The sequence below is a fragment of the Giraffa tippelskirchi genome, chromosome 8 (assembly GCF_054371585.1).
Source record: "Giraffa tippelskirchi isolate mGirTip1 chromosome 8, T2T-mGirTip1v1.2.pri, whole genome shotgun sequence".
Lineage (NCBI taxonomy): Eukaryota > Metazoa > Chordata > Mammalia > Artiodactyla > Giraffidae > Giraffa > Giraffa tippelskirchi.
The window spans coordinates 47550545-47694723 of record NC_137282.1 but is presented as its reverse complement, the minus strand read 5'-3'; the positions used below and the strand labels follow the sequence as shown (position 1 = coordinate 47694723).

The 144179-nt window shown below is 36.8% G+C and overlaps 3 long non-coding RNA genes across 3 annotated transcripts; all 3 read right to left on the bottom strand.

The window, feature by feature from the left end:
* Window positions 1–35338: 35338 nt before the first annotated feature.
* On the bottom strand, window positions 35339–49640 carry LOC145516435 (uncharacterized). Its single transcript, XR_014061390.1, has 3 exons — window positions 49018–49640; window positions 39389–39785; window positions 35339–35520 (listed from the first exon to the last, which is right to left on the bottom strand). It is a non-coding gene; the product is annotated as an uncharacterized LOC145516435 (long non-coding RNA).
* Window positions 49641–52405: 2765 nt separating this feature from the next.
* Window positions 52406–103623, bottom strand: LOC145516433 (uncharacterized). Its single transcript, XR_014061388.1, has 2 exons — window positions 103370–103623; window positions 52406–52689 (listed from the first exon to the last, which is right to left on the bottom strand). It is a non-coding gene; the product is annotated as an uncharacterized LOC145516433 (long non-coding RNA).
* On the bottom strand, window positions 84092–99394 carry LOC145516434 (uncharacterized). The gene is made up of 3 exons (XR_014061389.1): window positions 99088–99394; window positions 85192–85366; window positions 84092–84828 (listed from the first exon to the last, which is right to left on the bottom strand). It is a non-coding gene; the product is annotated as an uncharacterized LOC145516434 (long non-coding RNA).
* Window positions 103624–144179: the final 40556 nt, after the last annotated feature.

Sequence of the window (144179 nt, the reverse complement as noted above, 5' to 3'; positions counted from 1 at the left end):
GGTCACTAAGAGTTGGACATGACTTACTGACTCAACAACAACAACAAACAAAACCTAGAGGATTTGAGGAACCACTTCACCTTCTGGAAAATTAAGGCTGAAATTCTAGCCTCTAATACATATCTGAGCTATAGTAGATGCAAGAAATGTTGGTTATTGTTTTAATTATGATTATTGTGATTATTAATTTTAATATTTTCTTCTTCCCTGTGACTTATATTTAGGAAAGTCATTTAATTTGTTATCTCTTGTAGTGTCTGAAAATTTCCAGGCATTCAGCAAAATTTTTCTGCGTGTACAAGTTATTGAGATAATATCCTATTTATAGATGATATGAAGTTTAATGAGGGTAGTTTGGCTAAAAGATGATAGTCAGGAAATATTACCTATTAGAGTAGATCTAATTGATGTTTTCAAATTGCAGTGCTGAAGAAGACTCTTGAAAGTCCCTTAAACTGCAAGGAGATCAAGCCAGTCAATCCTAAAAGAAATCAACCTGAATATTCATTGGAAGGACTCATGCTGAAGCTCTAATACTTCGGCCAGTTGATGTGAAGAGCTGACTCATTGAAAAAGACCTTGATGCTAGGAAAGACTGATTACAAAAGGAGAAGGGGGTGGTAGAGGATGAGATGGTTACATAGCATCACTGACTCAATGGACATGAATTTGAGCAAACTCCAGGAGATAGTGGAGGACAGAGAAGCCTGGCCTGCTACAGTCCATGGGCTCGCGAAGAGTAGGACATGACTTAGCGACTGAACAATAACAACAAAGAATAGATCGAACAGGATAAAGTGTTATAAGAATAAATTTATAAGTATCTTTTAATGTTCAGGAGCAAACATAAGATAGAAAGCATATGAATTGTCTGAACAAATGATACACATCCCTACTAGGAATGTGTCAGGTCTTCTGCAGTTGTATGAAGAGAGATACGGGCATTAAGTGGAGAAAATGGGTTAAGTCTTAATAATACAAAGCCTGAAACTTTATGCTTGGGTTAAACACTAGTTGGAGAAATGTTAGCCTGCCAATGACTACATCAAAGTCAAACATGGATTATTAGTCACAGATGTGAAACAAGAAAATAGAAGCAGCTGCTCTTGGGTTTGCCCAGCTCTGTCAAGGCTTTGGCAGTATGATATTTTCCTCTTGTTGGAATTGTATGAAAGGATCCGCGTAAGGCAAACAATCCTAATATATAACTTCTTGATGGATGATTTCAACAAATGGATTTTCTGTCCTTGATTATCAAAACAGGCTATACATAGGGGCAGCATTGAGGAAGTTCATGAGAGTAAGGCTCAAGTCCAAATGCTTTTCTGTAAATTTCATCACATCTCATAATGAACTATTTTCCTGACAGATATCAGTATTGGTCACAGACCTGATCTCAGATTTTGACTATAATTCTTTATAGTATTGTGTGCCTCTGTGCAACTTAAACTCTTAAGAACAGGGATCTTAAGTATAAAATAAGTGCATGAAAACCTAGTATTATTACAAAGATTAACTGAGATAATGGATTATTGTGAACATTAAAGCTTCATAAAATTAAATTAAAACATTAAATAATGGAGGAAAACAGGTTTATACCTGACACAAGGAAGGTTCAAAATGGTCCCTACTAGTGAGTGTCTCTTCTCAACTTCCAGGGAAGAGACTCATGCATAAGTGTAAATAATCAGACAAGTCTCATATTAGGAGTTTTACTTATGAAAAAGAACTTTTAAAAAAATAGAACTGAATGGAGCTAAATAATTTTAACTTCAGTAAAAGATATTTCCTTCATCCTGAGAGTGAAAGTGGAGAGTGAAAAAGCTGTCTTGAAAGGCTTTGGTTTTTCCAGTAGTCATGTACGGACATGAGAGTTGGATCATAAAGAAGGCTGAGAGCTGAAGAATCGATGCTTTTGAACTGTGGTGTTGGAGAAGACTCATGAGAATCCCTTGGACTGCAAGGAGATCAAATCAGTCAATCCTAAAGGAAATTAACCCTGAATATTCATTGGAAGGACTGATGCTGACGTGAAGCTGCAATACTTTAACCATCTGATGTGAAGAGCTGACTCACTTTCCCTGATGTTGGGAAAGATTGGAGGCAAAAGGAGAAGGGGGCAGCAGAGGATGACATGGTTATACAGCATCACTAAGTCAATGGACGTGAATTTGAGCAAACTCCGGGAGATAGTGAAGGAGGATCCTGGTGTGCTGTAGTCCACAGGGTCGCAAAGAGTTGGACACAACTTATGACTGAACAATAACAAAAAGATATTTGGGGAAAAATAATTTTAATACCAACAAGATGCTTCAAAAATAAGCAGAAAGTGAGATTGTATTTAGATGGTGTATAAGAGACAGTTGAAAATATCATTCAAATATTGGAAGAAAAAGTAAGCATAGAGATGGGATTAAGATATTTTCCCTTCAAGGAAGGCAATATTACTTCATATGGAGCAACTGATTTACAGTATTCATTAGGATATTCTTTCTTTGATATATTCTTCCAGTTGATTCTGATTACTAAGTTAACTTTGGGAAATTATTTTAAAGTTTATCTTTTAAATATATTTGGAGAATTCTGTAAAATATTTAGTTGTCCTATATAATACCTCTATATGCTTGTTTCTGTGTATTCAAATATTATTTTATTCTCCTCAGTACAATTATGCAGTGTCTGTCCAAGTCCTTTTTAATATGATTTACTGTACCCTGCTGTTTATACCAAAACTATTGTTTGTGTGCAACATATCTGAATTTTCTCATTATTGATTCTGATAGTTTTTAGATGAATTCTTCTTACTGTTCTTTCTGCGTGAGTCTGTCACACACACACGTGTCTCTGTCAGACATTATTTTAGATACTGTGAAATATGGAAACAAAGATGAGATAACTTTACTACTAGTAGAATTTGTTGTTCAGTTGCTCAGTCGTGTCTGACTCTGTGACCCCAGGGCAGCATAAAACTGGCCAGGATGTCAAGCAGCAGGTACACTCATTCCATGCTGGTAGGAATGTAAAACAACTCTGAAAGACATCTGACTTTATTGCAAAACTAAATATACCCTAATTACATTATTCAGCAATTTCAGTCCTTGGTATTAAATATTTATCCAAGTAAGCTGACAACTTATGTTCACAGAAAAACTGCATACAAGTGCATATAGCAGGTTTATTAACAATTACCACAACTTGGAATCAACTAAGATGTTCTTCTACAGATGAAGGGTAAACAAACCATGGTATAGGCTCCTCTGTTTATGGACTTCTCCAAGTAAGTGGGTTGCCATTCTCTTTTCCAGGGAATCTTCCCAACCCAGGGATCAAACCCAGGTCTCTTGCATTGCAGGCAGATTTTTAACCATCTGAGCCACCAGGGAAGCCTGGTATATCCATACAGTACAATATGTTTTTGGTGACAAACATAAATGAGCTATCAAGTTATTGAAAGACACAAAAAACCTTAAGTGTATATTGGTAAGTGAAAGAAGTTGATTTGAAAAAGCAAAATACTGTATGATTTCAACCATATCATTCCGAAAAAGGCAAAATTATGAAGACTGTAAAAAAATCAGTGTTGCTAGGGGACTTGGGAGAGAAGGAATACAGAATGGTTAGGTGGAACACAGTATAACATGATCCTGTATTATACTGTAATGGTGGATACATGCCAACTTACATATGTTAAAACTCATAGAATGTACAACACAAGTATGTTCTAATGTAAAATTTGGCTTTTAGTTAATAATAATGATTCAATATGGGTTTTTTGGACTTCCCTGATAGCTCAGCTGGTAAAGAATCTGCCTGCAATGTGGAAGATCTGGGTTCAATTCCTGGGTCGGGAAGATTGCCTGGAGGAGGGCATGGTAACCCGCTCCAGTATTCTTACCTAGACAATCTCTATGGACAGAGGAGCCTGGCAGGCTACGGTCCATGGGATCACAAAGAGTTGGACAGGACAGAGCAACTAAGCACAGCACATGGGTTCTTCATTTTAACAAGTGTACCACACAAATGCAACGTCTTGCACTAATGGAAGATGTGCAGAGGGGGACATAGGAGACTTTCTGTACTATGCTTCACTTTTTTTGTAAACCTAAAACTGCCCTAAAAAGTCAAATCTATTAATTAAAAAAAAATGAATAAGATCAGTTCCCACCCTCACTGCACTGGTATGGTGAAAGAAGGTAAAGGATGAATTGAAAAGATGAATACAGATGTGGATAAATGAGGATCGAGGAAACTGTGCACTCTCTTTTGGTAAATGATAGTTGGGTGTTAGGCTGGGGACTTTTAGATGTCATGGTTAAAGGTCTGTCTGTGACACTTAAGCTGAATTAAGATCAGCTGTTTCTCAGAGAAAGGGTTTGCGTCTACTCATTTTCCTCAAAACTACATTGCCAACAAGAGTTGGAGTAAATCTGGTTTAAACAGGAGAGTTTTTAACTGGTTTTACTACTTCTTCACCTACTCATTTCCATGCCTTGAAAGACTAAAAGTAATGCTTTGAAAATATTAATTCAATTGTATCACTTCCCTGCTTTCAAAATCTTTGCTTTCTCATCTATAATACAGTATTCCTACAAGACCTCCAAAGTCCATTGCTAACTGGAGTTTCCTTTCCAGCTTAACCTCACTATACCCTCTCTTCTGCTTCACTAAAATGCCATCCTCACCAAGTTCTCATCTGGATCCTTTTTTCCCTCAAATGCATAAACTCTTCCTGACCTCAGGGGCTTTGCACTTGCTATGCTTTCTCAGACATTATCTCCCAATTCTTCTTTTAAATAGCTGTGATGGTCAGCATTAGGAAAAAAAAATTAAGAAAATAGATAAAATGGTAAATGGTGGTAAAATGCAAGCTTTTTATTCTTCTATCAATTATCTCCATGGCTGACCCTCCCTTAGTCCAGATCTTTAATCAATGTTCCTTCTCTCTGAGGTTGTCCTTGCCCTCTCTGTGATATATATGTCCTTCCTTTTTCCCCTTTAGTGTTTCTCATGTTCAAACTTGCAATTACTTTCCTTGTTATTACAAGGAAATTACATTTCCTTGCAATGTTGTCAAGTGTTTGTATTTCTAACCAGAATATAATCTTCATGAGGACAGGGAATTTTATCCCTTCAGTTAATTGTTCTTTCTTCAGCACCAAGGAAATGCCTGGCCCATAAAGACACTCAATAAATACCTGATGAATGAATGGATAAAAGCATAGGTGATATTTACAAAATGCCTACTTTTTTGTTAAAATTATAAAGAGTTTTAATTGAAGTAAGCATCATCTTATTTTAAATTCTCTCTGAATATGTTATATAGCTACTATGTAACTTACAAACTGGTATTTTCTTTCCCTAGATTTATAAACATTCTTGAACATAAATATTGTTTTCCATTCACTGAAATTTACCTGGGGCTCACACTGAAGTTTGTACTGTGTCAATCATTCTGTTCACTATTGAGGGTGAATAAAATTTTAACTTTTAATATAAGAAAGCAAATACAAAGACTCTCTCTCAATATATTTTTATTTCAAAGCTAGACTTTTAGAACTAGAGTTTAGCCTTTAAAATTTAAATGAAGGATTCTACTAGTTCTGCACAAGATGGCAAATATAAATAATACATTAATTTGGAATGAAATCATTTAAGTTTAGTGAGTATAGGATTTTTTACATTGATAATTATTGACAAACTAAGGTAATTATTATAATAAAATGTTTATTCTTTTTTTGGGGGCTACAGAGGTCAAAGGTAGATTATTGGGTTATCTTTTGCAGTTCTTTGGCTCAACTCAAATGAAACCTACTATATTGGAAGAATGGTGAGGAGTTGATCAAATTTAGAGAAACCCTGAAAAGCCAGAGCTTGGCTAGGACAGACAATAAGGCAATACCAGGAAATTTTGCAGCAGGAATTGGGTTCCAACTAACTTTGGTGTTTCTCCAATGGAGAATCAGATTGAACTGAGGCACATCTCTATACCCCAGGGGAATTGTGATTGATCGACCCTGCCTGCTGCCCTGGAATGTGGGAGCAAGAGGCAAAGGAAAACAGAGGACCATATTCATAAAGGAAAGGGAAAATGTGGCAAGCCAGCCAAACAAAAGAATCCAGTCTACTGATTGATTAAATAGGCTAAGGTCCCTACCTAATGCCAATAAATCACTGAAAAGAGGACTAAAACATCAATTCATAGAATTGGTATTATTATGCTTGAAAAGCAGGGGTTTTGATTTTATTTTTGCTTTAAGTCGTATTTAGATGTCTGATAATTTTCAGAACTCAGAAATAATTATGCATCTAATAAAGCTCAAGATCCCTACTTACAGTCAACTCAGGCAAAAATCTGAAGATACAACCTAATAATATTCCTGATCTTTGTTTGAGAAGTAATATTGCAAAGCTTTACAAGAGAAAAATGATCACTGCTTGGGGGAGTGTCTGTGATTAAAATTTCATTATAATCCCAATGAAAATAAGCTTTCTTGATGCTTATCTCCTTAATTTTGAAAACTTTGGCAGTTGCAGCAACCTTATGGTGGCTCAGTGGTAAAGAATCCTCCTGCAACGTAGGAGCCTCACTAGATGCCTGTTCAATCCCTGGGTTGGGAAGATATCCTGGAGGAGGGCATGGCAACCCACCCTAGTGTTTTTGCCTGGAGAATCTCCATGGACAGAGGAGCCTGGGAGACTACAGTCCATAGTGTCTCAAAGAGTCGGACATGACTGAAGGGACTTAACATGCAGGATGCACATACTATGGCTAACTCTCATATTCTGAATAAATGTAGTCTTATTATCCCACTTATATCTGTCATGTACAAGGTACCACTCTCATGTCTGTATTTTTTTATTTTTTTAGTGCAAGTATAGTTATAGGGAGAGTTTGCTCATAGAAATAAAAATTCAAGTGAGCCCTTTCCTATATTTATGATGTTTCCTCCCACTGTCTACAGTTTATGTGAATGTCCCTGAAATGGTTTCCTTGGTAACCAGAAGGAGCCTGGTGCTGAGTGGGTATAGTACAGGCTCACACTTTTAGACATCATTTGCTTCTAAAAATTAACTGTTCAATGGAATAGTCAGTAAAACACATAAAAAACAAATCTCAATTTTGTTATAGAATTAACATCTTGCTAGTGTTTTTCCATTTGAACATTTTAACATCTTGCTACACACTAGATACTCTTGCAATTAGTTATAATTCAGAGAAAATTGTTATTTATTATAGATTCCATTTTAGGAAGCTATGGTAGTGAAGCAGTTTCCTTTTCCACATCCATTTAAAATTAATTGCAATATTCTATAACTATCATCTGAGTAACATCCAACGCACAAATGTTTAATGATACCAAATCACAGAATAAACAAAATGAAATTCAGTGTGCCTCCATGCACCAGGCTGCCACAGGCAGAGTCTAAACTAAATGTCAGAGGTAATGAAAAATTGACTGATTTTAATAGAATCAAGTAGATTGTAAACAGCAGCTGGTTATCAGTGTTCATTATGAAATAGTAGCAAAATCTCTTCATTCTGATTTTTAGATTATCTATGTGGTGCTATTTCACATGAAGATTGTAACAATATCTCCTGCTGAATTCATTTTTATTGAACTATCATTTCTCTTTTATCCAGCAGTTCCCTGGACTCTCCCAGACCCCCATGCCACACCATGTTTGTTATCTGAAATATGTGGCTTTAATGAAATTTTATATGCAGTGCTATCCCTTTGGTAATCGATTTATGTCACACTCATGAAATTATAAGATACACACTGCTACAGGAGCTAACTAACGAGTGAAGAGAGGTTAGTGGGTAACTTCTGATTGTTGTTATTGTTCAGCCATTAAGTTGTGTCAGACTTTTTGTGACCCCACTGAGTGTAGCCCTTGAGGTTTCCCTGTCCTTCACTACTACTTCATTTCTTCTAAGGGATTCTTGCCCACAAGTAGTAGATATAATGGTCATCTGAATTCCCATACATTTTAGTTCACTGGCTCCTAAGATGTTGATATTCACTCTTGCCTTCTCCTGCTTGACCACGTCCAATTTACCTAGATTCATGGACCTAATACTCTATGTTCCTATGCAATATTGTTCTTTACAGCATCGGACTTTGCCTTAACCACCAGGCACGTCCACAACTGAGTGTCATTTTGCTTTGGTCCAGCTGCTTCATTCTTCCTGGGGCTATTAGCCATTGCCTTCTATTCTTCCCCAGTAGTGTACTAGACACCTCCCAACCTGGGGAATTCATCTTCTGGTATCATACCTTTTTGCCTTTTCATCCTGTTCATAAGGTTCTCACAGCAAGTATACTAAAGTGGTTGCCATTCCTTCCTCCAGTGGACCACGTTTTATCAGAACTCTCCACTATGACCTGTCTGTCTTGGGTGGCCCTAGACGGCATGGCTAATAGCTTCATTGAATTATGCAACTCCCTTAGACATGACAAGGCCATGATCCATGAAGGGGAACTTCTGATAATAGCATGTTAATTTAGAACTTCATTGGCACCCTAGTGATCATTATATTAGTTACATTTTTTTTTCTACCTCTTAACATTTTCATGCAATTCAGGTAGCAATAAAACTCTATCAAATTCATATCCTCCTGTTTTTTCTGGACAGTTTCTCTAAAATATTATAAATAAGTTGACTCTGTTTCCCTTGCCAGGAACACTAGAATGGCAGCTCGTCTGGTGTTTCTATGACATCATCAGCTTCTCTTCCCACCCCCTTCCCTTCCCATGCAATGCGTGTTACTGGCATGCTTTGAATAGCTCTGTCAAAATTACTGAATCACTTTGTCCTAGTCTCTTCCTTTACCACCAAACTAATTAAAGCACCAGCTCTACTTTTCTTCAGTAGCATTCGTTATTCACATTATGTGCCACTACCTTTTATGATTAACCATCAAATATTAAAAGACGGAAAAAATCCTCCTTCAAATAAAGCATAGTTTCTGACTCTAGGTCTCTCACTGTTTTCTCTTCCCACCTTCCTTCCTTTCTCTCTATTTGGTATGTTGAAATTATGCTTTATACTGGTGAGGATATTTGCTCACCTTGTAAAAACTTCTTCAGATTTGAAATCTTGTGGAAAACAGGCAGTATTTCATTTATTTCCCAAGTAATAGCTCTTGGGTTAGTGCATATAAAAGAAGATTCCTTTGCCTTGATTAATAAGATCAAAATCCTGAGGCATCTTATCTGCCACCATTTGGCAGAAATTTTTTGGCCACATGTTTTTCTTCCATTCTTTCACTGACATGACAAAAAAATTTAAATATCAGCATGTTCTGAGATATAGTTCAAATGATTTGCAAGTTCTATGCATGGAGTTAAAAGGCAGTTACCTATATAACCCAGGTTATCATTACATAATTTCATAGAACTGCCTTACACGTGAATTCTGCCAGTGCTCATGATGACAAAAATGGATTTCAAATTATTGTATTACCAAAGAGATGCCCAGTAGAGGTTTCATGTAGTTTTGGACAGGAAGTATAATTGACATACTGAGTCTTAAGTCACAGCATTGATGAATATCCCCCAAACAAAACAATTTTAACTAAGTAATCTATTTCTTATTCAGGTCATTGATCATTCCAACTTACTGCATGGATGTTTAGCAACATATGACAATTTATGACATCTAAACTGAGACTTGAGGGAAAAGAAATGATGAGATTTAAGCAGAGGTCCTGAGTCAGGAAAGAACTGATCGTTGATATGAAGCTGATGAAAAGCCAGGAATAAAGCCAGCTGGGTGGATAATATTACCAGATAGGCTAGGATATAAGCTGGGCCTCATTTAAACAGGGTCTTACAAAATATACAAAAATGGTGGCAATAAAATGGGATCAATGATATAAGGACCTTTACTAATAATAGTTGATATTTACATTTATTTTCTAATTTAATTATCATAAACACCCAACAAGATAGAAGAAGCTATAATTATTTCTACTTTACAAGTGAGGAAGGTGTAGCACTAAAATGCTGAATAACTTTTCCAAGGTCATTTATCTAGTGAGTATTGGTGCCAGGATGCAGATTCAGAACATCTGACTTCAGATTCTGAGCTGCAAGTCCATCTGTCTCAAAAAAGTGGAAGACTGGCTTTCATCTGGGAGTATACACTACCAATGGAGAAGAAAATGGGAACCCACTCTGGTATTCTTGCCTGGAAAAACCCATGGACAGAAGAGCCTGGTGGGCTACAGTCCATGGGGTCACAAAAGTTGGACATGACTTGGTGCCTAAACCACCAACACATACACTACTAAAAGAGGATAACATTGGGGGAATTATGATGTATGAGTGGAGAGGTTGCCCTTGGGGGAACAATTCAAGTACTAAGAAAGTGAGATCTGATAGTTTGATCCTCAGTTAGAGGAGAAAGAATTCAATTCTACAACAGTGGTTGGAATTTGTTTCATTATAAGAAGTATGCTTCTGGACTACATGATCTGTAAGTTGCATATATGGGGAACTTAAACAAGAAAACATAAATTTTTTAGAATGCAGTGGTAAGGAACCCACCTGCCAATGGAGGAGATGTAAAAGATGTGAGTTTGATCCCTGGGTCAGGAAGATTCCCTGGAGGAGGGTATGGCAACCCACTCCAGTATTCTTGCCTAGAGGATCCCAGGGACAGAGAAGCCTAGTGGGCTATGGTCCATAGGGCTGCAAAGAATTGGACACAACTGAAGCGACTTAGCATCCGTGCACGCATGGAAACATATGCAGTATTCTTATATATCTCACAAATACTCTTCCTTTTTGGCCATGTAAGAAAATATACTTCCAGCCTCCTTGCATTTAGGCATGGCAACATGATTAATTATGTTCAAAGAAAAGTGAGAAGTGAGAATGTATGATTCTTCTAAGCTAAGGCACTTGAAAGTCTCCAAACAGTTCTCCAGGTTTTTTCTTCCAACATATGGTAAAAAAATGGATGTCTCAATGGTCAAACGAGCTGGCAGCAAGAGAAAAGTAGCTGGGTTTCCTGGTGGTGACTGCTGTGGGATGCTGCAGGAAGGATGGTTACCTTGGAGAGTCACCTTCTCTGGCTAGGGAACTATGGTGTTAAGTCACTGATATAGTCTAACTCATCCTCAAAAACACAGAGAGAATGAGAGGAGGGTCCAGTTGCAGAGAACAACATGTAAAGAAGCACCAAGTTTAGAATAAACAAGTAGCCCTTGGCTGAAAATCAGTGGAAGAGTTTTTTTCTGACTCACCGCTTCTAATTTTGTTTCTTCTCAGACCACCCACTATGGTAATGCACACTGTAATTCTATTGAACATGCTTTATTTTTGTAGCCTTGCTTTTCATGGAACACCTCACATCTCCAGAAATTGTAATTTGGAAAATGCTTTTCTGAGTCTTATTTTTTCAATGTGCATAATTACTATATTAACTATAACCATAACTCTTAATTATCCATTCTTACTTCAACTTTGTATATTTATCTATCCAGAGAGATGATGAACATTGGTGAGGAAGATATTAGAATGGCCTACATTTTTATATATTTCTCTCTCAAGAGATCCAAACTACTTCAGGGAGTATTATAATCCATCCATTCATTAATCCTTGCATATTAATATATACTGATCAGCTGAGTTACAAGATCATAGAAATAAAGGGTGCTTGAATAACTTCTTCTTAAGTTTCAGGGAAAATTGCAGCCTAGTGGTATGGCTTTGAATTATATATAGTGTAAAGTCATCCAACAATATAGTGGAAACTATTCCTACCAATAACTGTGTCTTTTGGAGGTCAATCACAGTGATAAAACTTCTAATTTTTAAGTCTGCTAATGAATCTCACCAATATTCAATTTATAGAACTGTACAGAAATAAAAATACACAAGAAACAGTACTTACACAGACATAATATTTTCTTGCCCATAAATTTTTATTGTTTTTGAGAAAAAATAGACACATGGAAAGTTAAATCCTATTAAATGTGTTGCCACAAGACCTGTTGATGAACTGCAAAGAAAGACTAGGAAAGGAGAATGTTTCTTTCTTCATTTGTGTCAGTCCCACTGTGGCTTGATTGTTATATAAGAAAAAACGACTTGCTAATATTCTTGGTCAGAGATGGAGAAATGGATTTTAAAGAAATTACAAGTAGAAATAATCTACTTCTGTGCTCCAAAGGACATGGTCTCTCTATTCTCCTACTTTATTTTTTCTTTTTTGTAATAACCTCTCACGTTTTCTGCTCTCCTGTGTCACAAAGATACCTAAAGAGTGCTGTCTGTTTTTCTGTTTTCTACCTCCTCTGGGTAGTAAAAGAAGTGAGGATTTCCCAAGGAAAGCTAGTTCTCTCTCTCTTCAGTGTCAACTTCTTTCTCTGTTTTTGACAGTGTAGGGTTTGGAGATTCCTAGAAACACGACCATGGTTCTTTCTTGGACTTTAACCTCTAGGATGAACAAAAAAATAAGCGGTCAGAGCTTTAAGACATTGACTGCTGGCTAGAATCACAGGGAAGCTGTCAGTGGTATGCAGGAGATGAGAGCTGAGTTTTGGAGTAGGACAGACAAACAGGAGATGGGAGCATATTTTTAAGATGCAGAACAAGAAGTGAAACTAGCTAATTAAAGTAGGTACAGAAGTTGAAAAATTTCCAACACAGTATTTGGGACCCTGTAGAAAATCAAGTGAGGAAATATTGAAAAATACATCTAGGAGGTGAAATGTGAGCTTCTAGCAATGTAGTCACTGGAGAACTTTGTGCTGGGCAATAAGTTAATATTCCCTTTTGTCACCCCACACTCCTCTCCAACTCCTGTACAATTTCACTTTAGGCATACCCTCATATTCTCAGGAAAGTGCTTTACACTCACTCTCTCACTTTTATATTTCTCATCCACTTTTCAACCCACAAGGTCTAGCTTCTCTTCCTATTGCTGTATCAAAAGGTCATTTACACCTCAGTGGTCACAATTCCTCCTATGATGTGATCTCTCACCTTCATTTCAACTTTTATTTTTCTTGTAACACTCTACCACTCAGAATTCTTTTAACACCATGGATCTTTGTTATAGCTACTAATTTAATGATCCTCTCCCTTCTTAAATTCCTACAGTAGAATATCTTGTACCAGCTGGCTTCTAAATGGGATTGCTAACCCTGGGTTTGTGATTCCATCATCTTCCACTCAGACATTTAAACGTTCATCAGTCCATGTCTCTCTCTCTCTTTTTTTTTTTTTTGGCTTAAAAGTTACCGTTAGCCTCCCATTACGATAAAATTCAAAGCCTACCAGGCTCTATTCAACCTCTTTCAAACTTCACCTTATAGCATCTCCTATGTTTCACTTTAAGCTTCAGTCATACCCAGACTTTCCAAATACTCCCCCCCTTTTTTTTTCCTACCTCAGATCTCTGAGCCTAGAGTCATACAAGCTCTTGTCCAGTATTATAGCATGTACTTATTTCCTTTATGGTGCCTATAATTTTCAGAACTTAATTCTTGTGAAGCTTAATTCATATGAAGCTAACATTTATTATTGTTTCCACATTAAAATGTAAGATCATTGAATGTAGGAACATCACTAGTTCTTTCCACTTTGTTCTTAGAGCCTAACAAACTGTTTGGTAGATAGTCAAATCAATATTTTTTAAATGAATGAATATTTGTTGTAAAGCAATGGATCCTACTGTGGATTTTATACATAAATATATTTATTTATTTGGCTGCCTCGGGTCCTAGTTGTGGCATGTGAGTTTTTTCGTTTTGTTTTTTTTTTTGTGGTGCACAGACTCTCTAGTTTCTGTGCAAGAATTTAGTTGCTCTGAAGCACATGGGCTCTTAGTTTCTGGAGCTGTGATCAAACACATGTTCCCTGGATTGAAATGCAGATTCTTAACCATTGGACAACCAGGGAAGTTCCATACTGTGTATTTTTGAGTGAAGTATTTTCAAAATGATAATCAATTTGCAAATTAAATTTCTAATTTTTCTTTTTTTAAAAAATTAAATTAAATAAATGCCAAACTTCTTACCATTACTTACATTTATATTAATTTTTTCTCTCAGTATATTTGGCATTTTAATTTTAAAATATCATTTTTATTAATATGCTATTTTGTCAGTCATTCATTTGTTGAATCCTCAGTCATACTGTGGTCAACAGCATTTACAAATAGGTTGTTGTTGTTTAGTCTCTAAGTCTTTTCTGACTCTTTTGTGACTCCATGGACTGTAGCCTGCCAGGCTCCTCTGTTCATGGGGATTCTCCAGGAAGAAAACTGGAGTGGGTTGCCATTCCCTTCTCAGGGGATCTTTCCAACCCAGGAGTTGAACCAGTGACTCCTGCATTAGCAAGTGGATTATTCTCTACTACTGAGCCACCTAGGAAGCCCTTGCAAACGGGTACAGAGTATAAAAAGATGCATCATATTCAACTTTGAAAATCCAAAAAGCACTCTGTACTAACTTTATCTTTTTCTAAAAGCAATTAGGTGTTTATGATATTTACTTAAAGCCTAATGAATACCAATGGTTCTTTTCACTTTTGACTTTTTAAACATGAATTTTAACACAGGCCTTCTGTGTTAAGCAAACGAATAAAACAGAAACTTCAGGAAGAAAATCACCCAAAATGCAAATTTAAATATATACATGTGTGTGAAAAAGTATATGTATACATATAATGTACACATACACACACACACACATTATATATATATATATGTGTATATATATATATACATATATATATACACACACATGAAGAAGTAAGATTCAGGATTTCAAAGGCTGGTAAAATAGATGACTTTTAAAGACCTTTCAAACTTTCAAGCACAGCATTTGATGAATTGCATCTATTGTTTAAGAGTGACCAGAAATCCCTGAGATCAAGCGGACATTTTCACTCATTTGATTCAATTGATTCTGTTTTAAAAACAGATTGAAATTCAACAAATTCACTCAACTGTATGGATGCCTGCTGCACGCCAGGCTGGGTGCCAGGTAATGAGGATTCCAGGGTGAAGGAAGCATATGCCCTGCCCTGGGGCATTTCATAATCTTGTAAATGAGACTGTCATGACAAGCAAAACAGGTGTTGTATCTATAGTATGAGAAAATTTAAGGTTCAGACGTAATAGATGAAAAGATGTCCGTGTAGAATTACTTTGTCTGTGTGGTAAGGAGATGTTATCAGAGAAGTTTACTTAATGCAGCACAATAATAATACTTTAATTGTAATCACTGGTGTATTTCACCTCTGAGTTTAGTTGATGAAATGCTCTATTTAAATTCACATCTATCAGTTTACCTATTATTTTTCCAAGGACTTGAAGATATGACCACATGTTCTTTCCTCTTCCAGTTCTATTCAGTGTCACCTCACACTCAGCCTAAATCGTGAATAAAGCTCAGTTGTGTCCTAGGGCTTCCCGGGTGGCTCAGTGGTAAAGAATTCCCCTGCTAATGCAGGAGAAGCAGGAGATGCCGGTTGGATCCTTGGGTCAGGAAAATCCCCTGGAGAAGGAAACGTCAACCTACTCCAGTGTTCCGGCCAAGAGAATCCCATGGACAGGGGAGCCTGGCAGGCTACAGTCCATGTGGCTGCAGAGTCAGACATGACTGAGCAATGGAGCATTAGAAATCCCTATTTCACCATTGATTGATAGGTTAATTTTGCTGTGCCAAAATTCATATCCAGTGCCCTGGAAATCTGAGCATAAGTAAAGCTGCAGTCTTTTGCCTTAATCTGCCCTGAATTATTTTGGTCCATGCGACAGCAATACTGGTGGTTTTCTCTTCCATCTACAGTTCCTTCTTGGGGACTAGACTTCTTGTTCTAAGGCACCCATTTCCTTATGTCCAGATAGACTTTCTAACTTTTTCCAGCTCTCTCTTTCACAACAACCTTAATTCCCAGAACTCTCACCATTTGCTTTATTCCTAAAGTTATGAAATCATTCCAAAATAAAACAGTATTTTCCACTTAACCTAAGCATGTCTATTTCTATTGACAGAAATGTCTGTTTAACACTCCATAATATCATATTGTTTCCATTTGAATGTCACATAACTTATTGGACCCATTTAAATATCAAGTTCGAGGATAATGCGCATTCTAGGGAGTTATTAGGAGGTGTTGGTCATCAAGATGCAAACAATTGAACAGTCCTAACCCTAATTTTTCTCTTGACTTTTTTTTTCCTCTGATTTCCTTTTGTGTTTTCAATATACCCAAGCACTGTGTTTGCTTGAGTAACAGGAAGAAATCCCAAGGAACTGTTTCAATCATTATCAGATAGAAAAAAAAAACAACCATATTATTTAATAACTAATTTAAAATTTATCCTAATAGGTCAAACTATGTTAAATAATTCATATGTTCATTGTACTGTTAGTTTATGGATACACTAATAATACCCGAATAAAAACAAGTTGTAGACTTTGTTGTACTTAATTATTTGATTTTGGGAAATTTGTAAATCTTGTAAACATAGATATCAAGTAGGTTGTGAACAAGGTTTTTGGATGCGTGTGTGGTTTGTTTTGCTTTTTGGTTACCACATCCTAATACCTAATGTGTTCTGAGCACAAATGATGTTTTAAAATTTGCATTGAGATGCTTTTTTTTGTTAGTGAAAATATAAATAACCAAAGGAATGGAAGACACAGTGTAAAACAGTAGAAAGGACATCTGGTTTTCTGCCGTGAGGTTCTTTTATCTTTTCTGTTGATTCACTGATTCTTAATTATTTGGAAGTTACATATCCCTTTGGGAAGCTAATAAGAATATAAGTTCTCTCCCCATAAAAAGTTGATATATAGTCTGTGGCAATTATTAGTCACTGTCTTAACTTCAACCCCATTCTCTATACCCTGCTTGCTGATTGTGGAGCTGGGACTCAGATCACTGCATTTCTGCTCTGTCAACTGTCTTTCTGTTTGGCTCGGCCAATAAAAGGTATCAGAAGAGGCTTGCAAGGCTGGAGGAGAAAGAGACTTGTTCCTTCCTGTCTGCCTTACATGGGCTTCCTGCCTGCTTGTATTCCTGTGAGCATCACTGCTGCATCTCCTCACCCTGGAGGCAGCAGCTATTTCTGTGGCAGCAGCTGAATGCAGTCAGCACTTTTGCCAACAGTTGCAGAATCAGCCACATCTTGTCTTCCATCCAGGGACACCAGTTCAGTCCCTCCTGAAAGGTCTGAGTTTCAGCTCCCAGAGCCCCTTCCTTTAAGTTTCTAAGTTTTTGTCATTGTCCCCTTGTTTCCTGAGCATTTGGGCTCATGGTTGTCTTTTTTTTTTTTCTTTATAGTAGCTACCTTTATGATAGATACCTTAGCATTTTCTTTTCATCCTTTGTATTATTTAACACTTTCTTAAATCTTTCCATTCAAATAGCTGGCAGGATTTTGGTCAAATAGGCTCTGGCTGATAAGTATTTTCATAAAAACAAAAATTTGTCCGTCTATTTTCCTAGGTGTCCTTTAATTTATCCTAGATTAAGAAGTGCTTAATCACTGGATATTTAAATCTGTGTATGTTCCAATAAAATTCAGTGATTCTTAAGGATATATGATTGGGGGCATCATAATGACAGAGAATGATCAACGAAAATATTAGTGAAAATGTAAGAAATAATTGTGAAGATGTAAAGCAATCATCAAGACCATTCTGTACCTATTTTGAACCTGAAATGGATTAAAAACAGAAGTGATTATTTACAGGGAAGCAGAAGATAAAAAGGAAAAATTTTGTATGATGGAAGTGGGGGAGTATTCTTGGCATATGGGCCGTAGGAACAGAATGCAGATTTTGACCAGCTGAAGGCAACAGGAAGTTGCCTTTCACTCATCTGAGTGAAAAAACATCTTTCAGAAAGATTCTGTTATAAATGCATGTAAGAGAATTGAAGGGGAAAATTCTTCAAAATAACCAGGTACCTGTGAAGTCACTTTTGATATGACACAGCATTTCTTATCATAGAAATACAGTTGTTCAAATTTAGAACTCATAGTAGATTTTTTACAAGATTCTGGGAGTAACTCCTGCACATCCATAACTGTCAGTAGAGTAATTGCATTGCCACTATTAGGAGGTGGTTATCAGCACGCTGCTTTTATAACAGAGGAATTCCCATTTGTGAAATCTCAATTCTCCCAATTCTTTCATTTTTAAAGGTTGCAAAAAAAAAAAAAAGAAAACAAAAACCCAGTCCTTCTCCTCTGAGACCCCTACTCCAATAAGGGTGACAGAATCAAGTTTAACAAAACTTGAAAGTGAGAAGTGAAAGTGAAAGTCGCTCAGTCATGTCCGACTTTGCAACCCCATACAGTCCATGGAATTCTCCAGGCCAGAATACTGGAGTGGGTAGCCTTTCCCTTCTCCAGGGGATCTTCCCAACCCAGGGATTGAACCCAGGTCTCCTACACTGCAGGTGGATTCCTTACCAGCTGAGCCACAAGGGAAGCCCAAGAATACTGGTGTGGGTAGCCTATCCCTTCTTCAGGGGATCTTCCCGATCCAGGAATTGAACCGGGGTCTCCTGCATTGCAGGTGGATTCTTGACCAACTGAGATATCAGGGAAGCCCTGATAAACTTGACTAAGTCATATAAGGAGGTAAGGGATAAATTAGTGCTAGAATTAAGGGTGGTCCAGGACACACTAACGACTGATCATTTCTCATTGTCTTTCCAAATATAATTTTATGCCCGGGGACAAGAAGCATCTTTGAATCAACCCTCTTTCTGTTGCATCTCACTGTTGTTGAATGCACTCAATGGGACAAGAAAGAACAAATTTGAAAAGCTTTATTCTGACAGTTAGCCCAGGCCACTGGGGATGGGGTTGAGTGATGAGAAGCTCCGTGGGATCATCCTTGGGCAACATAGTTCAAAGTGACTGCCACTGAATGTGTTTCTGTTCCCTTAACTATTATAAAGAGGGAAAAATACACAAAAAGGAGAGATGTTTAGAAGGGAAACTCAATCAGTATAGGCATTATTGCAAAGAAAACATTCTACTCCTTCTTAGGTGATAACAGAGAGGATACTTCATTATATTAGAGACTGGTTTATTTAATTTTCCCCCCACTGATTGAGGAGCAGGTGAAATAATCACTTTTCTTAGCATACTTTGCTTCCCTTCCTGTCCTCTTGAGCCAACAGCTCAGGTCCATCCCTCAGTTCAGTTCAGTTCAGTTTAGTTGCTCAGTTGTGTCCAACTCTTTGAGACCCCATGGACTGCAGCACGCCGGGCCTCCCTGTCCATCACCAACTCCCAGAGTTTACTCAAACTCATGTCCATCCCTAGAGAGGTCCACGCTTGTGGTTCAACATAATTGCCTCTAACCGCCTGTGAGCGGTGAAACTTAAGTTGATTTAATTAAACACATTTCTAAAGAAGATGTTAGTTTCTCCATTGCACAGATTAACTTTTAAGTTCAACAGCCATATGTGGTTAGTGGCTGCATCTTAGACAACTCAATGTCCATCATCTTAGTGCTCCAAAGAACACATCTGTCATTTCAGAAAGTTCCCTGAGATCGTGTCGATTCTAAAAGCATCAACCTACTAAATATTTGGTGAAAGTGTTTTCCTTCTATTTTCCATCCCTATTAACCTAGTGTGTTAACAAAATTGTACTTGTAGCAAATTATTTTTTTTCCAAATCGTTGGAAGAAAATGGAGGGGCAGAAAATTTATTAATGCCTCAAGTAGCATAGGGGCTTCCCAGGTGGCTCTAGTGGTAAAGAACCCACCAGCCAATGCAGGAGGTATAAGAGACACAGGTTCAGTCCCTGGGTCAGGAAGATCCTGTGGAGGAGGGCATGGCAATCCACTCCAGTATTCTTGCCTGGAGAATCTCAAGGACAGAGAAGTCTGGCAGGCTACAGTCCATACCACTGCAAAATGTGAGACACGACTAAAACGACATAGCACGCACGCATGCAAGTAGCATAGTCAAAGCATTCCAGCTGAAGGGTTGTACTTGAGAGTGATAGATAATGTATTTTCCAAAACCTTAAAACAGAAGATTTGGGAGCCATTTGCGGGACTTACCTTATGAAGTAGTAGTGCCACCAAGTGTTGGGTGAAAGAGGTTAAATTTTTGGAAAATACTTGATAAAAATTCTGACTTAAAAGGATTAACAGAATGAACCATAGTGGCCGTTAAGCTTGTATAGATAGAATCACATTTCAAAGCCTTACATATCATTATTTATTTAGTTTAGAACACAGTAAAGATGGATATAGTTACAAATATTCTGTGCTTAATATCCTTTTTACTCTAGATAAAAGAGATATACAGCATGATAATTTGAAGTGGCTTATTGGTTTTCTCTTGTACTTTGGCTCAAGTATGTTTAGATACTTTGAAATGTCCAACACTGCAGTTGTGTATGGCATGCGCTTAAGAATTTTTTAATCAGTGGCTTTGCCACTGCCTGTGATCTATATCTTTCTGATTCTACTTCATTTCGCCAATCCTTACACCCTACCTTCTCTCCCTTCACACCTTGTAGATCACCATCTGTCTTTGTGGAGATTTTCATCCAAATTATGACTTGCATTTTATGATTGGGAAAGCCATAGATGGGAAAAAATGATGGTTTTTATTTTCTGTGTTGTCTTTGTCACAGATTGAGGGAGGAAAAGTCCAGGGTTTCTCCACCTCATTTATAACTGCAGTAGAAACCTAATTTTACTTGTCCTCTGTTGCCATGGTTACAAGTTTTCCGATTTCAACAGGTCAGTACAAGCTTTCAGTTTACATAAGGTCGTGGGTAATTCATCTCAGCATTGCAATAACAAAAAACCAGCTCTTCTCTCCTGTTTTAAAAGGATAATCTATCAAACCTCTGAAAGCACAATTAGTTCTGATTTCCATAATTTATTATTCTCATTCTCATTCTCTTGTTTGTAGCTTTGTGCTTATGTTCAAGCACTCCAAAATAAGAGGTGCTGGTGTATAGCGACCGTAACAGTTCTCTATACTACAAGAGATCCAAACTGGCTATTTTGCTAACAATACTCCATTTATTTTACGATGAATATATTCAACAAAGCTTCACTTAAAAATATAATATAGGTCAGATGGGAGATATTTTTGTCAAGTATTAAGATATCTACTGATACATTGTTCTCATTGTTCATCAGCTATAGGCATGTTGTTGGTTTTTGCTGTATCCAATGAAAGAAAATAATGGAAATCATAATACTAACTATATTGAAGTTATGGCCAGGTGGAATTCTGCTCCTTTGAGGGCAAAAGAAGATTCTCAGTGGGGAAAATGGGAGAGAATAAATGAGAATCTTTGTAATAAGAGTCAGAGGGAAGATTATCCATTATGTGGGAGAACCAAGGTATGAATATATTTTAAAATCATACATGTATGCACACATGTACACACACAATACATGTGTGTATGTGTACATACATGTATGATTTTAATATATTGTGTATACATGTATACACACATGTATGTACACATACAGTCTTTACTTAGAAAGGAGATGGGTTTATATTCATATTTTCATTTGCACAAAATAGGAATCGGGTAACAAAAATTCAAACACTAAGGAGTAGTGTGGACTTTGGTGAACTGGAAGCACTAATTCATATAAAAGTGTTCAGATTGATGTTTTTCAACCTTATGGTAGCTGAATAGGTAGTATGACCATACATCTCTGTATGCCAGGGGACTGACTGTCAAGTATCATGCCTACTGTCACTTTCAAATGCATCTTGTTTTTCACTGTGGATCACATGGCCATCTTACAAACGCAACATAGTAGGGTGACCCATTTTGATCAGGGTGCCAGTTTGGAATCCCTTGTACTAAAGTCTTCCTGAAGAGTGTTATACAAGATAAGTTAGTCAAAATCTATTCCTAAAGTATAAGTATGCTGTAAAAAATTTTTCATATAAGAAATGTGATTTTTATAATAAGGGGAAGTAATATGAATATAATTGCTTTGTTGAGAAATTTTTCAAATATTCTTATCCTTTCAAATATCCTTGTGAATTTCTCAATTTTTCATGATTTGTTTAAGTTAGTTAAGATAGATCTTGCCTGTACATAAAGTGCTAACTTCTTCTGAACCCCCTTATCTACTGTTGTTACTCCTATTTTGTCTTCTTGGGCTAATTCAGTAACTTTTATACCCTTTGTGGGCTGTGGTTAAAGAATCTGCCTGCCAATGCAGGAAACATAAGAGACGTGGGTTCCATCCCTGGGTCAGGAAGATCCCCTGGAGGAGGAAATGGCATCCCACTCCAGTGTTCTTGCCTGAAGAATCCCATGGACAGAGGAGCCTGGCAGCTTCAACACACACACACACACACACACAGAATCCCGCTACATAAGAACAAAGATGTTGTGGTTGAAGATATAAGAAGATATTACATGGAGGCCTCCAAGCTGTTCTTCTTCTGCATCCCTTTATCTGCTCTGCTTTTCACCAGACTGGCCCCAAGAAAACTCTCTAGACCTCTAGGGCTCTGAAAACATAATCTCAAAGAAGCACCATTATGAAAACATAATCTCAAAGAAATCTCTAGTGGGAAAAATAATAGACTTTAAAGTTAGATTTGGGGATTCCATCTCAATGTTTAGAAATTGTGTGTCCATGGATGTAGCTTAAACTTGGTTATTCTTTGACATATTTGAGATGTAGAGATGGTGTACAGAATTCATGATAAATAGTATTCCTAGTGTGTGTGGATGTTTCTCAGGATTTACAATTCTGGGCCAGCAAATTTGCCAATAGGACAGCTTAATGACAGAGCTACACTTTGGCTTCTCATTTCTTCATGCATAACATACCTTTGATAAGTTAACTCATCATTTAAGAGGGGTTGTAGCAACTAACTCTCTTTATTTCCCTCCCTACATTTGTGATTCTTACTTTGCCTGTGAATTAGAATCACTGTGGATCTTCTTTTAACTAAACAGGTCAGTTTCTACTCAAAACCTATCGATCGAGGATTCTCAGTGTTCGGACCAACGGATCTGATTGTAAAGCTGCACAACTGGCCACTGTTAAGAAAACTGCTCTGTATTCTCTTATACAACTATTTTTCTCTTCTTTCCAAAGTCGATGTATTCATCAGTTCCCATTCTTCCCTTAAGCTTGACTTAAGATATTTATTTGTGGATGGTAAATTGGATAAGAGCACAATCTTTTGTAGCTAGCATGTCTATATATAAGTCCTGGAGCTACCAGTGATCAGCTAACTAACACTAGACACTTTCCATTTTTGGGCTTCACTCGCCTCATCTGAAAAATTGGTTTATGGAAAGCAGCAAGCAAGCAGTTAGATGAGTGCTTTGAACCTAGTAAATCGTTAACAACACTAATTCTCATCATCAGAATTACTTGGGTGTTCTTTTCTTTTCATCTGACATCCAACCTTGAAATCATTTTTTTCTTCTCTTAAAAACAAAAGGAAAAATAACAGAAGCCAAACACAGCTTTTCTCTTACATTTGCATAATTTTAAATTATGACTCTTATTCTCCAAGTAATTCAGATTCAAAACTTTGGAGACATTTTATCCATTTCTGTTCTGCTTTTATTTGCCACAAGGGATGTGCTCTTATTACTTAGCATCTATAATACAGAAATATCCTGTTGACTATGTCTGAGGTTTCAATCTCTTTAATTCTATTCTTTAAACCTCCCTCTGAATAATGTTCTTAGGTACTATATTTTATGATCATTTTACTCCCTAGGTCAAAAAACATTTTAGATGTTCCAGTGCCTATGAAACAAAACACAATTTCCTTAGTATGGACTTCAAATATAATCCTAATAAATGATCAAAGTAGAGCTATGATAGTAGAAGGATTGCCATTGGTGGGGAATCTGAAATTGAGCATCTTATAAAGCTGTACGTCTTGATACCTCAGGATAGTGTTAACAGGCTTCTTATGTCAGCAGTGAGACATTTGTCTCTGATATATAATCAGAAACATTTTACTTTTATCTATTACTCAATCTTTGCTCACTCATGAAGTAGGTCTTTTCAACACTTCCCTAATTATTTTGTCAGTAGATATACAGACACAGGTATTGTTTCTAATATTTATAATAGTATAATATATAATGGAATATTATCCAGCCATAAAAAAGAGTGAAATTTTGCCATTTGACACAATATGAATGGACCTAAAGAGTATTATGCTAATGAGATAATTTAAAGAAAAATACCTTATGACTTCATTTACATGTGGAATCTAAAATCAAAACAAATGAATAAATGCAACAAAATAGAAGCAGAGTGATAGATACAGAGAATGAACAAACCATTGCCACAGGGGAAGGGGAATGAGGGGAGGAAAGAAAAAGGTGAAGGAGATGAAGACCTTTGAACTTACAGCTACCAAACAAGTGAGTCACGGGAATGAAATGTACACCGCAGAAAATACAGTCACAAACTGTCTTTTATGGTGAGCTGGTAAGTAGACTTATAGTGATCATTTTGAAATGTATAGAAATATCAAATTGTTATGTTATGTAACAGGAAACTAACACAGTGTTTTAGTTCAATTACACTTTGAAATTAACAAGCAAATAAACACAGAAAAAGAGATCAGATTTGTGGTTACCAGAGGGAAATGGGGGTGGATGAAGGGGGAATTGGATCAAGGTGATCAAAGGTCCAAATTTCCAGTTACAAGAAAATGAGTACTAGGAATGCAATATACAACAAGATCAATATAACTACACTCCTGCATGTTATACATGGAAGTTGTTAGGAAAATAGATCCTAAGAGTTCTCATCACAAGGAAAACAAATTTTTTCTTTTTCTTTTATTTTGTATCTATATGATATATATATAAATTAATTATAGTAATCATTTCTTGATGTATGCTAAGTTAAATCATTATTTTGCACACTTTAAACTTATACAATGCTGTCAACTATATTTCAATAAAGCTGAAGAGAAAATTTTAAAAAGAAAAGCAAAAAAAAGATACTTTAATAGAAGTTCAATAATGAAAAGGGAAAGTTGCAATACATATAATTCAGATTAGTATTCTAATTTAAAAATATAAGATTAAACTTGCTAGATAATGCCTTGCCTCTGCTTGAACTGTTAGGCAAAACATTTTCATTGACAGTCCATCATTTTCAACCAGTTTTACTTTTGGAATATTTAAAAATTTCTAAAATGCTTGGTTTTCCTTGTTTTCTTTCCTTTATTTTTCTTCCAATTATATGAAACAAATGGCTTATAAAGATCCATTTCTCAACCTTATGATGTCTTTAGTTGTTCTCTTGATCCAACTTGCTGATATTTAGGGGAAAATATCCAGTAAGAATAAAGATCTGATCATTAAATTTCACACTTAAATTAGGTATTTTAAAATACTTAACAAATTTCATATAATACATATCAAAATGATCAACTGATGTTGGACATTACATTTTTATTTAGGTATTCAAATGTTGTCAAGTAGACCTAACTTTAATGCATCATTATACATCCTAAATCAGGTAAATTTTTTTTCTTAGATTAATTTTGATTATAAGAATAATCAAAATAGATATTGGCCTAAACTTTCAAACAATTGTTCCCATAAAATTGCTTAATTAATCAATCCAGTCCCACTGACGTTACTGTTTCTCTTACATTTACTAATAGAAACATGATCTCTCTCTGAGCTATTGATTCTGACATATCAATTTTCTTGTCTCACCTGTTCATGCAGTCTCACTCAGCCATCTCTGATTCTTGCAGCATGTTAAATAATGTGTTTTTTTTTAAAATATGTGTTAATATTTTCTAGGGCAGTCCTGTTGCCACAATATTTCATTTTCATAACATCTCTCCTCTTAATTGAACCTTGGGTATTTTAAGAAATTTTAAAATAAAGGATTTTGCTTATCATTTTTATTAGCTATTATTAGTTTGGGAATATGATGTATTACATTATTCAATTTCTGAGTTTAAATCATTAATATCTAGGCATCTAGTCGACTCCTTTAATGTATCAGATAAATTTCATAGTTTTGTCTTATTTTGCTGAACTCTTTTCTTGTAATAGCTATATTTTTTTCCATTTGTATATTTTTATCTATTTATTTATCTGGTACTATTGTAAATAAAATATTTTTATCATCAGTTCAATCACTAAGTCATGTCCGACTCTTTGCGACCCCATGAATCGCACCATGCCAGATGTCCCTGTCCATCACCAACTCCCGGAGTCTATCCAAACCCATGTCCATCGAGTCAGCGATGCCATCCAACCATCTCATCCTCTGTCAACCCCTTCTCCTCCTGCCCCCAATCCTTCCCAGCATCAGGGTCTTTTCAAATGGGTCAACTCTTCACATGAGGAGGCCAAAGTATTGGAGTTTCAGCTTCAACATCAGTCCTTCCAATGAACACCCAGGATTGATCTCCTTTAGGATGGACTGGTTGGAAATCCTTGCAGTCCAAGGGACTCTCAAAAGTCTTCTCCAACACCACAGTTCAAAAGCATCAATTCTTCGGCACTCAGCTTGCTTCGCAGTCCAACTCTCACATCCATACATGACCACTGGAAAAACCATAGCCTTGACTAGCAGACCTTTGTTGGCAAAGTAATGTCTCTGCTTTCTAATATGCTGTCTAGGTTGGTCATAACTTTCCTTCCAAGGAGTAAGCATCTTTTAATTCCATGGCTGCCATCACCATCTGCAGTGATTTTGGAGCCCCCCAAAATAAATCTGACACTGTTTCCACTGTTTCCCCATCTATTAACTTCTCATTAATTATGAGTGTGTACATATATTCATGTAACACACATCTGTTAGATCGGGTGACTTTATCCTGTATATTTTAATATACTGAATTCTATCTTTCAATCACTGACTCAATGGACATGAATTTGAGCAAACTCCAGGAGATAGCAGAGGACAGAGGAGCCTGGCATACTACAGTCCATGGGGTCACAAAGAGTTGGACATTGACTTAGCGACTGAACAGCAACATTCTTCAATCAATATAATATTTAATTAAATAATGTGAACAGAAACAAAATAATATTAATTTATTAACTGATAATGTATAGAAAAAATCTACCTGCATTGGAAAAACTTCAGAAAATTTTTGTTTAAAACAACTCTCAATGATTGGTTGACTTTCATTATGAAATGAAAATAGAATTAGTATAAGTGCATATTAAGCAAAGGATCAGATAAGTAGCTCAATATTTAAATTTTCAGGATAAATTGTGAACACAAGTTTGAAGTATTATATTTGTATCATTGTAAATCAGATGTGTTACAATAAAAAACTGCAATCAAACTAAATATAGAAAACTGTTAAAATCTTAAATAGTTAATTTTAAAAAAGAAGACCATTTGATTAAATTGCTTCTCCATCAAAGAAAATGTTCATGTAGACAAGTTCTAACGTGTTTTCTAAAACTTAAAGGTGACGTGCTTCCTACGTGTTCATTAGTTTTAGGTGCTGTTGTTTTCAAATTGCTTAGAGCATTTGACTTAAGCTGGGTGCAAAGTATGTCCTATACATTTTCAACAATGGTGGACACTAATTCTCTTCTACAGATAGTTTTCCAGAGTCCAAAACAGTTCATTCTTTCTCTGCATATCTCCTAGCAAAGGTAATTTTCTACTGATAGGCTTATAGTCACCATTTTCTGAAACCACTTCCTGAACTTGATTTCAAATACTACTGGCTGCTAAAATCCTTTCATGATACACACTGTATAAACCAATAATGATTTTAGCTAAAGATACGACATTAAGCATTAGTGAAATTTTAATTATCTCACTTAACACCAATTGTGCAGTAGCTACTGCTGGGTTGATTCAGCAACTTAACAGTGTCAACAGGATCTAATTTCTTTTCATCCTCTACTACATCATCCTAAGTATGTTAGCTTTTTGTCCTGCTTGTACCTCACGGTAACAAGGAAGCCCTGCCACTCCAGATGTCTCAGTTGCATTTCCAGAAGGAATAGCATCAGCAAGTTTTTGTCTCACATTGTCAGTTTTTAGACCTTTTTAAAAGATTCAATTTATGTAAACAAACAAAAAAACAAAACCAGTTCACCCATTTCTGCTTTTGGTTTTGTTTACAATTAGAGAGCAAAAGATTTCTTATATCAAATTGATCAGACCTTAATCACATTTTCAAAACCTGTGTGTGTGTGTGTGTGTGTGTGTGTGTCTTAGTCACTTAGTCGTGTTTCTTTTTGACCCCATGGATTATAGACCACGACGCTCCTCTGTCCATGGAATTCTCCAGGCAAGAACCCTGGAGTGGCTCCCATTCATTTCTCCTGGGTATCTTCCCAACCCAGTCTCCTGCACTGCAGGCAGATTCTTTACCATCTGAGCCACCAGGGAACAGAAGTCAAACCCATCTCTCATTCAGATTGCTGCCTAGTTTATAGACAAGTTCAGAGTCTGGTTATTATACAAGAGGAGAATTGCCTGTTAGGTGAGCAGTCAGTTCCTGTCAACACATGTCTCTTTGTTTAGTGTTCTGGGCAGAATTTAGACAATCTATGAAATATAGAGTCATTAAATTTTTCCCAGATCTTCCTATAGTTGACAAAGTTAATTCAATTTTCTTTTAACTTGAATGGTATGAGTTCTGTAAAATGGAACAAAATATAAAATAAAATTTAGAAAAAATACATAAGCATAAGAGGGTGGCACAGGAGTTCTGTTAGTTCAGATTTAACTAACAAAATCTCATATTTTGCCCTATTAGATGCTCAGTACATCTTCTGAATTGGAGGATGGGAATTCTGCCTACAATATACTTGTAAAAGAGACTGCCTACTCTCTTCCAAGGCAACTGCCACAGGTGGGGATTTTCTCAAGCAGGTCCTAACCAGGATTTCCTTGGATCATGTTTAACTCCAAAGTAAATTCTGGAAAGATTTAAGAATTGACTAAAAGTGAATATATGCCTAAAGTAAATAATTAATATTTATTTTAATTCTTAAAATGATACCAAAAGGAAACCAGAGAGATTTAAACTTCCAAATTTTAAGCTTTCAGTTTATAAAAAATACAAGTCTCTGAAATTCAATTTGTTGGTATCTAAAAAATAGCTTACTCTATTTAATTTGATTCAAAATTCCAAATCTAAGACCTTATAATGAGAAAATAGACTGCTGTGTAACTACGCATGTGAAAATACTTATTTGCAATCTAATAATAGTGGACAAATGGAGAAAAATATGACAATAGAAACTGGTAAAAAAAAAAAAGCTGCATCCATTTGCAGCAAATAAAATGATGTGCATATTTGTTTTAATGGAAACAAATAGCTATTTTAAATGAAAATACAGTTATAACAACATCATCCATTTTGTGTATAAGCTTATAGGAAACTTTTGTGAAAGATGTATACAACATATCAATGATGGTTTTCCTTGCTGCAGAGATTGGTTTGTATTCCCATAGTCTTTTTGACCTGCTGTATTTCTTCTTTTCTATGAAGAAATTTATTTCATGACTATTAATAACAAAATAAAAATAATGACAGGAGAGAAATGTCCTACAAAAAAAGAGCTATTGATTTGAATCCGGCCTATAAACATAGGCCATTCCGGGTGAGACTTAGGGACACCAGGCATCATATAAAGTTTCTGGAACTTAAGATAAACTAAAAAGAGGCTTTATATAGGCCATCCAAGGTAGCACTGCAAAGTTTAAGTGCCAACATCAATGCCAAGAAGTCAACTCTTAGGTTTATGTATGGTTTGCCCTGATGTCCCCATTCTTTTTGCTCATCTTGCAGTCTTCAATGTCACTGGCAAAGTAAAAAGTTTACTGCTAACCACTCTACGCATTATATGGTTTCCAATAAGTAATTACAATTGCTCAGCTTTGTTTTTGGTCATTTGTAGCATTTACCACAAGCTGCAATTTATTAAAAAAGTTGAAGGATATTAGATGGGAAAAAAAATGAATGGATGAATGAAGTTAAAATAGAGGGCCTTGGGAAAGAAGGATAAAAAGGGAATAAAGAGAGAAACTGGTGTCTGAGACAAATAGACTTATGAGAACAGATCAAGATAAACAGTTTGTTACTGAAAGAATAGAACAATAAACATCAGGCACTTCTTTTCTATAGAATCTAGTGAATTTTACATAAGAGTGTGGCAGCTTAAAGGGACTCATAAAGCAGGAAAGAAAATGAAGTAACAGTATGTACTTCAGATCACATGGTAAAATAGCAGGATAAGATCATGTGAGAAATCGTTAGATGTATAAAAAACTGTAATATAATTCATTGATATGTTCTTGGTTGGTAACTCTTGCCTCTGAAAGCTTAATATGTTTTTAAAAAGGACTAAAGATAAGACCAAATATACTCCAGAACACAAAGGAAATTTGTTATTAGATTAACTAAGAAAGCAAAGCTATTATTTCAGTATATGTTTGATGAAACATGTCTTTGTATTCCTAATTTGCAATATGATTCTTAAGAGTAGCATCACAAACTTTTGCTGAATATAATTGAAAGGACTGTCTATTTATTAGTTGATCACGATGTTTCTCCTCTTCTTTAATGCTTTAATGTAGTTATTGTGTTGAACTGGCCAAGATGTAAATCTTACCTTAAACTCTTGGGATAACTCCAAATTTGTCTTTATGCTTGATCTATTTTCTTGATAGTTCCTTTTAAAATGAGCTTAAATTCTAAGTCTAATATTATAACACTGGTAGCACAAAAACACATATTTAATATAACATATTAGTTATAGAGATTTTCCTAGAGACTACCAATCACGTGTGAAGAGCTATCAGTCAATCATTAATGAAACAAAAGGGAGTCATGTGCAATTTTCATGAAGAACATCACCATCTTCAAGTTAAATTCCAAGGAATGGGTTTGACTAAAAAAGCAAAGTGGTGTTTCAACATCCACTGTCTCATAGAGTCAAATCCTTAAATATATAGCATGTTGTAAATGCCTACTAATTTTTCAATTTTATAAAGTGTAAATGTGAAGGAACCTAATAACCGGCAAGAAAAGTATAAAAAAGATACTTATGCAACTCATAAATAAGAAAATGACTTTCACCAGGAAAAACCATTCATTATATTTTTGTATGAGTTAAAGTATATTTGGTCATATATTTAAAAAAAAAAACTTTAATGTTAATCAAAGGTATTTTAGTTTACATGCTTGAAAATTTAACTTTTGTTCATTTGTAAAGAGGAGAAAAAATTATGAATTCTGTAAATACTAGTATTTGTATAATTTTTTAGGCACTCGGTACTTTTCACTATTAAACTGTGAATGATTTTAATGAAAATTAGTTAATGAATGTATCAGCTCTGAAAATATATCCATTCCTTGAAACATTCTTTCCCTTGGTTCTTTCTTTAAAATCTTAGGCCACTTCTATTGTCCTAGCTTAATTTAAAATCTGTGCCTATTAGTCCTCTGAATATTGTACAACCAATTCCTAACCCCTTGGGTTTTTACCATTCTTCCCCCCAACCCTAGTCTTCGATGTTATTTTCTCTAGGAATGAATACATTGGTGGAAAGGCTTTCCTTTAATTACTGACCTTGAACTGAGAAAAGCATTAGTGAATGAGAGAAAGACTTATGCATTTGAAATGTTGCACAGCTGTCATTTTCTTTAGGATAAATTAATGAACATTGCTGTTTAGACACCTGGGTTATAGTTTCTGCTCTGTAGCCAACTAGCTGAGTGACATTGATCCAAGGCCACATGGGACTTCAATGCCTTCTTCTCTAACATTAAAGATTTGTACTAAATTATCTCTAAGATTCTTAAATTTTTAATGGTTTTAATTATCAAATTCATTCATTTTTTAACTTCCCCTCTTTTGTCTGCCTTGGTGAAGCTGACACCTTCATTTCTGTGTAAATATCCTACAGGATAATAAATAAAATTCAAATTTATAATTTTTGCCACTGGTAAATACCACTGGGTGTGGAGGATATTGAAATTAATGAATAAAATTGCCTTTGTATTATCTGTGGATTTAATTTATCAAAGCGAATTTCTTCTTGTAATGCCAGTCTTGACTGTAAATTATTTTATTATAGTAGATATATATAATGGTTCACTTTATGATTACCTCCTTACCATAAAATCTAAATTAGCAATATGACAGTTTTTTATTTAGGTATTTATGAAAAAGAAAAACAAAACCTTTATTTCACCTCTTCGTGTAGGTGTTACCTTTTCATCCTTATGTTAGCAATTACCACATTACATGATAATTTTCCAACTTCTTCTGGTCTTCTTTAACTAGATTGAAATCCTTAATGGTAGAGACTATGTCTTATAAATCTTTATTTCCTCAATATCTAGGGGAGTGCCTAACTAAAATGAGGGGAGCTTAAGAAATGTTTACTGAATGGATGAGTGAAAATCTGCTTCATAAAATAACTCAATTTCACAATCCTAGTCTCATTTCAAATATACATAGTGAATGAAGATGGATGAAAGCTATCACCAATGTTACAGCACCTGAGTTGGATGAGAGCTGCAAGGATATTTATCAGATTATTAAATATTTGATCAGTTAAAGTAACAAATATATATATATAAAGTGAATACATGTGAATGCCAACTTGATGTTTTATGATTTGACATATTTATGTAAATAAGTGCTCTTTACTAATAAATTAAATATTAATAATGATAGCATTAATAAAAATTAGAAAATGTTTACAAAGTCCTTAGTAGGTACTAGGTACTTTACTTAATATGATAGTTGCACTCTGTATTCAATTTATTACAATATGTTGGTTTTCTGCAGTGCAAGAAAATCCAGCCTACACAAATAGGTATTAATAATTAGAAAAGAGATAAGTATTTCATAGCCCTTTCATATTATTTTGGATATTTCTGTTTTGATCCTACACAAAAACTTGATGATGGTCACTTTTTAACTTGACTTGGAACGTGGAATCTAAAGTCTCATCCACTAACTTTTTCTTTCTCTTGTTAAATTAAAATCAGTTATTTATCTTGCATTTTGAATGATTTTACCCATGTGTGATTTTGTACCATCCTGAACTGACCATTTTGTAAATGATTCACTGAGCTATATTAATGTTCTAAACGTTGGCATATCTCGTTGCACAATATCAGAATATCTCAACAGTGGAACATTTTAAGCATGCATTGGGAAGTATCAAGCTTATATGATTGATACAAGTTTTCAGAAAAAAAATTCTTCTTGAAAAGTTGAATGTTATTATAGTCAAAAGGTAATATCAGTTTTCCCTGAAATGACAAACGCATTTCATTAATTTTTAGAAAATGTCTACTGTGAAAAGATACAAGTGTGAATAACCATAGTTTGTCACAGGAAAATGATATTCCATGAAGAAAGCAGCTAGTTCAGCCCACAAAGCAAACAGTAAATGATTTTCCTCCAGCCAGCCATGTATATTAGGATATCCGCAGAGGGCTTTACACCTACTTCCTATTTTTGCACATAGAATATTAGAATTAAGTATACTGATATGTAGAGATTTAATCAAACCCATAACTTTTCTGTATCATCAATAGAATACATATGTGAAACATTATTATTATTGTTAGTTAATCTGTAACAGTGGAGAATGCAATGACGGTTAGTTTAGATTTTGTTCCTCCATTTTGATTTATGGTTAAGGTGCCAGAAATTTTACCCACTGATGTGTTCACATGATCAGTGCAAATATGTCCAGTTCAGTGAAATAGGGAAATATCTCATAACATTGCTATGGAAGAGTTTTGACGTTGGGTATATCTTGAGAAAATTCAAGTGTTTGAGAACTGCTGGTCAAATTATTAATAAAAATCACATGCATAAAAATGTTGGTTAAGAATATAAACTTGGATTTAAATGCCAGCCCTATGTCTTGATAATTATGTGAGTATGGGTCAATTTCTTCAAGAATCTTATTTGCAAAATGAGGATGAGTGTTAACTCTGTGTGTTGTGTATGCTGGAGAAGGAAACGGCAACCCACTCCAGTAGTTTTGCCTGGAGAATCCCATAGACAGAGGAGCCTGGTGGGCTACAGTCCATGGGGTCCCGAAGAGTTGGACACAATTGAGCGTTATGTATCTGGCTTTTGAAATCTTTGTATTAATTGAACTATACCTGATATATAACATTGTGTTAGTTTCAGATATACAGCGTAATGATTCAGTATCTTAAAGCTGGAGGTGTCTGCCAGCATAGGGGTTTGCCTGATAAGTGGTGTGAGCCAGACTCTTTGCTGATGAGTCCAGGATGTGGGGGAACTAGGATATGTCTCATTCTAGGACTCCTTTGATGGCATGCTGAGCTCCCAAGATCCTGGGAGGTCAGGCTTCCTCTGGTAAGGGTAGTTGGGACTTCAGCACCTGGGATCTGATTCTATTGTTCTCTGAGCTGCCCTAGATGCCCAGCACATCCCAGCCCATCCTCTTCCTGCTCTTCCATCAAGACCCACACTAACTCCCAGCACACATCTTCAGGGCCCCAACTCGATCCTGTTTGCCTTTTTAGAAAACCCCACACTTCATCCACCTGGATTAGACTCTCACTCTGTTTCCCAAAACAGAGCACAAGACATAAAACATAAAAACAGAAATCTTAACATCTTTTTATGATGAAGAAATCCTCTGATGGGGGCTTCCTTGGTGGCTCAGTGGTAAAGAATCCACCTGTCAATGCAGGAGACACGGGTTCCAACCATGATCTGGGTGGATCTCACATGCCAGGGGTAACTAAGCCCCTGTGCCACTATAAGAACTACAGGAATGAGAAGCCCATGCACTGCAACTAGAGAGTTGCCCCTGGTTGGTGCAACTAGAGAAAAGTCCATGCAGCAAAGAAGATTAAGCACAGCCAAAAATAATAAATTAATAAAATCATAAAAAAAAGAAATCCTCTGGTTATAGAAGTCTCCTTGGGGAGGAACAAAGACTGCCTTTCTATATAGTAGCTGGAAGTGCTAGACTTTTGTTTTCCTATCTCCTGGAGTTTGCTTAAACATGTCCATTGAGTCAGTGAAGCCTTACAACCATCTCATCCTCTGAAGCCCCCTTCTCTTCCTGCCCTCAATCTTTCCCAGCATCAGGATCTTCTCCAATGAGTTGGCTCTTCATTTGCTTGATCTCCCTTTCAGCTAGACCAGAGGCATCTAATCTATACTCTTCTGATCAATTTAACTATTTCAGATGTGGACTGTGCACACAGTGATGGCAGAAAGAAATTGGAGAGCTCACTCTGGGACAGGAGATGTGGTACTAGTGAAACACAGGTAGAGTTCCTGGTACAGAAGGGAAAGACTTGTATGCTGATATGGGTAGAAGTTGCAACAGACATATAATTGTAGCTTTTAATCTTTGACTACAGCAATTATATCTTCATCAATGAGTTCTGCTCATGGTTTGGGAAATTATTCTTGAAAGCTTAGGCCCTGAGCCTGCTCTCCAGTTTTCCTAGCAATTCAGAAAACTGCTGGGCATCCTTAAATGGTGTCTTCAGCTGTTGCTTGTAGTCAAAATCCTAGGGAATAAACCAGGTCATAATGCTGTGAACTTAAATGAGATATGCTATGTAGCAAACTTGGATAACTTCTTGATTCATGAATAAATGAATACATAAATACATGTTAAGTACTTAAAGATGGGCTCCATATGCCTTTGCTTTCCTATATGTTTTTCCAATACATTGCACTGCTTCTATCAAAGCAAATGGAAACATGGGTAAGATCAATGAATTCTTATTCTGTTTGTATTTAGTGGCTTTTACACAGAATAATTTCCAACAGTAGGCATCCATATAGGAGCACATAGGCTTCCTGGTGGCTTGGATGGTAAAAAGTCTGCCTGCAATACAGAAGACCTGGGTTTGATCCCTGGGTCAGGAAGATACCCTTGAGAAGGGAATGACTACCCACTCCAGTACTCTTGCCTGGAGAATGTCATGGAAGGAGGAGCCTGGTGGCTGCAGCCTATGGGGTTGCAAAGAGTCGGACATGACTGAGTGACTACCACTTTCAACACTTTCAACTTAAATTATCTGGAATAGGGATGACTAGAGGTTAAATATTATAGTGAGTAAGCAGGAAAATAATTAATGGTTCAAAAGCAGGAGAATGATTCTTTGTTCACCGATGAGAAAATGTTATCTTTTTTTGAAAATGGATATAAATAAAAGTCTAGCCACTGCTACTACAAAAGCAAAGAAATGCATGATAGTGTAGCAAAGGAAGGAAAATTTGGCCAAATACAAAAAAAAATAAAAATAATGATTAAAGAGGAAAAATGGAAAAGGGCCAAGAAATGCAGAAATGCTATTTCTCTGGCCTTAGTCCACCAGTCTGTGTTTGAATCTTCCTGGAGTGCTGGTCCTTGTCAGTGCGTATGTCTAGTTTCCCACAGATAGATGGCCCTTGAATTTTCTACTTTTGACCTTCAGTCTGCTGTTGCTGTTGTTCAGTTGCTAGGTTGTGTCCCACTCTCTGTGATCCCATGAACTGTGTAGCATGCCAGGCTTCCCCATCCTTCACTGTCTCCCAGAGTTTGCTCAAACTCATGTCCATTGAGTCAGTGATGCTAGCATATTAAACACTGGCACTCAAAATGTTTTTAATAAGCCTGTTCAGACTATTTGGACCTATCCTTTGCAGACCTGCTCTAACAGTTAACAGTTCCATTTGGAAGTTCTGCCACTTTAGAAGAGTGAGGTTTCCACAAACCCATATTTCAATATTTCATTGCGGTCATTTCTTCCCATTTTCTCTGCATCCTAGAGTTTCTGCAAAGCCCTTCAAGAATATCCAAGGTGGAGGGGTGGGGGTAAAACCCAAGGGGGACACAGAGAAAATGACTGAGATTCCATTTACATCCAGAGAACGTGTTGTCTCTCCAGATTAGGTCCGGATTGAAGAATGTGTTCTAATAAAACATTGCAACACTGTTTTATCATATTCTATTTACTATCTTTTGAAAATCAAAGAGTGATGAAACAATAAAAATTAAAAAGTGACTCACAAATTGATGTTCACTGAGAAAACTTAGGAATCATTTAACCTGACAAAAAGAGGGAGATTTTATTCTCAGTAAAACTATTGATAGATTTAAACTGCTAAATAGTTTTCAATTGCCAAGGAAATGTATCATATTAAAGAATGTGTTCAAACAATGGAAATGTTTTGACACTATTTGGACATAAATTTCATGTGTGATTAGAGTCTTAATATTATAGCATTTTTACCTCTTTGAGAGCCAAAATTATTTTCATGACTCTTAAGTTTTTTTTGGACTTTGAAGTTAGTTCATATTTCCAGCTAAAGCTGAAGCTCCAATACTTTGGCTACCTGATGTGAAGAACCTACTTGTTGGAAAAGACCCTGATGCTGGAAAAGACCCTGATGCTGGGAAAGACTGAAGTTGGGAGGAGAAGGGTCGATAGAGGACAAGCTGGTGGGATGCCATCACTGACTCAATGGACATGAGTTTGAGCAAACGCCAGGAGATGGTGAAGGACAGGGAAACCTGGAGTGCTGCAGCCCATGGGGTCACAAAGAGTCGGACACGACTGAGGGACTGAACAACAAACAACAGCAACATGTTTCCAGAAAGAAGCCATGTAAAAATGGAGAGCACACACTGCTGATTTTACCTTCTTTGGTGGGTGCCACTGCCTACATTGCATAGTCTGCTGTTCTGCATTACTGGGGTAGTATCTCTCTCTCTCTCTTTTTTTTTTTATATTCTATTTCTAAAGCTAACAAGCCTTACCTCATAGACGACATTCAATAAAAGTTCTTAAGGTGAAATAAATTTAAAGGTAAGATGGGTCCTGAGAGTATCACATGCTAAATAAATAATTCAACAATTAAGTTGTCCCCAAAGAAGTATTAATCAAAAGTTCTAAATATGTAAGGTTACTGCACTAGGACCTTTGGTAGCTGATATGAAAGTTATTGGGGAAGTACACATTTTGGAAGCAAGAGGTATGGACTGGGAATGCAGATTATGAATTTAGGTAGGACTGAGGACTGAGTGAAAATTCTCCATGATACCTCTTAAACTTTGGGAAATTTCCATAAAATCACCAAGATTCTCTTTCAAATCATAAAATGTGAATAATGATATCTGTAACAGATTGGGATTGTTCCTTCTCAAGGCAACTTGCTTCAAATTTAGATATTTGTACTTCTAAGGTTTTTCCATAATTTAACTTCATGATTACTCTGTCATTTAATTTATCACATGAGTACATTCACTACATGAAATATATACTTAGCTGTATGATTGAGTTACTCATTTTTTGCATGCTCTAAGTGAAGTTGCTTAGTCGTGTCTGACTCTTTGTAACCCCATGGACTGTAGCCTGCCAGGCTCCTCTGTCCATGGGATTTTTCAGGCAAGAATACTGGAGTGGGTTGCCATTTCCTTTTCCAGGGGATCTTCTCAACCCAGGGATCAAATCCAGGTCTCCCACATTGCAGGCAGACTCCTTACCATCTGAGCCACCAAGGAAGTCGTGCATGCTATACTTCAAAGGAAAGAAGAGTTTTACTTGTCATTCAACATCCTCAAGTTTTACTTGAATGACAAGTAAAACTACTCTTTCCTTTGCTCAAACCTAGTCCCAATCCCAATCTTCAAGTGATTTCAATTTTAAACATTTCTGTCATGTTTTGCTAGTACTTCTCTTCCTAAGTGTAAATAATATACTTCCGTCTTTATTTTGTGATTAATCAAGTTAACATATTTACTCTGAGTTCTCTTGATTCAATTTGTTGATCTACTTGATGTACTTGATTCTTTATTTTCTTTATCCATCAACATTAGACTTTATGTCGTGTTGTGCCCCTATGTTAGATACGAGTCATCTCTTTTTCTCCTTCTTCTAACTCCTGTCTGCCATTCCATTATTTTTATACCGCCAAGCTTTAAAATACTCCATTCTACAGCTATACCTTTCTGTGGTTGTCAACTTATTTAATTGATTTATAGATTAAGTATGAAAAATGGATGCACGTTGGACACTTCTCACAGTATAGGAACTTTCATTTTGTAGCATTCTTTGTTTTCTGTTAGATAATGAACTTTCTGAGATCAGAAGTCATCCACTTATATTTTAATTAAGATCCTGATTATTTGACACAGTTATTGGTTTCTACAAAGCACTGAAACAGATCCTAGGATGGCAATCAGTGCCAATAGGTAAGCAGTAGGGCACAAGGCTCTGACTGCAGGATAATTTAGGACTTTTAATCCTGTGTGCACCAGCAAAGACAAAGCAGGGGACTGGTCTTTAGAGAATGGGGTTATTCAGTAGCTTTTTAAGTCAGAGAGTTGTTAATGGGCAATAAGGCAGGGCCAAGTGACTCAGGAGGTGCTAGTGGTAAAGAACTCACCTCCCAATGCAAGAGATGTAGGTTCTATCCCTAGGTCAGGAAGATCCCCTGGAGAAGGGCATGGCAATTCACTCCAGTAGTCTTGTGTGGAGAATCCCATGGACAGAGGCGCCTGGCGGCTACAGTCCATAGGGTCACGGAGAGTCAGACACAACTGAAGTGATTAAGCCCCCAAGTGACTGGAATTGGTGTGATGGATGGTTCACAAAGGAAGTTTGTTTCCAAGGCAATGTAGAGAGAGGGTAGTATCAGGCATGGATGCCATGTATGATCAGACACAGCGGCAATGTGGACAGATGCTGGGGCTCCTAATCAAGCTGAACCACTGCTCTAATTCTCCTTGCTGTAAGTGGGAGTACCAGGAGCTTAACGTGGAGATGAAGTTGAAGCCACTCATCTGTCAGGAATATAGGGGTAAGGCAAACCATTGATTAGAAAGTGATTTTTTCTCTTTAGAATAAAAAACACATTCTATTTTAGTGTTGATACTATCCTACAAGTGATGTACACAGAAAGGTTTCACTTAAAAATATTACTCTAATATAAAAATTGTTGCAGTGCTAAATAATAGGCGTGTGTGCGTACGTGTGTGTGTGCGTGCGCACACATGCATGCATCTGTGTGCACTCAGCCATGTCTGACTTTTTGCAACTCTATGGACTGTAGCCTGCCAGGCTCCTCTATCCATGGGAGTTTCCAGGCAAGAATACTGGTGAAAGTGAATATTGGAGTGGGTTGCTATTTTCTTCTCCAGGGGATCTTCCCAACCCAGATATAGAACTCAGGTCTCCCGCACTGCAGGCAGACTCTTTACCCTCTGAGCCACAAGGGGATCCCATCAGTGGCATAGGATATGGCAAAAAGAAGCATAGGAGAGGACATGCTATCACCCACTATATGAGTCACAGGTCAATTTTTGGGTCCAGAAGGAAGGTTTGACATGCCTAAAGTACATGTGCTTGGGGTAGGAGAAAGCTGTTCCCTAAAGGAAAGTCAAGATGCTGCTACCAGAGGAAGTAGATGGATCTTGAACCACTACCCAAACTCACAGATGTCCCCTTCATGGAATATGTATCCTGAAATTAGAATTTGGCTCTCAACCATTTAATAATGACTTTAATAATGTAGAATTGATGGTAATACAGATACGTTGTCTACGAAAGTACACATTAATATATACCTTCTTTCCGTCAGTATAGAAATAAACATTCTTTTCACTAGTGTGGAAATTCCTTAGCAAAGTTAAGCCATTTGCCAAAAGTCAAACATCTTTTGGTGGCAAAGCCAGAATTTAAAGCCAATATTATCTGATGTCAATAATAGAGTAATAATAATTTCAGATAAACGTATATATTACTTAAATATTGACATTATTTTAAATATTCTCAACGTTTTATTTTAGCCATTCACAAAGAAATCTATGCATCAATCTTCTTTATTTGCTGAGCTGGATAACCTTAAATCACCTTTACTAGGCAACCCTTTTTACCTGAAATAAGTTATGATTAATATATGAAACTTTATTCAAATGCAAAACTGATAAAATTGACTAAGCAGTTTCTGCGATGTGGACTATTGATTAAGGGCTCAGACTATATCCAAATACAGACTTTGTCACCTACCAGCTGTGGTGATCTTGGCAAAGTTACTTGCCTTCTCTGTTCTTCACTTCCCTAGCTTATAAAATGAGGCTAATTTATAACTGTACTTACCTCACAAAAATGTTGTGAGAATTAAAAAAAGGTAATATGTGTAATGTGCTTAGCATAGTATCTGGGACGTAGCAAGTGCTAGATTTTATTAGGATTTCTTATAATTATTGCTTTGATAAAAGTAAATATTGAGCACATTTTCATTCTCAGGCTCTAAATATAAGATTTACAAATACTATGACAAAAATTCTAAATATATATATATCTTCTTTTCATCAGTGTAAAAATTCCTTAACAAAGTTAAGCAATTTGCCAGAAGTCAAACATCTTTTAAATAGCAAAGCCAGAATTTATAGCCAATATTATCTGATGTGAAACTCTGTGGTCTTAGAAATTATAATATTCTGTCTCTGAAATAAATAATATAGTGTGACAATCTTTATCAAGTACCCTGGGAGACAGAGATATATTCTAGTCACCTTGGTGTTACATTCTTTAATCTAATTTTTCACAGAACTACTTTTTCTTGAAACAATAAAAATAATTCCAAATCAAAGGAGTGATATTTGAAAAAGCTCAGATATTTGATGATACAAAATTGAAAAATCCTAGTGCATGATAAAACATTATAACAATAAAAGGACATTGACATGTTACCAGTGTTCACCGCTAGATGGTGAGAGTATTACTTTTTTATCAGTGTGTTTTTCCAATCATGAGAGGAAGTAACAAATGATTGAAAGAGAATCTAGTTGAGAGAGGAGGAAGGCCATGGAGGTGTGTGGCCAGCACTAGTACTAGAAGGCTGGCATGCATACCCAAGGCAAGCCTTTCACTTGAGACTCAGTAAATTTGCTGTATATTAGCCAGAGTCAAAAATATGAGTCAAATTCTTAGGATTCCAGCAAATCACTTTAGAAAAGAAAAACTTCACCATTTAACGCAAAAGCATCCTTCATAATCATAGTCAGAAGCTTTCTCCCTTTGGAGATTCTAAATTCTTCCATGGCTACTTGAGGTGCTAGCTCATATACAGGAAATGTTTTAAATGCAAGAGTGCTGTGACTCTCTATTGGCAGGATATATAAATCTCTCTCTCTCTTCTCTCTCACACACACACACACATGCACGCACGCACGCACGCACACACACAGTGATGGGGTGGAGAGTGGACAGCTTGGCAGATCAGAACAGCTTGTATGGGGGTGGCCTCACATTTCAAGTCAAGGCTGCTCAAGTGGTGAAGATGACAAATGGGGAAAACAGATTGTGAAATCTGAGCTCAAAAGAGAAGAATCTTTCATAAAGGGAATAAAATCAAGTATCCAGCTTATGGTTTCCGGCTTGGAAAGAACATTGAAGATTAATTATTCCAATATTTTCACTTCAAAAATTAGAGAAAAAGATGAAGTTAAATGACTTCTTCAAAGTTACACTGAAGAGAAAGGGCTAACGTTTAGGTCTCTAGCACTGAGAGACTTCCCTCTACTAATTCATTTGGCCCCACCAAATTTAAATATGAAACAAGCACAACTCTGTTGCAAAATCATGCTTCTTTAGTTTAGTAGGTGGTATTAAAAGGAAGAAGGACTTTACCATTTACTTTTTTTGATAAAAGAAAGAATGTTTAAATTCCTAGATTTTTATCCAAAAGGATGTAGCCTTTGAAAATTATATCTGTAAGTATTGGTACTTTTGTCTATCCTGATGGCAACCAAGTGTGATGTAGTGATGTTTTCTTATAAAATAAACATTTAAAAATGAAGAATATTTTGTCTAATTTGGAGTAGAATTCAGTTTTCCAGTTGAGTAAAGATTTCTCCCTTTCAGTTGTATAGATACTATGATAGTAAGTAAGTGTAGCATTAGTAGATATTGTAGGGTTTATTAGTAGATACAATGGTGGTCTTAGTAGATATGGTACTGTTAGTATATATTGTAGTGTTAGCAGACACCACAATGTCAGATATTGTAGTGTTAGTAGATATTATAATGTCAGTCATTACTGTAGAGTTGGCAGATACAGTATTCTTAATAGATACAGTATTGTTAGAAGATGCAGTAGTGTTAGTAGATATAGTAGTTTTAGTACTTAGTGGTACCAGATTGCAAGTAGATATGTAATGTTCGTAGACATGTAGATAATGATAGTATTAGTAGATATGATTGCATTAGGAATACTGCAATTTGCTAAAGTACAGTGTTTAGCAAATACTGTAGTGGTAGTAATGCTGTAGTGGTAGAAGTTTCTGTAGTGTTCTGCCTTATCAGCCCATGGTGACTGTCAGCTGATACCTTACTGGGAATTGCTAGCTGCTACAGGTAATTACCTTCCAGGACCAGCTAACATGAGGACACAATGGCCCCACCATGCTTTCAAAGGACACTCTAGTTCCAGAACTTGCTCTAGGATCAACTGAGACCTCATTCAGCACTGCACTAAGAATTAGCAACTCCCCCCTCTACATTCCCAACACATGTCTCCCTTGAGAGCAATCCCCAACACAATCTCTTTCTCAGAGACTGTTTCCAGAGAAGCCCTTCTAGCATGGTGGACACCAGGAATGGCTCTAAGAAGCCAGCTATAAATTGGGATTTTACCAACACAATGCTGACTATCTAACCAGCAATGGGGAACCCCATTACTGACAGCAGAGGAATGCTGGAAAATTGCATTGCATGTTGCAATTATGCGATTGTTAAAACGTTCACCAGTAGAGAACTGGGATGGGACATTGATAGAAAGAGATGCTAGTATAATACCTCTGGCCCTGGAGAACAAGGAGGAAAAATGTCACTATAGGACCATGAAATAGAGTAGCTGTTGGATTCCTTGAAAAGAGATCTGAAGGTAGAATTTATAAAATGGTCAGAAATGTCCAGTCTTAATCCCAAAAACCTATGAACAGATATCACTTCCATGATTATATTATATGGTATAGTTGAGCCGATAAGACAAGGAGATAATTTGAATGGACCCGATCTAATCACAGGAGCCCTTAAAGCAGTTTCTGATTACAAAATAAGAAGTCAGGGAGAGTTCAAGCTGGAAAAGGACTTGTCCCATTGCTAGCTTTGAAGATGGATGGGGCTGCAAAAGCAGGAAGGTAGGCAGTCTTAGAGAGCTAGGAGAATCTCCTAGCTGACAACCAGCAAGGGAATAAGAGTCTTAGTCCTACAATAAAATGAGCTGATACTTGCCAAAAATTTGCATGAGCTCACAGGCGGAATTTTTCCCCACAGCTTCCAGCCCAGCTCACATGGTGATTTTGGCCTTTTAAGGCCCTAAGCTGAGAACCCAGTCAAGACCACCAAACATTGGACCCATAGCTGTGATAAACGGGTGTTGTTTTAGCCTGCAAAGTTTGTGACAACTTGCTACAGCACTGATAGAAAATTAATACAAGAGATACCAAGACACTCAAGGTGTTGTGTTTAATCATCAGTTTTACTTTAGGCCAATGTGTCAGTTTTCTCTGTATTTTTCATAATCAGTAATTCAAGCACACAAATTCACAGATCCCTTTGCGTCTCTATCTCATATGTGATTCTCTTTATTTGATATTATAGGTAATTTTTCAAAAAATAAATTTCCATAAATGTTAAACCCTGCTTCATCTATAGCTCCCCTGCCCACTCACAGCTAGGTCAGACTAATAAGACCACTACTGTGTATTGTGTGCTCAGTAGATCAATCACGTCTGACTCTTTGTGACCCCATGGACAGTAGCCTGCCAGGCTCCTCTGTCTTGGATACGGGGGTAGGTTACCATTTCTTCCTCCACAGGGTCTTCCCAACCCAGGGATCAAACCTATGTCTCTTACATCTCTTGCACTGGCAGGTGAATTCTTTATTGCTAGCCCCACTTCTATTAACTGGACCTAAATGAAATCTTCCTGCATCAGAATTTTAGGTTTATAGATCAAATTTCATCTCTCTCTTTTCCAGAATGTGCTACGTGTTTCCTGTAGGTATTACAATGTAAAATAGGAATATTATTCCATAGATTTGCACGTGTGTGTTCCATTGCTTCCATAGACTTAATAGAGCTGACCTTATGCAGACAATGATAAAATTCTGCTTTTAAGTTATTTGAGTAGCAGGGACCTATTCTGATAACCATCCAGGGCCTGTTTGGAGCAGTGAGCTCCTTAAGCGTTCCAGAGACAGATGTCTGAAAATCATTTCCAAACCCTCTAATATAGCCTGAATCCTAATGACACATTTGAATCAACAGACATATGTAAATTCTGCTTCAATTAAAGGAATATGACTTGAAATGAAAGCAAGTAAATGGTCTAACACTGCAAAAAGGATTACGTTTTCCTTATGAAGTCTACTAAACCTTATATATAGGAGGAAATCTATTTTTCTTTTTGTTTTCAAGGAATCAGACTATATTTAAAAACTTTGTTTTACAGGAATGTTATTGATTAGACATTTTTAACCTGTCTATAGACTTTTCTTTTGTTCTACACATTTTTGTCCCATACATTAAAAAATGCTTTGTGACTTTGCTTTAGAATGAACTGGTCATATTCAGGCCAATTGGTTTCTTTGGCTGTGACAGCACTGCTCTTGATTCTCAGAAATGTACAGGACCACTATCTGTCAGAGCAGTCTTTGACAAGTCAAAAATAAGTGTTCAGAATTAAATGCAAAAACACTGCTTCTAATCATATGCGAAAAAAAAAAATTGCTACTGGAGTGTCAGAGATGACTACTTACCAATATCAGGGAATTCTAGCTAAGGTTATTTAAAGAAGATCTACCATGATATATAGACAATGTATGTATACATATTTCTTTAACTGTATATATATATATATGTAGGTATATATGTTTCTTTAACTGCTTAACATATCAGCAGAATTACATATATTAATTGGAACTATTAATTGAGACATTTTAAACACTTTGATAGGACACAAAATCTACTTTTTGAATAATGTAACATTTTATTTCCTTCACCAAATTCCTGTGGGCCAAAGGGTTTACTTAGATATTCTATCTTTCTATAGTGTAGATATATTTTTCAGTTATCTTTTTAATATGACAGGTTATTATGAACAGTTGTTCAATACATTTTAAAATTAAAATTTTTTAAAATTAAAAAAAAAAAAAACTTACAACAATGTTGTGTTGGTTTCTGCCATACACACAGTTATGGCTGTAACATACCTCTCCTCCCTCCCCTCCCTCCATCCCATCCTTCCAGGTCATCACAGAGTGCCAGACTGGACTCCCTGTGCTTCCAACACCTTCTCACCAGTTATCCATCTTACACTTGGGCGTGTGTGTATGTTGACACTACTTTCTCCATTCATCTCACTCTGTCCCTCCCCCACTGCGTCCAGGAGTCCATTCTCTACCTCCGCATTTCCCTTCCTTCCCTGCAAATAGTTTCATCAATATCATTTTTCTAGTTTCTATGTATATAAACATTAATATACTATATTTGTTTTTCTCTTTCTGAATTATTTCTATGTATAACAGGCTCTAGGTTCACCCACCTCACTAGAACTGACTCAAATTTGTTCTTTTTTATGGCCAAGTAATATTCCATTATATATATGTACCACATCTTCTTTATCCATTCATCAGTCATGGGTATCTAGGTTTCTTCCATGTCCTAGCTATTGTAACTAATGCTGCTACAAACATTTAGTGACGTGTGTCTTTTTTGATTATGGTTTTCTCAGAGTATATGCCCAGTAGTGGAGTTCCTGGGTCATATGGTAGATTTATTCCTAGTTTTTCGAGGAATCTCCATATTGTTCTCCATTATGGCTGTACCAGTTTACATTCCCACTGATAGTGTAGGAGGGTTCCCTTTTCCCCACATTCTCTCCATGATTTATTGTTTGTAGGTTTTTTTTTTTTTGATGATGGCCATTCTGACTTGTGTGAGGTGATACCTCATTGTAGTTTTGATTTGCATTTCTTTAATAATTAGTGATGTTGAGAATCTTTTCATGTGTTTATTGTCCATCTATATTGTCTATTGTCTTCTTTGGAAAAATCATCTGTTTAGGTCTTCTGCCCATTTTTTGATTGAACTTTTTATTTTCCTCATACTGAGCTGTATGAACTGCTTTTATGTTCTGGAGGTTAATCCTTTGTCCGTTGTTTCATTTGCAATTATTTTTCCCCATTCTGAGGGTTGCCTTTTAATATTGTTCATTGTTTCCCTTCGCTGTGCAAAAGCTTTTAAGTTTAACTAGGCCCTTTTTGCTAATTTTTGCTTTTATTTCCATTACTCTAGGAGATGGGTCACAGAGTATCTTGCTGTCATTTATGTCAAGGAGTGTACCATCTATGTTTTCTTCTAAGAGCTTTATAGTTTCTGACCTTACATTTAAGTTTTTAATCTATTTTGAGAATATTTTTGTATATGGTGTTAGGAAGTGTTTTTTTTTTTCATTCTTTTGCATGTTGCTGTTTTCCAGTTTTCATGATATTGATCCTCCCAATCCGAGAACAAGGTATATCTCTCCATCTGTTTATGTCACTTTTTATTTCTTTATTGGCATCTTACTGTTTTCTGTATACATGTCCCCTCTAAGATCATGAACAAGACAAGGGTGCCCATTCTCACCACTATTATTCAACATAGTTTTGGAAATCCTAAACATGGCAATCAGAGAAAAAAAAGAAAAGGAATCCGGATTGGAAAAGAGAAGTAAACCTCTCCCTGTTTGCAGATGATGTGAGTCTATACATAGAAAATCCTAAAGATTCCACCAGAAAACTACTAATCAATGAATATATAGTAAAGTCACAGGATATAAAATTAATACACAGAAATCCTTTGCATTCCTCTACACTAACAATGAAAAATCAGAAAGAGAAGTTAAGGAAACAACCCCATTCACCACTGCAACAGAAGAATAAAATACCTAGGAATAAACCTACTTGAAGATACATATTTGTTTTTTACAGACTTCTATACTCAACAGTAATTACAAAAAGAATAAAATTAAGAAAGGCACATTTTTTTCCACTAGGAGGATTAAATTAAAAAATACCTTCCTTTTTAGATTTTAACATTTTCCACTGTATGGATTATCTCTGAATTTATTCCCCATAAGAGAAAATATCATATTTAATCCTTGTGGCTTGTTTTTTTTCACCTTGAAATTTATACCACTGTTGCAGTTTCACTTTCCTTTAGGCACAAATAGACCATTACTAATCATAAAATCTGTTTGATCAACATTAGAAATACCAGCTTATAGAAGACACCAAGTAAAAATCAACTAACTTGTCTTTTACTTTTCCCCTATGCACACAGTAAATACGCAAATCATTAGGAAAAATTGTAGCCTAATTTTCTTAGAGTTTTTCTAACCTGTTAAACATGATGATTTGAAGTAGATTACCATATAAACTCAAATTTTCAATATTTCATCACCGTTAGTTAAACTGGTGAGTATATAAGGTCACTCCTTGTCATTCATATTACTCTAGTGATTTGTTAATCTCCCCAAAGCGATCCTCTGTGACAGGTGAGAATGTAAGAAGGACTCTAGGACTCCCATGCCCTGGTGTACATGGCCTATAACCCCTCTCCCCTCATTTTAGTATGGACTGATACTGTGAAGCTGGGGGAAGTCACTTCCATATCAGTAACATAACATGGCCAAGGTGACAGTACTTTTAAAGTGCAGTTAAGGTCTCTAATCAGTAGATTTTAAAGTTAATCAAAGGGGAGATTATCCTGGCTATAGGATCAGAGACACTCTTGCCTTTTTATTTTTTGTTGTTGTTAATTTTTATTACAGTATAGTTGCTTTACAATTTTGTGTTAGTTTCTACTGCATATAAAAATGAACAGCCATACATATACATATATTCCCTCCCTTTTGGATTTCTCTTCCATACAGGACACCACAGAGCATTAAGTAGAGTTCCCTGTGCTATATAGTATGTTCCCATCAGTTGTCTATTTTATACATAGTATCAATAGTGTATACCTGTCAGTCCTGGCCTTTAAGCAGCAATCCACCATGAGTTCTTCAGCTGCCCATGAGTGTGAATTCTGTTACCCACACTTTGAGCTTGGGAGAAGCTTCTGAGCCTCAGATGAGAATGCTGTCCCAGGCAGTATGTGGATTGCAGCTGTTTGAGATCCTGTACAGAGGACTCAACTAAGCTGTGCCAAAACTTCTAACCCATGAAAAATGTAAAATAATAAATGTAATTGTTTAAAAACCATCAAATTTTGGTAATTTTTTATGACAGAAAACTGATGTACTCTGTGTCCCTGCTTTTGCTTTGGGAAACAGGATTCTACTTTCCTGTACCAAAACAATTTTGTATGACTTTGTTGGAGCTGATCTTAATTTGATTCCTAGAAGTATACCCCATCCCTCTGAGTGATAGGTCGAAAGAGCAAAGAACCAAGCTTGACCAATCAGCATCCTTCACATTTTCTGTCAGTCTTTGCAAGGACACATTTCCCTTCCCACATAATCTGGTATGATGTGATTGTTGGTTGTAAATATCCATATCATCTATCTTCCATTTTCTTACAGTCTGTTGACATTTAGTTTTGGTTGGCTAGTGAAACACCCCTTCCAAAGTCTCTTTTCCTTTAAAAAGGCTGAGAAAAATGGGCTTTCATCATGTCTCTTATCATTATGTAAGTGATTGTGATGTGGTTCTAGCCAACCAATGCTAATGTTAATGAATAATTGCTGGGTGTCTTCTGGGAAAGCTTTTACATGTCTCCTAAAACAGAAGTCATCATGTCACTGGATATCTTTTTCCCTTCCATTCTTTACTCCTAAAATGTAGATGTAAAATCTAGAGCGTGGCTCCCATTTTGATGTCATGAAGTAAAGATCAATGGTCCTGACATTTTTGAGCTGCTGAAGCAAGGTCAGTGGCTTCTTACCTTTGGCCTTTTTATTATATAAGATGTTATATGTTATGTATTGAACTATTGTAAAGTGAATATGACTTTCTTGAATATGAAAGTATTTAAGTATGATTGAGGGAGCATATGATATATAGAGTGAGACACAAGAGTGTTACTGACATCATCAAAGCCCTGTTATCTGACTGTGTACAAAATCAGCTTTATCCATGGGATTTTCAATTTAATGAGTTTAATTCTTATTTTGCTTAACTTAATTTGAGTTAGGCTTCATTCACTCAATTGCAATTAAAGAATCCCAATAAACACAGACATTGCTAGGTGGAAGGGTTTGGGTTTTGTTTTTTGTTATTTATTTGCTTTTGTTTGTTTGTTTTTGGCAGGGATTGGTATCGGAAGGGGCGTGCACTAATAATGATAGTCTAAAACATATGGAATTTTCTGATTGGAGGTTAAGTGTGGGATACTAATAAATTTCTAAATCCTATCTAGGACATTATTGACTCCTGTTACTAGGCACCCTGAATATTCATTGGAAGGACTGATGAGAAGGCTGAAGTTCCAATTCTTTGGCCACCTGATACGAAGTGGCCACCTGACTCACTGGAAAAGACTCTGATGATAGGAAAGATTGAGGGCCATGAGGAGAAAGGGCCGATAGAGGATGAAATAGTGATCCATTGAGTCGGATCACCGACTCAATGGACATGAGTTTGAGCAAACTTAGGGAAATAGTGAAGGACAGGGAAGCCTGATGTGCTGCTGTCCATGGGGTCACAAAGAGTCAGACATGACTTAGTGACTGAGCAATACTTGATGACAAAGTAACTGATTTAAATAAGTCCTGATTCAGGCCCTATTGTTTACCAAGGCTAGAACTTTAAGGAGCAAGCGAGTGCCCTGTGCTCCCTATCAAAACAGAGAAAATGTCCCACATGGTGAGAAATCAACAGTCTGAAAGCAAGGAGCAGATTATCCTGCCCTATTTGCATGGCTCCTCAGAAACAGAATTAAGAAGCAGATAAACGTCAAGAAGAGGTAGATAGAGCACCCACCATTCAGTTCAGAGACAAAATCTTAAGGCTGGAATAGAAAGTCAAGAACTATGACTTACAAGTCATCCTTCCTATAATCTTCTTTACTGAAACATAAAGTCTAAAGTATGTAAAGTGATTCTCAACCCATTTAGGTTTCAACTGCTGAAGGGAAAAACACCAAAAATGAGAGAAAGAGTAGCCGGTGATATTCCAAATTCTCCGGGTAATTCCTAAGCCTCCAAATCACTCCAAAAGTTAAGTGGGATGTTTTATCAGTACAGAGTGTGAGAAGGAAATTTTTGCCAAAATCACTTTGAGATGTGAAAATAAAGATCATTTTTTAAAAATGGAATTTCTCCCTGCTGATTCCTTGATCCCTTTTTCTCTAGTTCCTGTCTGGGGCATAGAGGGGGTCTTTCACTCCACCGATGGAAATATATACACCAGTGGCCACAGAAAGAGTTAACCCCTTCTTTGCTTTATATAAATATGTTCATTAAACTGGTCTACCTTCTATTAATATTTATATTCAGAAAATTGGAAGTGTTCATGATTTGGGATTATTAACAACCTTACTTCACTGTATTTTTCAAATCTATTTAAAAACTACTTGCCCATAAAAGTTGAAGATGTCTGCCAACTGGATTTCTGGGCTTTTATTCACTGGGCACTTAATTTATGGCAGGCACTGTTGTAGGCACTCAGGATGTCAGTGAACAAAACAAAAATCTCTCTGAGTGGCGCTTACCTACATTCTATTGTGGGGGAATTTGGACAACGGACAACAAACTTAATACATAATTAAAGCTTATGCTAGAAATTGGAAAGTACTGAAAAGAAATTGAAAAGATAAAGAGCATGATAAGGGTGACTGGAATAAGTGTCTACTACATTTTTAAACAGTAGGGTCAGTGTGGACCCCATTAACACTTAAAGGACTAGCTATGAAAGCAGGGCTGTGTGATCCATTGCCACCGAACCAGTTGCATCTTAGTGGAGATCTACTGATGCTACTTCATCATTTCATTTTTGATCCTGAAGGGATTCAGAGGATCATCCATCATAAGGTTGTTTGAAGTGCTGTTATTGTATTTCTAGTGACACTTCACCCATGATAGGGAGAAATCCAAATTAGTGCTCTCATATTTCTTTGGGGGGGGAGGAGACAATGCATAACATATTGTATGGGAAATCAAGGGAACGATTTTATGTATCTTGACATAAATGAACTTTGAAGATTTTCCTTTATTAAAAAAATGTCTATTTTTGGTATTTCAAAGTATAACTGAGATGTAGAAAACTGATCTTAAGAACACCACCATTTCTTAACTAATAAAAGAGGTTGGAATCCATGCACCTGGTGTTTGCATATTTTTCAAAGTTAAAGCCATATGATTATTAATTAACCTACTTATATACCAGACCTGAGTACATTTGACAGCTCACTGCAGCTGATGTTGGAGTTTTATTTAATTGTGATTGGGAGATCACTTCCAATATTCTGACACTGAGGGAGTGATGCTTCTGATCTGATGATTAATGTATTTGAGAAAAATATCTGTTCACATTATGGTTGCCCAATGTTGATATGAAAGAATATTTTCCAGATTTGGAAGTCATATTTTAGTTGTTGAAAAATGGTATCACACCCTGCAGTTGTTACCTTGCTGTTGCTCCTGTAAAGTTACAGAGTGTATACTTGTAGGCCCAGCATACCAGGTATCCAATATCTAGGGAGGGAGAGAAGAGAGTGAATGATTTATTCCAGATAAAGTCACATGTATTTTACCTTTTAGTATCTAACCAATGCTTCCTGCTGCACTAGAATTCTTTACTCTAAAAAAAATAAAAAGGTCTTTTGTAACTGAGGTTTAATTCAGGGAGAGAATTGTTCCTTTTAAACTAACATTCAAGTGGCTTAAATCATCTGCCTTTTATTAAAGAACTGTTAGTTGCTACTTTAGAAAAAGACTATTTTGAATTTTATGCCTGATATTCATATCAAATTTATTACATTTACAAATCTAAAATCTTACCTCTTCCTTGAAATTTAATGTTCAGTTTATAAGCTGTATTCTATTTTTAAGTCCATGAATATGTAACTACTTTTAAGAAAACTTAGATTAATGATCCATCACATTTATAATCATTTTAAATAAACATCTCCCAATAGCTTAAATTGCTTTCAAATTCAAAATATTTTTTTTTGTTCATAAGAATTTTTTAATCACTTGATATAATAAACATAATCCTTATAAATCATTAAACAGGGTTGAAAGCACAGTCAGTTACCACTCATATTCTACAGCTAAAAGAAACTCCCTCATTCAAAGCACATGTTAGCTCTGGACCAACACTTTCTCTCTCAACAGGGGACTTTCTTTCTTTAATTAGGTCCTTAGAGTCAGACACGACTGAAGCGACTTAGCAGCAGCAGCAGCAGCAGCAGCAGCAGACTCCCTTAACTATATTCTGAATTCTCCACATTTGGAGAGGTTACCTAAGGTTCTAATTGTATCTGTTTTTTTTTTTTTTTTAAGGCGTATCTCTTTCTGCTTTATTAATGCTTGCAGCTCACCTGGTAAAGAATCTGCCTGCAATGCAGGAGACCTGGGTTCAATCCCTGGGTTGGGAAGATCCCCTGGAGAAGGGAAAGGCTACCCACTCCAGTATTCTGGACTGGAGGATTCCAGGGACTGTATAGTCCATGGGGTCGCAAAGTGCTGGACACGACTGAGAGACTTTCACATCATGTCATGTCAAGTTTTCTCTTTTCTCTCAAATATTTTTTCTCTATGATTTAAAATTTTAGGCTTGGCAAAGTCTTAACATCTTCACTCTGCAACTTAATGTACTTTTTATCATTTTTACTAATCAGACCTTGCTAGTTAATTTTGGTATTTTCAGTGGACATCTTTAAGGGAAACAATCCTTTTATGCCCATGAGCAATGGGTGAACTGAGACTGGAGGAAATGATAAAGCTATTTACCTGTGGACTGCTAATTTTCTGGGCTACTTAGACTTTTTGGCTTTTCAAAAATTCTTTTGAAATTTTCTAAGAATTCTGGATTTCTAAGAATCTGAAATTTAAAAGAATTTTCTTAGAAAATCTTCAGTTCGGTTGAGTCACTCAGTCATGTACAACTCTTTGTGACCCCATGGACTGCAGCACACTAGGCCTCCCTGTCCATTGCCAACTACTGGAGTTGACTCAAATTCACGTCCATCGCATCGGTGATGCCATCCAGCCATCTCATCTTCTGTCGTCCCCTTCTCCTCCTGCCTTCAATCTTTCCCAGCATCAGGGTCTAATTTCTAAGAACTACTGAAACATTCTTTTTCCATCTTTTTTCCTATGTACTTTAAGCTATCATTTCTAAAATGGATATGATCAGGTCCTCCTATTCTTCCTCTTCGAACTTTCAGTATAACAGAAATGTATTTGTGAATAGCTCTGTTTTCCCTTACATATATGTGACAAGCAAACTTTTAAGGTGGCCACCATCTTCCTTGCCTCGTAGTAGAAGACTCATGTGAGTCCTTCTGCTTGATCGTGGGCAAGACCCGTGACTTGTTTGTAACTAGAAGAATATTTGGATTATGTGTACGTCATTATATTACATAAGGTTGTATCACTGTTCTTCCTGTAGTCTATTTCTCTTGTGCTGGCTGAAGGAAGCCAGCAACTATGTTGGGAAACCCCACATGACAAGGAACTGCAGGTGGCCTCTAGGATCTGAGAGTTTGGCAGCAGACTACAAAGAATTTCTCTGTCCAACATTCAAGGAATAAAACGCTACCAAGAACCGTGTGAGTAGGGAAGTATATCCATCCTAGTGAAATCAGAGAGAGAGAGAGAATTCAGTCTTAGCTAACACCATGACTTCACCCTCCTGAGACCCATAAACAGAGGATTCAGATAAGTCACACCAGGCTTCTACTTCACAGAAACTGTAGGATGATTAATGTGCACTGTTATCCCCCAAACTGTTAATTTATCCCCCCCCAACCTTTCCCCTTTGGTAACCATATGGGATTAACAGAAACATCTACTATATATAAAATAGGTAATCAACAAGGATCTACTATATGACACAGGGAAGTCTACTCAATATTCTGTAATAACCTTTATGGGAAAATAATCTGAAAAAGAATAGATATAGGTACATGCATAACTGAATCACCTTGTTGTATACTGAAAACTAACACAACATTGTAAATGATTATACTCTGATATAAAATAGAATTAAAAAATTTTTTTTAAATGTGTGATGTTTTAGGCCACTAGTTCAGTTCAGTTCAGTTCAGTCGCTCAGTCGTGTCCGACTCTTTGCGACCCCATGAACTGCAGCACGCCAGGCCTCTCTGTCCATCACCAACTCCCGGAGTCTACCCAAGCCCATGTTCATCGAGTCGGTGATGCCATCCAACCATCTCATCCTCTGTCGTCCCCTTCTCCTCCCGCCCCCAATCCTACCCAGCATTAGGGTCTTTTCCAATGAGTCAACCCTTCGCATGAGGTGGCCAAAGTATTGGAGTTTCAGCTTCAACATCAGACCTTCCAATGAACACCCAGGATTGATCTCTTTTAGGATGGATTGATTGGATCTCCTTGCAGTCCAAGGGACTCTCAAGAGTCTTCTCCAACACCACAGTTCAAAAGCATCAATTCTGCGGCGCTCAGCTTTCTTCACCGTCCAACTCTCACATCCATACATGACCACTGGAAAAACCATAGCCTTGACTAGACGGACTTTCTTAGGCCACTAAGCTTGTGGTAATAGTGTTGTTATGCAGCAAGTTATATTGAATAAAATATGACACAAAAAATCAGACTAAATTATAGTAATACATCTACAGTGCCTGACAAATTTGGGGGTATTGCAACTCATCAAGGTATTTTATGCTTTTTAGATGGTAATTTATGTAGTTGACAATTTATTTAAAGACCACATGCTCAGGAAGCTGCTGTATAACACAGGGAGGCCAGTCTGGCACTCTGTGATGGCCTAGATGGGTGGGATGGGGAGGTGTGTGGAGGAAGGTTCAAGAGGGAGGAGATCTAGACCTAGGGAGATCTGATTCACATTGGTGCACAGCAGGAACCAACACAACATTGTAAAGCAATTTTCCTCCAATTAAAAAATAAATAAAAAATAAAACATAAATACCACATACTCACTGTGTAAAATATTTTGTACTGACATTGTATCTCCACCAATTCACTTAAGCAATATTCATTGAGTACCCACTCTAGGCTAGCACTCTCCCAAGTGTTGAAGATATGGTATCAAAAGAAACGTCTGCCCAGATCATGTACCTACTGGTAATTGATTTAACACAATTAGACTACTTTTGATGATCTAATAAATATTTGATAATTATTTGGGGCTCCCCTGGAGGTTCAGATGGTAAAGAATCTGCCTGCAATGCAGGAGACCCAGGTTTGATCCCTGGGTTGGGAAGATCCTCTGAAGAAGGCAATGGCAATCTACTATGGTATTCTTGCCAGGAGCCTGGCAAGCTACAGTCCATGGGGTTACAAAGAGTCAGACATGACTGAGCGACTAACACATGGATGTACTATGGATAAAATAATGAGACCTAGGAAACATATGTTTTTCCTATAACAATTCTATTATGGAAAATGGTAACAAAAGAGTAACTGTAATAATGACAAGCTTGTTTAATAAATAAAAAAAATGACCAGTATATCAAAAAAAGAACTGACTTATTAATCTTATTCAGATTTGCTAGCCAGAAAATCATGAAAACTTTTGCTTTTTTTTAAACCTCTCAGCTGATGTGAAAGATAGTTAACACTATCCATTCACATACATCATCTTATATTACCATCTCTATCATCTATGAATAGGAACATATATCATCTCTACAATGAATTCCTTCCTTTAGGAAGCATTTTACATATTTAGAATAAATTTGTGTTCTAAAGACATCAATAAATACAGTACACCCAAATATTTTCCCATTGTCTATATTTGCATTGCCATGAATTTACTCTGCCATATGCTTTCAAGAGTGTCAATTAGGGCTCCAATGCCAACATATTTTCCCACCTGTTACTAGGCCCACATATAATTCTTGTGATGGGAAACTGAAGAATTTATTCTTCACTTAGAAACTAAGCTTCAAATGTAGTATTGATTGCTGAGTTTTGCAAAGAGTAAACTTTTGCTTTCATTTTCTCTATTTTTAAAATTATCCATTTATTCCCTCTCCTATGTATTCTCCTTTCTTCTGGTTACTTTAAATTTAATTTGTTTTCATTTTTTCTAGTTTCATAGGATGGAAATTTAGGCTATTGATTAAGGATTTCTTTTTTTTAGCATAGGCATTTATAGATACAAATCTCCCTTTAAATACTGCTTTATCTGAATTACGTAGATTTGGACATGTTGTGTTCATTTTACTCATCTCAACTATTTTCTAATTTTTCTTGCCAGTTCTTTTTTGCCCCATTCATTATTTAGGAGTGAGTGTGTTGTTTAATTTTATCATATTTGTGAATTCCCCAAGTTTCCTCTGGTACCTACCTCTAATTTCATTCAATTATGATAGAAGAGAATACTTTATATGATTTTTATCTTTTAAAATTTAATCTTATGCCTTGCTGTTCTATCATTATTGGAAATGAGGTATTGAATCCAAATATTACGTTGAATTGCCTATTTGTCTCTTCAATTTAGATATTTAGTCATACCGACTTACATAATTTTGAAATTTATTACAAACTCTTTCCAATCTATTTTCTTTGGAACTTTAAATGTTTTCTTCAAACTGTAAAACTTGAACTTTTGTATGTAATTTATAAAACCTTTTATGTAAGGAAATACAATTGTTAACACCATGTAAGAAAATGATAGTATTCTATGTTTAATCAACATATGATACGAAAATTTATAAGATGCAAACAAGAGAAGGATCTACTGAAATAAATTTACATTCATAACTCACATTGTTCCAACTCTATTTAATGCACTTACAGTCCTATATCAGGATCTAGGGAGGTACTGATATATACATAATCTACCTCATTATTTAATAAGGAGCTTTAACAGCTCACTAGAATTGGGTAAATATGAATAGAAATCAAAAGCCTACTTTGTACAAGCAATTTTAAGGTCTGAAAAGGAATGGCCTGGAGTGAAGAAGTAGCATTATAATACCCCTATATGAGGACAAACAGAAATAGAAGACTCCATGAGGAATGAAATCTGTTAATGGTTTAGTCACTCTATAGGAAACAAATGCACAGGAATAGGATATTATTGGTAAATTCTGCAGTATATCCTCTATAGTTTATTGTTAAACGTAAACTACATGTATGCATGCGTGCTAAGTTGCTTCAGTAGTGTCCGACTCTGTGAGACACTATGGACTGTAGCCCATCAGTCTCCTCTGTCCATGGGATTCTCCAGGCAAGAATACTGGAGTGAGTTGCCATGTCCTCCTCCAGGGGATCTTCCTGACCCAGGAACTGAACCCGTGTCTCATATATCTACTGCATTGACAGGCAGGTTCTTTACCACCAGCACCACCTGGGAAGCCCTCAAAACTGGACTCAAACTGACATAAATTATCTTCATCCTAGGTTGTTTAGAGAAAAAGATAAATGCTTGTAAGTATTTAAGTGCTTCTCATACATCCACTCCCCAAATCTTCGATATATAAAACATTTTTATCCTTTAGGTGAGAACTAATATATATTTTCTGTGTACTAATCTAAGTTGACATCACTCAACTGATGGTAAAATTATTCATTTGCATAGCAAAACAGAGCTAGATTATTAAGATGAAAACAAAGATAAATGATATTTAGGAATGTTACTGTGTAAAGTTCAAGTATCTGAAATTTCCATACACCTGAATGTTTTTGCTTTCACTATAGATACAATAAATGCTAAAAACATAGATGGACAAGGCCGACATGTTGCACAACTTGATGGTGATGGGAAACACCATCAAAATCATAGTAAATGTGAATGCATAATGGAATTGTTCAGTGTACAACATATGTGACTATATTTTATGATAAAATGTGTTTCCAACTTATTATCATATTTGTGTCTATGTTATTCTGAACTTGTTCCAAATTTTTACTTTTAATTTTAGCTGCCTTGGCTTGCATCATTGTAGATTGGAGAATTTTCATTTTAATTTTTGGTTATAGTCAAGAGTGCAATTTTTTTGATGGGAAAAAATCTTTGGACTTGTTATAATTTATATGCCTTCTACTTATTTCAGAATTATTGGTTAGAATCTGATACATGAACAAGAAAAAAATTAGAATGCCTTAGTTATGAATAAAGAAAATGTGTAGTTTGGCTATTTTATCATTAGCTTCCTGTCTACCTGGACACAAACTGGACAGTAAATAAATGAAAAGTGAAAAGTAATTTCAAAAGGAAAAATATTAAATGCAGTGAGGTATGTGTGTGTGTGTTATTTTAACAGAAAATGTAAGAGCATGTGTATTTTATAACAGTTTAGTGCAAATTTAACTCACATAATTTGTTTAAATTGGTCTTTAGATGGCAAAACATAGAAAAAATTAAGTAGTTTTACCCACATGTAAGTGGTATTTAAATTAGAAATTTATAGAAAAGAAACTGTAATGATTTCACCTCATTCCCCACCCCACCGCCCATATAACCTTGTCTACACAGTCGTGCATGTCCACTAAGCACGTGTGACAGATGGAAAAGTAAAAACTGGTTAATGCTGGTAATAACAGAAATGGAAGGCAGTGCTCTCTTGGGTTCCGCTAGCCTCCCTTATGAACCCAGGATGAGTCATCCTCACTGTATCTATTTGCATTCATAATCCCCTAGATAAAGTGCTTTTGTTCTCAGTCTTTCTTTCTATGGCAAAATCATGCAATAGCTCTGTATACATGTATATAGATCTGTATGTGCATTATATATATTATACAGGTAACTTTTTTTCAAAATTTTATTGAAGTGTGTTGATTTATGTTTTGCTAATTTCTTTTGTACAACAAAGTGACTAGCTATACATAGTATATACGTAACATTACATATTATAATACATAATTATACATTTTCTTCACTCAAGAAAATCTGTTACCTAAATCGTGCAGTTACCCTTGGGATTTCACTCGTAAAACCTAATTATTTCTTTCTGAATAATTCTTTCTTTCTATGCATACAGATTACATTTGACCTCACTATCATGTTTATATAACCAGATGGCTCATAAATAAATCATTATAGGATTCAAGATTCTGGGTTCTTAAATATTAGGTTATTTTGTTTGCCCTACATTTTTTTCTTGGGTGGGATTTGATAAGATGAACTCATGTGGTATTAATGCAAACTTAAAATTAAAAATCTTCCTTAAAAGTAACACAATTTACTGGGTAAATTCTTATGCACATTATTCTTCAACAGAGGTCTTATATATTGTAATTTGAAAGCAAAGACATTCAAATAATTACACGCTTTTTGAAAATTTGTGGATTCTTAATTGAATCTATGTCAGTTTTCATTACATCTACTTTTCTTCCCAAAATTCTCTATCTTGTACAAAATTGGAAAGTTGTTAGAAGTGAAATATAGAAAGACTTTGAATAAGTTTTAATCATTTTTCATTATAATGCATAATTTTCCCAACACCAAGATACAGTTTGTTTCTATAACGTCTTTTAGAAAGCAGCTTGTGTACAGAAAGTGGAATAATATATTCAATAAAGTCTGAACTTCTTAAATTCATATGTGATTTGTTCTGTTTCTGAAGGGACTTTTTTCACATTGGAGGAGCAGGAATAAACAGGCTTAAAATTCTGTCTTGACTATTATTTGGGTCGGTGACCTTCAGCAAATTAAATATTCCCTATAATTTATGCTTTTTCATATGCAAAACCACAGTAATAAAACCTGCAGTCTGTGTCATTCTGAGTATTAAGCAAGCATATATATAAAACTTATAGTACCTGTTGCATAATTAAAATATTAATTCCTTCCCGCTGTCTCTATAAAATAGGAGTACGGGATTTAATTTATAGAATTGTGTCTTATAATAAATCAGATTATGTATAAAGGCAATTCCAGCTGTGCCTTGTGCTAAATAAATGATACTTTCTCCTGCTCTTCTTTTTACATTTTCTGGGTAAAAACTCTCTCATTCTCTAAAATTCACTTGGAATAGTGTTTCCTGATCAAAATCCTCCCTAGGCTAACAACCCTAGATCAGGCAAAGTTACTTATTCTCTTTTTATACTCACATAGAAGTGTACATGCATTTATATGAGAATATTAAATATACTGTACTGTATCTATCCATTTACACATTCACATATACATTTTTGTTGCTGTTGTTGTTTAGTTGCTAAGACACGTCCGGCTCTTTGCAACCCCATGAAGCCTGCCAGGATCCTCTGTCCATGGGATTTTTCAGGCAAGAATATTGGAGTGAGTTGCCATTTCCTTCTCCAGGGGATCCTCCCTACCCAGGGATGGAACCCACGTCTTCTGCCTTGGCAGGCAGATTCTTTACTACTGAGCCACCAGGGAAGCCTTCATATACACGTATATATACTTTAATCATAAGATTTTATATAGTATTCTTTTTTTTCCCCTGTTATCTAAGTGTTCTCAGAACTAGTCTTAATTCCTAGGGTGATTTTAAATCCATCTCTCTTTTTTATTTCATAGATGGACGTTATAATAGATTTTTTCTTCAAAGAAAGTATTATGAAATCTGTAAGTTCTTGATGTTCAATAAGCATCTTTTTCTATATATCAAATTGTACAATGATGTAAACTTTCCTGCATTAGAAATATAGAAAAATGATGTAAACTTTCCTGTATTAAAAATATAGAAAGACTGGATATAATCAGCTCACTCATGATAGTATTTTTTCAAGTCATCCTAAATTTTGAGATATAATTAGACGCCATGGAGTTTATATTCTAGAAATTCAAATAATAATATATGTGAAAGATAAATAGGATAAAGGTATGCAATATTTATGTTACAAAAAGGGAGACTAGGTGTAAATAAAACAGCATAGGACAGCTTTTGAAGGAAGGGAGAATTGAACTAATTTTGAAGGATTATTACTACTTTGTGAAATGAGATAGAAGAAAAGAGATTTACAGGCAGATGCAATAGTTTATACAAAATTCTTCAGTGGAGGAATAGATAACTAATACAGGGTGATACTAATATCTTCTATTCTAGTGGGATGTGCTTGATTTTTCTTAATTTTTCTCAGAATGTAGGAAAGAGCTTCAGAGGCTCCAGTTTTGTTTTTTTTTCCAATGAGAAACTCCTGTCCTACAGGCCAAACAGCAACATGGGAATTCTGCCAACTCCCTAGCAAGTCCATTCCAACAATCAACTGGTGGTGAGAGATATTACCACTAGGTCCATTCATGGTCCGAGTAGACCATGCTGTATGGACTAGCATCAGAACCTTATTACTTGTCCTCCTCGTGTTCCCACTCTGATAGGGTATTCACAGACAGGCTCTGAACCCCAGAGAATCTATGTCAACTCCTATCCATATTCAATCATCCTTAAAATATCGGGATATCCTCTTTCTCTCTTTGTATTATAACTCAAGCTAGTCACCATAGGTCCCTTTAGGAAAAGATAGGGCATTATGACACATACTTGCTCTAATATTTCAGAGTCCTTGGCATGGGGATATTATACTCCCTTACACAGTGAGTTTTAGGTCTAAAGATTAGCCCCAGTTAAGAAACTGGGCATAGGGTCATAACTTTTTACTAGGGCAACTGTCATCAGTTTCTTGATCATCTTTTCAACCTCACCATTGCTATTTTTATGCAAAATCTCCTTCCTGAAGACCTGCCTATAATCTCCCAGTGGTACCACTAGACCACCCTTATTGTTTCAGACACCTGGGGGACTTCCTGCCCTTAAACAGAATAAAAGAATAAAAATTCTACCATTTCCAAGTTTCTAAACCTTTGACCCTTTCTTCAATAATACAGCATGATAATTTAGGCATTTTGACTTCACCTAATTTTGGTCATCGGTTTCTTTAAGCTTCTTCAACCTATGCTAGTAGCATATTTATTCCATCTTTCAAAGTTGTTGTCAGGCCCTTAGATCCTGAATGTTATCAATTTGGTAAACTCTTCCCCATCCAACTTTATTTTTCACCCCTTCTTGACCCAGTATCCATTGGATCCAGTCTTATACATACTAGCCAGTCTCCTCGGGCACACCTTGCTTAGGTCCTATAGCTCCTTCTGTGTATACTATCTTTTCTCCCTAGAAAGGTCTCAGTATTTTCTAACCTTAGTACATCACAGCTGCATGAAGAAATGTGGAGTCAGATATTGAGAGAACTCTTGGTTTATTGCAAGACAGAATCTTCTGGATCATCTTCAAAGAAAAGGGCACTTACTATACCCTAGCAGGTGGGTTTGTGGAATGCAAACTTTTCAAGAGCATTAATCCTGATGTTACCATACATTGTACCAGGTCCCATTCTTTTCTATCACAGTCTTGACCTCAACAGAGCAGACCTGTCTAGTTTCTTATTTAGAACTTTTATGTTTGAGTTCTATGTTTTGTCTTTAGTTTTCTTGACTTACCAGCCTCAGACGATGAGATATGCTTAAAGGAAGACCTTTGACTTGCACAGTTGTTTTTATTAAATCATGATTATTGACCCTAGACCAGAACCATCCAATTCCACTGTGTTATAATCACTCTTCCTACTATGTCTGTCATTACATTCACCAGTGCATTGCATTCTACAGATATACAATCCCAATTCACCACTAACAAAGTTAAGTAACTGCACTTCGATCTGCCAAGGACTCTTATGCTTCATATACAACTGGTGATGAGATTCTCATTGCCAATGCTGTGTAATCCAGCTCCACTACCCCTTGTAACACCTACTGTCTTGGGCCAAATCTGGTACAAACTATTACAGGTTGGATTCCCTTGAGACACAGATTATTGAATGCATGAAACTTCTATGTTGTATCTCAGCTGTAACAGTTCTTGAGGAAAGGGAAGAAAACAAGGTGTGGCAGGAGAATTAGGACTTCAGTGCCATTACAGTGAAACCATATATCACCCAAAGTAAGCTCTGAAACTAGAATCACTCTCTACAGGGCTCTGGAGTTTGGTAGAAGGGACAAGGTTTTAGAACCTCACATTGGCCATTCATTACATGTGAGCTGTTTCCTGGAGGGAGAAATGAACTTGGGCCTGACAGCCCTTTTCAACAGAGGGCAAGTCCTGGAGAAGACAGACAGCCAAGGACAGTCTGCAGCGGCATTCCATGTATCTGAAGAATAAGTTCTTCAGTCCTGAAGGGGGATCTGTGTGATGTAGCTAAGAGTCAATCGGCTTAAGATGCATCATAAAAGGATAATGAGAACAATAATGAATTTAGCCTGTAACAGTGCAGAAGCAATTATATTAACTATATTTGAAGCAATATTTTTCACTAGATTAAAAGTATAGAGTAGCTGGAGATATATATATATATTTTTTCTCATAGATACATCTCATAGTACCATATTCAATAAATTATTTTATTTCACATTGTCATAACTTCCTCAAAAGTATTAGACATGTGCAATATATACAAAATATAGTATATAATGCAAAATATAAAACAAAATATTTATAATTCAAAACACAGTGTGCATATATGTGTGTGAATTGACCCTACCTGTTGCAGTAAATATTTTGCAACTCAAATTTGGCAGAGCACATAAGCAACAAATTGAGGATTTTTTGTCTCAGTATTGCCTAATAGTTGGGCTTCCCAGAAGGCGGTAGTGGTAAAGACTCCACCTGCCAACGCAGAAGACATAAAAGCCCTGGGTTCCATCCCTGGGTTGGGAAGACTCCCTGGAGGAAGCCACGGCAACTCACTCCAATATTCTTGCCTGGGAAATCCCATGGACAGAGGAGCCTGGCAGACTATAGTCCATAGGGTCACAAAAACTAAGATATGCCTGAAGCGACTTAACAGATTGCCTAATCATGTTGAAAGAAAAAAAATTATGAAATGATAACAGGAGAAGAGAAGCAAATCCTTTAAAAATCTCTTGTCAAAGTAAAAGGGAAACTAAAGAAAAAAAGTCTTTTTTTCTCTTTAAGACTTTTACAGTTGGACTAAACACAGCCTTTCTAGCTCTCTATAATGACAGTATACAAGGATAATAGCACTTTTTCTGAGAATAGTTTTAGTTAAGTTGTTAAACTGAATTTATTGCTTTGAATCATAGGAGACTGGAAAAAGAACTTGGATCTTAATGCTCTATCATATTTCAACTATGACCTTGACAAAAAGAGAATGAAGGTGAAATGTGGTTCATATTCTTTCATCAAAATTGAAAAAGAAAATATGCCTCTACTCTCTAGAGTAGCGTGAAATTCTATAAAATAGATAAAAGAAGTCAAGCAGAACTTGAACCTAGTATTTCATTACACTAACCAATGCAAAAGTCACATTTTGCTTAAGGATCAAAGGCAGAAGACATGCATGGCTGCTGCCCGTGGATGTTTACTTGCTGAAGGTATTGTGGTCTATGTGAGATCATGAGGTGAACATGGCCATGAAATGCTAGGAACATTAAATTTTAAAATGACTAGATAAACGTCTGCTACATTTTTTGTCAGAAACATGAAACAGATTCTTTATATTTTTATCTTTACACACATACTTCTATTAGAGAAATATAATTAGGTAAGCTTTGGAATGGTGATGGTTCAGTTTATTCTCTCACTAGAGAATATGTGTGGTTCAGATTCTGCAATCTAAACTAACAAGAGGCATTGGCAAGCCATGCCACTAATATGGCAAAGAGACGGGATGGGAGAATGAAGACCATCTGAAGCTTGAGCATAGATATCACCTCAAATGGAATTTCCTGTTGAATTTAGCAGTGGTTCATTGCTTCTGCCTGTATATTGTTTATGTGAAACTGGAGCTAAATAAACCAATCCATGACCTGATTTATCTGCCAAATGGATTGAACATTTATTCTCTCTGCCTCAAAGGCTTGTCATTTCAGTTTAGCCTTGCAGATGGTACATCCATTTCCCTGAAACAGAGCCACTTTATAGCAGCTTGCCAACATTTCCTGTTATTTAAAGTTCACCCTCAGAGTACACAGAGCCATGCTTCACTTTCTCAGGCAATACTCCACAGTATCAATATGACAATTATTTGTCTTTCAGGTCACCCTACCAGAGTCGGATGCTTCATTATCAATTACTTCTCTTGAGCTTACTAGGAGAAAATTATAGTGACAAGAAATCGACTTCTGCTTTTGAGAAATGACTTTATACCAGAAACCTAGAGAAACTTTGTGAAAGTGTTTGACAGTAAGTACAAGATGAGAGTTTGTTGGCATTCTTCTAAAATAGTTCCTGTGTTCAGATGCAACATGAGAAAAAAAAAACAGCATTTTCTTCACCAAGATACTTTGAGATGGAATACTTCTATTATAAAACAGAGTTATGTGCCTTAAAATGTAAGCAAATAAGCCATAGTTTCATTGATGACAAATATATGAAAGAGCATTTAGGGCTTTGGTCATATTTTATCATACATAGAATGAAAATATATTTTGAAAGGGTAGAACAAGATTTTTTTTTTTAGCAGAGGAAGACATTCATGTGATATCAGAGAACTAAATCTATTACACTTACATGGCTTTCATTTTCAAAACCTCTAACCTTAGAAATTTTAAGAGACAAATTTTTATTCCTCTATTGAAATGAATACTATTTCATGCTTAAATATTAATAATCAAATATCTATTTCTATAGTTTAGGAATAAGTACCTTTCCCAAGCTGCTTACATGAGAGTAACTTGATATTAATAAAGGTTATATCAATAATAGGTATTTAAATGTGAGGTGCTTAATATCAGGGAGCTAGGTCAGGCCAGGGAGCCTGGATGACACAGAGGAAGGGAACAAGTATTAAAAGTATAGTTTCAGGCAATAAAACCAAACCTCATGATTCAACCTAGACCAGCGCGAGTCAAAGGTGAATGAACTAGAAGACAGCTTTTGTTGCTATCACATCACTTGTTTACTTGATATCTTTGTGATTCTGACACCTATGGATTTTAATCAGGATAATGATATAAGCAGTGTCTATGGATGTCAGTGAAGGGAAATTTGTTTTTAATAGGAAAGAAAGTGAGGGAAATCTTTTGAAGATACAGATATGATTGTGGTGTAGAGTTTCATGCAATCAACCTGAGTGTAGCACACCCTGCTGTATTCTGTATCCCCAATAATACTCATTGACCCAGTATTTATAATAAATGGTTTCTGCATACATATTAGGTTACATTTCAGAAGTTACTGGTATTTTTGCTTACTTGCACACAAAAGGATAATTTAAAAATATTCTATGGTTATTTATTTTATCCCACAATAATGGAACTGATTTGTGCTTTTACATAAATTTTACTGCAATTAATTATTTTTTATTGGAGTATTTAAAAATTTTTTAATAATGAAGGTTTGCAATTCATTGCTCCTAACTGAATATTGAAATACTTTTTCATTATAAATTCAATAAATCTGGTTACCCTCTTTTGGGGGCACCCAGTACATATTAACTTCAAATCATTAATTGTATATTTTATTTCTCATTGTAATGATCTAATTTCTCTAAGTTGATATTGGAAAATAGGCATCAAACTGAAATCTGTTTTAAAACAAAATTAAGTATCTGCAGGCAGTCTGTGATATATCTATTGATTTTTCATGCAAGTGTATCAATGTGCCAAAAGTTCACATAGATATAAATGATTCTGTTAGCGCAAGTATAAGATAATTCGAAACAGGCTACAGAAAATCCTAATCTACTGTTTTAGCCACTTGATTTCAGCTTTGTTCACTTAACATCTTAAAATAATATTAACGGTGTCTGTGTGAAATGGCATTTGTTCACATCTTTTTCTATTTGTATGAAGAGGAAGTAAAATCTATTCTTAGCACAGTGCTGCAGGAGTCACTATCAGAGGCTCTTCTCTGGGTCTCTGGCTTTGACTTCACAAAGACTCCTTCTGTAGCTTGCCGGCTGTGTGGCTTCTGAGTTCTCAGACTCTCCAGCCTCTATATGCCTGATCAAATTCACATGACCCAAAGCTCATGTGGTTTTGTCAGTTACAGAATGAGGATACTGTGAATTAAATCTCATTGGTCTAACTACCTACTACTAGGCTGAACTGTTTTAGTATATTGCATATTTAGATGTTTATCTATGAAAAGAAATATCAATTTAATGAGAGGCAGCATGCTATAGAATACAAAGTAGTAAATCTATTGCTTCCAGTGTACAAGTGAAGAGCACTTCCATATTTAGGGCAGACACTTGCTTACAATTCAGTGTTTCCTCTGAGAGCATAACAGCAATTGCTATTCAGCCTAGTACCCTAAAACATATCAGTTTAGAATCACTGAGATCCCAGACATTAAGGATCGTGGAATCTCCTTGCAAGTTCTTTAAAACAGACCTCTGTAAGATGCTCATAAGATTGGGGACAATGAGAGAATGAATGAGGAAAATAGGTGGTGACTGGTTACCCCTGCAAAACAGTCAGGAAACCCTGTTCCCTCGATCAGAGGACATAAGATATTCTTTATATGCAACAAAAGCCTTAAGCCACTGGGAAAGTGACAACAAACTTGCTTACCTACAGGGACTGGGCAAAGATCCACCAATTTGGAGGGAGAGAGAAAAGAAAACTTCATCTAAGCCTTGAGCTCAAGATTCTGTACCAACATAAAGGACTAGATAGTGGCAGCTTTCCTGCCAGAAGTGTTAAAACTTATGGTTCACTGAGGTAAAAATAGGATCAAGAAAATGAAATCCAGTTCAACTACTGAATAAATTTAATCAACCCCAAAGCTATCACTGACAGAACAGTGCTCCTTTCTAAGCACTGCCTACTTAACACTCATCTATTCATGATGACTACAGATCTCTTCTAGAAAATTAAAGATACCAAGAGAGCATTTCACACAAAGATGAGCACAATAAAGGATAGAAATGTTATAGACCTAACAGAAGCAGAAGATATTAAGAAGACATGGCAAGAATAACAGAAGAACTAAACAAAAAAGATCTTAATGACCCAGATAATCATGATGGTTTGATCATTCACCTAGAGCCAGACATCTTGGAGTGTGAAGCCAAGTGGGCCTTAGGAAGCATCACTACAAACAAAGCTAGTGGAGATGATGGAATTCCAGTTGAGCTATTTCAAATCCTAAAAGATGATGCTGTTAAACAGCCACACTCAATGTGCCAGCAAATTTGGAAAACTCAGCAGTGGCCACAGAACTAGAAAAGGTCAGTTTTCATTTCAACCCCAATGAAAGGCAATGTCAAAGAATGTTCAAACTACTGCACTATTGTACTCATCTCACATACTAGCAAAATAATGCTCAAAATCCTTCAAGCTAGGCTTCAACAGCATGTGAACCGAGAACTTCCAGATGTTCAAGCTGGATTTAGGAAAGGCAGAGGAACCAGAGATCAAATTGCCAACATCCACTGCAAGAAAATTCCAAAAAAACATCTACTTCTGCTTCATTTACTATGCTAAAGCCTTTGACTATGTGGATCACAACCAACTATGGAAAATTCTTCAAGAGATGGGACTATAAGACCACCTTACCTGCCTCCTGAAAAACCTGTATGCATGTCAAGAAGCAACAGTTAGAACCAGACATGGAACAATGACTGATTCCAAACTGGAAAAGGAAGCCTGCATATTGTCACCTTGCTTATTTAACTTACATGCAGAGTATATCAGGTGAAATGCTGAGCTGGATGAAACACCAGCTGGAATCAAGATTACCAGGAGAAATATCAATAACCTCAGCTATGCAGATGACACCATCCTAATGACAGAAAGCAAAGAGGAACTAAAGAGCCTCTTGATGAATGTGAAAGGGAAGAGTGAAAAAGTCAGCTTAAAATTAAACATTCAAAAAACGAATATTATGGCGTCTGGTCCCACACTTCATGGCCAATAGGTGGGAAAACAATGGAAACAGTGACAGACTTTATTTTTCTGGGTTCCAAAATCACTGCAGATGGTGACTGCAGCCATGAAACTAAAAGATGCTTGCTCCTTGGAAGAAAAGCTATAACCAACCTAGACAGCATATTAAAAAGCAGAAATATCAGTTTATAAAGGTCCAACTAGTCAAAGCTCTGGTTTTTCCAGTTGTCATGTATGGATGTGAGAGTTGGACCATAAAGAAGGCTGAGAGCCAAAGAATTCATGTTTTTGAAGGGTGGTATTGGAGAAAATTCTTGAGAGTCCCTTGGACTGAAAGAAGATCAAACCAGTCAATCCTAAAGGAAATCAACACTGAACATTCATTGGAGGGACTGATGCTGAGGCTGAAGCTCCAATACTGTGGCTACCTGATGCAAAGAGCTGACTCTGTCCAGGCCTCCCTGTCTATCACCAACTCCCGGAGTTTACTCAAACTCATTTCCATTGAGTCAGTGATGCCATCCAACCGTCTCATCCTCTGTAGTCCCCTTCTCCTCCCACCTTCAATCTTTCCCAGCATCAGGGTCTTTTCAAATGAGTCAGTTCTTCTCATCAGGTTGCCAAAGTATTGGAGTTTCAGCTTCAGCATCAGTCCTTCCAATGAACATTCAGGACTGATTTCCTTTAGGATGGACTGGTTGGATCTCCTTGCTGTCCAAGGGACTCTCAAGAATCTTCTCCAACACCACAGTTCAGAAGTATATATAATCTTATATATATATAAATCCCTACAATTAAGGGATCAGATAACAAGAGGGCTAGTAAGAATGCAGAGCAACTGAAACTGTTTTAATCTGAAAATGCAAAATCATATAGCTACTTTGGAAAACAGTTTGGCATGTTCTTACGAATTTAAGCATTCATTTACCATATGACCTTAAAATACTACTTTTATCTGTTTTTCCAAAACACATAGAAACAAATGTCCACACAAAAATCTGCATGTAAACATGTATAGAAACTTTACTATTGTGTCTGGGATCCACAACTGAAGACAACTTAGAAGTGAAGTCGCTCAGTCGTGTTTGACTCTTTGGAACCTCATGGACTGTAGCCTACCAGGCTCCTCCATCCATGGGATTTTCTAGGCAAGAGTTCTGGAGTGGGTTGCCATTTACTTCACTAGGGGATCTTTCTGACCCAGGGATTGAACCCAGGTCTCCCACATTGTAGGCGCACGCTTTACCATCTGAGCCACCAGGGAAGCTAAGTATATGTATACACACATCCCCTCTTTTCTGGATTCCTTCTCAGTTAGGTCATCACAGAGCATTGAGTAGAGTTCCCTGTGCTATGCAGTAGGTTCTCATTAGTCATCAGTTTTATACATGGTAATGCAAATGCTGAATGTATAAACACATCGTGGTACCTCTGTGCACTAAAGTACTTAGGAGGGGAGAGATGGGATGAACTGGGAGATTGGAATTGACACATGTGCACTACCAGTATAAAATAGATGACTAATGAGAACCTACCATATAGCACAGGGAACTCTACTCAATGCTCTGTGATGACCCAAATGAGAAGGAACCCAGAAAAGAGGGGACGTGTGTATCCATATTGTTTAACTAACTTTGCACAACACAACACAACACAATACTGGAAACTAAAACAACATTGTAGAGCAACTATAATTCAATAAATTTTTTTTTAAATAAATGAACTACAGGGAGATGTGTGCAAGTACATATCTTTTGATATGACTCTCAAAAGACTTATGCTAACTCAAAGAAATCTTTAAGTATACACATTGTATGATTCCATTTATATGACATTAAGGAAAAGACAAAACTGTAGAAGCATAAATAAGGTTAACTGTTTTCCAAGAGCTGAAGTTGGGCGTAGGACAATGACTGCAAAGAAGCCCCAGCAACCTTTCTGAGGTGATGGAAATGTTCTGCATCTTAATGGCAGCGGTAGGTCCATAGCTGGATACATCTGTCAAAATCTGTCAAAATATATGTTTGAAAGGAGTGAAGTTTACTGTATTTAAGTTGTAACTTAAATATACTGGGCTTAATAAATAAAGTGAGTGAATATTTATGACTTTTATTCAGAGCAAAATTGTAGCTAATTTCTAATGTAGTTATACTGAACTTTGTAGGAAAGTAAAAATGATAATATATATCTGTTACACAATAATAGCTATTTCTAGAGGAGAGGGTAAGAGCTCTAAAGAAGAAAATTTGTTGTTGTTCAGTGGCTAAGTCACATCCGATTCTTTGTGATCCCATAAACTGCAGCACACCAGGCTTCCCTGTCCTCCACTATCTCCTGGAGCTTGCTCAAACTTATATCTACTGAGTCGGGGATGCCATCCAACCATCTCAACCTCTGTCATTCCCTTCTCCTCCTGCCCTCAATCTTTCCCAGCATCAGGGTCTCTTCCAGTCAGTCAGATCTTTGTATCAGCTTGCCAAATAAGAAAATTTAGAGCACGTAAGTTTATCTTGTGTACTTTATTAAGAAAACATCTGAGAAAAAATAAATAAATTTATTTTTTGACCATAGAGAGACGTGTTAGTTGATTGACTACTCTTCTTTCTACAGGGTTTTCTTTTTCTTTTTTTTTTTCAAGAAATGAAATAGGATTTAGTCTGATCTTGTGACCAGGAGGCTTCCAACAATGCTACCTCCTGTCTGATAAATTTAACACAAAATAAAAACAAAACAAAGGATATTTTTTATTCTTATCCTCATTCTCTTTTTCTCAGATGTGTTTCACTTTAGTTTACTTTTAATTAAAAGAAAAACTTAGTGAGATACATGCTGACTACCTGCTCACAAACTTGTTTCCCTTGCTGCCTGGCTACACACTGATGTATGTTCCAGCCTCCATAGACTTGGATGTACCCATGTCATTATGTTCTGCAACAGCAGAGGTTCACAATACTTGCAGGCCTGGTCCATGTAGAAATCTTGAAGCTTCACTACCCAATCCTATTTACTCTCTTCTGTAATTTATTTTTGGCCGTGCCACACGGCTTGTGGGATCTTATTTCCCTGATCAGGGATGGAACCCGCATGTTTGGCAGTAAAAGTGCCAAGTCCTAATCCCTAATCACTGCACCGACTCTCTTCAGGATTAATTTAGCCAAGCCCTATGACCTTCCATGCTGAGTTGGATAACATACCTCAAAATAAACAAATAAATAAAATGATATAGAAAAAAATGTTCACCCTCAACCTGTTAACATGACCTTGTTTATAAACCAGGTCTTTGCATATGTAATCAACTTAAGATTGGTCCTAGTGTACATGGGTAGTCCATTAATCTAGCAGAACTAGCATCTTCATATAAGGACTGTGATCCTTGTAAGAGGAGGGGAGCTTGGACACGGAGATATACAGGGAGAATATCACGTGACAACAGAGACAGAGATTGAAGTGATGTGTTTACAGGCAAGGAACATCTGACATTGCCAGTAAACACCTAAAACCAGGAAGAAGCAAGGAAACACCCTTCCTTAGAGTTTTCAGAGAGAAAGCATAGCCTTGCCAACATCTTGATTTCAGACTTCTCACCTCCATTTATTCCTGTGAGGGAATAAATTCCTGTTGTTTGAAAGCCATCCAGTGTGTGGTCATCTGTTAGGGCAAGCTTAGGAAACAAATATATCTCAGAAACTACATATTGAAGACAGCAGCCCCCAAAGATATAAGGAACTGGGTCTTTAAATAATCACTTTCAACAGAATAACCACAAATCAGAAATAAAATTTTAGAGTTTAGGTACATAAGAAATAAGGTGTATTGTTAAGCTACTGAAATTTGTGGTTTTGTTTCTTGTAGGAGCTGAAAGTGAAGTGAAAGTGTTAGTCGCTCAGGCGTGTCTGACTCTTTACAACCCCATGGACCATGGCCCACCAGGCTCCTCCATCCATGGAATTCTCCAAGCAAGAATACTGGAGAGGGTTGTCATTTCCTTCTCCACTTATAGGAGCTAGTGCGAGTCGAAATAATACATTTAAGCTCAGAGAAGACAGTGCTATGGAAATCAACACTGTTCTCTGTGAGAATATGTTCCCTCCCCACCTCAGTTATCCTAACAGGCAGCAAACTGAGGGCATGAATATTTCCTGGCACTAAGCATTCCCTAATTCCAATTTAAAAGTCAACAAAATACACATTAAAAAAGAATCTGATCTAAACCTCCATATGCTAAAACCTTGGAATAGTTTTGCTAAATATGTCTATGAGATTTGGATTGAAGGAAATAGCTGATAGGCTCATGTGTGAGAGAAAGAAATTCAAATAATGTGTAGTGATCCTTGTGGATTTTACATGACATGTGTGCGTGCTAAGTTGTTCACAGCATCTGACTCTTTGGGACCCAATGGACTGTAACCCACCAGGCTCCTCTGTCCATGGGCTTCTCCAGGCAAGAATACTGGAGTGGGTTGCCATTTCTTCCTCCAGGCCATTTTCCTGATCCAGGAATGTAACCTGCGTCTCCTGAAATGCAGACTGATTCTTCATCACTGAGCCACCAGGGAAGCCCTCGCATGACATGGGCTAATTTGACTCTCCCCAAAGCCTCTAACTCAGAAGAACAAGGGCTGCTCTGGGGTGCAGGGTGGGGGCTGGGAGTAGCAGCATAATGAGAGACTGAGAAGCCCACCACTTGGACTACCTCAGGGATTTATCAATCCATGTCATGGGTAATACATCTGCAGTTTTGACAGTCATACATCTTCTTCACATAAAATAGAGAAACATCATCGCCTATCTGCTTTCAATCTGAAATAAAATAAACTTTTATGGAAAGTATGGATAGGAAACTATACATTTTCTAACATTACCCAGCTGAATTCCTAAATTTGGCACTGAGAATCACCCCACTCAGCCTCTAAGACAAAGAGAAAGCAACAATACCACATGGGTTTATGCTTCTGTTCAATCAAAACTAGTAGGGAATGTTGTCAGGTTTAAATTAGGTAATATCAAAGCAATTTGTTTATGTATATGCATTGTGTTTTGCCATCTCTTCCTCTCCTAAATAACCACGTGTGTACATGTGTGTTTTGTAAATGTATACATACGTAGAGAATAAAGTTTAAAATGACCTGAAAGCACATCATATCAAGAAGTGATTTTAATTCCTGTAGTCCCATTAGCAATTTTAAGATTAAAAGGCAAATATCACTCAAATTTTCATCAAAGTCCTTCGGGCAATGGCACATCATCCATGTATTAATGCCGAGAGATATTGCAAGAGTCATTCAAGATTACTGGGCTGAAATCACTGATAATTATATGCTATTCATTAGGCTTTCTCCCAGACATGACTTAAAATCATGCCTTCAACAGTTTTTGACAATAGATCGTGGATTTTCTGATAGCTAATATAAGACTTTAGTCATTTTGCATTGTTCTTCACCCCTTACCTACTTTTAAGCAATTATATTTACACTGTCCTACTTTCAATATGTTTTTGTATCATTTTGACTTGTTTTGTTTGCAATCACTTTCTTTCCTACACCTCTACATATAATACCTTGTAGGCTCCCTCACATACAGCTGGTCTTACTGAAATCATGGCTACCTGCTAACTTCATCTTTACTATCACTTTAGCTAAATTTATTCTATGGATTATAGAGTTGCAGTATCAATTGGCCTTAAGCAAAGTTATAACCATTTCCATTGCCTATTTCATTAGATCTATAGTCCACAATCTTAATTTCTCAAAATCCTTCTGCCTTGGTATCACACACATTCCTTAAATGTAAACTGAACTTTACAGAGATGACTGAACTTTAACAACAGTAATACAATCTGAACAAAGTAGATTAAAAGTATTTCACTAGTAGTTACTCTAATTTTCTAGCTTCTGAAGTTTTGCTCATGTAAATACGTTACTTTTTTCTATGTGAAAAGTCTTTCCTCCACATATTTACCTATCAGAATTCTATTCAATCTTTAAAAAGCAATTCAAGTATTACTTCCTTCATGATATACACTTGGGTCCTTGCAGTGCACTTTGAATTATACCTTGTACTTAAGTATCAATATATTTTTCCAGCACCTTGAGATTATACCCCAAGCCTTTAATAGAAACTTTATATTTATGTGTATCTTCTAGAGAAATCAGCACAGAGTTAAGGACATGAAACTTTCCAAACAACAACTATTTATTTGAATGCGATTTACATAACCTTCCATTTCAAACTCAAAACTTTTCATGCTTATAAAAATGTCTTTGACTAATAGAAAATATGGATTAGATTTATTTTGTAACACTATCTCCAACCCATTAGAGTACAGAAATATATCACTAGAAGCATAACAAGAAACTGGGAATTAATTATGAAATATTCTTATCTCCTAAAAGTAGTTGGCAGGAAAAAAAAAATTGTCTTCAGGAAATTGCCATAGTTTGAAACACTAAAATCCCTTCCACTGAATGGAAGTAATCTTATCCTATATTCCTCTGAAAGCTCATTGCCAATTTCCTTGCATATTTCTAAAGTAACCGTTATAAGACACAGGAAACCACTGTAATTATAATAGGATAAAAAGCTAGCCTTGCTTCTCCTAATCGTGTTGTTGTATTCTTGAGATAAAGAGAAACCTTATGTGTTAAATAAAGATATTTAATTTATTATTTTAAATAATGCAAATTTTCTTCATTTTATACTAATTTTTAGTTTTAATCTCAACAAAATGGTTATATTTTTATCGTTTGCAAACACTCATGCCTCCTAATCAAAGCTTGACGTTTACATTTAAGGTTAGACCAAAGAGGATGTAATCAGGTGTTGGCAACAGACTGATGGGCAGAAGAAATTAGCATCAGCCATCCGACTGAGATAGTTTTATGTCTCCATTATTCTTATATTAATGTAAATATATTTGGTAAACCATCAACACCAGATTCATTTTTGAATATTCCTTTCCAAAATCCATGCGTTTCCTTCTCTTTGAATATTTCCCTGCTATATATGAATATTTAAAGTTTTCTCCATTCTTCACAATATCTTTCTTCCTCCCATCAACCTCAGCCAAAGTAGCCTCAGAACCTACCATACAATCTTGGTACAAGATAAGAAACTAACTTTCTTATAAAATAATATGAAAAGTTCTGATACCCATGGCATTAATCATTGGTCCTATATTGTATCTCATTAAATAGAGCAGACCCACTATACAAATAGTGGGATGGGTCAATAAGATTCAAGTGGAGAGCTAGCTGGATGGTTAAACTCAGACTGAGGTGCTATCAGATTGGGTGCAATGTATGCTTGGAATCAGTGAACACTATTTCTCACTATTCAATCTATTGTTCCATTAGAAAAAATATTTCTCTTCTCAATCTCTAGGGATCTTCTTAACTGAAGATTATACCCCCAAAGGAGAAGGCAATGGCACCCCACTCCAGTACTCTTGCCTGGAAAATCCCATGGATGGAGGAGCCTGGTAGGCCACAGTCCATGGGGTCGCTAAGAGTCGGACACGACTGAGCGACTTCACTTTCACTTTTCTCTTTCTTGCACTGGAGAAGGAAATGGCAACCCACTCCAGTATTCTTGCCTGGAGAATCCCAGGGACGGCGGAGCCCGGTGGGCTGCCGTCTGTGGGGTCGCACAGAGTTGGACACGACTGAAGCGACTTAGCAGCAGCAGCAGCATACCCCCAAAGGAAAAAATAAACGGTTTTACTTGGTAAATAATAGTGATTTTAGTGATTTTATTGACTTGAGGGTTATCATTGCAACCTGGCCAATTTAAGCTCCTAATTCACTTAACTTAAAAAAAAAAAAAGTGGGTTACGGTGAAGATTTGGGTGAAAAACTCTGCCTGTCAAAGTGAAAAAATGTTGCTGCTGCAAGATGGAGTTTGTACATCCATTTGCTGGCAGGACCTACATATGATTAGAATCCTCAGAAATGGACGTGAGGACACAAGCAAAGTAGCTAAACCATAAGCAGCATCAAGACTCAAGTAGCTGTTTCTTAGAAAAAGTCCACGGGGTAGGTAACACAGAAACAAAGGCATACATACCATTTACAACCTTCACACAGGATGAAGTCACAGATCCCACATACAAATGAACATATTAACTTCTAATATTTGCTCAGAAATAACAGAATACAACAGGCTTTAGTGAATTCAATAACTGGTGACACTGGGGTGTCTCAAGTGTAGCAATATGATGTTGGTAATGTAAGGGGCAGTTGAATTATGATGGACATTTCTTTGAGAAGCATATACAAGAAGTAGGTATATGTATGTGGGATAATCAAAGGTTATCTTCAAAACTGAGGTAAATTTGACTTGAGTATATACGATACCAACTTTCTATGTTTAGGGACCATAACACTGCTTGAGTTTTGATGAGAATTGGTCCTCATTTTCCCTTAGGGAATCTAAAGATGCTAGGCTTCTGTTTTCCATGAACAAGGTAGTATAGCATATGGCACAGTCACTTACCCCAACAATGGCACCTGGGATATTTAATCATTAATAATTTGGGCAAAATAGAAAATCAAAATATGGTTGATAATTTATCACCATGGCAACAACATTCTGTGTTTCCAGTAGTGGTTTCAGCAGTTTCTTCTAGAAGTCAATGGGGCAGTGCCACCATGATTGTGTAATTAAAATATCAAATATAATATACAAAATATAATATATAGTTTTTAATATAGTTATATGTTATATAGCTATATATATTCACTTACATGAATTTAAAAAAATTTTTAAATTAGTAGTAGGTCATGTCAAGGACTATTAAATTAGTACGCAGGTTAGGAAAGTTGAAACCCATTCATACATTATACTGTTAAAGTTGAACAGATTCATTAACTCACTGCTTTTTTATCTGTAAAATAAAATACTGTCTCGAAAGAACTCAGGAAATCATTCTCTATTCCGTCTACTGTTTGATTAAAAAGTTATGTTTGAAGTAGTCTTCCATTAAATGTTGATCCTCAGCTGAAAATACAATGTGATTAGCAATTATTCTTCTACAGAATAATTTATTAGCTTTCATCACTAAAATTTCTTATGTGATGGTTAATTTCTATCTGAGTAATTTATTATTTAAATTGAGTAAAAGATTGACCGTAGTTAATGGTATTTATTCAGGGGAAAAGAATCTTTACCAGCAACACTGAGAAACTAACTTCCTTGAAACACACGTGGAAATCTTCCCAGACCTTGGAATCCATCTATCATCCAATAAGACTCTAGAAGATGTGTTGTGTTCATGCTGCTCTTGCTATACATTTGAAACAAAGTAAATGTGTATTATCTGCTATGCTAAAAAATCAACATATATATATATATATTTGAATTATTTATATTTAACAAGATGTTAGGGAACACTAGTTTATTGTAGAAAACAGTGGCACAAGATGAGGACAAATATATAAGGATGTTATCCAGTTATGATGTTTAAAGATAAGCTTTACTCTGATAAATTTGTTAAAGAGACTAAGCTTTTTCTAAGTAGCGTGACTAGACAGGGTAGACTGAGGTTGGTAACTTCTATGTCGGAGGTAAGTGGTCTCCAGATAAGTGGTTCATGTAAATGTGAACTGTAAAACCCGAACATGACTTGCTTTGGGGAGCAGAAGACGACAACTTATGAGGTGTAACACCTGTTGAAGTAAGATTTCTCAAGGAGCTTGAGTTGTACTTGTCTTGCCATCTCTAAAATATCAAGAGATTGAGGTCTTCACTTTGGTACGCTTAGTGATATAATTAGTTTCTGAAGTTGGGCTATAGGTTGTTCTAAACATTGTAAAAGTTTATATATTTAATAGAGATTCTGTATTAACTGAGATTGTTACAAGCTGAATTTTGCCCCCTCAAATTCATATTTTGAAATCTTAACCCTGAGTATGTGACTATATTTGCATTTAAGGTCTTGAAAGAAGTAACTGAATTGAAGAGAGATCATTAGGGTAAAACTTAATCCACCCTGAGTTTCTTCTTAGTAGGAGAGATTAGTACACAAGAAATCTACAGAGGAAACAGCATGTGAAGACACGAGAAGACAGCCATTTGCAAGGCAAGGAGAGATGCTCAGAAGAAACCCTGCCAACACCCTGACCTAGGACTTCTAGCATTCACAATTGTGAGAAAATAAATCTCTGTTGTTTTAGCCACCCAGAGTGTAGCACTTTGTTATGAAAGACCCAAGAAACTAACACAAGAATACAGAACATATGGGTTCCAGTGTCAACTGTCCAATTACTATTTATTTTACCTTAAATAATTAATTTAAGCACTTTGAACCTCAGTTTCCTTCCTGTGCAAAAGAAGAAAATGTAGACCAGTTTTTTGTTCATACTTTTTAGCTCTGTGGCAAAATAATGGATAAAGATGTCAATTTTTTAACTTTTTGAAATCTGATTTATATATTCAGGGTAATATAATTCCACTATGATTTCAAAATAAAAATATATTGAGGGACACAAGCCTTCAGAAAGTACATTATCTAAGTACTACCTTTTCTGAAATTATAATTAAGGATATGCTTCAACCACAAAATGAAATGCAGAGATGGAGAATGCAAAATATAAGAAAAATTGGTGAATTGAGACACCTTCAAATGATAGTAAGTCTAAATCAGTCTTCATAATGTGAGGACTTATAACGAGCATGTATGCTCAGTCGCTATGGAACCTTCCACACAATCTTCCAGAATACTGGGGTGGATTGCCATTTCCTCCTCCAGGGGGAGGATTCATTACATTTTATATTAAATGGTTTAAATATAGAGGACATATATTACATTTCATATATGTATTACATATATATGTATGTACACATATATATGTATATATGTATATATATATGTATCACATTAATATATGTATTACATATATTACATTTCAAAAAAACTGACATTCTGGACAACAATTCTGCATAGTTTCACCTGAAGTTTTATTTTGGAAATAAAACATTAAGAAAGAATAATCTCAGTTTACGCTTGAATCTCTTTTTCTCTTTTTTGAAAGAAACTTATACTACCAATTTTTATTTCTAACTCCTCTGTAGTTACATTGTATACTATATCTGTATTCCTTGGTGTTTGGATATCTTCAAATATATCCATCATAAACAAGAATATAGCCAACTAAATGAGTAAATATTTTCAATTACATATGCTATTTAGCTACTTTTTGAGTTTCTCTCTTCTTTACAAACATCTTAAAGAGTTAACTGTATTTACTGTCTCTAAGACCTTAACAGAAAATGGGCCAACACTTTAACTGACAATCTGCAGAAAAAAATGAAAAAAGGAGTTAATACAAATGCAATGTTATTCAAATCTCATTAGAGATCAGGAAATATATATTGAAACATTAATTAGATAAGTTTTGTCTTTTAGATTTTAAAGGAAAATATGTAATACCACATGAGGTTCAAAGAGTAATGGAACAGCATATACACTTTTGATGGGAATGTAAACTTATTTGACTTTTCAAATGGCAAACTTACAAATGCTTACACATTTGACTAATAATTTCTATAAATTTCTCCTGCACTAGTGCTAGCATCAAGGAAGATTTATGTGCAGTGCATCCACTAACGTTTGTAACAGCAAAAACCAAACCAAATCAAACCTGGAAACATCACAACTATGCATAAATAAACAAATTTGATATGTCTGAGTATTTGCACAAAATGTAGTAATTAACTAAAGTACAACAAGCCTCCACGTTTTCACTTCAATTAAAAAAAATATTGTTAATTTATAAAAGCCAGGTGCAGAACAATACGCAGAATATGATCCTTTGCATGGGAAAAAAATTTGTTTTTGTGTTGTTTGTGTGTATGTGTGTGTGTGAGAGAGAGAAAGAGAAAGTTAAGAAAGATATCGTGCTAACTAGCACAAAAAATGCCTGGGATTATATTTCATTCTAAAAGCTTGACTATCTGCTGAATTGGATAGGAGTGAAATATAAAGATATACTATATTATATATTGTTTAGATTTGCTAAAATATGCTGCATCACTTTTCTAATAAACATAAATATATACTGAAAAGGAACATTTTAAGTACACAATATAAAGATACTTTAACAAAATCTATAACTTTATATATATGCTATATATTATCATTTGAAATACACTGAAATACAGTGCAAATTCCACTGCCTTAAAAATATATAAACATCAAGATTTTTGTTGTTGTTCAGTTGCTAAGTTGTGTCCAACTCTGTGACTTCATGACTGTAGCCCGCCAGGCTCCTCTGTCCTCCACTGTCTCCCAGAGTTTGCTCAAATTCATGTCCATTGAGTCAGGGATGCTATCTAACCATCTCATCCTCTGCTGCAATACTCTTGGGCAAAAAGAAAAAAGAAAACTTCCGAACCAGAGAAAACAAAAAGGGAAATGTATTGAAAAGATTCCTGGACCACTCACAATGTTGTGAAGGAATAACTCAACAGTTATGCTCTGGGATCGATTCTGAAAATAATCTAGAACTGGAAGCAGAGTCTCTTCTCTTCTGTCTGTATGTCTGCCTCATTCTCTCAGACTTTCTGGATGGTGTGATACATGACTAGTAGCATCTTTTAGCATGGAAATTATTAAAAAATAACATTCTCACTGTCTCTAGTAATCAAATAAAATGTACAAAGAACAAACAATTGATAACAACAAAACACTTCCCCAAGACGGTCTCTGATTGGCTCTGCTGGGTTTTATGCTTTGGGTCCTCCTGTGGCTGCAAGGTGGGTGTCCTAGGTAATAGATTTGGGCACTATGCCCACCTCCTGCTCAGGCAGTCTGTGCTCTTACAAGACAGGAGGATCCAGTTTATATCACATGTTTAAGTAACATGCATACTAATTTTCTTTTTCCTTCTGATCCCCAAATGCCTCACCTCCTATTGTGCAATTTACATATACAGTTATCAACACGCTTACCATTAATCACTCACTCTGCTTTGATCAGGCTCAGAGTCCTATCACCAGCCAGAGGCAGACAGAGCCTCTCTTACTGAAGTCATGTGATAGAGCTGAAATGATGACACAGCATTACCCCCTGCTAGAGGAAAGGCATGGGACAGATCCTCAGAAGGTACGGACACTTTAAGACTTTTAGTGTGAAACAGAGCACCATTCCATGTTCGATGCATGTGACAAGGGCTCAGGGCCGGGGCAATGGGATGATCCAGAAGGATGGGATGGGGAGGGAGGTGGGTGGGGGGTCCAGGAAGGGGAACACATGTAAACCCATGGCTGATTCATGTCAATGTATGGCAAAAACTATTACAATATTGTAAAGTAATTAGCCCCCAACTAAAATAAATAAATTTATAAAAAAAAAAAAAAAAAAAAAAAAGACTTTTAGCCTCTAGGGCTGTGAGATAATAAACCTCTGCTGTTTAAGCCACTCCATTTGTGGTACTTTGTTATGGCAACCTTACCAAAAGAATACATCCCTCACTCTATCTTCTGGGTAAAACTTTATGACCTCTTCCCCCATCTTGCTGAGTTCTCCTACGGGGCCACATTCCAGAACGATGGAGCTCCTCTGCTCCCATCCATTGAAGTACATGATTAAAAGCCTGTTGCATTTGCTTCCTCAGCTTATTTTTGTCAGTTCGTTTCTGTAAATAATTAATTTCTATATGTATACCAAATTAGATATACGAGTGTAAAGAGGAATGGAGATTGTTATTTCTGTGAAAACTAAATTAAATGCTAGGGAAAAATTAATAAAACTAGTCACACACATAAAAAAAATCATTGAATTATGTGTATATAAATTAACTAAAATATTGACATAAAAAGGGTAAATATCTAAAAGCACATTTCAATCTACATTCCACTTTAAAGAAACTAGACATGTTAAATGATACATAGTGGATTTGGTAAATGTAAAAAAAAAAAAAAAAGATGCAGAAATCTGATTAACCAATATGCTCCAAAATGTGCACTTAGTTTAAAACAAAATATGGAAGGCACATGTATGTGTCTTTTTCTAAGTAATCTCTGTAACCAATTTCTTAGCTGATCATGGGTTTCATCAGGTTGAATAGCTGTCCATGATTTTTCTTGGGACAGACAGGCTTGGGCTCAAGTACATTTTACTTTAGCAGCATTTTAATTAAGAAGTAACAAACACATAGCTGACATATTTTTGAGAAGCCACCTAAATGGCTTTTTGTGCATGTGTGAATACATGCCTGGGGTTTCAAGGACCAGCATGTTATAGTTTGATGACATTGCTTTTGCATGGTCCAAACAGCTTTCACCAATCCTAAATGTCTGACACCTCAGTGCCTACTTTCATGTCCCCATTTTATCACCTGTAATATACCAGTACTATTGACAGTTTCTCTATCCATCAGGCTTCTCGATTTTTAAAGATAAACAACTCAATCTAAGCAAAAAAAAAAAGAAAAGTTAACTGGGAAGATACAAATGCTTCACACTGAAAGAGAAGTGTGGAAAATACACTCAAATGTAGAAAAGATGGGGACAAAATATTTAGACACTTTAAACAGTGGTGTGAACTTGGTCAGGACTCTATCTCTCATCTTGGCCTCTCCTTGATATCGGTCTTATTCGCTGCAATGGAAAGATGCTATTTGACGTGCAAATTGATTAGTTCCATGGAAATATTAGAATAGGCAGAAAAATGGTTTATCTAACTTCAAGGACAAGATGCAGAAATACAGCTTTGAACAGCATCTTCAGCCTTTCATTTCCCTGAGGAAATATTGGCCAGAGGACTTGGAAAAGATCTAAGGACCCATGACTGGTCAAAAGGATCACTGAAGAGGAGGAGGAAGAAGCAGATGAATAAAAAAACTGTTGACCTGTCAAAAAAAAAAGAAGAAGATATGATTCCTGGATTTAATCAGCTCTCAGAAAGTCTGACAAATCACAAATCAAATCAGCTTTTTCCTCTAGAGCAGGTCTAGAGGAAAGGGAACATCAAATTGATGGGTCATATCTTTATACACTGTTTTATAGGGCTCATTTGAAATGATAAAACACACCTTCACAATGTATGCAATGTATTTATACTTCAGTATAACTTTCTCAGGAGGGTTTAGGATCAAGTTCCTCATTATGAAGGGAACTTTGTACACAGACCATGACAATATCAAATCTACTTTCTTCAAAGTGCCAGAGCAATAGTGGTCAGAAATTTGGGGTTTGCCAGTTTCCAACTTTACCTTAAGGAAAATATTCAGTTTCCTTTGTGTGAAAAATTCCAACGATGTTGAGAGGTTTGCTTGGTCTGCATGCTTACACTTAGATGATTCATTCTTTCCAGAGAGATCAGAGTTGTGCATGAAGATAACAGCTATTTTCAAGATAATAAATAATATATGCAAAAGGAATAGCTCCCTAAAAGTGAAAGAGCAGGTTACTCAATAAAAGGAAGGGAGTCTAGGCAAAAAAACTAAAACCAGCTACAGAAGATAGGCTGAAAATAAATACTGAGAGCTCAAGACACATAGAAAAGTATAATCAAATAATAGCTATGAAATGAAATTTTACTTATACATGAAAAAGCACATTTAGATTTATATAATCACAACATTTATACTTTGGATCATTCAAAGTCATATATATTTTCCATGGACGTTTTTAGTAAGGACTGCTTAATTTCATTCTTTTTTCCCCTAATTGGCTTAAAACATTGGAAAAGACCCTGATGCTGGGAAAGATTGAGAGCAGGAGGAGAAGCATGTGACAGAGTATGAGATGGTTGGATGGCATCATCGACACAATGGACATGAGTGTGAGCAAACTCCAGGAGATAGTGGAGGACAGGGAAGCCTGGCATGATGTACTCCATGGGGTCACAAAGACTTGGACAAGACTGAGCAACTGAACACATGAAACTATTATTTATTAACTACAGGAGAATTTTTTTTAACATATTTATTGCTTTTGTCCAATAAACCCTTTGTATTTATTTTACTGTGCATTGTGGGTGAAGAGTTTTAAATTTATATACTGAACTAATTTATGTGTGAGTTCATTTTCCCAATAGTTTTTGCTTTTCTGCACGTTACAGTAAAAAATAAATAAATCCCTTTAAAGCTTGAGTAGAACTATATATATCAAATTCTAACCTCACTTACAAATCAAAAATAGTAGTAATTTTATTTAGGAGAAATCTTGGAATGCTTTCATTAAAACTTACATCATGTCCAGAAATCCTTATTAATCATCAGGCATCTCTTTAGGGAAAACACTCATAAACATAAGACAAAATTCAAAATAAAAGGAAAAGTGTTTTTAAAGTATTTGACATAATTTGGAAAACTAAGGGAATGAGGTAGCTATTAATTTTGAAAGTCATAGTTATTTGATTTTTTCCTCAAACTTGTGGTAAAAGCCTCTTGCCTAGGGTGAGGACAGCAGAGAAAGATAGTCATCACAGTACCAGTTTCAGCTGGTTTTGAAGCAGTTTGGTGTTGCTTGTGGACTTGAAGTTCACAGTTACTCAATCCTTACTAAGCTGATAAAGGTTAGAGGAAACCATGTGAAAATAAATGAGTCAGAGGTGCAAAAGCATCTTATTTAGGTCATTTAAAAAGGTTAATGTTTGGGAGTTCTCTGCAGTCCAGTGGCTAAGACTCAGTGCTCCCAATGCAGGGGACCCGGTTTCAATCCCTGGTTGATCCCTGGATCCCACGTGTCTTGACTAAAAGATCCTGCAGGGACTAATGAAGATTGAAGATCCTGTGGTGTGCCACAACTAAGACCCAGAGCAGCCAAATAAATATATTTTTTTTAATGTTAATGTTCAATTGCTTGTCTGTCAACTTGAATTTTTAGCCTACTTTTGTCCGCATCTTTTGACAAAAAATTGGGAGATCATATAAAGGCAAGTGAAGTTATCTGAACCTCCAGCCTCACTTGTGTTTCAGGGGCGGACAAAACTAGTGCCCTTATGCTCATTTCTCCCTGTCACACGAGAAAGGCTAAAGAGAGGATCTAAGATATGCCAATGAAAAAACGTTATAGTCTTTGGCTTTCTGGAGGCAGGGACCTAAACTCCAATTTAATTGGAATTTTTCATGAAATTCTTTGAAGACTAATACCAGATTAATCCATTTTGACTTATAGTCTGAGCAAATTTCCTAAGTCCTGACTTCAAGTGATTAAAAAATTCCTGTCACTGCTGATTACATGGAATCGGAGGAAAAATTTTTTTCATGTATATGAACAAAGAAAATAGCTCAGCAATAAAATCCGAAATGGATGTAAGTGTTGTAGAAAAACAAACGGACAGAGTGTGTGAGTGATATAGTATGACCGGATCTCAGAGCAGCGGCAGAACAACTTCCAGGTTTCCAACATGTTGGGTTTGAGCCCCTTCAGCAGAAAGTTCAGGAAGAACCTTTTGTCTGGTCTTCTCTGCTGAAAGAGTATCTTGGCTAATTCTGGATCATCATATGTATTCTTCTGAGTCAGAATCATAGGTTTATTTATTTTTTCTTTGATTATACTGTGAGTGATTAAATCCAGGAACCATATCTGCTATTTTTTTTTTTAATCCCAAGGGCATGGTAGGTGACCCTGTCTTTTTTCTTAATGTTGTTGTTAATCTGTCAGTGAGAACAGCAAGACCAAGGGATGGTGAGCAAGGTCTAAGAAGTCCTTAGAAGAGGGTCTGAATCATAGACTCAATGAATGTTAGTAATTATTACTATTATGCAAACTGCTCATTCCTCATTATATAGCTTTTACTTTTATGATACATAAAAAATTCCCAAATTAACTTTCTTGGTTTCAAAACAATCAGGTGGTCATTGATAAAAATGGTCAAGTGCCATGGTGGTTCATCTAACTTTTTCTATTTTAATCCTTGTGAGGAAATTGTATTTAAATAAAACTGTAACTCCCACATTTACTTATATAATTTCATAACTATACAAAATAGGTTAATCAAGTTTCAAATGTTTCAACAGGATTTTTATGATTTGAAACCTTACTTGTAAGATTAGTGTATCTCCTATCCATGCACTTCTCAGGAATCTTCTGACATTGTCTTCAGATTATTTAGGGACTACATGAACAGTTCTAACTTTTAAATTGCCTAAACTCACCTAATAATTATTTTCATACATGTATGAAACACAATCTCTACTCAAAAGATAGAGAAAACTATGTAATCACATTTTTCACTATCTCCATGCTTTTAGTGTTAGTGCCAGGGACCAATAAGCAGATAAAAAAGTAGTTTGCTTACATTATCCTAAAAGATTGGCAAAATACTTTAATTCATTCACTTTTCCACATCTTTATTTATCGGTAAGCATCATTTATTTACTCAATAATGTAAATTAACTCCTACAACATGAAATCCATGGACCTTAATACATTTACGAACATTAAATGTCTGGATTTCCATTCTCTTCTCCAGGGGATCTTCCCAACCCAAGGATTGAACCTGGGTATCTTTACTCTGAGCCACCAGGGAAGCCCATAAAATGCCCAGCCATCAACTAATTAACTATAAGGATTTTATATAAGAGGATGGAGGAAATGAGAATGTAGGAAAATAAGACATGAATGTACAAATGTTAAGCACCATGAGAAATAACCAAGCCAATGAGTTGTTAATTAAATGAACAAATGAAACGGTACAGGTCAAAAGTGAAATAGCATAGGTAAAATATACTATTAATTCATAAAAACTGGGCTATCTAAGTCTATTTTCATGGAAGAGAAAGAAATATAAATAACACAAGTTAATGGGAAATTGTAAATCTCTAACATGTTTAAGGACATTCTAGTCACTTTTTTGCCTGCAATTGACTAAGAAATTTTTATACTAATTTATTTAATAGTTAATTATTATGACTGATTGTGAGAATTTTCTTTAGATAAAGTTACTGAAGTTTAAGCTATGTGACTTTTTTAAAACACAAATCTTTGAAGTCTGTGGAGGTAGCAAACAAATACAGATCTTAATATTTCCAAGTCTATATCCAGCTTTTACCACCTTGTTACCTTCTGTTCTGGGATGTAAAGAAATAGCAAAATCTGAAAAGGTAGGATAAAGAAAATAGAATATTCTGAGAAAAGCAAAATAAGGACTTGGGCAAAATACAGAATCAGAAAACACACACCACGTATCATGCTGGGGCTTGGGATACAGAGAGGCAGAACAAAATTTAAGGGGTAGTTGAGGAAAAATACTTAAATGAAATCTATAAAATCAAGCTCAAAGTCAAGAGGCTTAAAGCCACCTTTAGGAACCACAACCAATGTGAAAGGAAGACTCTATGGATCTACAGAGCCAAGAAATAAAGTAAAATCAAGATAGATCTGGGTGATCAAAGTCATCACAGGGAGAGCTGGACTCTGTAAGTCAGGTGATTATACAGACGTATCAGATGACTGGAAAAAAAACAACTTCTGACCAAGAATTCAGGATTAGGCCAAGTGACTGAGTAGCAGTCCCAAAGCACTGGCATCAAGAACAAAATAGGAAATTATTTACAAGCTGTGTGGATAACCTCCACTCCCCTAGGCTCCTGGGAACATAAAGGACATTTATTACACAAACACTGCTGGCTTCTCATCACTCCCCTCTCACTTTCTTCACCATGCAATGAAGAAAACTGTCTTATCTGATCAATGGCTTCATTGAATATGGAAGAAATGCCTGAGCTTATTCTCCACAGAGTCTCCCATTTCAGAATCAGTGGAAATTCCAGAGAAATTTTTTTATTTCTCTGCACTCAATGGCCTACAATTTCATGCGGCCCAGAGGTAAAGGATTAATGAACTCATTTCTTTACAGAAGTAAAGCTACATTCTCTGATGCGTGTACAGTTATTAGAGCTGGCATTTTGATCTCCATTAGAACCTGTTTTTCTCAAAGATTTTGAACATCAGGAAGGGGAGTGAAATTTATTGTCTCCATAAAACCCCAACGAAGCAATTCACATAAAAAATGGGTATATGCCCAGAGCCAGGATTATTAGGTTGGTGCAAATGTAACTGTGGTTTCTAACTGTGAATTTTAAATCATAATTAGGCTCCCAAATACATCTTTATTAGTCAAAATAGGTGCTACTACAATCAACACATTTTTGCCAACAAGAAATGTTTGTTTATTCCTGTATCATAAAAATCCTTGCTTCAGGATTTGACAAACTCTTGGAAACCATCTTCTGTCTCCTGCTGCTCATGGAAGCATTTTTCCTGAAAAAAGTTGTCCACATGTTTGAAGAAGTGGTAGTCGGTTGGCAAGAGGTCAGGTGAATATTGTTGATGATGCAAAACTTCATGGCCCAATCTGTTCAACTTTTGAAGTGCTGGTAGTGCGACATGCAGTCTGGCATTGTAGTGGAGAAGAATTGGGCTTTTCTGTTGATCAATGTTGGCTGCAGGTGTTGCAATTTTCAATGCATCTCATCGATCTGATGAAAATACTTGTCAGATGTAATGGTTTCACAGGGATTCAGAAAGCTGTAGTGGATCAGACCAGCAGCACACCACCAAACAGTGACCACGACCTTTTTTTGGTACAAGTTTGGCTTTGGGAAATGCTTTAGAGCTTCTTTTTGGTCCAGCCACTGGCTGGTCATCGCCAACTGTATGAAAGTGAAAAGTGAAAGTGAAGTCGCTCAGTCGCATCCAACTCTTTGCAATCTTATGGACTGTAGCTTACCAGGCTTCTCTCTCCATGGGATTTTCCAAGCAAGAGTACCAGAGTGGGGTGCCTTTTCCTTCCCAACCCAGGGATCGAACCCAGGTCTCCCGCACTGCAGGCAGACACTTTACCTTCTGAACCACCAGGGAAGCCCATTACTTTTTGTCACATGTCACAATCTGATTAAGAAATTGTTTGTTGTTGCATAGTATGAGGAAGACCTTCAAAATAACAGGTTTTTTTTTTTTCAGTTAGCTCACGAAGCACCCACTTGTCGAGCTTTTTCACCTTTCCAATTTGCTTCAAACTGAATGACCATAGAATGGTCAATGTGGAGTTCTTCAGCAACTTTTCATGTAGTTTTAAGAGGATCAGCTTTGATTGCTCTCAATTGGTTGCTGTCAACTTCTGATGGCTGGCCACTGCACCCTCATCTTCAAGGCTCTCGTCTCCTTTGAATGAACTACCACTGCACTATACATTCATTGGCAGTTCCTGGGCCACATGCATTGTTAATGTTGTGAGCTGTCTCCACTGCTTTACAACCCATTGTGAAATCAAATAAGAAAATCATTGGATTTTGCTTTTCATCTAACATCATTTCCCTAGTCTAAAAAATAAAATAAGCAGCAAGTAATAAGTCATTAGCAAAAAAATAAATAAATAAAGCAAGAAATGAGTATTAAAATGGTATACAACATAACCACATTTAAGAAAGTTTTCTAATGTCAAATGGCAAATTTCACCAATGCAAAAACTGCAATTAGTTTTGCACCAACTTAATATATTGTAGCTAGAATTAATAATTGCCTGGAAAAATGGTGAGATTTTATATGTTTTATAATTCTTAACAAAAATCTATACCCATGTATTTATCTCATATGTTTTACACTGATTTTAAAACAATCAGAAGGCAAGCTGGGCAGGACAGAAATTTCCTGAGTAAGATAATATTTTTGGGAAATAAGTAAATATTTTTTTAAAGTATTTCCTCTCTATATACTATTACTGGATTTTTAATATTAAAAACTAGATAATTCCTGCTCTACTGTGGGGTTTTGAAAAATGAAGCAGCAGAGACAAATAGAGATAAAATTTTTATTTTGATAAAGCTGACTGAGAAAGAGATTATGGATCTACGTGTGTGTGCTCAGTTACACATTTTCTAGTTATATTTATGCTCTCATTTAGCCATTTTAGTGCATTTGACCTCACATTCACAACTCCACATTAAATTTCAGGAACACTCGTGACAAGAAAAAGCTCTAGAGTCTTCAAGGCCAACTCATAAGTCTAACATTTTAGTCTAGATTAAAAGTGTAAAAATAATTTTAAAACTTAACGGTGATCAAAGCCTACATCGTATTGCAGGTGAACTTAATTTGCAACTTCAACCATTAATTTTGTGAATTATAAGAATAGATAAAAGAGAATGGGAAGAGTTCCTTGCCTCTAAAATCAGTTATAATGAATTGGTTTATAGCAGTTTTCTGTGTAAGTTCAAGTGTGTCCAAAGCATGGATTCAGAACCTAATTTTTAAATGAGTTATATGGGCTAAAACCCAACCAAAGCCTAAAAAGTCCGTTTGAAAATGTGATAAGTAAATGTATTGATCTCAAAATAAAAGTTATGGCTAGTAAATGATATAAAACTTATCAATTTGTTATAATGCCAAAATTTGTGATGATATTTCTTTTTTTGATCTGAAAGAGACTTAACTGCATTTCAAAGTAAGGTGAAAAAAAAATTGCAGTAAAAACTATAGCAGGCATAATTATGTAGCTTACTATATCTTCAATGTAGAGGGAACTACCTTATTTGACAACTCTATACCAGATGGAATGCATATTTTTTTAGAAAAAAAAATTTAAATGCTAATCTATAAAGTCTTGAAAGAAAGGCTGATATTTTGACTTGAAACTAACATACTGGGAGATGGCCCAAAGGAATAATTGAATCGTTATCGTTCAACATATCAACAGTTTCATATGTATCCAATTTCATTTCATTTAAAATTCAATTTTGGCAGATCGAAAAACTAAAATTGACTAAGTTAAGGAAAGTCTATGTTATTGAGCAGTGTTAAACACAACATCAGGTTTCAACCATGGTCTCTGGCTTCAACTCTGCTGTTTCTCCCAGAAATCCAGACCAGTGATTAAGAGCAGACACCAACTCTGCAAGCATAACCCTTGACTAAGGAGGAAAGGGAAACCCGTAGTTTAGAAGATGTACCAATGCATATAGAGTATTTTAGGTAGTCTACTTAGAGACTTTTTTTTTTTAATCACCATTATCTATTACTCCTCCCCCTTATCTCTTCTAGTGTCCCCTACTCCCCCACACCACACTGTCTTTTTTAACTAGGAGAAAAGGGAATGTGATATAAAAGTCACAGACTCTTAGATTACTTGTGTTGGACATAAGTGTGTCAGCAGGATACGTGATGGACGGAGAGCAGCAACATGGTCCACTGTGAACACAGAATCTGCAAACACCATTAACTGACTGACTGCATGCTCTTGCGTAAGGTCTCCTTCTGTGTCCTATTTAAACAACTCCCAGACACTTACTTGGATCTTAAATCATGACAGAGCTATTCAAACTCACTCACTTCAAGTAACTATTTGTTTCACTTTCATATGTTTTTTGCCCCATGCAGGAGGCCTTGTTGAGGATTTATTGTAATGAGACAGCTGGGTTGGGTGACTGCCATTTTCGTCTTTGCCAGATTCTCTGCTCTCCAGCTGTGCACTCACTTAAATCTTGATTTGCAGGAACTTTTTTTTTTTTTTAGGCCACAAAACAAACTAAAAAACTAAAAATTCTACAGCTCCTCCCTCTTTTTGTACCTGTTTCTTTCAATCTCATGCTGAACAGCATGTAGAAAAAGTTCCTCTGAATTCTCTAACTTCACACATCTTAATCTTGGAATTAAGCCTAAAACATAGAGCTATATTTACAAATACTTTTAAAAAGCTTTCTTCTTTTTTATTGTTAAAATCCTCTCCCTTTTAAATTTCCCTCTCTCAGAGTCCAAGAAGAGTTATATTAGACTTAAGCTGAAGTGTAAAGATGAGAAAAGTGTTCATGGAGATAAGCCTGCAGTCAAAAACAAGGTCTAGGATAAACCTCACAGACACCCGAGTCCAGGGTTGCCCAGAGAAGTATATAAACCATCCTTTTGTGATGTCTACTTCACCCTCAATCCATGATATTTTAGTGGAATATAGTTAGAAGTACTACTTGGTTTCAGTGGCATTGTGGTCATTTTCAAGAGGAAGGATGACTTGCAAAGGAACCATCTTTTTTTTTTCCTTTACTGATGTCATATACCTTAGTGGGGCAAGAGGTGACCCGTGGAAGTCGGAAGCTGAGAAAACCTATGTTTAGCCAAATGGGGGTCTTGGGAACAGCAGCAGCACCATGGATGAGTGTATGTTGGCAAAGCAAGTGGGCTGGAGCAGAAGAAACTTGGATAACTGTCTCAAAGTATTTGTGAAACAGCTCCCCGGGAAATGCTTAAGCTTCTGGGGAGTAATTTGAAGAAGGAGATGGCCAATTTACAAAAAATCCAAGTGATGAGCTCTCCTGATTATCCTGACAGAAAAGAGAAATTGGGACTGAAATTTTTTTTTTCAGAAGCTGTTGAGACCTGGGGTTTGGAATTAATGTATAATTTGATTGGGGAAAAATTTTACTTACCATTAGCCTATACGAGATATAGCATAAGAGAAGTCATCAAAGTATATGGGGGCGAGAATTTAGAGACCCTTAAAGACCAGAGAGTGAACCTGGCTGCCATTATGGAGGTAGCATGGAAAACAAAAGCTTTTAAAGCAGAGAAGTGAAGCTCTGAGACTGACCTAATTAACCATCTATGTGGAGACTGAGTAGACAGTTATGGATAGAAACAAGTATGAAGAAGAACCAGCATCGGCACTTCCAAGATGATGACATGGTAGTTCAAGCTACAAAATGTATGCTAAATACGTTAGAAGTTTACTTAGTTTTAACTATTAACCTTAAATTATCTGAATGCCAGATGATCTGGAAAAATGAAAAAAAAAAAAAGCAAACAATCATCTACATAATGCAATGAATAATTGAGGCTTTCTTGGCCAGGCCACATGACCGGTGGGATCCTAGTTCCCTCATTAAGGATCAAACTCATGTCCAATAGTGAAAGTGCTGAATCCTAACCACTGGACCATCTGGGAATTCCCTGAATAATTGATTTTAGAAGAAATGAGTGTGGCTAGATGTCACTGTTGTGTTGCAAGCATTTATTGTTTCACTAATTATTCAAGTAATATTTACTAAACATCTAGTACTAGCCAGGTATTTTGCTAGCCAATGGTAATAGGTTTGGGATGAAACAGTGAGTTATGTCATGAACTGTACAAACACACAAATTTATCTGAAAACTGGTTGTGATGTTTTCAGTAACATGACAGACAGAATCGTTATTTGCAAAATACTCATTCTGAAACACATAGTTGGACACACACACAAAAGGTAAAAGTTCTTAGGCAGTTCTATAACTGAGTAAAGGACTTATGTGCCTATAGCACATAAAGCCAAACTCCTGACAGTGGGAGTTTGCAGCAAAGTAAGAAATCATTGCATGACATCCAGCAAAGGACTGGGAAACAACTTTCAGTTCCACTGAAACTTGCTCTTTGAGTTAAGAGGTGTCTTAAAGGCGAAGAACCAAGAAGCTAGGGCTTAGCATTACCTTGTGACATTTCTATGACATGTCTTAATTGTATATTTGGGAGTCACAATGTCTCTGGTTTACAGTTTTCCACTCAGGTGGTCCAGGACTCTGTTAGCTCATCTTATCCTGGAGGAACAACTCAAGTTTGTATGTTAATAATGATGTTGATAAGAGCAATTACAGTAATAGGAGGTGTTATCAACAACAGCATTGTTAGTCTTCTGACTGCTTAATTAGTGCTCAGTTCACACAGAACTGAAATCAGAGGGGACCACTGAGACAATAAACTTTTAGCTAGCGAGAATAATTATGAACTCAGTAAGGGAACTCTATTTTAGGGGGACTCGGTTTCAGTTTGATTCAGTAAATGTAAGTGATTCTACCCCAAGATGGCAGAACAAGAGCTAAAGACTTCTGTTTATGAGACAACCATGTAGACATACTTTTCCCTATTCCCCCAAGTATAAGCAAAACCCCTAGACATTAAATAAATAACAAACATAAGAAGGCTGAAGCTCTGGACAGAGAAAAGCAAACTGGTAAGAACCTTGGGGTTGAGGAATGATCTGATGGAGAGTTTCCTGGGATTTCTTTTTCCTTTCATTAATATAATCTTGAAGAAGCTATAACCAAGCAGAATCCTATGGGGCCATCTAAAGACAGACCCCCTCCCCTCTCCCATCTCTTGTTTGTAGAAAAACTTTAGCCTCTGAAGTTGATTTTTCACAAAGGCAGAAGCAATTAAATGGAGGAAAGATAATCTTTTCAACAAATGGTATTGGAAGAATCGGACATTCACAGGCGAAAAAAAAAAAAATTAATCTTGACCTAAGTCTTACACATTATACAAAAATAGACTTGAAATGGATCACACAGTAAAATGTAAAACATAAAACTTAACAAATTTTACATGAAAAAGTGGACCCTATCTTCAGGATATCTAGGGCTAAGAAAGAGTTCTTACACCAAAAGCACGACCCCCCCCCCAAAAAAAAACTGTTAAGTCCTAGGAAAAATGTGCCCAAAAAATAAAAAAACAAAAGAGAAAATTTGTGACATACAGCCAGGTATGTGTACAGGAGGAAACTCTACACACCTCAAAGAAGAATGCCAAACTGAGGTAGTAACAAAAACAAACAGAAAAACAAAACGGACCAACTTGTGTCAAATTACCTGTGCATCCGTTAAAGCAAGCACAGAAGTTTACAAGGGTGGGTAGGCAAAGAACTATTCCCAAGGAACTGCAACCTCAACAATTCCCAGAACCCCTAAACTGTTGTATATGTTTCAATTCTGAATAGACAGAGATACAGACCTCAGAAACCCACGGTGGTGCTCATGAAAGGCACCAGAAGAGTTATGCTTTAGTGGCAGGGCTAAAAGGGTTCTAGGGCACTTTAGGCCCTCGAAATAGCAACAACCTGAACAAAAAAAATCTTAGAAAAGATCAAGGTAATCTGCAAGCAGTTTAACTGCTAAAACAAATTCAACAATATTTAAAGAGAGAAGTCAAACAAATGATAACATCCACAATGTTCAGCATTTAGTTAAAAAAGACAAAAGACCAATTCAAATTTTCTTGGGCATAAAATGCATCTTCACCTCTCAAGCAATTGCAAACGGCTGGGATGTCTAAGAATTAAACTCTAGAGATTACCCTTCTTCCTCTTCTTGTGGTATCTATTTCCAAGACAGAATTTATAGCTATTTGTAAGCCCAGAATCACATGCTTGGAATTTTTTTTGTTATTTTTTTATTAAAAAAAAAAAAAAAGAGTAACAACACCTTTTCTAATCCAGGTTGAAATAACGCTGAGAAAAGAAGGCCCTTGATATCCTTGGTTTCTGTTCAATTCAGTTCAGTTGCTTAGCTGTGTCCAACTCTTTGTGACCCCATGGACTGCAGAACGCCAGGCTTCACTGACCATCACCAACTCCCAGAGCTTGCTCAAACTCATGTCCATTGAGTCAGTGATGCTATCCCACCATCTCATTCTCTGTCATCCCCTTCTCCTCCTGCCTTCACTCTTTCCCAGCATTAGGGTCTTTTCCAAGGAGTCACTTCTTTGCATCAGGTGGCCAAAGTATTGGAGTTTCAGCTTTAGCATCAGTCCTTCCAATGAATATTCAGGACTGATTTCCTTTAAGGTGGACTGGTTTGATCTCCTTGCAGTCCAAGGGACTCTCAAGAGTCTTTTTCGACACCACAGTTCAAAAGCATCAATTCTTTGGCACTTAAGTTTTCTTTATAATCCAATTCTCACATCCATACATGACTACTGGAAAAACCATAGCTTTGACTAGATAGATCTATTATAGAACCATTTGGATCATATCACTGTGGCCATGGATACAGGGTATTATGACTGAATAAACAAGAGCACCAAAGTATTACGCTTTGTTAATGACAATGCAGAAACACAAAATCTTATATGACTTCATTAGAGAATAACTTCTTTATTTTCTTTCCAAATACACATGTTCAGCAAATTCCATCTTATTAAGATGCCTCTAATCAAGAAGAGTTTATGCACAATAATTAATTAAAATACATTTTTATTTTATAACACTCTATCTTTTTTTGTCTTTTTTAAAACTTTATATAATTTTAAGTAGAGGATAATTGCTTTACAATATTGTGTTGGTTTCAACCATACATCAACATGAATCAGCCATCCGTTTACATAAGCCCCCTCCCTTTTGAACCTCCCTCCCATCTCCAACCCCATTCTCAGAATGGGAGAAAATAATTGCAAATGAAACAACTGACAAAAGAATTAATCTCCAGAGATGCTCAACACCAGTCATTACCAGAGAAATACATTTTATTTATTTAAAATAAAATGTATTTTTAAGTACCCAAAAAGAAACTGGAAGCCTCTGAGACTATACAAAATAGGTTAGTTTCTAAATGTAAGAAGGCAGAGTTTTTTTGGAAGGGATATGAATATTATTGGGCTTCCTCAAAGGCTCAGCAGTTAAAGAATCTGCTTGCAATGCTGGAGACACAGGAGAAAAAGGTTCCATCCTTGTGTTGGGCATATACCCTGGAGAAGGAAATTGCAACCCACTCCAATATTCTTTCCTAGGAAATCCCATGGACAGAGGAGTCTGGTGGGCTATAGTATAATGGGTTCACAAAGAGTCAGACACTAAGCACATGAATATTATTAGAGAGAAAAAGGATTGGACTTGAAAATGATCCCTTTAAACCATCTCCTGAGCATGTTGATCATGTGCTCACTCAGCTGGAAAAATTATTTAAGAGTTAAAAAATAAAATTGTGAAGTGTATTATATTATGTGAAAACAAGTACATCTGTTAGAATCTTTAAATTTGAGGATCTTGCCTGTGTGCATTAAGGCCTTGGAAAGATTTGATTACGGCTGTTAGGAAGTTTTAGATTTTGGAAGATACTACTTCCAATCATATAAGTAATTGAATTTTAAAAAAGAAAAAAAAATAGACGCAGACACAAAGCCTTTCTGTTATGATAGTTGCTATATGGTAATGATTAATCCTTACTCTCAATATCCCATGACATACTCAGAAAATAAAACCAGATGCACATTAATGTAACCAGATGTCACATTAATGTAAAGCAACAAGAAAAAAAAAGAGATAAATGATAGAAAGCTGACTGCTTGGTGATTGTAGGAAGTAAGAAGAAATACAAGACAAGCAAAGCAATGAAAATGGGGCATTCTAGTATTATATGATACTCACTTGTGTCTTCTGGCAAGGGAAAAAGTGTAATTGACTGACTTCAGCATATCATGGAAAATGGGCTCTGTGGAGACAACCAGGACTTGAGAACATAGGAATAAGGCCAGAGATTGGGCTCGAGGCTGTTCACAACCATGGAACTCTATTGGCAGAGAATAGCAACTATTTTTCCTCAGATTACTTTCTCTTCTCATGTATGTAGAGTCAGAACCAAGATTTGAAAAAAAAAAAAAAAAGGATAATCCTTTTTAGTTAAAGAGAAAGAAAAGTGAAACTGAAAGTCGCTCAGTCCTGTCTGACACTTTGTGACCCCACGGACTCTACAATCCATGGAATTCCGGGCTAGAATACTGGAGTGGGTAGCCATTACCTTCTCCAGGGGATCTTCCCAACACAGTGATTGAACCCAGGTCTCCTGCATTACAGGCGGATTCTTTGACAGCTGAGCCACCAGGGAGGCACAAAAATACTGGAGTGGGTAACCTATTCCTTCTCCAGGGGATTGTCTCAACCCAGGAATCGAATTGGGGTCTCCTGCATTGCAGGCAGATTCTTTACCAGCTGAGCTACCAGGGAAGCCCATAGTTAAAGAGAAAACCAGAGTTAATTGTAAGATGTGAAGAGAAACTAAATGCTCATGGCAAAACATCAGCATCTAATAAATCTATAAGAATCTTCTGAAATGCTAAAACGTTCAAGGTAATCAAGAGAAACCTATCCACATTCTTTGCTACAGAAGCAAAGAGCTTGTCTCTCCGGAGACAGAACAGATAGCGGAAATTGCCTGGGACCTGGGACTACAACTCTCTCATCAATCCCCACCCACCAGAATCATTTCAGGGAACTCTGTGCCCTTCTGAGTTTGGAACCCATCAGAGGAGAGCTCGTCTGTGTGCATCTCAGTTCATTTGCTTGCTCAATGTAAAAACCCCTCTCTCCTCTAAACTGCAAGTCATTTTTTTTCTTCAAAATTTTATTCAAATTCACCCATCAGATCTATAGCATTTCTCAAAAGCCTACTGGTTAGTAAGCTTTAGTCCTTCCTTTTGAGCCAAAGTTTACTGACATTTATTTCTCCTCATGATAAATGAGAAAAACACACTCTGTGTGCCAAAATCTCTTGGCTAAAAACTATTCTGCAAACATTGCAAGTTGAAGAATTTCACTCATAATATTTTCTATGCTGCTTTTGCCATTAAATTTTAGAGTTAATAGAACAATTAATATATTTAGGCAAATGTTTCCTGTCAGGTTCATAAGAAATTGTTTGAAAATGACACAGTTTCAAGCTTTAAAAGATTTGGTTATCTTTAAGATTGTGGTAAGATTTATAAAAATTGTGTCAATATTAGCTTCACCTGAAGCTCTTTTCAATTTTTGAATGTATATTTCACATTACCATAAAACCTGCATATAAACAAAGGTTTATGATATAATATTCCCATAAGATGTTATGGGAAAACCCAAACAAACTTTTTGGCCAAAGAATGTACTCAGGAATAAACAGACAAAATAAATAGTGTCTCTAATGTTCTATATGACTTATGCATGCATTTAAATACTATAGGAATTAACAGGAAACAATAATTCTGACTAATAGGATATAAACTAATGTGAAAATATTAAAGACGTAATACACTTTAAGTATTCCTTAGAGGGGAAATATAGTATATTTCTCTAAACTACCACTTGAAATTTTCAATAATAATAAAACTGCTTTTACAAAATATTCTTTTCCTGTTCACATACATTAATCAATCACTCCAGGAAATTCTCAAAGTTTTAGTTTGCTGCTGTTTCATAAAACTGAGTATTCTACTCATGAAACCACAAATGGCAAGCTGTAAATGAATGGATCAGGAATCTAATGAATAAGACTCCATTGAGTCATCTCCTCCCATTGGTCAGAATGACCATCGTCACAAAATCTACAAACAAATTCTGGAAAGGGTGTGAAATAAAGGGAACCCTGCTGCACTGTTGGTGGGAATATAAATTGATACTGGTGCTATGGAGAACAGAATGAAAGTTAAAGTGTTAGTTACTCAGTGGTGCCCAACTCTTTGCAACCTCATGGACTGTAGCCCGCCTGGCTCCAATTCTTATGGGATTCTCCAGGCAAGAATACTGGAGTGAGTTGTCATTTTCTACTCCAGGGTCTCTTCCCAACCCAGGGATAGAACCTGCATCTCTTGCTTCTTCTGCCTTGGCAGGTGGATTCTTTACCATGTGACCCAGCAACTTCCCTACTGGGCATGTACCTAGAAAAAGATAAATTCAAAAAGACACATGTACCCCGGTGTTCACTGCAGCACTGTTTATACTAGCTAGGACATGAAAATAACCTAAATGCCCATCAACAGACAAATGGACAAAGAAGATGTGATACATATATACAATAGAAAACTACTCAACCATAAAAAAGGAACAAACTTGGTTTATTTGGAGAGATATGGATGGACCTAGAGACTGTGATACAGACTGAAGTAAGTCAGAGATAGAAAAACAAATATTGCATATTAATGCATATATGTGGAATCTGAGAAATAATGGTACAGACAATCTTATTTACAAAGCAGAAATAGAGACACAGCTGTTGAGAACAAACATATGGATACAAGGAGGAAGGGGAAGAATGGGATGATTGGGAAATCGGCATTACCATATATACACTACTGATACTATATATGGGCTTCCCTGGTGGCTCAGACTGTAAAGAATCTGCCTGCAATGTGGGAGAGTTTGATCCCTGGGTTGGGAAAATCCCCTGGAGAGGAGCATGGCAACCCACTCCAGTATTCTTGCAATAGGTAACTAATGAGAACCTATCCTACAGCACAAAGAACTCTCCTCAATGCTCTGTGGGGACGTAATGGGAAGCAAATCCAAAAAAGAGGGGATATGTGTATACATATGGCTTCCCTAGTGGCTAAGTGGTAAAGAATACGCCTACCAATGCAAGAGATGCAAGTTCAATCCCTGGTTGGGAAAGATACCCTGGAGAAGGAAATGGCAACCTACTCCAGTGTTCTTGGCTGGGAAATCCCATGGACAGAGGAGCTTGGCCAGTTACAGTCCATACCTCACAAAGAGTTGGACATGATTTAGGGACTAAACAATTACAACTGTATACATAGAACTCATTCACTTTGCTATACAGTAGAAATTAACCCAAAAGGTGGGCTTTGACTTTGAATAGGACAGCTGAGAGCAAAAGGACAGCAATTTGTGATAAAGTAACTCACTGCTGCTTTAAAATAAGACTTCATTATCAGTTTAACAGCTCCCTGTTCATTCCCAATGAGGATTAGTAGGAAAAACACCCTAAGCTTGTTCAGTTCAGTTCAGTTGCTCAGTCATGTCCAACTCTTTGCGACCCCATGGGCTGCAGCATGCCAGGCCTCCCTGTCCATCGCCAACTCCCGGAGTTTACTCAAACTCATGTTCATTGAGTCGGTGATGCCATTCAACCATCTCATCCTCTGTCATCCCCTTCTCTTCCCGCCTTCAATCTTTCCCAGCATCAGGGTCATTGCAAATGAGTCAGTTCTTTGCACCAGGTGGCCAAAGTATTGGAGTTGCAGCTTCAACATCAGTCCTTCCAATGAATATTCAGGACGGACTGGTTGGATCTCCTTGCGGTCGAAGGGACTCTCAAGAGTCTTCTCCAACACCGCAGTTCAAAAGCATCAATTCTTCAGTGCTCAGCTTTCTTTATAGTCCAACTCTCACATCCATACATGACTACTGGAAAAACCATAGCTTTGACTAGACGGACCTTTGTTGGCAAAGTAATGTCTCTGCTTTTTACTATGCTGTCTAGATTGGTCATAACTTTTCTTCCAAGGAGCAAGCGTCTTTTAATTTCATGGCTGCAGTCACCATCTGCAGTGATTTTGGAGCCCCCCCAAAATAAAGTCTCTCACTGTTTCTAAAGTGTCTTAATTGATTACCCTCTCCACATGGGGGCTGCCTGGGCTACCGTGCCTTCCGCTTCAATCACCCTTGACCTTGCTTCTTGGCTGGCCAAGGTCGGATGCTTTCTAGCCTGGAGAACCACAAAAACCTCTTCCACCAAGTGTTAAGGGCTGTGTGCTCCACCTTGACCTCTGGTTTCAACCTTTTTATCCTGAATCAGCAGTTAGCAAACTAGTTTCTTAAAGAAGTCTGCCTCTTCTCTCCAACAAGAATGCGACACACACACATACACACATACAAACACACAATTTTACGATTTTTACACCACACCGAAAAGGTTTGGGTTTCGTTTGGTTTAACTTACTTGGTTTCTTCGAAGCGTTGTACTGTGGCTGGAAGGGCAAGGACTCCGTTAGTGGAGGATTCGGGTGTACTTTCTGCCAAAGGCGTCCAGAGTTGTTCAACTCAAGAGGAAACTTAAATTAAAAGTTTCTTTTCCGAATTAAAACCCGCACGCCTGCCTTCCCGGTGCCTTCCGGAGGAGCCCTCTGGCAGCTCCCAAGTGGTGCCGCTCCCTTCAGTCCGGATCACGTGTCCTGCTCTCCTCTCGCGCTTTCCCGCTCCTTCTCTCGCGAGACTCAGGTTGCTCAGTATCCACTTGCGGCTGCTGCTGGTAAGTCGCTTCAGTCGTGTCCGACTCTGTGCGACCCCATAGACGGCAGCCCACCAGGCTCCGCCGTCCCTGGGATTCTCCAGGCAAGAATACTGGAGTGGGATGCCATTTCCTTCTCCGCAGTATCCACCTAGGTCCACTTTATTTGATTGCAACAACTTCATGTCTCAGTTTTTGTAAGCTGCACCCATTATGCATAGATTTGCATAAAAATACAAAAGGTCCCGTTAGGTATGGATTTCAGATAAACAACAGCTAGTGTTTTAATGTAAGCATGTCCCACACAATATTGGATACATGCTTATACTAAAAAATGATTTGTTGTTCACCTGGCATTCAAGCTTCACTAGCTATTCCATATTTTATCTGGTAACTATCATTTTCTTTCATTCATCATATATTTATTGAGAACTTATCATGTGCCAGGCATGGCTTCATATCTTAAAAAATGTATTCTTTATACATATACACACAGAGACACCCAGTATGTATAGTTTCTTGTAGTCATATGTACATATGAAGGATGAAGATGCTAGAAGATCTGAAGTTCAGAGAAGGAAATCATGCATATGACTATAGGAAACTATAGGAAACGTAGAGCTTCCCAGGTGGCTCAGTGGTAAAGAATCCTGCCAATGCAGGAGGCAGCGGAGATGAGATGCAGGTTCAATCCCTGGGTCAGGAATATCCCCTGCAGAAGGAAATGGTAACCTGCTCCAGTATTACTTACCCGGGAACTCCTATGGAGAGAGGAGCCTGGCAGGCTACAGTCCATTGGGTCGCAAAAGAGTCTGACACAACTTAGCAACTAAACAACAACACAACAAGAAAGTAGCACAACATTGTAAAGCACCTATATTCCAATAACAATTTAAAAAAATTATACATAATGCTGTTTCAAAAAAGAATCTGTATAAGAAATGGTAATTAGCTAACCAGCTGACATTTCATAAATGAGGATATTGGGACTGAAAAGAATTAGTTTCCAAAGTCAAGGTCAGTCTGAGGTTATAAAGCTTCTCTAGGGTGGCCTAATTCTCAGGGGTTTTGTTTTTGTTTTTTCTTTACTAAGAATGATGAAAATCAAATATCCTCTAGGTATGAGATTATGTGTCTTAAGTTTCTACTATCTGATTTTTGCTAAAGTGAATTGCAAGGGTAGAAGTATACAGCTGCCCTTGGATACTTCCTAGTTGCTTGGATGCAAAAACATTTGTATTTTGATTGTTTGAATGGCAGTTCTTAGAAAACAAATTATTTGTTTTTGTTTAATCCAGGAATACTGAAGGATAACCAATACTGTATCAAGATCAGATATAACAACCTTTGCCAAACCTTAAATTTTGTAAAGTCTACTCTTCTTTCTGCTTTGGAATAAGTGAATCCATTGCTTTATGTACTTTGGAATAATTTTTTCTACCATTTGATAGAAAATGATTCTAACAAAGAAAATGTGCATATTGTTCATATACATAGTCTGTATTCTTGAGTCACTGCAATCTTAAATTCTCATGACAACAGTGAGTAAAGAGCTTTCTCTTTCAGACTTTTAAACTAAAATCAAAATATTATTATCAAAATTTCCTGATTAGCTATTACAATTGAAAATTTGAAAACTATGTAAATGCAAATGACATAAACATTTAGAAAGAAAGGGAGAGGAGAACAGTCTTAAGGAAGAAATAAGACCATTTTCACAAATTAGATTCTTCAAAAAGGAAAATCACTGAAATTGTAGAAAACTAAAACAAGAAATAAAAAGTTCAATAACAAGTCTAATGATGACTATGTGCTAGAAACTGTGCTAAAATTTAATCACATTTAAATCTTCAAAAACACCTTCAAAAACACAGGGAGCAATTATTAGTTTCCTAACTTTATAAACGAGAAAATTGAGGCTCAGAGCTGTTTATTCCTCATTCATTCATTCACGCTCTAAAACTTTGGCCACCTGATGCGAAGAACCGACTCCTTAGAAAAGACCCTGATGCTGGGTAAGATTGATGGCAGGAGGAGAAGGGGACGACAGAGGATGAGATGGTTGGATGGCATCACCAACTCAATGGACATGAATTTGAGCAAGCTCTGGGAGTTGGTGATGGACAGGGAAGCCTGGCATGCTGCAATCCATGTGGTCAAAATGAGCTGGACTCAATTGAACTGAACTGAATTGAGGTGACTTGAAATGATGGACCAAATATGTAGTTTTATAAGAACAAATGATTAGAACAGTATAACTCAAGATATGAGAAGAAGCATCAAGAGGGAGCCATAATAGACAGTAAGATAGGCAGTCCAGAGATTTTTGGCTACTGTTAGTGAAAGTGAAAGTCACTCAGTCATGTCTGACTCTTTGTGACCGCATGGACCATACAGCCTATGGAATTCCGCAGGCCTGAATACTGGAGTGAGTTGCTTTTCCCTTCTCCAGGGGATCTTCCCAACTCAGGGATCAAACCCAGGTCTGCCACATTGCAGGCAGCTTCTTTACCAGCTGAGCTACCAGGAAAGCCCTTGGCTACTGTTCATAGGGTGTAATTCAGTAACTGCATATAGAATGGTTTATCAACAAAATCCTCACCAATCTAGTAATGAATATTCCTAGTGCCTAGGACAAATTGATCACAAAGTACTTCCCAAACCTTGGTTAAAATTGAGACCAAAATGGAAGGGATTGTAAAATAGAAACTTGCCCTCCATCCAATTTACAAGAATCAAGTCATTAGCTACTGTAGTTGCTGACCTACAATACACCCTGGAAAAAATACAGGGCAAAGATCAAAATGAAGCATTTTGTACTCTAGGAAAACTGGCAGAACTAGCTCTCAGATAGGTATTTTCAGTAGACCATGTTGTGGACCCAGTTTCTTACACCTTCCCATACTTAGAAAAGCACTAAGATATTTATTTCCTATGAACAGCAGTAATCTACCAAGATGTGTGTTTGATTTCATGTATCCCTTTGCAAAATAACACGTATGCTGGTCTCCACCCTTACCTATTTGGAACAAATCTCAGAGCTTAATGAAAGACTGTCTCCCGGGTTATAATCCTCAGATTGACTCAGTTAAAAGTTTCCTTTTCTTTCTTGGATTAACTATTGGTTAATTTTTTTCACCAACAAATCCATTTAGTGTCCATTACCATGCTCCTCCCTCATTTCAGTTGTGTATTTCTTTTTATCTTGACTGTTAGGTAGATTTTGATTGACTTGTTCATTTCAAAGAAACAGCTTTTGGTTTCATTAATTTATCTATTCTATTATCTTTTATTGACTTTAATCTTGTTTTTATGTATTTTTTCCTCTCATCTAATTATATTGCATATAATTTGGTCTTCTATTTCTAATTTCTTAGGATGGTAACTTAGATGATTGATTTTATAGCTTTCTTCTAATATAAACTTAAATTTGTTGCAAAATATTGCAACCCATAATTTTCAATAAGTTGCATTTCAATTTTTATTTGATTCAGAATATTTTAAAAATTTCCATGCTGTTTTTTCTTTTTTCTAATTTATTTAAAAGTAGTTTTATTGAAGTATAATTGACATACAGCCACTGAGTAAGATTAAGGTGTACACAGCATAATGACATAGCTGCTGCTGCTGCTAAGTCGCTTCAGTCGTGTCCAACTCTGTGCGACCCCATAGACGGCATCCCACCAGGCTCCGTCGTCCCTGGGATTCTCCAGGCAAGAATACTGGAGTGGGATGCCATTTCCTTCTCCAGTGCATGAAAGGGAAAAGTGAAAGTGAAGTTGCTCAGTCGTGTCCGACTCTTAGCGACCCCATGGACTGTAGCCTACCAGGCTTCTCCGTCCATGGGATTTTCCAGGCAAGAGTACTGGAGTGGGGTGCCATTGCCTTCTCCGAATGACATAGAAGTGTTATTTAATATCTGAATACTTGTTGATTTTCCAAATATTTTAATTTAGTTAATTTTATTTCATTAAAATCAGAGAACATGTTCTATGCAATATTAAACTTTAATTGATTCTTATTTTATGATGCTGGTTGTTATCTATCTCAGCCCACATACTATGTGCACTTAAAAATATGTATTCTGCAGTTGATGAATGTTCTACATATATTAACACAAGTTCATTGATGATGCTAACTCTTCTATATGCTTATTGTCTATATATTCTTCCAGCTATTGAGAAATGTTGAAATCTCCACTGAAAATTCAAGCTTCTGTTTGTTGTGCTTTCAAAAGTATCATTTTTCTATTTTATGTACTTTGAAACTCTGTTATTAAGTTTGTAAATAAGTATTTTTGATTACTATATCCTTTTGATTAAGAATTAATCCCATATTATTATGAAATTCCACTCCATACTTATAATAATATTTTAGTCTGGTTTTTTTCTGATATTGATATAGTTATCCAGATTTATTATGATTAACTTTGACTGTCACATCGTTTTTCTATTTACTTTTAACCTATCTTGGCCTTTAATTAAAATGGAATTACTTTAGACAGCAAGTAGTTGGATTTTGTTTTTTAATCCTGTTTGAAAACATCTGTCTTCTAGCTGGGGAGTTTGTTCCATTTATATTTAATATTAATATTCATATCACATGGTTAGATTTTTATATGCTATTTGGTTGCTTTTTCTGCTGCTTGATTTTCCTTTATTCTTTACTTGTTTTCTTTAGATTTATAATTAGATGTATTTTAATAGTCTTTTATTGCCAATATTACCTATTAAAAGCCCTCTTTTTAAAAATCTTTGTGGTTGCTCTTGGGTTAATAATTTCATCATATTATAATCTACCTTCAAATAATAACATAGCTGTTCACATATAATGCAAGTACCATACAACTTTGAATATCTATTTACCCCCTCCCATCTTTGTATAATTTGTATCTTATATTTTTGCTCTGCTTTTAGTTCTACACATTGCACATAAATAGTACATTGTTATTATTTTTTGCTTTAAACAGCCATTTGAGTCTTAAAATTTTTTAAATTAAAAAAAAATCTTTATCCTTCCCCACAAAATTGCTATTTTGGAGCTATTTTTTCCAGGACTCCATCTGGTGTTATTTTTCTTTTGCACAAGACACTTCCTTTAACATTTTCCATAATGTAGTTTTACTGGCACTAAATTTTCTTATAGTTTTACCAAAATGTTTGGATTGGCTAAGGCTCTTATTTAGTAGCTGCCCCCTCCCCCGCCAAAAAAAAGCTTGCATGTTCAAAACTATTCAACTATCACATTTGTTTTTGAGGACTATTAAGCTTGTCCTTGGCTCACACTTTATTTTAAAAAGAAAGATCTTACAACTTTCACATCATTGTCAAATTATCAGAGCCTGATTTTCCCTCTTTAAATGTGTAAATATTCTTGCCAGTTGCCCATAGAATTCTTTAATTTTTAAGCTTAGTGATTTAAATAATATGTATCTTAGTTTTTCACAGTGAGGGTCAATTTTTTCTTTCTTTTTTTTTTTTTTTTTTTTACATGCTGGGTGCTCTTTTGTGGAGTTTCGAGGCATCTTTTATTTTAGAAAATGTTTCTAAATTATAAATACATATTTTGTTATAACAGTTGAATTTAATGTCAGGAATTCCAGTTATACATATATTGAATCAATTTTGTATTTTATACTTTTAATTTCTTCTCAAATTAAAAAAAAAAATATTTCCAACACATTTTGTTTGCTTTTCTTATTTTTAGCTTCTATGTCCTTCATTGTGCTTTCCTTAATGCTTTTTTATCCATGGTTGCTTAAATTTTATTTCTTTGAAACAAATCTTATTTTTTCTCATACTTCTTTCTTGAATTCTCCCATCTCAAATTTAACTACTTCCATCTTTCAACAATTCCTTGAATCCTTGCATTTCCACTTTGTGTTTTGACTTTTTAGAATTAACTGATTAAATTTCATGAAAAAATGTAATTTCAAGTGTCTTGTTCTACATGGCAACATTTATCTTCTAGGTAGTTCTTTATCCATTACTAAGTTATACTATTTTATTTCCCTTTTTTCTAAAATGTCATATATAAGCATTTATCAACTCCTTTTAATATTCATTATTGAATAGACTGGGTTTCATCTCCACTTACAACTCTGTATCTTCTATATAGACTCAAGGCTTTTGTAGCCCTGCAATTAATTTGGAGACTATCTATAGTCTTGCTCAGATGCGGCTAGTGGTAAAGAACCCACCTGTCAATGCTGGAGACATGAGATACGTAGGTTTGATCCCTGGGTTATGAAGATCCCCTAGAGAAGGAAACGGCAACCCACTCCAGTATTCTTGCATGAAGAATCCCATGGACAGAGGAGCCTGGCAGGCTACACAGTCCATGGGATCGCAAAGAATCAGACATGAGTGAAGCGACTTAGCATGCATGGATGCATAGTCTTGCCAACATTTAAATTTGCACATTTTTTTTCACAAATTTCCACAAACAGGAGGGAGAAATGTTGACTTTGAACATTTTATGTGCATATTAGAATATCTTTAAATATTTTTATCAACATGTGAATTTATTTAAGTTGTTCTACTACAAAATAAACGACTATAAAATTTAAATAGTTTTAGGCACTATAGATCCTAAAGGTCCTATAGGTTCATGGATTCTGCATCCACCGATTCAACCAACAGAGAGTCTAATAATCATCCATAGAACCTTTGCAGATTAGAGCATTCATGGGTTTTGATATCCACAGGGACATCCTGGAATGAATCCCTTGAGGATATAGAAGAATGACTTTAATCTCAAAAATACTTGGAACTCCTCACTGTATTTTCACTGACTTTTTCACCTTTATCTTCTCATCCTATGTTTTTTGGAAAAAGTTTCCAATAACTGAATTAAGTAGCAATTTACAGAACTGAGTTAACTACTAAATCTAAATAAAGTCCAGAGTCCTTCTAACTCAATCACAAGGATTGAACTTCGTCTTCTTGTATTGCACTATTTTTCTCGGCATATTTAAGGCTTGACTATAGAGTGTTACTGTAAAGTTATGGGAGTTTTTTCCTTTTGTTTTTAAAATCTGCAGTGTATATATATGGGCTTCAAGCAGGGGCTCACAAATATGCATTTGATAGTGTACTAAATCCTAACCACTAGACCACCAGGGAGCGTTTGTATACACCCATTTGTGTTTGATGTTCCAGAATGGCTACTGAATCCAATTTTTTTTGGAAATATTGTTTTCTGTTTCAGAAATATTTGAAGTTGGGGACTGTGTAGACATAATGAGGAAGGAAGCCTGTAGGCATCACATCATAAAGCAAGCTAGTTAAGAGAAATATATTTGAGAGTCCTGGCTTCAAAGCTCCTATGTGGGAATAACTTATGGGCTAATATAAACTCTAATTGCCATAAACAAAATCAGCATAATTTGAAGATATTTAAAAACATCTACACAAACATACTTTAAATTTTTTAAATAACTTTTAACTTTTTCTTCTTTCCTTATTTGCATATTCACATATCCCCTCTGAAAACATGTATCCCATTGAAGGCATATTTCAAACTTGAATTTGTTTTTATTCATGGGTTTTGAAAGATATAGCAATGACTGGGTCATAAATTTTGCCTGGTGATTGGATTCATCTTGTTTCCATGGTGATTAACACGGAGCCCATTTGCCAGCCTATTAAATATAACTTACACTCAGCTACTGGAAATGGAGTCAGATTTTTGGTGAACTGTAGTTCTGCTGAAAAAAACTTAAAAGAACTTTCTAAAAGAACTAACTTACTAGGTAGTCCCTAGTAAGCCTTGGTTTGCTGAGACTCTTAACAATAATACTTTTTCTTTTTGTCATTTTTCAGTCACTCAGTCATGTCTCAGTCTGTGTGATGCCATGGACTGCCAGTAGCCTGCCAGACTCCTCTATTCATGTGATTTTCCAGGCAAGAAAATTGGATATATTGTCATTTCTTTCTCCAAAGGATCTTCCCCATCCAGGGATTGAACCTATTTCTCCTGCATAGCAGGTGGATTCTTTACCTCTCAGCCACGGGGCAAGATCTATCTCACCACCTCCTCACTGCCCACGTCAGCCTGTTCAGTTAGGATAATGAATATGCAGCAAGGCTCACAGGTTGACAAACAAGATAAATGAGTAACCATGACCTTTACTTCCCTGTTTACCTCCCTTAAATTCCTGGTCCATCAGGTTTTCTCTGTTTTCTTCAAGGCAAAACTTTGAGGTAGTTGTGCTTTCTATTTATGAGTTACTATTTGCAAGTTACCATTTGTATTCATAAGAAACAATTAAATGTCCACTTGACTTAGGATTATTTTTTTCTGGTATGCAGAGAAAAATCAGGCAAAATGGAGCTTAAAAGTTTGGCATGGTCATTTCAAGTTTATCAGAATAAGAATAAAATTTCTGTTTATACCCAGTGACGCCTGAGGGGGAACTTTGAACTAATTAGGGTAGGTGAGACCTTGATCCTCAAAAGACATCAATTTCTTAAGAAACCAGCTTTGCTTTGAGGGAAAAATAATTTTCTAGCTTTGGGACAGGAAAGGAAGGATAAGGCAGGAAGGTAATTAGAATTTCCTAACTGAGTGAAATCATGCCATACTGAAGGCATTTGTTTATCTAACTAGACCCTCCAGATTGAAATTCTGCATACCTCAAAACTTTGCAGCTCCAACTTCAAGATATTCTCCAATGTAACTCAGACATTTAAAATATAGATACACATCACTTAATTACATTAATGTATAGCATTTTACAGGTAAATGTCATAACTTATTGCATAATAACTGCACAGGATTTTTTTTCCCCGCTGTATGTGTGTGAGTGTGTGTGTGTGTGTGTGTGTGTGTGTTAGTCTCTCAGTCGTGTCCAATTCTTTGCACCCCATGGACTGGGACTCACCAGGGTTTTCTGTCCAGGGAATTCTCCAGGCAAGAATACTGGAGTGGGTTGCCATTTCCTTCTCCAGGGGATCTTCCTGACGCAAGGATCAGACCTGGATCTCCCACATTGTGGGTAGATTCTTTACCATCTGAGTCACTAGCACATTTTACTAATTTACCTAATCTTTGTTACTTGTTCCTTCATCTGCTAGCTCCCACAGAAGCACTAGAAATCATCTATTCCAAATAGTAGTCATGTTACAAAAGATAAAATTTAACTTCACTGTGTTACTTACTCGCCCAGCGGTTCAGAGGCAATCAGTCATGGAGCTAAGAAAAACATAGGAGTCACCTGAGGTCTTGTTCTGTAGTATCTACAATGTTGTATCTGTTTGTTGTATTAATCCTGGGTAGTGGGGAAATGGGCTTCCTTGCTAGCTCAGCTGGTAAGGAATCTGCCTGCAATGCAGGAGACCCCAGTTCGATCCCTGAGTTGGAAAGATCCCCTGGAGGAGGGCATGGCAACCCACGTCAGTATTCTTGCCTGGAGAATACCATGGACAGAAGAGCCTGGCCAGCTACAGTCCATGGGGTCTCAAACAGTCAGACATGACTCAGCACAGCACAGTGGGGAAACGGAGCTGGGAAGAGAATGAAGCATGAAATAGTATTTACTTCACCGTGGGAGTGTTCTGTAGAAGATACAAAAACATTTCTTGAAATTTAAACATAAGAAATAGTCCTACCACCCCACCCCCCTACTCTCAACTATCTGCTTTTCCCATTCAATCTCTTGTTCTTTATGTTTTGAAAAAGGAGCTTACATTTTCCCATTAGAAGTGCTCAAATTTGTTAGAAGTTTCCTGTTGTTTTGCCGGCTTCACTCAAATTAAAAGTAATAGGTCCTGAAGGTAAGGGCTTCAGGACACAGAGTGTCTTTTGCTTTCATTTTAAAAGAATTTCCCATGAACAGTTCAAAATAGGAGACTTTATTTAGGGGAGCAGCCCATAAAGCAAGGAGAATTTCATGCCCAGAATCGTGAGTTTATTTTCTATTTCTCTCTGCTTCCTTCACACTCTATGGTTATCCGTGTAATTTAGTGATTTACGTGGCGTATCAGTTTGGCTGGTGGTAGTGGTAGCCCTGGGTATAAGTGAGAAGGTGATGAGAGAACACAGAGAATGTAAACACTAATGAAACTGATTATAATCTGTCTGATTTTAATTAAAACCATAAACTGGCAATTTTGAACAATTATGGTGATGAAATACCCTTCTGTTCCAGGATGGAGAGATCCCACCATCTGTACTCACGTCAACACACCATTGCCTGAGAAGTAATTGATATCACTTCAATCACTTTGGTCATTTGGAGCTTAAAATAAATTCATTAGGGGAGCTCCTGGGATCTGGATTCTCCGAGTTCTTCCACTTACAAATGTTTGTTTGTTTTTGAAGCCTTCATAACTAAAGATGAGTTTGACTAGACACAGAATCCTTTAGTCACACTTTCTTTCCTATGTCAACTTAAATGTGTCAATACATTGCTTTCTGTAATAGAGAGATATGTCACTTCCTCATCATCTGTGGCTTCTGCAGCCCTCTTTACATTGGGCTTCCTTCGTGTCTCAGACAATAAAGAATCTGCTCTGCAATGTGGGAGACCTGGGTTTGATCCCTGAGTTGGAAAGATCCCCTGGAGAAGGGAAAGGCTACCCATTCCAGTATTCTGGCCTGGAGAACTCCAGGGTAGCAAAGGGTTGGACACGACTGAGCCACTTTCACTTTCACTTAGAGCCTGACGCCAGCCTAAACTTCTTGGCGTTATTGCTCGGATATCCGATTGATTTTTATATTTGGAAAGTGGGTAATTTTGTATTCATGCTTTTCAATTAATTATTTTTTTTAGCAGTTTTAGGCTTACAGGGAAATTGAAAGGAAAGAACCATTTCCATCTCTCCACTCACTCTGACACTTTTCCTGTTCCCCACTATTATTAGCATCTTTCATCTGTGTATGCCATTTATTATAATTGGTGAATAAATATTGATAGATTAATGTTACATTAATGTCTATAACTTACATGAGGCTTCACATTTTGTACTAAACACTCTCTGGGTATCGACAAATGTATAGCAGGTATCCACCATCCACAGAGAATGGTTTTACTGCCCTAAAAACTCTCTTTTGCCGTTTCTGTTTAATCCTCCCTCTCCCTCACCAGTGATGTTTTTACTGTCTCCATAATTTTGCCTGTATGTAGCTGTTTTGGAATGGTTCCTTTCATTTAGTAATATGCCTTTAAGATTCCCCTAGGTCTTTTCATAGCTTGATAACTCATACATCTTTTTATATATATATATATCATACATCTTTTTAACACTGAATAATATTCCATTGTCTGGATGTACCACAGTTTATCAATTCATTTATCCAAAGACATCTCTGCTGCTTCCAGATTTTTAGCAGTTATGAGTAAAGCTATTGTAAACATCCATGCGCAGGTGTTCACAAGGACATAAGCTTTCAACTTTTCAATTTTCGAATTTAAAATTTCAAATTTTCAATTTCAGTGAGATTACTAGATCACATGATATGAGTATGTTTTGTTTTGTAAGAAAGCAACAAGCTACCTTCCAAGTGGCTGTGCCATTTTGCATTCCCACCAACAATGAATCAGAGGTTCTATTTCTCCACAATCTTGTCAGTATTTGTTGTTGTTAGAGTTTTTGATTTTAGACATGCTAATCAATATGTAATGGCATCTCGTTGTTTTAATTTTCAATTCCCTAGTGATATATAACATTGAACACCATATAATATAATGATTTAATATAATGATTTTCCATCAGTGTATCTTTTTGGAAAAAGTATCTGTTTAGAACTTTTGTCCATTTTTGAAATGGGTTGTTTTTTTGTTAACTTTTTAAGAGTTCTTTGTTTACTTGGATACCAGTCCTTTAACTAATATGTGCTTTGCAATTTTTTCTCTGAGTCTGTGTGTTGTATTTTCATTCTCTTAACAGTGTCTTTTGCAGAGCAGAATTTTTAATGTTAAATAAGTTTAACTTTTAATTAAAAAAAAAACCTTTTCTTTCCTTCCTGCTTTTTGCTTTCAGTCAGTTCAGTTCAGTTGCTCAGTCATGTCTGACTTTGTGATCCCATGGACTGTAGCCTGCCAGGCTCCTCTGTCCATGGGATTCTCCAGGCAAGAATACTGGAGTGGTTAGTCATTCTCTTCTAAAGGGGATCTTCCCGACCGAGGGATCAAACCCAGGTCTCCCGCATTGCAAGCAGATTCTTTACCATCTGAGCCACAGGAAAACCCAAAGGAGTTCTAGAACTCTCTAGTATTGTTTTCACTGAAGGATCAAAAAAGGAAAAAAAAAAAGAGTACTTATTATTTTCTAAGATCTGCCTCACCTGCTTCTTCCCTCACTTTTATCTGTATCTTCTGTTCTCTTTGTCTTGGATATTTTATATATCATTTTTTCTTTTAGATAGACTTTATTCTGAAAAAAAGATTACTAGTTTCTAAAATGCCTAGAGCTCAGAAAGCTTTCAGAATTGGCTAGGACTCCCTTGCATTTTGTTTACCAACTGGATTCTCCTTGAAACCCCTCTTATTTTTGGCTGCTGTTCTCAGAGATGTCTGTGTGCTCACTAGAACAGGACTTCTCTTCCCTCGTTCATCAGTTACTCCTATGCATTTCCCGGCTTCCTAGTACATGTAGACACACAGCCCGTGGATCTTTAGCTGCCTTGCTTTGTTCCTACCTACCCATATGCTCTACAAAGTTGTAGCCACCATCTTTGAGTTTTAATATTGATATTATATTTGTTATACCTATTTTTATTGGAGGATTACAGGTATCAGAAACTATGTTGCTGTTGCCACCACATTCCCAGACTGCACTCATGCTGTGCCAAGTCTCTTTAGTCATGTCCAACACTGTGTGACCCTATGGACCCTATGGTGGCCCATCAGGCTCCTCTCTGCATGGGATTCTTTAGGAAAGAATACTGGGGAATACTGTCATTCCCTCCTGCAGGGGATCTTCCCAATCCAGGGATCAAACCTGCATCTCTAATGTCTCCTGAATTGGCAGGCAGGTTCCTTACCACTAGCACTATATGGGAAGCCCAGAATTCATCCATAGACATTGTAATATTCTCTTAACATTCCTGTGGCTCAAATTGTATCACTCCCTCATTACTTACTACTCTTTCTCAGCATGTGGCATTTATTGATTCACTCCTTAAAAAAAAAAAAAAACTTTTTATTTTATATTGTGGACAATATAAGAATGTTGTGATAGTTTCAAGTGGATGGAAAAAGGATTCAACCATATAGATACATGTATCCATTCTCTCATAAACTCCCTTTCCACCCAGGCTGCCACATAACATTGAGTCTTCATTCATTCTTTCAACAAGTATTTATTATGTGCCAGACATTGTTGGGGGGGTTGGTGCACAGGAGATTTAGCAGAGAGCAAAACTCATAAAGCTTACATTGTAATTGTGAGAGATAAAAAACGAGAAAATAAACAAGCAATTGTATTATATGCCAGAGAATGATGTGTTATAAAGAAAAATAAATAGAATTGAGTATTCAGAATTAAGAGCACAGAGAGAAAGAAAGCTCATTATTTTAAATAGGGAGGTAGAACACATCTCTGTGATAGTTTTACATTTAAACAGAGACTTGAAAACAGTGAGAGAAAGAGATTCATGGATCCCTGGATGCACAATGAGTGAAAATTTCAAACGGAGGAACTAGTTAGCCAAAATTCCCTAAGGCTAGTGCATTCCTGAAGAACAATAAAACAGCAAAATATCCAGTATGCATAAAGAGAAGTGAGTGAGGGTTGGATGTAGGGAAAAGCCCTAGATATCATTGTACAAATCCCACTGGATCTCTTATGTCCTTACAAGGATTTTGGATTCTGTTCTTTGTCAGATGGGAAGTTTTGTGCAGATTAATACCATGGTTTTGCAGATATACTTTAAAAGAATTACCAATTTGGGGGAGGTACACTTAGGAAAGCAAAGGCAGAAGCAATGTGGAGCAGAGACCAGTTATCAACCCATAACAATATTCTAGGAGAGAGGTTGTAAAGTATGGATAAGGGAGGAATGAGAACTAGAAGAGATGGTAACAAGTGATGAGAATCTAGATATATTTTGAACTTCAAGGTGGCCTTGATCTGAGCAAACACAGCTAAGTGTTGTACCTTTATATTCAGGTCTCATATGGACATCCTCAGGCAGTTCATATGAGTGCCAGACACATAATTCCCAGTCCTTATTTTCATGTCCATTGAAATCACTCCAAATTAAAAAAATAAAATGTTATCTTTACCTTGTATTGTTCAGAATAACTTTAAAAGATAAATGAATAACCATCCTAGCAACTCTTCTCATACTTTTCCTTTTCTGTCAAACATTATCACTTGCAATGCTCAGAAGCCTCTAATTTTTCAGCTCTCTAAAAACTCCTTCTCCATTCTCAGCTCAAGTAGGTTCTCTCTTTTTCTTTTCCATCTCCCCTGTCAACACTTTACTGCAATATAGATACAGCTTCTTTCACCAAGTTCTTTCTTTTCTCTTTAGTCTTTTTACTTTGAAGTGAAGTGAAAGGGGCTCGGTTGTGTCTGACTCTTTGCGATGCCATGACCTGCAGCTCAGCAGGCTCTTCTGTCCATGGAATTCTCCAGGCAAGAATACTGGAGTGGGTAGCCATTCCCTTCTCCAGGGTGTTGTCCCAATTTATGGATCTAATCCTGATCTCTAGAGTTGCAGGTGGGTTCTTTACCATCTGAACCACCAGGGAAGTCCCTTTTAACCTTATGGACCTCTTTTCTGCTAGTCATGCATTTCTGGAGCAAAGAGAATGCACGCTCTTGCAGGATTCACATCTGGAGGTAGGGGAGAGGGAAAGAGATGTGTACAGAGGAAAATCTTTCTCTCTCCTTCTTCTCAGTCATGTCCAACTCTTTGTGACCCCAGGGACTATAGCCTGCCAGGCTCCTCTGTCCATGGGATTTTCCAGGCAAGAATTCTGGAGTGGGTTGCCTTTTTCTTCTCCAGGGGATCTTCCTGACCCAAGGATTGAACTCGCATCTCCTACATCTCCTGCAATGGCAGGTAGATTCTTCTACCCACTGAGCCATCTAGGAAGCACAGAGGAAAATAAGGGGCAGCAAATGACCAAAAACCCCACTTTACTTAAAACAATGGCTGGAGATATAGTCGGAGCATTACATATTAATAATTTTCCCTTTTCATTTCCTTTTTCATTTATCCCATCACAGTCTTTCTATGTAGCATGATGGAATAATTTGTGGCAGCCTAACAACTGGAGGAATCAAAATCCATTTCTATTCCCTCAAAACCACCCCATATATAGATTTCTGGGAAAAAAAGTGACATTCTAAAGTGAAACACACAGGCCAAAAACACTGTATGAGATGTTTTAAAACATTGGGAGTTATATCTAACTCTAAAGTAATGACATCCCTGTAGTCTTCTTGTTCTGCTCCCACCAGCTACGTACTAAATGTGTTTTCAATAAGCTCCAAGATGAAGGGACAGATAGTTTTAGGAGAAGAACAAGGGGGAATAGGGTTGCAATTTTGCACTTTAGACCCTCTCGGGCCAAATGTTAAGGGGAACAAAAATTTTAAGAAATATGATTTGATTCTTCCTGAAGGCAGAAATCTTCAGTAGAGGATTCTACTTTTCTCTGGTAAAATTTTGAAAGCAGGGAACACCCTTAAGTATTTAAATGTAGCAATGTTTTCCTATGGAAGAGATGTTGAGAGCTGCTTTATGAACTGTCTGCAGAAAGGAAAGAAGAAGCCAGTGTTCAACCAAAGGCCTGGTGGAGGAGAAAAGTAAAATTCACTATGAAAGGACTGTGCCTTGCACTATAGATGGATGTCAACTAAGAACTTTGCTGAAAGTAAATGCCCAGGAATCACACATGACACTTTAGCTCCTTCTGCCAAAGCTTATCCAAATGCCTAGCTACATTTATACACTCTTATCTATAAAGAGGTTATGAAAGGCAATTTCTAGATGGACAGTTGACATACCTGTTAAACTCCTGAGTCCTATTTCTTAAGGAATAAGAGAACACTAGATACTAATGGGAATTTCAGCTATGTCCCCCACAGACGGGATCAGGCAGAGAGAACGAGGTATATCTGGAGTAGAATTATTTATACAGTTTAACTCAGATCAAGTTGTGAATTCTGAATCATAAGTTATGTTTAGTCTAAGAAAATTAAATATCATTTTTGTACACCTGGGTAGCATGTATGAAATACAGTCTAGGATACAGCTTCATGTGCTGTGTGTTCAGTCTTTCAGTTGTGTCCGGCTCTTTGTGACCCCATGGACTGTAGCCTGCCAGGCTCCTCTGTCCATAGGATTCTCCAGGCAAGAATACTGGAGTGGGTTGCCATTTCCTTCTTCGTGGGATCTTCCTGCCCCAGGGATCAAATCCATTTCTCTTGTATCTCTTGCATTGTCAGGCAGATTCTTTAACGCTAGCACCATCTAGGAAGCCAAGATACAGCTTTAACAGGATATACAGTCTGGTCCAGGGACGTGACAAATTAACACCAGTGCATCTAAAGTTTCTCTTTTAGAGAGGGAAACATAAATCTCTGCCATTTTTATAGAATTCCTGAGGTCACCTAAGCAGGTATCCAGCTACAGTTCTTACAAAGTCATGAAAGTCCTCCGGAAAGAATCTGAATGAGTCCACAAGTGAGGTGCAAATATAATGGCATTGCTAAGGGACTGTGAAAGAGGGGGAGGGCTAAATGCAATGGAGAAGAGAAAGTGGAGCTTTCTGTGGATAATTTCCTGCATTAGTCCGGTAATTTAGCTAGGCAAAGCCACATACGTTGAATGTTTTAAAAGATGATTCTTTCAAATGAAGAGTAAGTCTGCACTTGAACCCGATCAAACCCAAGTCCTAAAAAGCCCCATGAAAAACACCTACTTTGCATCATCTCAGGCTGCTATGTTTAATTTTCTTTGCTCCTTCCCAGAGTGAAAATTCTCTGTGGAAGGGCTGAGTCCTTACTTAGAAAGATGTGCTCTTTTTAGTCAGAGAGAGAGGTGAGTAAGAGATTTAAGAAACAGATGATGTGAGCACTTCCCATGAGTGGCAGTAGAAGACACATGTCCTGGACTGTCAGAAAGTAAAGGTGAGTCATTTCTTTCCTGTGTGAATTACTGACAGCATTAAATCCCAGAGCTGCCTGTAGAAATGAGAGCAAGGGAAGAAGCTGGACAACCCTCTAAATCATCATAAAATTTACATTGAGTTAATACCATGTGACAAATAGATTCAAGAGATTAGATCTGACAGAGTGCCTGAAGACTTATGGACAGATGTTCGAGACATTGTACAGGAGGCAGTGATCAAGAAAAAGAAATGCAAAAAGGCAAAATGGTTGTCTGAGGAGGTCTTACAAATAGCTGTGAAAAGAAGAGAAGTGAAGGGCAAAGAAGAAAAGGAAAGATATAGCCATTTGAATATAGAGTTCCAAAGAATAGTAAGGAAAGATAAGAAAGCCTTCCTCAGTTCAGTGATCAATGCAAAGAAATAGAGGCAAACAATAGAATGGGAAAGACTAGAGATCTCTTAAAGAAAATTAGAGATACCAAGGGAAATTTTCATGCAAAGATGGACTCAATAAAGGACATAAATGGTATGGACCTAACAGAAGCAGAAGATATTAAGAAGAGATGGCAAGAATACACAAAAGAACTATACAAAAAAGATCTTCACGACCCAGATAATCATGATGGTGTGGTCACTCACCTAAACACATCCTGGAATGTGAAGTCAAATGGGTCTTGGAAAGCATCACTACAAACAAAGCTAGTGGAGGTGATGGAATTCCAATTGAGCTATTTCAAATCCTAAAAGATGATGCTATGAAAGTGCTGCAATCAATATGCCAGCAAATTTGGAAAACTCAGCAGCGGCCACGAGACTGGAAAAGGTCAGTTTTCATTCCAATCCCAAAGAAAGGAAATGCCAAAGAATGCTCAAGCTACCGCACAATTGCATTCATCTCACATACTAGTAAAGTAATGCTCAAAATCTCCAAGACAGGCTTCAGCAATGCAATACGTGAACCATGAACTTCCATATGTTCAAGCTGGATTTAGAGAGGCAGAGAAACCAGAGATCAAATTGCCAACATCTGTTGGATCATCAAAAAAGCAAGAGAGTTCCAGGAAAGCAGCTACTTCTGCTTGATTGACTATGTCAAAGCCTTTGACTGTGTGGATCACAACAAACTGTGGAAAATTCTTAAAGAGATGGGAATAGCAGACAACCTTACTTGCCTCCTGAAAAATCTGTATGCAAGTCAAGAAGCAACAGTTAGAACTGGACATGGAACAACAGACTGGTTCCAAATTAACAAAGGAGTTCATCCAGGCTGTATATTGTCACCCTGCTTATTTAACTTATATGCAGAGTGCATCATGAGAAATGCTGGGCTGGATGAAGCACAAGCTGGAATCAAGATTGCTGGGAGAAATATCAATAACCTCAGATATGCAGATGACACCACCGTTATGGCAGAAAGTGAAGAAGAACTAAAGAGCCTCTTGATGAAAGTGAAAGAGGAGAGTGAAAAAGTTGGCTTAAAACTCAACATTCAGAAAACTAAGATCATGGCATCTGGTCCCATCACTTCATGGCAAATAGATGGGGAAACAGTGGAAACTGTGTCAGAACTTTATTTTTTGGGGCTGCAAAATCACTGCAGATGGTGACTGCAGCCATGAAATTAAAAGATGCTTGCTCCTTGGAATAAAAGTTATGACCAACCTAGGTAGCATATTAAAAAGCAGAGACATTACTTTACCAACAAAGGTTTGTTTAGTCAAAGCTATGGTTCTTCCAGTAGTCATGGATGTGAGAATTGGACTATAAAGAATGCTGAGCACCGAAGAATTGATGCTTTTGAACTGTGATGTTGGAGAAGACTCTTGAGAGTCCCTTGGACAGCAAAAAGATCCATCCAGTCCATCCTAAAGGAAATCAGTCTGTAATATTCTTGGAAGAACTGATGTTGAAGCTGAAAGTCCAATACTTTGGCCACTTGATGCGAAGAAGTAACTCACTGGAAAAGACCTTGATTCTAGGAAAGATTGAAGGCAGGAGAATAAGGGGATGACAGAGAATGAGATGGTTGGATGGCATCACTGACTCAATGGACTTGAGTTTGAGTAATAAACTCCAGGAGTTGGTGATGGACAGGGAGGCCTGGTGTGCTGCAGTCCATGGGGTTGCAAAGAGTCAGACACAGCTGAGCAACTGAATTGATGAATACCTTGTGACTTGATATGCAGATGTTTCTTTAAAAATATGTATATTTTTTAAAATTCTGAGCTGGGAAATTGAGTCCTGACCTAAGTACTCTGCCTTGCAAATTTGCCAGGGTTTAGTTCTGTCCAAAATGTCTGTCATTCTGCCATCTCTAAGTGGTTGTATTCATTTACACAGTCACATCCATATTCACATCACAGGAATCAGGAAAGAGCTATGCAGGTACATTTTTTATTGAAGAAAATGAGGGAAAGAAACTCAGACACAACTAGAAATCTCTTCTCTAGATGTAAATATCCAACCATAAAAAAGAGAAAATAAGCTAATATCTATGTAGACTAGTAGGGTAAACTAGTATGTATCCATATATAAAAGAAGACTATCATGAAAAAAATTATATTTTATTGTTAATGGATTAAATAAAATATAAAATAGAATTATGCATCATAAGAACTCAAATAGAATGCTGGAGAGGGTAAGTGAAGACAGAGAAAAAAGAGAGAGAGAGGGCGAGAGAGAGAAAGTGAAAGTGAAAGTGTTGGTCACTCAGTCATGTCCAACTCTTTACATGGACTGTAGCCTGCCAGGCTCCCCTGTCCATGGAATTTTCCAGGTCAGAATGCTGGAGTGTGTTGTCATTCCCTTCTCCACGGGATCCTTCCAACCCAGGGATAGAACCTGGGTCTCCTGCATTGCAGGTAGATTCTTTACCATCTGAGCCACCAGGTTAGAGAAACAGAAATGTAATTGGAAGCTAAATCTGGATAGCATATGTACATAATGCTTAATTCTTGCTGTGAGAATGAAAATGTTATTTTATACTGAAGCTGATCACTGATCAATGAATGTTTCTTTAAATCTTCTAACTCTGCCTTTCCTCCGCAGATTTGTTCAACAAAAGACATTTTAAATGGAAATGCAAGCTTATTTTAGCATGTCTTCATCATCCTATTTTTTCATTCCTTGGCTTAGGAGTAGTAAAACATGAATATTTCATGTCAATTTTAGGGCAATTTTTACATATGGAATAGCTCCCCTGCCCGATAGCTTGACATCTGTAATTTTGGACATTATAGCAATTAGATGACACTTTAAAAAAATCTCACTAAAATATACATATTCTCTGTGTTGGCTAAAAGCAAATAAATAAGTAAAATGAGAAAGGGAAATGGAAGAGATACATGAAGATCAAAGTGAAATAAATATGCCTAAGTTAGAGAGATCTTAATTCAATTTTTACAGCTCTGACTACATTGGCAAGAACTGAAAGATTTAAATGTTCAGGATACATCAATGCATTTGCAGACTTCAAATGCTATTTGCTTTGAACTCACACACATAGTGACCTTACATTATTTTTTCCCTTGGATTAGGAAAGACATGGTTATCACACTAATAGAAATGTGGTCTGTGAGAGTACCCTAAGTAATAGATAATTCCCGTGTGGCCCAAGTGCTTAAGTGAATTTGAAGCATGTGTTCTGCTTGAAAGCCATTTGGATAGAGCAAACCAACCACACACAATTGCTAGGACATTACACAAGGGAAAATGCAGAAAATGAAATTGTTGGCAAAGATAATGATCGTGAGTGCAGAGTCTGAGAGCAGAAGGCTTTATGGAATACCACGCTGTCTATTGTGAGCCAGCGAATAAAAGATGGTTTACATTTGAAACAAAGTGGCAATAGTGTAAGACTCCTTAGTGAATTGGGTAATAAAGTATAAATGCTTTTTTTAATTAAGGTTACCAAAAAGTTATAACCTGAGAAAACTGCCTCAGTGAGCAGAGTTGTAAGTGTTTCAAGGGTGATAAGCCTGTGGTTTAGAATGGCATCTTTTGGGCAGGCTAATACTATTGTGCTTTCTCTGGATGTTCCTTTCTTTCACTTAAGAAAGGGGCTGTGGAGAAGACAAAATAGCAGCATCACAGATATCAAATACCAACAAAAATATAGATGAGAGTATAAATTTGAAAAAATACCATAGTTCTCACTATGTTGGAAAATGAAGAATCAAAATACTGAGTTAAAATAGAGGTAGTTATGGGTATTATATTCAGAATGTATCCACTCTGAGAATTCCAATTAAAATAAACTGGTGTGTGAAGTGAAAATTATCTAGCAAGAACGTTCAAAGACAAAGCTCAAAGATTGATTGATAAAAGATATTTGGATTTTACCAAAAATAAGGTAAAACTGTATATCCAGTTCATATCAACTTTCTGAAGTAAAACAATAGCATTTTGGTAGGAAATGCAAAGCAATGGAATACAGAGTTCACAATTATAGCATAAAAAATGAGAGGGGATTTAAAGGGTAGCATTGAGTCACCATGATTCATAAGGAAATAATCTGATAAATAATTTAGTTTGAAAAGATAAAAGACATTAATTCATCACTCTATTTCTAAATTATATAATCCACAATTAACTGTAAAATGAATTTTTTGAATCTCATGTAATTTGATTTACATGTGGAAAAGTGGAAAGGGGTCATAATATGACTCTCTGGCATGATAGGGGATGTTGTGATGCAATATTATTATTATTTTTTTTTTTTTTACTTCCCCTAAGGTCCTTGTATTGGGCAGCAGTGGTATAGGCTAATTTCATTTTCCATTCAACATATAGGCCAACTCTTTGGTCAAAAATACCAAGAGCATGATTATATCATAATTCTCATATTCATCAATAGATTTGCTTATTTCCCCATTGTTGTTACTTTGATTGATTTCCCATTGAAGTAGAGGCATTTGAATGTAAACTTTGGAGATAGACTTTGGATTCAGATTCAGAAAAGCTAAGGAGTATATCTTCCTTCACCACCAAAATCCAATTAAAATGGAAGAATAAGAGATAATGCACAACTACTAGGAAACTTCTATGGGTACCATTAGTGGATGTGAAATAGGAAGAAATCTAAATGATAGAAAAAAGAATTCAGCTGCTGATAAATATGAAATATGTGTATATATTTACAAAAACCCTTAAATCAAATACAGCATGACCTAGGATAGACTATCCCGTGGGCCAGGGAGAAAGACTGTGACACAAGATTTCAGAACGGCTATTTCAGAGTCCAGTCTCAAGAAGCCAATCAAACTCAGTGTCTGTCCTAAGTAAAGCCATAAACAGGTTTGTAACTGATGCAGGTCACCTGCTACTTACAACATTAGAAATTGTGGTCAGATTGAAATAGAAGAAGGCACCAGGTAATCTATTTCCACAATAAACAAGGAGCATCTCCTCAATGAGAGTCAAATCCCTGCCAACTCTGAGGGAGATCCTGACCAGCTTCACAGGCTGGGCTGCTTACAACCACCAGTCTCTGAAACCACCAGCTGGTTGGATCACCAGCTAACACTGAGTATTCTATCATTTGAGGAAACCTATCCCACATGCCAATACTGGTTTAGACATGCATCTTCCCAAGTGGCACTAGTAGAAGTGCCAAAGAACTCGCCTGCCAATGCAGGAGCCACAGGAGATGCAGGTTTGATCCCTGGATCGGGAAAATCCTCTAGAAGAGAGCAGGTAAACCCACTCCAGTATTCTTACCTGGTGAATCCCATGGACAGAGGAGCCTGGTGGGCTACAGTCCATATCATCACAAAGAGTCAGACACAAATGAAGCAGCTTAGCACACATGTAGCCCACTTACATATATTAATAGATCATCAAAAATCAAAGACTACTTAAGAAGAATAAGTAATAATAGGTAGAAGTATATAAAGAGCTATTCAAGAAATGGGAAAAAACCTCTAAAAATCTGTTCCTTATGCTAGAAAACTCTAGTCAATATCAGAGTTCTAAATTGAGAAACTTTGCTAAAAATAATGATTGTAGAAATCAAGAATGCTTCATACACTAACAATAATAATAAATAAACTGAATTAAATGACTAAACTGAAGTGATGAGCACCAGAATAGATATGGTAGAAAGATTAATCATCCTGAAGATGGAGCAATTTGCCTAGAAATCAATTTGAAAAAAGTGAAAACAAGTGAATTCAAAAAGAAAACATAAGAAAGAATGGAGAGTGAGAGGACAAGGGAGAGGGAGAGAACCTAGAGGATGTATCCAGAATCTGCAATACTTTATTCAAAATTAATCCCAGAAAAGGAGAACTAAGAGGAATGACAAAATCAATAACCAAAGATCTATATAAAAACTCTCTAGTGTAAATGTGACTCATGATTCACATTGAAAGTGCTTACATAATGTCTTCCAAGCATCTTAGGCTTTCCCAGACAGATTTTCAGTGTCTGGAGAATTTGCAATGGATTATCTATTTTTCCCCTGGGGACCTCTTGCTGCCTGTGTTGGGATATGGACCTGAGTTAGAGCAGATGTCACACGGACAACATTTTAACTCTCTATGTCCTGCTCGCTCCCAGTCTGGAGACTCTTTGATGCTGGCTCACCATTAAAGAAAGGCTTCTTCCTCTTCAGCCATTTCCAGCATCTGTGCCCAACTTGTTACCTAACTAAACTTGAGTCTCCTCACCTATGTGCAGTAAAGTCAACCTTCTCACACCAGGTTGTGGTGAAGAAAAGTGCAACTTTTATTGAAGGTGCCAAACAAGGAGTATAGGTGGTTATTGCTCAAAAGACCTGAGCTCTCTGATGGATTTCAGGGAAAGGTTTGTATGAGGGAGAAGATTTGTACAGCTTGCAAACTTTCTTCTGATTGGTTGGTGGTGAGGTAATCAGGAATCAGCATCATCAACTTCCTGATTCCAACCTGTCTGGGGTGTACTTGCTTGTGGGCAGCATATGGTTAACTTCTTCCACTTGGTGGGGTTTCAGTGTCTGTTAACTCAAAAAAAAAAAAGTCTAAGGATTTGGTTCATAATATTATCTATAGTTTTTGAGGTAGAACTAACTGTCCTTGATTATTATTTTGTCTTGTTTGACTGTTTCCTTTGTGTGTGCATTTTCTCACTTCTCTGATTAAATGTATTCTTTGAAACTCAGGGGAAGTCTAAGAGGCTATAGTTTTTCTGCAAATAAGAGGAAGGGGGGGACGGTGGGGATCTGTACTGGGAAGACCCCATAGGGTTCTCTATGGTTGCAAACTGAATGTAGTTGGTCTTGCAATACCACCTGAGCTGCTTTCTATCACCTGCTACTGTCTTCTGCCATGTTGACTATGCTTCTCTAACGATGCCCTCTGATTTTTCCACTGGGCTTTATTCTATTGCCTATCTGGAAGGAGAGAAAAAAAACAAATTGTGGTGCATTCTACATGTAAGACACCTACTTGATAAAGCCTAATCATGAGAAAATAAAACTTGCTCTTAGACACTGAAGGCAGTGAACCTCAGGCCACCGTATCTGTTTCTCAACAACTCAACAATTACAAGATATAGTTGGAAAAATACCAACTTTGGGGGGGAAATCTCCTCAAGTATACCTGAAAAAAAATCCCTTGAATGAATAATTATGAATTATATAATCATTATGATTATGTTCCCAGTCAGACTTATAGAAATGGAAAGGAGAGAAATTATATAGAAATAAAGAAATGAAGAAGAACTTCTGTAGTGTGTTCAATCATCATTTTTATAGTCACAGAAAATATGTTAAAATGGGATGAATTGTGTTACTGTTTGATTTAAACCCTCTATTTTAGCTCTTTTTCCAATAGCATAGCTAACAATTTCAAAGATGGCTTATGTACTGAAATATAAAATACATTTGATAAGTTAGCTTCATATTTCTGAGATTTCCACTGACTTAACATAACTAATAAAACACTAAAGTTATTAATAAAAGATTTGAATAAAACAAGACTGAAATTTGTTTTTAAATCTCTGAGTTATAACATCCATAAATTGCTCACGTGTAATTGTGTAATTGTCCCACTTGCATTTTCATCTTATTTCCAATAATATCATAGAATTTCTTATTGAATGCTTTGGTGAACTTAACAAAGGCAGCATGCTGGGGTGAAATGAGATATGGAATCAGCAGATTTGCGCTACAGCACTTACAATCAGAATGACTTTAAATACAATATCAACCTTTCCATAAATGCTACATTTCCAGTTTACAAATGGTAATTGAGTCAGAACCAGGCTGTGACTTGCTATAGCTAATAAAAATGAGTAGAAGGGGCTCTGGGCTAGATCTGACCTTGGTCTTCAGAAGGCCTGGGAGCTTCTATTTCACAGAGTATCCTGATTTTCCAGTTCTAACATCGTGTATTTCTCTTTAGTCCCCAAGTCTGGGGTGTAAACCCATCTGATCAGACCAACAAATCTTTTAAACAGTTCTTGGTATGACCTAACAGAAGCAGAAGATATTAAGAAGAGGTGGAAAGAATACACAGAAGAACTGTACAAAAAAGATCTTCACGACCCAGATAATCACGATGGTGTGATCACTCATCTAGAGCCAGACATCCTGGAATGTGAAGTCAAGTGGGCTTTAGAAAGCATCACTACGAACAAAGCTAGTGGAGGTGATAGAATTCCAGTTGAGCTATTTCAAATCCTGAAAGATGATGCTGTGAAAGTGCTGCTCTCAATATGCCAGCAAATTTGGACAACTCAGCAGTGGCCACAGGACTGGAAAAGGTCAGTTTTCATTACAATTCCAAAGAAAGGCAATGCCAAAGAATGCTCAAACTACCACGCAATTGCACTCATCTCACAAGCTAGTAAAGTAATGCTCAAAATTCTCCAAGCCAGGCTTCAGCAATACATAAACCGTGAAATTCCAGATGTTCAAGTTGGTTTTAGAAAAGGCAGAGGAACCAGAGATCAAATTGCCAACATCCACTGGATCATCAAAAAAGCAAGCGAGTTCCAGAAAAACATCTATTTCTGCTTGATTTACTATGCCAAAGCCTTTGACTGTGTGGATCACAATAAACTGTGGAAAATTCTGAAAGAGATGGGAATGCCAGACCACCTGACCTGCCTCTTGAGAAACCTGTGTGCAGGTCAGGAAGCAACAGTTAGAACTGGACATGGAACAACAGACTGGTTCCAAACAGGAAAAGGAGTACGTCAAGGCTGTATATTGTCACCCTGCTTATTTAACTTATATGCAGAGTACATCATGAGAAACGCTGGGCTGGAAGAAGTAAAAGCTGGAATCAAGATTGCTGGGAGAAATATCAATAACCTCAGATATGCAGATGACACCACCCTTATGGCAGAAATTGAAGAGGAGCTAAAAAGCCTCTTGATGAAAGTGAGAGAGGAGAGTGAAAAAGTTGGCTTAAAGCTCAACATTCAGAAAACTAAGATGATGGAATCTGGTCCCATCACTTCATGGGAAACAGATGGGGAAACAGTGGAAACAGTGTCAGACTTTATTTTTTGGGGCTCCAGAATCACTGCTGATGGTGACTGCAGCCATGAAATTAAAAGATGCTTACTCCTTGAAAGGAAAGTTATGACCAACTTAGGTAGCATATTAAAAAGCAGAGACATTACTTTGCCAACAAAGGTCCATCTAGTCAAGGCTATGGTTTTTCCAGTAGTCATTTATGGATGTGAGAGTTGGACTGTGAAGAAAGGTGAGCGCTGAAGAATTGATGCTTTTGAACTATGGTGTTGGAGAAGACTCTTGAGAGTCCCTTGGACTGCAAGGAGATCCAACCAGTCCATCCTAAAGGAGATCAGTCCTGAGTGTTCACTGGAAGGACTGATGTTGAAGCTGAAACTCCAATCCTTTGGCCCCCTGATGTGAAGAGTTGACTCATTGGAAAAGACCCTGATACTGGGAAGGATTAGGGGCAGGAGGAGAAGGGGACAACAGAGGATGAGATGGCTGGATGGCATCACCGACTCGATGGACATGAGTTTGGGTAAACTCTCAGAGTGGGTGATGGACAGGGAGACCTGGCGTGCTGTGATTCATGGGGTCGCAAAGAGTCAGACACGACTGAGTGACTGAACTGAACTGAACTGATGCCAGTCTTTATGGGAAGCTCTCTGCACTTTCCCAAGGGATTCTATCTCTGATATTACATATGAAATACGAAATATAAAACCCTGTTCCCTGAAACCTACAAACCATTAGCCACATGTTCCCTTTTATTTTTTTCCAGAAAAAAGGTAACTCTATCTATATCTTTAGTCTTCTGCTTTAAGAGAATAATAATTTTGAAAAATAGGTAATATCCCTCTTCCTTCACCCAAACTCAATGAGAGGAATCAAACATATCTATTAATTTCTCTCTTCCTGAGTCAATCTAAATCCTCATGATGTCTTGTGCATGTGCTGCAGAAAACCTTCCCATTATTCGGATCAAACCACCTTAATCTTCTCACCGTGCCCCTCAGATGGTGTTGTTAAACCCTCCTCTCAAAAGCACAGGGGCAGGGAGATGGCAAAAAGAGATGGAGTTGCTCTCTCTAGGCACATTTTCCAAATGGCAGCCTTACAAAAGACACTGAAGGTATTTTCTGGACAAAAGAATTGCTAAGACTGTGACCAAACATTCAAAGAAGCTTTCTGAAAGAAATGCCTATTCATTACTGAAGCCAACGTTACTAGTCAAACTTTGAGATACACAGAAAAGTCAGAGGTGTCTCCTTCTCCTTGTAAACTTTCCTGTTGGTCCACATTCATGCCGCATGCTCCCACCCTCATCTGAGAGCCACCTCTGCTTCCTCCTGCTGTTTGGGGTTTTTACATTGTTTTGCGGAGTGGAGATTTTTTTTTTTTACTAGACTATGCTCATCCAATTATGCTTTCCTCTCTAGACCTTGTGCTTACTAAGAATTGTAGCTTTACACAAACCTACTGTCTTGGGAAAAAGAACTTTGTGCAATTTGTATGGTTTCCAAGGTGTGCAGATTCTGTTCTTTGGACTTCATTTCTTTTCTGTCTCTTCCTCATAAACAACATCTCTCTTTAAGCTAGCTGTGCCTACCTGAACCTCCAAATGAGTTCTTCTCACACTCCAACCCCCTAGAAATTGTAGAGCTGAAAGGGAACCTAGAAATCATCCAAGCTTTCTCAATTTGGAGCAACTGAAGAGTGGGAAGGTTAAATGAATTGTCAAATGCAACCTAGAGAGTTAGCAGAAATTGGATGAGAGCCCAGGTGTGATGTTGACTCAGGGCTCATTATTTGACTATTAAATAATGCTTTATGAGTTACTTTATCAAAACACTCTATAAACATTCTATTTTATAATTCATAGAGTATAAAGGGGTGATCATAAAAACTCCCAATCTTAGAGTGGCTCTAACTTCTTGGCTAGTTTAGGAAACAAAACAGCACAATGATAAATAACAAAAATAATCTTTTGAACAAAAGTTGCTCACAGTACATATTTTTTCAACCTAGAGAAAAACTGCGATAACTATATACGTCCTCCTAAACCATCAAAAAGAAACAATGCTTGGTCCTGTACCTGCTCAGCAGATCTTTTTGAACTCTCTTGGGAGGAGTATTCTTGGTGGACCTGCTTGCAATCATTGCCTTTCTCTCTGTTCATCTCTATTCATTTTTGAGGAGTGTCAGTAATTACTAGAAATTCATACCTACCTGGTAGCACTTTTAGCCTCTTTCAGTAAATATCACAACTTTTGAATCAAATGTCCAAATAACCTACTGTTTCCTTTTACAGTTGGCAACTTGCTGCAAGTCTCTGAATTAAGTTTGGGAGAAATACATTGTTTCCCAGTGGGCATTGTATCCCTTGTCTTCCCTTTTACTATCTGCTATGGATTTGGCCTTCCAGGGGAATTTGTATGATATGCATGTAGTATAGGGGCAGGGGGCAGTGGTTTTCAGATGTTTCCCTATTCTGGGCAAACATGTTATTCATTCACTCAGCACATAGCTATTGAATATATATGCCACGGCCTGTGGAAAATGCTGAAGCAAACAAAATACTGAGCAAGAGTGACAATGCTCCAGACTTTCTACAGCTTTCAATATCTCACAGAGATAAACAGTTTAGAATTTCATAATTATATAATGGGAGAAATAAAAAGTACTAAGGTGGCTCAGAAGGTAAAGGATCTGCCTGCAATTCAGGAAACCTGGGTTCTCTCCCTGGGTGGGGAAGATCCCCTGGAGAAGGGAATGGCAATTTACCCCAGTACTCTTGCCTGGAGAATTCCATGGATAGAGGGACTTGGAGGCTTACAGTCCATGGGGTTGCAAAGAGCCAGACATGACTGAGGGACTAACACTTTCAGTTTTCAGTAGGAGATAGAGTGGTGGCAATTTATCAGGTTCCGGAATGCAATGGGCATGAATTTGGGTAAACTCCAGGAGATGGTGAGGGACAGGGAGGCCTGGTGTTCTGCAGTTCATGGAGTGGTGAAGGGTCAGACACACCTGGGTGACTGAATAGCAACAATAGCAGCAAAAGTCTGCCTACGAGGGTGACTTCTAAGCTGAGACTTATGATGCAGCTAGCCAACAGAAGCAGCTATATAATTTGGGAGGCCCATGTTAAAATGAAAATTGTGGCTCCCCCTTATTCACAAATCATTGTGGATTTCAAGAAAGCAAACAGCAGGGCATGAAACCAATTATGTGGTCCTGGGTGACTCATGAAACTGGCCCTGCTAGCCAGAAAAGAGCAGGCTTAGAAAGACTGTCATCTGGAGGTTAGCACCTCCCCAGCCACGTGTGAAAGCCTGGTGGTCAGAGAGAGGATAGTGTATGTGAAGAACAATGCCTGGATGGTTGTAGAAAGAGTTTTATAGGTGAGGCAATGTAAGTACCTTGATGTCTTCTCTCTACCAATCTCAGTAAATGCCTAGTTCACTGTGTCCCAGACACTGGTCTAAGAGTTTCCTGTGAACTGAATCATGTAATGTCACAATGACCCCATAGGACAGACTATTGCATTGCCTCCATTTTACAGATGAAAACCCCGAGGTAGAGAAGTTGAGCCACATTGGCAAGTTCATGTTATAGTACTATGGGAGTTGTCTAGGCTTCCAACCAAGATAATACAGTAACCAGTCAAGGTGTATTCAGTTAATATACTTCCTTCCTGCAATCACATCTCATGTAAACTGTATAAATCTACTCTCAGTTTTTATAATCTGCAGGTTTCCCCTTTACCTACATGAACACTTCTTCATAAACTCTTTGAATGCTTTTTCTCCAATTGATTAATCTCCTCTACATCATGATTCCTCTCTCATGGGACTTGTCTTCCTTTCTTTTTTTTTAAATTTATTTTTTATTCCTTGCCCCCTTGTCTCCTCCCTGGCTTACTCTGGAGGCTGCCATCTCTCCTTTGCTTTCTTTTTACATTGTACCCTGCATCCATCCACATTTTCTGGAAGTGGTGGCCTTACGTATGGTCTCCCCCTGCCCTACTCAAGGTGACTCTATCTCAGCCATTTTCCCCAGGTCCAAGCTTTAGTTCCTTCCCTCCAGACCAAAGGAAAAACCCATAGGAAAGAATTGGTGGGTGGACACTCTCCCTTTGTAGCTTGCTCCCTTGGAATTCTGACCTGGCATAGTAGCCACTCATTGTTCTGTAGAAACTTATTTAGCTTTTCCTGGTCTCTATCCAAGAAAGACTCCTCCTTTTTCTGCAATCTTGCCTGTGATGAAAGCCGCAGTGGTAAGTGCCTCCTTCTTTTCTGGAGTTTGCTTCATTTCAATTTCTTTGTGTTCTCTGATCTCTGTTAAGTTTAAAAAACTATGATTTGTCACTTCTCTGGGTTGTTTCAGTTCTTAGGGTGGAAGTAATGGGCTCTTGCAGCTTTCTGCTGTGAACCAGCAGAGGAAAGCCACACATGTATATCCTAAAGAAGTGTTTTAAAATGCCTAGAGGTACCTCATTTAGGGGGAAAATATGATTTTGGGGTTTTGACCTAGATTTACATTTTATCTATACCGTTTGGAAGCTACACAGTCAATGGATTAATCTTTATGAATTTTACTTTCTTCTTATGCAAAAAGATTGTAATATCATTTATGAGATAGCCTTGTTATAACAATTAAATTAGAATATTTCACATGTGATAGAGCTTCAAATAACTTTAATTTGCTTAGGTTGCTATAAAAAATGTCATAGTCTAGGTAACTTAAACAGTAGACATTTAGTTATCATTGTTCTGAAGGCTGAGAATTCTAAGACCGAGGTGCCAAACTATATGGTTCTCAGTGAGGGCTCTCTTTTTGGCTTGCAGACAGCGGTCTTCTTGCTGTGTCTTCATATTTGGGCTCTCTGTCAGGAAGAGAGCCGAAGAACTGATACTTTTGAATTGCAGTGCAGAAGAAGACTCTTGAGAGTCCCCTGGACAGTCAAGAGTCCAAACCAGTCAATCCTAAAGGAAATCAACCCTGAATATTCGTTGGAAGGACTGTTGTTGAAGCTGAAGCTCCATTTGGTGCCCTGATGCAAATAGCCTATTCATTGGAAAAGATCCTGATGCTGGGAAAAATTGAGGGCAGGTGGAGAAGGGCCAACGGAGTATGAGAGAGTTGGCTGGCATCATCGACTCAATGGACTTGAGTTTGAGAAAACTCTAGGAAATAGAGAAGGACAGGGAACCCCGGTGTGCCTTAGTCCATGGAGTCACTAGAGTCAAACATGACTTAGTAGCTGAACAACAACAACAGGCAGAGAGACAGAGACGTAGGAGACATATTGCTCTTTATGATCTAGTCTCTCAAGTCATAAAGCATCATTTCACCACACACTATCCAACAAGGCACTTACAAAGATCTACCTTGTTTCAACAGGAAGCAACATAGATCTTACACTTTGATGGAGGAGGGACAGTGTCCCATCCTAAGAAGAGGCAGTAGGATGAGATACATATTTGTGAGGCCATGTTTGGAAGTATAACTCCAAACATCTGTGGAAGAAATACTAACTGTGTCCCACAAAATAACCTGGCTGTCAAATGATCTAGCTCATCTTTGTTACTTTAAAAAAAAATTATGCATGCTTTCCTTGATCTGAACAGAGTATAATTCAACCATTACCTCCTAGATTTTATTCTTAATAGGTATAGAATGACATTTTTTTTTTCTAGCCACCTCAGGACTTTGAGGGGAATCAAACAGGAAGTACAGAAGGTAGTTCATCATGTGCTGCTACTAGGCCACCTCCCATCATCCCTATTTTTACATGTAAGCAATTTATTTTAGAATCAAGAGCATTGCTTGAATTTTACCTTTGGTCTTGGATTTTATTCCATTTCTTTACATCCTGAAGTTCTGTTCAATCTTATTCTTATGCCTAAAAACAATTCTACCATAACTCAATATGAGAAATACTTTTTAAAGTCTTTTATGAAAACATTAATGAAACAAAGATCAAAGCTCTCATTTGACACAAAGTCTTTGATGAGACCAAGTTACTTTAATCTTTTCATTGATCAAACAGGAAAACATTAAACTATCAGTCATCAATCTACCTAATTTTCTTTAAAAATGGCTCATGTTTCTTAACCTTAACCAGGGTATCATGAAAAAATATTTAAATACTTTTCTGTCATCTCTGTACATTGTGTCCATTGTTTTACTAACATGACTATCACTAAACCAAGAAAGCATCTCATATTTTCTTACTAAGGTTATGATGAGTCTGATAAAAAACAGTTACATTCTTCAGCAAACAGACAACAGACTACTTAAAAAATTGTTTTCACTAGTCTTTTGCTTGACTAACTTCATCATTTGCGTAATCACTGCTTTTACCTATATGTGTAAGAAAAATGACATTGGTCAAAAATAAGCTTCTAGAACATAGTTGAACCTCAAACATTGATCAAAGATGACCAAACAAGATTTGAAAATTCCACTTTAGTTCATTATTGAAATTTATGTACAAAACTAGATGAGTTAAATTTTAATAGCCATATTTTCTAGGTTTATCCACCAATTTCCATTTCATTAATTCTACAAATACTTGTGATTATCCCTCACTAATAAATGGACTCCTGACCATCTTAGCAGCCAGACTGGAATGAGAAAGCCATGGGCTAGAGAAATTGCAGGTTTTTGGTTTTTTATGAATCTACCCATCGACACACTGCTGATGTCTGTGTGTGTGTTTAATGAATTTAGTTGCCAACTTTAAGATTTGACAAAATTGAATCTGCAAGAGGCAAAGGTTTACAGTTGTCTGGAGCAGAGCCAATTGAATTATGTGATATTCCAAATATCTACTTAACTCTTAAAGAAGCCAAGATTCAGAGAAGTCAAGAAAATTATGTGTGGTTAAAGAAGGAAAAAAGCTTTCTTATTCCAACTCAGATCTTTGACCTCAACTCTTGGGTGCTTTCCAATAGATCCTGCAAACCCTACAATCATAGTTTAGAGATGATACTACTGAAGTTTTCAGGAAATCTGTAATTTGCCCTACATAACATAGATACTAAGTAACAAAGTCCGAGGCAACTACACAGAAAAGTGCTTTTTCTACTAAAACTCAAATCCCCATCATTTCCAAGTGTACTTCTTCCTTAGCTAAGTGTCCAGTCGTTCTGTTTAATGAGCTGTGTTTCAGCCAGCTCTGTCCTCCTGATGGATATTAATTCTATATCCAATTGCCACCTCTCAGCTCCTCCTTCCAGTTCTGATGTTCTCTGGTGCTTATTTAATTCCATAATTATTTTCATCTCATGCCAGAATCATGTCCCAAGAGAAAAAGAGACTTCCTAATTAACCTCCTCTATTCTGTTCAAAATGGAGCCAGTAAAGATCAAGAGGTTCCTATTAATATTTGCATCCATCCATTATTTCTCAAATAATTCAATCTACGGTACATGAGAAACTGTTCCAGAAATCAGAGGAATGGTGATGAATGTCTGTTTCTGTTAAAGCAGAACAGTATTTCTGCTTTAAAGGGGCTAATTTTATAGTAGGGGAGGGGTAAGGATGGGGCTTCCCAGGTGGCTCTCGTAGTAAAGGACCTGCCTGCCAACACAGAAGATGCAAGAGACCTGGGTTTGATCCCTGCCTTGGGAAGATCCCCTGGAGAAAGGAATGGCAACCCACTCCAGTATTCTTGCCTGGAGAATCCCATGGACAGAGGAGTCTGGCGCACGACTGAACATGCATGCTCTAATATATCGTATGGGAAAAACAGAGAAATAATAGATTTCAAAAGAAAATACGTTCTTAAGTCAGGATGAAGGGTGAGACCATAACAATGAGTGATGGAACTGGGAAGGGGATACATATGGGTGGGCAGAGGAGGACTCATTAATGTGGCACTCTGTGACTGCAGGCCTGAATATGAAGGAAATTGCTGTCTGTGGATGCCAACTGGCCACCTGGCTTCTCTTCTTCCATGCCCTGCTTGTGTTCATATGCTAGGAGATCACGCCATGGGAGCCCAGCTCAGCACCAGGGGATACATCTTAGTTTAAGCAAAACCTGGCAATTTAGGCATTCTCACACATCACAGTTAGCTTTAGACAAGGAGATACGAATCTCCCGAGGGCTTTTTCAGAAAATTTTCTTTACTGGAAAATGAAATGCGTGGGGCTATGCTCAGACACTTGACTGAGGTATGAGGCCATGACTGAAGAAACAATAAAAAAAAAGGTTTTTGAAAGAAAAAATATGTTCTTTCCATATGTCTGGAGAAGCTACATTCACCTGTGACCACTAGAGAGGTTGTTTACAGACTGGATAGAGCAGTGGACGGAGAGAGAACACCAGTCACCTGATGCCATCATTCAGCCCTGAATCAATCCTAGAAGAGTCTTTCAAGTTTTGGCGATCCAGCAGAAGAAACAGCTTTCTAACTCTTGCCTAAACTCTGCAGTCTGAAACACTCTGCCTGAGACAGAGTGATGCGCTCATGCGTGAGTGTGTGTTTGTACATTTTTATGAGCACGTGGAGAGCAGTGTTGCTCATGGGGACCGTTACTCCATTAGATATTGAGTAGAAACATTTCTTAGGATAGATAGACTGCATAATATGAGAAAGAGCCAGAATTAGAGGAATATTAAAGAATATTTAAATGATGCGCAGTGACTGAAGCTACATGACTAAGGAAAACATGAGTAGATGAGGACAGCTAAAATGATGTGATCTGGTTTATAGTTTCTTATGTAAGAAACTGCCGTGACTCTGGACAATTTCCTTGGGTTAAACAGGGATTCTGTCCTCAATCAATGGTTACTGGCAACTCTTCAGCAATTAATTTTCATCAATTCCATGAGACTATATTACATTCAAAATTCTATTTTTTAAATGCGTGCATTTTAAAATAGCTAATTTTAAGATATGTGTTAGAGCAACACCAGTAACTCTTAATTCCATTCCTATAAAATCTCTGAAGTGGTCACCAGTTACAAACAGATCAGGACAGTCATTTCTTTTCACAAAAGCTAAGGCTTTTTTCCAAATCAAGACCATCTTTTCCTCAGGATCTCAGAACATTTCCCCACCTCCTCCTTCTGTCTGGAGAGCTATGCCATCCTTCTCATGATTACTAATGATAGTCAACACCTGAAAAATAGGAGTATTTGTGCCATCTACTGGATTTTTAGAAAAATGCATTTTCAAATACCCAGATGCTGTGTTTCAAAATTTCTAAAATGTAGGTTATTTTGATTTGTATTTACAGTACTGAGACATCCTTCAATTTCTCTGTAAATCTGAGGAAGGCCCACTGCTATTAAATTTTGGATGCAGAGCTGAGCTTTCTCTCAGTGACAGTGGAAATAGATATTATGGGATGGCAGAGACCCATCATGTCATTTGTAGAAGTAGGGATATATCTAAATTAGTTCGGGTGTTATTTAGTTCTTGTCCATGTTAAAACAGTTATCCATGAAGTCATGTATCTTTTCAGTTCAGTTCAGTTCAAGTGCAGTCGTGTCCAACTCTTTGCGACCCCATGAATCGCAGCACGCCTGGCCTCCCTGTCCATCACCAACTCCTGGAGTTTACCCAACCTCATGTCCATTGAGTCGGTGATGCCATCCAACCATCTCATCCTCTGTTGTCCCCTTCTCCTCCTGCCCCCAATCCTTCCCAGCATCAGGGTCTTTTCCAATGAGTCAACTCTTCGCATCAGGTGGCCAAAGTATTGGAGTTTCAGCTTCAACATCAGTCCTTCCAGTGAAAAACCAGGACTGATCTCCTTTAGGATGGACTGGTTGGATCTCCTTGCAGTCCAAGGGACTCTCAAGAGTCTTCTCCAACACCACAGTTCAAAAGCATCAATTCTTCGGCATTCAGCTTTCTTCACAGTCCAACTCTCACATCCATACATGACTACTGGAAAAACCATAGCCTTGACTAGACAGACCTTTGTTGGCAAAGTAAATGTCTCTGCTTTTTAATATGTTATCTAGGTTGGTCATAACTTTCCTTCCAAGGAGTAAGCATCCTTTAATTTCATGGCTGCAATTACCATCTGCAGTGATTTTGGAGCCCCAAAAGTATAAAGTCTGACACTGTTTCCACTGTTTACCCACCCATTTCCCATTACATAAATTTTTCCTATGAAGAGATCAACATATTTACTATACTAACAAAATGTTACCTCCTCTGTTTGTAAGTCAGCTCATCATATACATAATATTTATGGCTGTATAAGCATCAATTACGTCCTTGCGGTTTGTGGATTTCCAATCTAATAGCTCTCTTTAAAAAAAAAACAACTCCTTTCCACTAATTCAGAAATAACAAAAATGATCATCTTTCTTCTGGGTCTTTATTCATGAAGGTTAGTAACAAGAAATTTAGACTGGGTAGTCTAGACCTTGTGTACTTTTATTTTATATACATATATGTGTGTGTGTGTGTGTGTGTGTGTGTGTGTGTGCCGCCTTTATCTAAAATATATGTATACACACAAGCATATATGTCTTTGCTATATGAAAGGCACTGCTAAAAACAGAAAAATAAAACATTGAGGTTTTAAGATCACCTTTATCACAAAGTACTTGTATGCAGAATAAAGAACAGCAAAATTCAACAATAAGAGAACAAACAACCCAAACAAAGAGAGTGAATAAACTACCTAACATCAAAGAGGACTTGGTGATGGCAAAAAACATACAGAAGATGCTCACAAAAATTAGTCATTGAGTAGATGCAAAATCACTGCAGATGGTGATTGCAGCCATGAAATTAGAAGATGCTTACTCCTTGGCAGGAAAGTTATGATCAACCTAAACAGCATATTAAAAAGCAGAGACATTACTTTACCAAAAAAGGTCCGTCTACTCAAGGCTATGGTTTTTCCAGTGGTCATGTATAGATGTGAGAGTTGGACTATAAAGAAAGCTCAGTGCGTAAGAATTGATGCTTTTAAATTGTGGTGTTGGAGAAGACTCTTGAGAGTCCCTTGGACTGCAAGATCGAACTAGTCCATCCTAAAGGAGATCAGTCCTGGTTTTTCACTGGAAGGACTGATGTTGAAGCTGAAACTCCAATACTTTGGCCACCTGATGCGAAGAGCTGACTCATTTGAAAAGACCCTGATGCTGGGAAAGATTGGGGGCAGGAAGAGAAGGGGATGACAGAGGATGAGATGGCTGGATGGCCTTACCGACTCAATGAACATGGGTTTGAGTGGACAGGGAGGCCTGGCGTGCTGCGGTTCATGAGGTTACAAAGAGTCGGACAGGACTGAGCAACCTAACTGAAGATGCAAGTGAAAACCACAGTGATATTCCAATACACACATAGTAGAATGTTTAATTAAAAAATGCTGGCAATAACAAAATGATGGTGAGGGTATGGGCCACCTGTACTCCTGCTAATATACTAATCTTGTGAATGCAATTTTTCCATTTTGTGGAAAATTGCGTAGTAATTTATCACATAGTTAAACATACATTTTCGTATGATCTAGCAATTCCAATTAATGGTATTTTCCCAAGATAAATGAAAACTGAAGTTTCCTCAAAAACTACATGTACATGGTTGAGTGAGTGTTAGTCACTCAGTCGTGTCCGATTCTTTAAGCCCCCATGGACTGACTGTAGCCTGTCAGGCTCCTCTGTCCATGGAATTCTCCAGGCAGGAATACTGGAGTGGGTTGTCATTTCCTTCTCCAGGGGATCTTCCCCCACTCAGGGATCGAATCTGAGGCCTTCTGCAATGCAGGTAGATTCCCTCGTGCCTCAGGTGGTAAAGAATCCACCTGCAATGCGGGAGACCTGGGTTTGATCCCTGGATTGGGAAGATCCCCTGGGGAAGGGAAAGGCTACCCACTCCAGTATTCTGGCCTGGAGAACGCCATGGACTGTATCGTCCATGCAGTCACAAGGAGTTGGACACGACTGAGCAACTTTCACTTTCACTGGGTTTCACTTTCAACTTACCACCTGAGCCACCAGTTAGAGATGTTTATAGCAGTATTATTCATAATCCAGGACGCCTGAATACAATCCATATGGTTTTCATGCTGTATATAAATAAATTTAATACATCCGTACAATGAAATATTATTTCAACATGAAAAGGAATGAATTATTGATTCATCAAATAATTAATCTAAATTTATTTTGCTGTGTGAAAAAAGCAAACTCAAGAGCTATATATTGTTCAGTTCCATTTATAAAATCTTTTTTAAAAGGCAAGTATGTGGGGACAGCAACAAGATCACTGCTTGCCAAAGGTGGAGGGAGGGATTGACTAAATATGAGTGGAAGAAGGAAATACTTGGGGTGGTGGAATTTTTCTGTGGTACAAATATGTTGAGTAAGATTCTATATATGTCAAAAGTAACTGAATTCAACAAAGAGTGAATTTTACTCCACATAAGTTCTAAAAAAATCATTCATAACATGGGAAGAATGCAAAGTGAATAGATGACATATTTAAAAAAGCATACTGAAGGTGGAGAAGAAGATAAGTAACCTAAGTAACTTTGGAAACTAGAATTTTGATGAGATTATAAAAGGCTGAAGAAAATAAAAAGTACTGTATGTAAAATGTATATTTGAGTTAATAAATTTTTTTCCAGGAGTATGGGTACAGAATTTCAAAAAATATATTTTGCACATACTAGGATCAAGCAAGTACATAAATATAGTGTATGTAATGAGAACCTGGTTTCTTACTGTTAGATAGGACAGAAATAGGGAAGAAGGAAGGCTAGGATTAGTTCTTTGAAGGAATGGAATAAGAGATATCATTGAAAGCCTGTGTTAAGAATGGTAGACCAATAGAGAGATGGATAGATGATAGACAGATAAACAGATAGGTTGATATAGATGAATGGTTAATTAGATAGACAAATAGATAATGTCTGTGTGTGCACCAGCTGGTACTTACATGTACTTGCTCTCTGTGCTGAAGCCTAGATTCAGTGACATCTAGCTGGAGCCCAGTATTCCTCTCTAATTAAAGAGACCAGAACTGCTTCAAGAAGTGGTTGATTCCAGGCCTGGTGCAAAGTAAATATAAGATGAACCTGGAATAAAATGTAGTTCTGGGAAATCAAGAATACTCAAAATAATAAAATATTAACTATGTGAAGTGATGGATTTGATAATTACCTTGACCTTCATAATCATCCCACTCTATGTATGTATATCAAATCATTATGTTACATACTTTAAAAATATATAATTATATTTGTCAATTATCATTCATAAAGTAATTTAAAAAAAATTCAAGAAGATGGGGAATGTGGAAAGGGCATAGGAGCCAACCTGTAAAAGCTCCTAATAACCAAAGCTGGAATGACATAAGCTACAAAATAAAATAATTTTGGATAAAATCCACAGAATAAAGTAAGAATTTAAAAGTTCATATTAAGAAAAGTAAATGTTTAGTTTAAATAATTAAATGAGGGAGAAAGGACATTTCTGCCTCACATAATAACTTTAATTAAGAAATGGAGAAAAAATAAAGCAAGTAAAAACAAAATCACCAATAACATAACATAGAATTATAGTAGTCAAGATCTATAAATGGATGCTAACTAAAACCAGTGAGTAAGATGGTGAAAAAGGCAAGTTATTTATTAATTACAAAAGGAGAAACAGTAATCACCAGGGGAGAAACTCAGCAGACCCCACATTAACTAAGTGATAAAGGTCACATCATCAATATCAACACCACGAACTCCTGGAGTGTTGTACTCAGACGGACAAATCATTTCTGTGGTATTCTTGCCCCAAATGCATAATCACAGTCTAAAATTGAGAATAAAAGACCAACTCAAATTGAGGGGCATTATCAGGTGGCACAGTGGTACAGAATCCGCCTGCCAGCGATGGAGATGCAGGTTCCATCCCTGGGCGGGAAAGATCCTCTGGACGAGGAAACGGCAACCCACTCCAGTGTTCTTGCCTGGAAAACCCCATGGACGGGGTATCTGGTGGGCTACAGTCCCGCAGATAGCAAAGAGTTG